The 121,896-nt window shown below is 46.0% G+C and overlaps 1 long non-coding RNA gene and 1 other non-coding gene across 4 annotated transcripts; one reads left to right on the top strand and one right to left on the bottom strand.

Annotated features, from left to right (window-relative positions):
* Positions 1-817: 817 nt before the first annotated feature.
* LOC149355317 (uncharacterized) lies at positions 818-77,031 on the bottom strand. 3 transcript variants are annotated; one of them, XR_016291488.1, is made up of 6 exons: positions 76,742-77,031; positions 16,911-17,124; positions 16,269-16,383; positions 14,807-14,912; positions 14,246-14,315; positions 818-6,611 (listed from the first exon to the last, which is right to left on the bottom strand). It is a non-coding gene; the product is annotated as an uncharacterized LOC149355317 (long non-coding RNA). The 3 variants fall into 3 exon arrangements; XR_016291487.1 differs by having other exon boundaries at positions 14,246-14,912; XR_016291489.1 differs by lacking the exon at positions 14,807-14,912.
* A 21,875-nt stretch (positions 77,032-98,906) lies between these two features.
* TRNAP-CGG (transfer RNA proline (anticodon CGG)) lies at positions 98,907-98,978 on the top strand. Its single transcript has one exon. It is a non-coding gene; the product is annotated as a tRNA-Pro (tRNA).
* Positions 98,979-121,896: the final 22,918 nt, after the last annotated feature.

Here is a 121,896-nt window from a genome sequence, read left to right as displayed (position 1 = left end):
CGTGTTCCGTATTTATCTGTCCCTGTTACGAAAAATTCCGCTGCGCAATCTACTCAACTATATGGGCTCAAAACGCCGACTACAAGGTACCTTATGATGGTCTTCGTCTTCCGATGAGTAATTTAACATCTAAAATTGCCTGCATCTTCAGGAATCGGCGAAAAAGTGCATTCAGCTGCGGCGGAACTTTTCGTCCAGGCGAGCAAAGAAGCCAGTTTGACAGGCTGCGCCATCTGGCGAGCGGCGTTAATTCCAAGGAGCAGACGACACGCACATCCGAAGAAACCGCGCGAGGTGCGCATTCCCACCCCAAGCCGTGACATCGGTTGCCTCACCGCTCGCCAGATGGCGCAGCCTGTCAAAGTGGCTTCTTTGCTCGCCTGGACGAAAAGTTCTGCCGCAGCCGAATGCAGTTTTTCGCCGATTCCTGAAAATGTAGGCAAGTTTAGATGTTAAATTACATATCGAAAGACTAAGACTATCATAAGCTACCTTGTAGTTGGCGTTTTGAGCCCATATAGTTCAGTAGATTGCGCAGCGCATTTTTTTCTAACACGGACAGATAAATACGGAACAGGCGGTACTCTCTATTGACTGCTATCCGAGCTTCTATCCCAGAACCGAGGGGAATAAACATGCGACCAATTTTCGTCGCTGCGCCTATTCCAAAGAGTGTTGCAATTTTGTGCAAAAGTAGCAACCAATGCTTTACATAAATGGAACTAAAGTTATGCGCTTCCAACAAAAATGAGATCTGTTATGTCTTTATCGATGCAATAAAATTGCCGCATATGACTTCTTTTTTTTGTCACAAAAATCCAAATGCACCTAGGGTATTGGTTCTAGTTCCAGTTATGTAAATGCCATCAATTAACATCTCAGAAAAATTTTGTTTCCTTATGCCTTATATAGTTCATGAGAAAAAGGTACACAAACCTCCAAAAATTTTTTGAGAAAAAATCTGAAAACCATTTCATCCTACAAAACTTCTCTTGACAGAAAAACTACAGGAGGAGCCCTAGTGGCTGAAAAATGTACTACAAACAAGGCCAAATTTCAAACCGAAACCAAAACTTCACTTTATGAGCAAAAACTTCAAAGCATTGAATTTTTGCAAATATCCGAAATGAAGAGAGTACATAAAGGTTCACCCCCTTTTCTAGTCGACGGGACAAAGAAAAACGACAGATAAAAATGTTTTTGAAGTTGCAAATACCCAAGTGCAATATATTTTCTGAAATATAAAGAAATTCTCTACCAGATGATTGCAGAATCTGAAAAATGAAATTTTTTGAGAAAACAAATTCTCACCCCACCATAAGCATCATCGCATCGTGGGGCTCTTTCGGATGGCAAATGGTGTTACTTCCTACTGTTACATAAAAAAACATCTAAATAACATCAAAAACAAAGTATGTTTTGCCTAAAAAAACTGTCACTTTAGAGTTTGATGTTTTCCTCCTAGCTTTTAACAAGGAATGTTCAACTTTAAATGTCTCTTCAACAGTCTGCGGGTGAAATAACTGTTCGGCTTTCCCAACTACACAGAGCTCGCACTTTTTAGCACAGGGCAAAGACAGAGCCAACAGGCACACACTAGATTAACAAACCAAGAGCATCAGAAACAGTTTAAAGTTTATTCATGTACACAAATGCGCAGAGACCGGTTTGCATGAGGAACATTAGCTTTAAAAACACATTTTGCTAGGCTGCTAACTTCAGCAATGGCTTCAACGTCCCCAGGCTTCACTCTGGTGCTAATATTTTGACAAAACCAGTTGCGCCGACAGTGGAGCCTAAAGAAATCCCTGCAGCTAGATTCATTAAAAACCTTTCAAATACTGTGTGCTATATTATATACACTAAAAATTCCAGAGACCACAGAGAAATTCTTTAACTTAGCAAATCCCATTGCCAGCTTAAACACTATTGGCAATTTCAGTGATGTATTGAAATATAAACTATACAATATCGAGTATTTGTATTGGAAATATATTTTGGTTTAGTATCTTGTATCAGTATCGAAAATACTATTTTTGACGGCATTGTGTATCAAAATCGACGATACTTTTTCAAGTATCATTCGCAGCCCTGGTTGCTTTCAACTGCACAAGGCCAATGAAAGTAATTAAAAGACTTGCATGCATTCCCTACTGCTCGCATATCTAGACGTTAGAGTTTTTAAATCCAAAAAAAGATGATAAACGTACGCAGTAATTGTGTTCTGAAATTCAGTTTTAACCGAAAAAAGTCAATATCCTTCAGGCGTACACCATAGCTCAGAAATCAGAGAACATGAACAGACTGCAGAAAACAGGATTGCAGTGAGACAACGGGATAGTTCGTTTAACAGCACAGCAATGCATTGTGAGGCAGTGCTCAGCTGCTTCAGAAAAATGCAGAGTGCAGAAAGTCAGCCTTCGCAGCACCTCTTCAATTAAGCTTCGTCTGATAAGCTCATTCTGCTCACAAGCTATCATCACCTTATCAGAGCAGTTACCTGGTTAAGGTGTTTTTGCACAGCATGTGAGGACACTGACGTATGTAACCATATCAAGTCCCCATCAACTTGAGGTCATGCACGAACATTAAGAAGTGCTATGTTGTGCCTCCACAATGGTTCAATAGCACTTCTATCGCTGCCACCATCATACAGGCTGCATGACAGGAGGCCCTGTAGCTCCTTCTGGTTTACGGCCAGTCACTTTTTTCTGTCTTTCCAATCCGAAACTTTGTTCCCTCAAACAGTTGCTGCTTTCAGATTGTGCAGTGACCGAAGGAGTAGTAGCACGTCAAAAGCAACAAATACACTTGCAATTATGACAACCAGATAACGCTATTCCAAGATCAAGGCGGCTAGACAGAAAGGCCCAATTCCAAGTGCCTAAGCGAGACAAGTGAAGGTGTATTTGTGCTGCTCCCTTTTTTTTCACTTGTCTTTTACTTGGGTTTCCGTGGAATCCAGTTTTAGAAACAAACTTCTATTAAAGTTTTTTTATATATACAGCCTGATCACTTAATTTCCAAGCAGTTACTTTATTTAGGGCTAGAGCATTTCATACTGCATTCACTGCTCTGAACGTGACAATTTGTGCATTAATTGCTTGTACATAAACTGCACCTTCTCATAAACAAGACAAGATTAACTATTCACAGCTTTTGAATGCACAGAGATGCCACATATATCATCGAAAAAAAAAACAGCAATTATTTCCGGGCAAACAATATTTGGCAAAAAAAAAATTGCATTCGAAAAGTCCAATTGCAATACCCCACGATCAAGCTGCTACTTTACCAAAATGATTGGTTCGGTTTTAGGGGGTTTAACGTCCAGAAGCGGCTCAGGCAATGAGGGACGCCATAGTGAAGGGCGCTGGAAATTTTCACCACCTGGGGGTTCCTTAATGTGCACTGACATCGCACAGTACACAGGCCTCTAGCATTTCACCTCCATCGAATTGTGACTGCCGTGGCTGGGATCAAACCCACGCCTTTCGAGTGAGCAGCCGTGCACCATAACCACTAAGCCACAGCAGTGGCACTTTATCAAAATATTGCAGTAAAACTCATGCTACTGCAAAGATGCAAATGTGCCTTGTATACTCAAGCAGTAGACTTCAGGTTAAGCCAGGTGTAAAAAAAAGTATTTTTCTGACAAGCTTCCATCACACAGCACATCAAATTCTTAGAGCAGCAAGCACAGGCAACATGAAAAACACTTGTGCGAAACTAACCTTACAAACACCGCATGCCATTTCACTTCCATTCTCATGCAGACTGCAACAATGTTAATGGAACTAAACGTTGACTGCAATGCTCATAACGGGCAACAAAACAGCTTTCCTGGGAAACAAAAGCAAAGCCACCGAAAAACCACTACCAATCAATACAGTTTTTCCATCATTGACCAATCAGCACAATTAAAATGTGAAATAAAAAATTTCTACTTTGTGTATTTTCTGCTTATCATAGAACAAGTAGCACAAGCATCAGCCTTAGCCACCCGCCAGTTTAGTGTAACAGACCTGGCAGTCCTCCTAGCTATCAGACATTCTAACTAATCTAACTACCATAATGCAGCTTTCGCTGAAAGTGACCTTTTTGCCAACAAGAAAAGGCAAAAAAAGAAGTGATGATCAGCCAATTTCACAAATAAGCTCCGATGGGTTGACAGTTTAACCCACAGCTTAGGCTGCATTGCTATTCACTTCAAAACAGTTATCAAAGAGCCCTATAGGATTGAATGCAGTGGTGGGAACACTTTTACTCAATTTCCTCTCCACTAATTGTGTCTTCTGCTGGACAAACAACCACACACCTGAAAGGCACCATAGTATCCATTTTTACTACGAACAGAAGTTGGATGGAGTTGTCCTCAGTGCCCTTTTAAACTTGCTGGCAGAATCAAATACATCACTGCTACCTGAGAAGGCGCTCGACCAGGGCTGCATTCATTATTAAAGTACTTCACGATAGCACTAGAGGGAATTTACCCTGCAGATGAGAACACGGCCTTTCTGTCCACCTTAATATCAACAGCACGTTTCTTCAGGTCATTTACTTCTATGAGCACAATTAAATAGATAATTGGCTGTCCCATGAAACCAAAAAAACATGTAAAATTGTATGAACTGGCTCCCTTTAAAATTACATTAAATTCAGAAATGAGAGAGAAGCTTGGTGGCAGAAAATGATAACCAGTTCTTCGGCTGGCGAGCAGCCCAAGATATAGGAACAAAATATGTTGAAATTCATCAGTATTCTTGCGCAAAAAAAAAAACGAAGCTGAGGCATCAAATTCCCTCATACCCACAAAGCTGAAAATAGCATCAGAAGCGCTTCACGGACAAAAGTACACCTACGGTGAGGATTGTGGCTACGGGCGCTGCCGAGACCAAGGACACAGGACCAAATAATGATGGTTCCGATGGAGGCGAAATGAGAAAATGCCCGTGCGCTAGCCGTGCGATATGTCACCACCACCGCAGCGTCTCGCGTAGCCTAACAATCGAAACATCAACTTCAAAATCCCATGCAAAAGTATAGCACTATTACTCACTTTTATCACGCTCATGTTGAGCAGAACATCAAATTTACTGAATGGCTCACCATGTCCCTGCAAGTCACACTTCTAACGGTGCTCTTTGATCACATTTTGCGTGCAGAAACAGGTCGGCCGTGGGGTCATGGGAACTAGCTGGCAGTGCTAGCATGGGGAAACCGTGAGACGAGGAGAAAGTAGGATGTGCTTGAGGGTGGCCTTTGATCTCTTGTACTCAGTTTCCAAGCCACATCATTGTCATGTGGTGAATCTAACTAAACTAACCCTAGTGGTGGCCTCGCCAGGCGTGCTTCGCTGCAAAGGCATCGTGGAAACCAACTGTACAATAATTTAACGAGACTATTCTACTCATTGTGTGCTGGCAACAAGATTAAGCATCTTACTACAGGCAACGCGTAGTTCCAAAGCAATGCCCACTGCAGCTCAATAAGAAGCAACACAGCACCTAGCGAGCGGTGTGCTGCATGTCGCGGCAAAGAGCATGTCACCAGCATAGGAGCAATGTATTCACGCTTCTAGGCTGCACATAAACTTACCTATTGCCACTTTTTATATAACGGATTGGTAGAGATATCAAACTATCTCGTGATCCCTTTAGGGTTCGATATATCCAGGTTGAATTGTACTGAGTAACAGTGCCACTGGAGCTTGTCATCTCAATCTGATGCCTGGAAGAGCTGACAGTGTTAGACATGCAACTGCCACAGTGCTCTAGCAGCAACGAAACTCAAAAGGCAAGGGCTGCAGAGGGACAGCCACAAAGCATCCCAAACAAGGCTTTACAGCCATTCTGGTAGAGAAGTGATGAGTTCAGGATGCACAGATCTCCTGAACTGGGGAAACCGAGTCATTGTAACATTTCCAGCTCAGACGCACATCTTAGACCTAGTTGCTCATCAAACACAGCAGGTGATGGTCATCATGAAAGCCAATACAGGCCTGTGGTCTGGTAGCAAGGCATGGGTGCTGCATAGGAAACTGTGCTCGCCAACATGCACAGTGCCTGCAGGACTCTCAATGCCAGCACAGACAAAACCATTGTCTCGGCCTGAGCCAAGTGAATGCTGGAAATGTGTACATCTAAACAGCCCAAGACCATTTGAGATAAACATGCTCGCCATGCTTACAGGCACAAAATCAAGGTGGCTTGTAGTTGCTATCACACCAAGTACCACACATGAACGGCCTGTACGACACTTCAGGGATTTTTCTGCAAGGTTTAGGTGACCAATGTGGGTAGTAACTGACAATAAAACCTGAACTACTGGACAACCTCTCCAATAACTTGGCACTGATTGGTTTGGCAAAATGAAGTTTAAACTATGAGTAAGGCCCCCAATTTTCTGCAGCAGAAAGCTTCAACTTCCATGTAGCGAGAACAAACAATCTGCAGTATTCCACAGGAAGTCACTCGTGCGTTGATGCATGTGGCCTTTCCCACAGAAGAAGCCATGTGTTTCGCTTCACTTGCCAAAGGTCGTTGAGGAGTTGGCTTTTTCTCGCAGCTCGAGTAAGGCCCCTAACTTTCTGCAGTGGAAAATTCCAAATTCTGTGGATGCAGAATAAAGAAATTAGTGGGGGCACTTAAGGAACTTATGTGAGAGTAATGTGAAAGCATTGTAATTATATTTTGATTTGATTTGATTTATGAGGTTTAACGTCCCAAAGCGACTCAGGCTATGAGAGACGCCGAAGTGAAGCGTCCAGGAAATTTCGACCCCCCTGGGGTTCTTCAACGTTCACTGACATCACACAGAACACGGGCCTCTAGAATTTGTTGCTAGTGGTTATTTATTGGCAATAAGAAAATAAAAAATGAAGGAACAGATGTTGCTAGCCGTGGCATCTGCCATCGAAGCCTGAAGCACCTGAGCTGCGGCTAGCGGGAATAAAATGACACGGAGAGGACAGGAAGAAGGAAAGAAAGACCTCCATCTAGATTCGACAGCCGCGACCGGGATCGAACCCACGTCCTTGGGGTCAGTAGCCGAGCACCACAACCACTGAGCCACCGTGGCGGACGCAATTATATTTCAATTTTATTCCAATCATATGTTATTTTATTAAAATTATATTTCAGTTCAGTTCTAATACTCTGTAGTTGGTGCAGTAGTAAGCACTAGTACTAACCATTACTGGTTAGCATTTTGTAGCTTCCCGCCTTTGATGACACCGTAACGTTTCGACCAATCTTGAGTTTTGAAACACCGTCATTTTGCATGTTTTCTTCTCTATAATGATGCAGAAGACACTACTATGCATGAATCACCTTGTGGTATTTGCCTATGACCGCTGTTGTGGTCGGAGGCCCAGCCAGTGGTAACAGGCGAGCCAGGCAGGCGCCATTGAGCTACCGTGACTAAAAGCGCTGCTGCTCGCAGAAGGTGCAAGAAACACTGGTGTGAGGCGGCTACTGGCGACAGCGTCGCCGTGAACAAAGGCATCTAATTCCCCTTCGCTGGTGATGCTGAATGCGGCGCTTCTCCCGAACTGTGCATGCCTGTGGACCGACGGAGGAGACACCGAGTGGTGGTGACAACAGAAGCGACAGTGGCGCCAACCCATTGCCGTGTGCCCCTGAGCAGCCCTACAAAGCAGGCATGGACACGGCTGATTTGTCCCTCCCTCCTGAAGAGTCCACCGGTGCAAGCCGTCAGATCTCGTGTTTCAAAATGGCAAGATCGCCGCATAGCAGCCAACGACCCTTTGGGCCTGGTCGGCCAGCGGCTAACCAAAGAGTTCGCGACTGCAGGGCGCCAAAGTTCCGCTTTGCCAGCACGTGTTTCTGTGGTGTGTGCACAGTCATGTGGGGAGGGCAGAGCCTATGAAGAGGCTAAAGTCCCATTGGACCCTCGGCCAGCATGGGGTCCCCTAGTTAGGTTCCCGGGGAACATCAACATCAGCTGCAATCTGGAGTGTGTCAGAGAGCTTCTTCCTTGACTTTTGGTCTCCCTGTTTATGTTGTAAGAATGTAAATAACTCTTCAAGTTTACTGCTTCTCCTGAAGGCTTCCCTCCGTAGTCTGCCCACTTCGTCCTCATGCGGTGAAAGCCTCAGTCTCGACCACCAAGCACAACACCGCTAAATGATTCATAATCAAATTTTTCTGTCATGATGTTTCAGTTTTGGCTTCAACAACGAAACGATGGCTGTGACATCAAAGAGAGGTTATAGGTGACGTGTGGCATGAAAAAACTGTGATATAATCGCTGCTTCATCATTTCAATTCAACACAGTGCTGAAGCCAGCCTTCCTCAAGAGCCGGAACGACAACGTATGAAGAAGCACCAATTATATTGCAGTTTTCCATGTCTCACGTGACCTATAACCTGTCTTTGATGTCACAGCCATTGTCCGGTTGTTGAAACCAAAATAGCACGAGAAAGAAATTCGATTATAAATTATTTAGCAGTTGTAGGAGGATACCACGTGGTACTCCGCGTATAATAATGCCTTACACATCACTACGAAGAAGAAAACACGCACTCAAAAGTTAGGTGTCTGTACTCCTATCGGTTCAAGCATGCTTGCAAACTCCAATCTTTTTTTGGGATTATTTTATAACTGCAAGAATATTTTTTCAGATGTCTCCAATTCCCCCCCCCCATTGTGTAATCATTATAAGATAGTCACTTTCCATCGTTCGGTCATTCCTACTGAAGTCCATATAACAATTGTAAGAAAAAATGAGATTTGTCTGCCAACATGCAATTCCACTACAAATATGCTTATTATGCTCGCATTACAGTTTTGCAAATACAACAATACTGCTTTCAGCAGCCACCAGTACTGTGACTCATCACATAGAAGATTGCAGATGTGTTGCTGCCAACTTCCTTGAGTCGGTGAGGGAGCAACTTAGTTAAAGTGCCTTAACCTAGGGATATCCTAAAAAGTTACCAATGTCCTGGTACCACACTGCACTTGACTGGGACATATTCTGAGGTCCCAGTGAGGGACATGCCATAGAGGAAATCCCAGGAACATCATCTTGGGTTACTTCAGCACAAGAGATCTCCAGCTACCACGCTTACTTGACTCCACTCTAATTTCTTAAGGCAATTTGAAGAAATAAAATGTCCTTAAACAAAAGTGCTCACACAACCGTCATTCAGCCCAGCGCTCACCTAATGATACACAGACATTGCAGCTGTGACCTCAACTATGCAGCGGAGGCAGAGTTATCAGAATACAGGTCTCACACCTTACGGATAACACAGCACTTATCCACGGATGAAAAAAGAGCTTAAAAGCTGGGGGCTAAAAAATGATAAAGGACAAATGAACTGGGTCTGCACAGCATGACAATATGTTAGACCGGTGTGACATGCACATAACCTCTCTCATATACTTTTTCCACGAAAAGTGTCGTCTGCTGTGATCGACGAAAGAGTGTCCTGTGCATCTTTTGTTCTCACCTGTGTTACCTGTTTGATATTTGCAGAGTGAAATTTCTCACAGCAGGCAAACAAAAGGATCAGGTGTTAGGCCTATTTCATGTGGAGGGAAGCTAATGGTACGTTTCATGGTTATGAAAGCAAAGAAACAACGCAGAATATATTCTCAGTTGTATTACCTTCACTTTCTGGTAAGGACACAAGATCTTCCCCTTCAAGGCAAGTAACATTTGTGCTATATAACAACTTGAGAGTAAAAAAAAAAAACAGTATACAGACCCAATCTACAGTACCCGTGACAGATTCATGCGAGGTCCCAGGCAGACATAGAAAGTATTTTCCTGGGTTGAGCAGAAAGTGGCTAGAAAGTTACGCTTGGGACGTCCCAGTAAGATTTTCGTGCTTCCCAGGGTTATCAGAACGCTCACATAAGATATCTGTGGAATAATTCTTTACGACATAACTTTCAGCACTTGGAAGCCTTTCAAAGCACAAGCAGAACTTAGTTACTGGTTCCACGTTTCCAGAGAATTCAAACAATTACATTAATCACATTCACATCATTGTGTTATTCCAACTGATGTCCACAAACACAGTATCATAAACATACATGTGTCACTACTAACACACAATTCCGCGACAAATGATAAAATCCACAATTTTCTGCAGAATCGCAGGAATCTAGGAGTGTTAGCCATGAGTAATAACCTCAAGGAAATAAAAAGTGTAGGAGATCTCAAACTCTAAATTGCTAGATGGTTACCCATCTAATGCCAAACACCCAACAAAAATAGAATGCCTCCATCAATGCTGATAGCAGCACACCCAGTGAAGGAAAAGGTGTACCTCTGCATCTGTGGACGGGAAAAGAGAGGGTGGTCAAGCAATTCCCGCCAGATTCCAAACAGTGTTGCAGTAAGAAGTCAAGGCTATCAAGGCACAAGAACAGAAACAAGATAGTCATTCACAGTTTTGGTAGAGGACCTAGCCAGTAATTTGGAGATGTTGAAGAAACCAGCAGAACCATCGTGGGAAAAATAACAGCTGCTTCATACTTATGCAAGCAAATCCCCTTTGTTGTCTTGTGCATGAAGGCAGCAAGCCCTTCTATTTTAGTTAAGCAATACAAAAAGACAGATTGGACGCCGAAGCACAGCCCAAGTGATCGCTGTTCATGCAGCACTTAGCCCTGCAAGGTGTGCCTATCTACTGTGCACTGGCTAATGATGCTTCAAGCAAAAGGAGCAAGTTCAGTGGAAGTACAGTCGAGCCCACTTATAACAAACTTGACGGCTAAGCGAATTGCGTTCTTTGTATCTGAGGTTCGTAGTAATTAGACTTTTCATTTTAGAGCCAGAAATATGAAGTCCAACGAAACAGGCACTGATTTCTTACAACAGCTCATTATGTTTATCACAACACAGCGCTTTTCAAGCCTTCAAGAGCAATCATACTAACTTTATAATCCACGCCAGGGCAGGAAGTAGCTCAAGCATTTACAGCAACTAGTGGGAGATTGGCCTCCTCATCCTCAGATTCTCTGCAGTTGGGCAGCACTCCTGCTTCGCATACAATGGCTTCGTCAGAGTCTGACTTTGTGATGCCCGTGTCAAGATCCACGCCAACGAAGCCATCTCAGACTATTTCATGTCCAGCCACCTGTCCATCAACAACGCGTTGCTACAAATCCATATGCTTCAAATCCCGTGGATGTTAAATTACGGAACCAATACTTGATGCATTATGCAGTCAGTCTCATCCAGATGGCCTTAATCATTTTCACAGCAGCAAAAAAAGATAACTGAACCGGAACATCGCAGGCGTATGAATTGCTATCAGCATGAGCTCGATGGTGCACCGATGATAGGAAATCTGGAGTGCATGAATGGCACCCATGTCCGGTGGCTGGATGTTGAACTTGGCATTTGGTAACAAGAAGCCGCCGCGGTGGCTCAGTGGTTATAGCACTCGGTTGCTGACCCGAAAAAAGGTGGGTTCAATCCTGGCCATGGTGATCAAATTTTGATGGAGGCGAAATTCTAGTGGCCCGTGTACTCTGTGATGTCAGTACATGCTAAACAACCCTAGGTGGTCGAAATTATCCGGAGTCCTCCACTACAGTGTCCCCATAGCCTGAGCCACTTTTTGGGACGTTAAACCTCATAAACCATTTGGTGACGTGAAGAACGTTGTTACCACAGCTAGAGAAGGCAACACGCGGTGCGTTGCAATGTTTTTATCCACGAGTTGGAACTTATATACTTTCTGCTGAGTCATGGTCACACTCAAAAAGACGCTGGGCGAGCAAATTGTGCGCAATGTGTCATCGAACCTTATGTTTGGCTGCCCGCTTGTCGCATGAAAATTAAAAGTCACGCGTTATCCGATCTTTTGTGCTCGGGCTATAGCTTACAAAACCGTAGCTCCCAAAGCATCACAGTGCACTAGATTTATTAATGAGAAAGGGCCGTTGCCGGTCGCTGCCGCTCCTCCCCGTGCACACTAGGATGTTAACATAAAATCATGCTGTGGCTTTCACCAGTGCAGGTGTCGCCTTTCAGAGCATGAGTTTTCGACAGCAGCATTTGGAAAAACTGTGCCATTTTGAACGCAATGTCTGGCCTACTTGTACTGCATTTTTTTGGGTACCCATGTATTTTTCGGCGGAGGGTATCACGTGGGCCCGGAGAAGCTTCTCCATCTGCTGTGTGCCTCCTTGCACGTTCTGATTTACACTGCCACAGTTGTTCATCGTATCTGAGACGCAGTCCCACTGCCGTAATGCATGTTTTGACGGTAGCACCGCCCTTGTGCTGCGGTCGTTTTAATTGAGCTCGAAAGTATTAAAGGTGCACTGAAAAGGAATCTGAACCCATATTTTTACCACTGGAACTCGACCTACACGTTCCGAGCGTTCTTGGAAACTTCGAATTATCGCCCTGTGTGGCTCATTTCCATATTTTAAATCAAATTAACGTCGGGCTCCTGTCTTTTTTTTTTTAATACCCCACAAACGGTGGGAGGACCCAACCAACTTTTCACCCAGTCCCGCGGCGGCTTTCCGTTCTGCCATCAGCGGAGCGATATGTAGTGATCGGCGAAAGCAAAGAGTCCACGCGTATTTTTATTTCCGTGGGCCTAATTTGCAGCTATGTAGTCTCTGACTAGACCTATTTATTCACGGAAACATAGAAGAAACAAAATAAAAGCGAAAGCAAAGTCGCCACGCGACTGCCTGAAAGGCACTCCATGCATTGGTCGACTCCTCCCACCGTATGCGGGGAATTAAAAAAAAAAAGGCGGGAGCCGGACGTTAATCTGATTTAATTAGGAAAATTGGAAGCACAGGGCAATAAATCGAAGTATCTAAGAATGCTGCGAATGTGTAGATTGAGTTCCTGCGGCAAAAAAACGAGTTCAGATTCCTCTTCAGTACACCTTTAGTTTGGTTTATGGGGTTTAATGTCCCAAAGCGACTCTGGCTATGAGAGACGCCGTAGTGAAGGGCTCCGGAAATTTCGACCACCTGTGGTTCTTTAACGTGCACTGACATCGCACAGTACACGGGTCTGTAAGAAGGGGTAAATTTCAACAACTGCCACAAACAATGTGTGACTCCTATTTAGATAAATGACAAAGAAATGATGAAAAAAATTCTAAGCTTGTTGCTTTTAAAAAATTGAAAAGCTAAAATATGTCGAACAGTAAAAATGTGGCACAAGCTGAACCAAATAGCAAACAATACTTGTAAACTATCTGAAATTTTGAGTATCGCAGACCAGTAGTAGGAATACACTTCTATTTTCGTGGTAAAAATAGATATAGCACGAGTCATGTCCTTCCTACAATGCTCCAAAGGACACTGGCACAACACTATAGGTTTGATAATTAAAAGCAAAAGCTTGAATATTATGCCACAACAAATGAAGAAATATAAAAGTTTATGCCGTTTTGAAGTAGCTCATTACCGTATGTATTCGTGTAAGGGCCGCACTTTTTTTCCGCGGTTCTCACAGGGTACAGCCCTTACATGGAACCGGCGTTTTTCCACTAAAAATTTCTGCTACAGCACAGCCCCGATTACGCGTCCCGATACCCATTTTTATAATGAATGAGCGCAGGCGCGACGAATCCGCGCGATCTGCGCGATTACCACCTGCAGTAAGACAGGTTGCTAGCAGTTGCTTGATCACTGTATTACTTTACTGGGAAACTTCACGTGATCGTAAGTTAAGATCCACCTAAGGTGCGGCACTTGTGACGGCTTGGAGTGGCGCGTCACCGCCCAAAAACGTGCCATTCGCATCTTCTTGCACGGTGAGGCACAACAAACAGGATAACGTTTTGTCAATCCTTTCTGGTGCGAGCGCCGAGTTAGCTAGCGTCGATGACGGACCGCGTGTGCGGAATACCAGGCCAAGCATGATGCGCGAGACGACGCGTTCGTGGTCGTAGCGATTTTTATGCGGCCAAAATTATGCGCGCATGAAACAGTTTTTGGCTCACTGTTTGTTTTTAGAATTGCCGGCGGACAAGTTGGGGGTACAGCCCTTACACGGGGGCAGCCCTTACACGAGTATATACGGTATTAGCACACCCTTCCTTGCCCAAGACCGTATCCAAACATCTGTGGTCAAAAGTTCTGACTCAGCAGAAAATTCAGCAGACTCGAGACTAAAGGAAATTAAAACTGGTAGATGCCATTAAAAGGACAAAGATACACAAAGGTGGATCGAGGCATATGCAAAATAACCCAAGTAAGACTGGCAACAGACCATGGGCTCACCTGCATCAGTAGAAGCTGAGATGTAGACCAGGGCAAACAGCAACAACCACTCCATGAGCACTGCCCTTCTCTGAAAAGTAAACAAAGCAGGAGACAAGTACGACAACCCATGGGCCCAGTATGCCACCCAGTGTGCCAGGCACCCTGAAGGTAAAAAATAATGAAGATATATTAACAGAAAAGTGTAATAAAAGGACAACAGGACAAATAAATTCGCAGACTATCTCTTCTTTGAGAGTAGATGTAAGCAATGAAATGCACAGCAGGAAAGGTGCACCCTCACAAATACTCATAACCACACTCAAGTTTTTAGGAGCATTTCTCAGTTGCTGTTTTTCTTTCCTTAGCTTTTCTTTGTGAGCGACAGCGCACTCGGCTTTCTTCCCCACTTTTTATGTATGGCAACCACCGACATCAGCCCTGCTACACACTTGCACCTGGGCCGGACACTGCCACCTGCACTTCGTTGACCACCACCTCAAAGAACAAATTAGAGTGGCTTAATGGCTGCACTGATGGATGCGGCACTGGCATGCACATTACATAATGATGGAAACTCACGCGGTGCTGTCACCTCTCTCATCAAGTGCCGTCAGTTCTGCGTGCGCACCTCTCGAGCTGCAGGACAACTTCTTCGGGCCATGCACTGGCTTCACCTACCACAGAACTATAAAGACGCAGAATGTATAGACTCCAGGGGGCGAAGGAAAGCTTTTCCTATGTTCTTTTAGGTTCGGTTCATTGCTCTCCTCCGTTCTGATGCCAAGGTCACCTGTGGCACACTGGCAACAGGGGCTTAAAATCGTTTCATGCTGCTAGCACAGCACCAAGCATTGTGGGCTGAGGGTAACAACACTTAAGGGCTGCGACAAGTACCATTATGTGGAAGTCACATCTACCATGCAGACATGGATTGAAAGCAGTGCATCCATCAGACAACCCAAATAAACATATACAACCTTTGTGTTTTATACCCTCTTGCAAATTTGTTATTATTTCCTTAAGCTTGACACTCCTTTTGATCAGTTTAAGACCAACAACTCTTCCCACTCTTACCTGCACAAAGTTTCTTCTTCTAAAAAATAAGAAAAAGAAAGAAGCAAAATATTTACACACCAAGGCCTTGCCACACTGGCAAAGGAACCAGCACTGAAGGCAAGAAAAATTGGACCTTTTCAATTCAGCACGAAGACAAACTTAATGTGAGCTCATTGCAAGGCCATGGCTCCAGCCAAAAGCCTTCCATACAGCATAAAATATCTGCTTGCTCTTCCATTATGGTGCATTCTAGATGCTGCCATGATATAGTGTGACTTTGACTGCTCATAAAAACCAATCTTTCGAAGGACAATCTATCCACTCATAATAGAAATGTTGTCTAATATACACAAGGTTTCATTTATTTGTAAGATGCACTTATGATGGCATAGTATACCTGACTGTATATGCTGAGCAGAACATCTTAACTTCTGAATTGCAAGCAGCATTAAAAAAAGGTTTTTCACGTTATATGAAAACAAAGACCAAGCAGCAAGTGTAAGATTTTGCTTTGTAAGAGGCAGATCAGCTTCATTTACGAGCCACACAATTATCACAACCAATGGTGTGGGGTTTAACCTACTGGAGCTGCATATGGGTTATGAGAGATGCTGTATAGTGGAGTGCAGTGGATTGCTTTAAAGATTTAGTAACTACTGGCACACCTGGAGCTTGGGCCAGCTTGTCGTGGCCATTGCCAATAGCCAGTCACCAGAATTAATTACACTATATGGTTTGAATGTCACTTAGTGCTTTCACGCATTTCCTTCAATGGTCCAACGATCTATAGAACTCATCGCTGCTCACATCAAAGCTTGTCCTAAGGCTTTTCGCCATCTGCAGTACCACATGTACTGTACTGATTGCAATGAAGGAGATGCAACTTGGAACATTTTCTAATATCTGGGACAAAAAAGAATGTGCACACAAATGCTTCAATTGCAGCTTGCCACAGAGGAGACAAAAAAAAAACACAGCTTGTAACCTTGAAGTATGCAGGCCAGGTGTAGCATAGGCATAGTTAGAAACCATTCCGACTGCCAACTTGTCGACCGAGCAGCACTCCGAGATTTACGGCAGCACAAAGCAGGTGTTGTGTCCTGCACCGGTGAAGCCTCAGAGGTTGCAAAAAAAAGTCTATAAATTATTCGGGCAAAGGCATGCTGGATATGTTAATTTTATACAACTCATATAAAGTAAACTTTGCAAATCCAAAATAATCTACTACTAATACAGAGTTTGCGTATGTCCCTTCATTCTGCAATGTTCACTATCAAAAAGAACGAAAGCTGACCAAGATATTTGTCTACTCAATTCTTTCTGTCTGGCTGTGAGCCTTTGCAGGGAATTAAATATAAGTGTCTGTCCTTCAATTTTTGCAGATCTGTCTCTAAGATCATGAAGCAATGCTAAAACCGCATCGCTTTTGCTATATGGAGATTTTTGGGCCCGTGGGGCAGTTTTTCAAGGCATTTTGTCATTCGGCCCTGGATTCAGCTCAACATCCATGGACAACAACACTTTCATCATACAGAAACACTCATGCACATAGTTCAAAAGCAGCTGTGGGCATGGGAACACAACAGGGAATGCATTATGTGAGCGTTGAGAAGAAATGTAAAAAAACCTGAAACAGCCAGAAGCAGAAGAAAGTTGTCAGCCGCATTGTAGCATTGTCCCCATGACCAGCTGTGGACGGCACTAGTCACTTAGTGGGAGCCACAGGGACTGGCGTCAGTGTGACGACTTGTAAGTCAGCAGAGCACACGTTACTTCACGCTTGTCTGCCTGCAGCACTGATAAGGTGCCGTGGAGGAGCCTGGGCTGGAGATTGTCTTGAGCTGGAAGAGGCAGAAATGGAACAGGTTTGTGAGCTGCATTGCAGAGCTGTCCCCAAGCCCACTACCCAGTGTCGCTTCATGTGCCACTTGTGATGATGTTAACATCACAAAGTGACACATGACCTATGAGGGACGCTGCAGTGAAAGGCTCTGGGTTAATCCTAGCGCTCTTCAACATGTGCCAACATCGCACTGCGGGTGAATTCTAGCGCTCTTTGTGCCAATGTCGCACTGTACATGGGTAGTTTTGAATTTCACCATCACCAAAATATGGGCACTACAGCCGGGACCGAACACACTATCTCAAGATCGGCAGCCGAACACCGAAGCCACTGGGCCACCACGACTGGTATGAAATGTATGTAGTTAATCAGATATTTAGCTACCACAATAGGTACAAAATGTATGCACCTAATTAGATGTTTGTCAAAAAAGTTGTGTTTTGTTTTGTTGGGTTTTATGGTACAAAAGCAATTAAGGCCATCATACACTTATTGCAAGGTTAATTGTGTCTCTTTGGTGGGAGGGAGTTAGATTTTTTTTTTAACACTATAAATGGTTTAGAAGTGGTACTTCTCTCAGGAAACTAAAACAGATCAAGTTTCAACCAGTGCATTATCTTCTAGGATCAAGCTTAGGTGGAAAGGGATGTGTTCATTACAGAATAGAGTAAGATATTTTTTCCCGAGATGTTCAAGTTGTGGCATGAGAATAAAATGTGGTTTACTGTGAGCTCACCACCCCGCTTCTCACAGAAGTTTGTCCTGTTTTGTCAATAAGAAGTATCAGGTGCATGTGTCCAATACAAAGATGGCATTAAATTACTTCAGAAAAACATTCTTGGTGTGCGCATGTCTTCCATTCTCCTACGGTGGGCTTTACCAGATGCAGCATAATATTTGCTCCATTATTCCATTTAGCCTGCCATTGATCTCGCCCCCCCCCCCTTATGTAATACCCTCGCATGAGGGCCCTTGTATTGTAAATAATTTTTAAATAAATAAACTTATGCTGTACTAACTTGATGCAATCTCTGAATGGGACTGAAATTGAAAATTGGTTTTTGAGGAAAGGAAATGACGCAGTAACTATCTCACATATCTCAGTGGACACCCGAACCAGGCTAAGGGAAGGAATAAAGGAGGGAGTGAAAGAAGAAAGGAAGAAGGAGGTGCCGTAGCAGAGGTCTTCGGAATAATTTCGACCACTTGAGGATCTTTAACCTGCAATGACATCACACAGCACACGAACACCTTTTGCATCTCGCCTCTACCGAAACATGGCCGCCACGGTCGGGTTCGAACCCGAGTACTCTGGCTCAGTAATAGAGCTCAGTGAATGGGATGAGCATTTTTTAAATTTTCTTCTTCCAAGCTTGTGCAGCATATAAATCAGCTCTCTCATTTCTGACTGTCCCAACACGGTTCAGAACCCAGCAGAATTTTATTGTGCATCCGTGTGACGTGGATTTTCCAATGTTATGAATCATGCTTCCTATTAAGGCTTCAGCTGCATTTCTGAAATGTAATGCTTGTGAGTAAGCTCAGAAAATCAGTATAGATAAAGTGGTTTTGATATCCTGATTGATTAATTTTCTTATAGCTACACAGACAGCATAAGATTTGGCAGTAAAAATGAATGTGCAGTTTGGCAGCCTTACTGTTTATTCCCAGTTCCCTTGTACAACAGCACTTACAATATAATTATCAGTTTTGAGCCATCTGTAAGAAATTCTGTACAGTTGATATTTTTTTCTTTTAGAGCTAGGTATTCTTGTAATATGTAATATGTTTTAGAGCAGTGTTTGCTTTTTACAAAAATGTGTTAATCTGAAGTCAAATAAACAAAATGAAGCTGTACCAGGGGGGCACTGGATTTTGTCTTGACGCAATATTATGAAGATATCCGTTATTCCTAACTCTTGGTGTATATCTGCGAAGAGGAGTAGTAAAGGTCTCATGGATGAGGGTTTATAATTGAACAGAGTTTTGCAAGTGCACGTAGTAACTATGGGGTACCAGGGGTGCCCCAGCAGGGACCTTATTTTCAGGACGTATGCACACATAAGCATTTTATTTATTTAACAAATGCTGCAGTCTGAGGGCCAAGCAGAGTGGGCAAGGTAACAAGAACAGCCTACGAGAAAAGTAAATCAAACTGTGAAGAAGATGGTCATTCACCTAGTCACAATGCCATCACTCAGAGTGAGCCTGCTTAGTCTGACCAATCACAGACTGTATTTCACCGCTGCAACCACTGACCTAAGCACTGACCTAAGCACCTGTTACATTTCATAGGGATTCTGTAGCACCAACTACCACCAAGCCAATCGGTAAGTAGCACCGCTAAGACAATCGGAGAAGAAATGTGGGAAGAGCCATCTTTGGGAGTGTTACTCAAAACTTTCGCTGTCAACGGCGCAGTGCAAGTTGTGAGAATGTGTTCTACAAAGGCTGAGTGGAACAATTACGACGCATAAAAATCATTCATCATCTATCAATAATGGCAGACCACAATAGAAGAGCCGCAAAAGCGTTTTCGAAAACTCAACCAATGCTGCGTGAATTAGTTCACAAACAACAACCCCTGCCTGAAAAAAAACTGGAGCGGACACTTAAATTTCGCTTTCAGGGTATCATGCGATAGCGTAATGGGTTAATTGCCATATATGCATAAGGTCATTCTCTCCTTTACATACATAGATCCCTGGAAGTCCTCATACCACTCTTGGTGCAGTGGGGCAGCAGTTAAGCAATGCGCCACTACCCTGTGACAGCAGGTGCTCCCAGTAGTGGGCCTTGTACGGCCCAGGTTCCTCTTCCCGAGCAACCAATCATTAATTTAACTGCCACATGCCACAATGGCCAGTTTTCTCACAATCTGGTGGGCAGGTTGTGATCACACCGTAAGGTCACGTGACCTAGGCGGCCCACCTACCTCCTCAGTTGCTCCCTGGGCACCACCCGCCAGAACCTTGCTCGTGATTTTTCGCTCACAACACCAACAACGCCGATGCCAGGTTTTTTGGGTAACGAGGCCTTTAACGCTATCATATTAAAAAGAAAATGCACTTTATCTCAAAGCAACAAAGATGACTGCTTTGGATCTTCACCCATACAGCATCGTCGAAGACCATGGCCTCAGTGCACTGATGAACAAAATGGTGCTGGTATATAACTCGCTGTCAAATTCAAAACTAGTGCACGTGCTTGTCCATTCCCTGTACAGTAACACAATAGCAAAGTTAAGAGATGATATCCGCAATGCTCTTGAAGATTTTTTAGGCACAGAGTTTTTAAGCCTAACCTGCCACTTCCCCACTTCACAGTGCAAGATGATACAGTTCACCTTGAACATGCGCCAAAGGCTTGAGCTCACATGTCTAATAACACTGCCACTTTACTAGAGTTGCAATGCGCCAAGTGGGAGATACCCAATGATTGTGTCACGGACACTGCAACAAACAATGGCCACAACATTCGAGCTGCAGCAGAATGTTGCCATGGTTGGAGCGGCCATGCTTTGTTCACATGCTTCCATTGGCCATTAGTGATGCAAGGTCGTGCACACCAACAAAGAACAAGCTGCGCAAGAAAGCAAGTGCAATCATTGGACACTACAAGCAGAGTCCTGAAGCACAGAAGAGATTCGAGGACTGGCAGAAGCAGCCGAATACGGACGTGCTTTACACTGTTCACAACATTGAGACACAGTGGAACAGTCTGTACCTTATGCTTTCACGGTTGCTTGAGTTCAAAGAAGTCGTCACACTTGAGCTTGCCTCCTATGACACAACTGTTGATTGCTCAGACTCTTTGGAGTGGAAAGATGCAAGTGAATTCGTGGAGGTACTAAGGCCATTGAATGAAGCAACTGTGATTTCAATACTGAAAAGTACCCCTCACTTTCGTGCCAGATTCCATTTCATTTATCTTTAGAGTAATGCACTGCCTTGAAACCATAGATGGCAACCATAGTATTGCTAAAAACCTTTTGGACTCTTCGGAGTGGAAAGATGCAAGTGAATTCATGGAGGCACTAAAGCCACTGTTACAGCGACAGTGATTTCAAGTACTGAAAAGTGTCCCTCACTTTCGTGCCAGATTCCATTTACTTTTGGAACACTGCAGTGCTTGGAAACCTCAGATGGCAAATGTGGTATTGGAGGAAGAAGAAGGGCTCGAGCTGAGACGTGTTTGTTCTGAGCTCTGTGTTTTATTCTTGTTTCCCCTGTTCACGGTCACCTAGGGAAGGCTACGAACTGCCTTCTGTGCAAACGGAGGTCAAGGACACCCCCCCTGGACAGATTTCCAGCAAGGTGGGCGAAACCTAAAGTAAGAAAACCTAACCGACAACCCCAGGCTCAAGCTAGGCTTAGCTCTGCGCTACACACCTGTGGCATTTCAGCTTCATCGGTGGCAGTCATGTGGTCTTCTCCTGCCTCCATGTCACTGCAAGCTTCAACGGCTACGGACTTCCCTGCTGGAGCGTCTTCTGACTCTGCGATTTGTGACATGGATAGCTCCACCACCCCCGTGCCTCTTGCACTGCTTGAAAGAATTGTGCCCGTGGCTCCAGTTACGTCTCCCCTTCCAAAGTCAACAGTACCGGCCGAGCCACTGACACATCGTTGGATGCCTCACGGAACTGTGTCTTCCCTACCAAGGATACCAATTGAACCGACTGAGCCCCTGCCACCTCAACAGAAACCCCCGGTGAGTAGCGCCTCAGGTGCGCGTCTACCGACTTCAAAACTGTTCCGCGTCACCATCAAGCCTACATTGCGCTTTGACATAAATGCCATCCCTCTCCATTATGTTCAAGCCACTATTCATCACGTTCTGGGCTCGTCGAACTGCTGTGAGTTTGTCGTTCATCGCCCTTCCAATACTACCGCGGTGAACCTACCATCCTTAGCGGCCTCGTGGATTAAATGATTTAGCAGGCTGTAAGAGAAAGGGCTAAAAATTTTTTTTGCGTGAAATGCGTAAGAGAACAGTTTTATCAAGGTTTAATTGCATATCCCATTTTACGCACCACTGATGAACAGCTAGAAGCGCATTTTGCACGATGTAATCATCCTTCTGTTTATTTATGGTCTTAAAAAGTATGCAGTCATCTGCAAAAAGCTTTAAAGAGATTTTTGAGGATAGAAGCCAACAGATCATTTATATAGATTATGAAAAACAGTGGCCCCAAGACGCTGCATTGGGGTACATCTGAAGTAATTGGAAGATCGTTAGATCTACAGCCATTAACGTCTACATATTGTTTCCTGTGTTTAAGATGTGCATGAATCAAGTTGACAAGGTAAGTAGAAATGCGAATGCTATTGAATTTAAAAATGAGTTTGCTATAAGAAACACTGTCAAAAGCCTTGCGGAAGTCTCTAAAAAAAGAGCATCAACCTGCCCGGATTTAGCAAGAACAACTTGGAATTCATTCCTGAAACCGTGTTGCAAAGGGGATAAAATGTTATTTTTAGCTAGAAATGAATTAAGGTAACCAGAGACTATGTGTTATATTAACTTTCAACAAGAAGTAATTGAAATTGGTCTGTAGTCAGAAATACTTAGCTTATCTCCTTTTATATGGATCGGTACAATGCCTACCATTTTCCAGTTCTCTGGTCTTCACCAAAAAGTAAAGAAACTTGAAATATCTTTGTTAAAAACTCGGATAATTGGGTTGCAAAATGTTTAAGAAAAGCATTTGCAAGCCCATCAGGACCAGAACATTTCTTATCATCAAGTTTATGCAGCATGGACAGAACATCATTCACAGAAATAGCCGGTACATTACCAGTATCTTCCCTTCGAATTCTAGCTGTAGTTGCCCTCTCTGTCAGAAACACACTTTGACAGTAGGAGGTAAAACCTTCTACAATCATTGTGCAGTCAGTCACAACGTCAGCATCAATTCAAACTTTACTCAACTGCTCACTCTTTCGACCTAAAAAATTCCAAAATTTTTGGAGATTACTTCTGATGGACTCAGGGAGCATAACGTTAAAATAATGAAGCTTCGCTGATTTTCACTTTAAGGCAAGTTTCTGTTTCAGTAGTTGGAACTGTTGTCAGGAAGGTATCTTTTTCTTCCTACATCGCTTCACTTTGCGTTTCAGTTGAAGAATTTCTCGACTTATCCAAGGATTGCGATGGTTGATGTACACTTTCCTAAGTGGAATAAAATGTTCAGTACTGTACTGCACTGCATTCTTAAGTGATGCCATAAACTATGAACGTCATTCCCACAAGAGCTGCTTAACAGCGATTGTAAGGTGTCAATAACTGCATTATCATCAGCACAAACATAGTCCTTTATCATTTTAGCTGGATGCATCCCTGAAGAAACAGGCAAAGCACAACAAAAGTATAAAAGACAATGATCTGAGATTCCCGGTTCAACATCAAGCACTCCATCGAAAAAGGTTTGGCTAACAAAGATTAGGTCTAGAACAGATGGCTCTCTGGCGTATTCACGAACAGCTTGCGTAAGGTTTAATGAAAATATCAGATCTAAAATAACATCACATGAGGCACATAGGACATACGACGGTTTGTCCCAGTCGATGGCAGGGAGATTAAAATCACCGGTAAGGATTAAATTCCGATTCTGGTAATGTAATAAACGATTTAGAGGAACTCGCAAAATGCCGAGGACAGTGGCGCTCACAGCCATCTTGGAGAAACATAACAAACGAGCTACCTCCTCATGAAGCATCTCCAAACAGTACTGTGCCACATACTGGTGTCGACGTCCCACTAAATGTGCACACCCCGGCAGTGGACAAAATAATGGCGCTCATGGAGCAGTTGACCACCCTGATTGTTGAAGCTCTCCGACTTCGCCACTGATAGTGCATCACCTCTGGTGGTGCAATGCCGAGCCTTTGCTAATAAGTCATCTGAAGTGAATATCCACCTGCGTGATGGTAAAGACAAGGTCTGGGCCTTCCTTCTTCAAGAGCACAATTGGATCTGTTTCCTCTGCAACAACCACTTGGGCACCCCTGTTGGAGATTTCAACAGTGCTCACACTTCATGGGGCTACCCTTTGGATTCCTCCTGGGGTGCTCACATTCATGGCATCTTTCTAGATCATTCATTTCAACTTTTCAACTACTAAATCAACTGCAAACTTCAACGCGCCCATGGGGTGGTCCATATTCACTTGATTTGTCTTCCCATTTTTCTTCCCATGTACCCCCATTTGAGCAAACTGTGCATGCGGTACCTGGCCATCCCTGCTACTTCTGTGCCAATGTGAAAGAGTGCTCAGCTGCAGGGGGTAGTGTCTCTGTGTAGCAAACGTTTACTTTCCGAATATGTCGAGCACTTTATCTCCATGCATCAAAGTCTGTACTAGTTTCATTGCCACCAGTCAAGTGCCCTTTTATACTATTTTTGCAAAGGTCCTCATTGCCCAATCTATTTAACCATACTACCAGTTGCACAGGGTACTGCTATATATTATGTCATTTTTGTTGATACGCAGTCATACTTCACCTCATTGTGTTCAATTTCGCAGGGCCATTGTCATTCGTCATGTATGGCAGGATTAGATGCTGCACACTTTACGCTGTCTAGCTAAACAGCTTACAATTCTATGCAATTGGAGTTTAATTTAGTTTTCCTTTCTGATATAAACAAGGTCAACAGTGTCCGCCAATTTCTTTTATATTTTGTCATTTTTTTCACTGGACAGATATTCTACAGTCGATTCGATATTTGAACGCATTGATTCTGCATATTCGTATTTGAAAATTTTGATATTTGCACACCCATACTTGTAGCCAAGGCCTACGACATCTATTAAACACACTGATACAAGAAACGGGATTATGATTCTTGCATATTTTCCACCTAAGTAACTATGGATGATGTGGAATTCGGGGAAGGCTACCTTTCTTTTGTGTCAGCTGTACACCCAAACTATAACCAAATATGGTGTAACTCAGGGTAGTTCACCACACAAGGTTACCCTAGCTGCACATGAAAAAAGAAAAACCAAGAAGGGAGAACAAGACAGGAAAGTTTTGAGAAAGATGATAAGAAAGCGAACGATGGACAGGAGGACAGGAAAAGGCATCTGCTTATTTTCCCTGAGTGGGTCAGCCCGTAGGTGTCGTCTACAGGAAACTGGGGCCAAAGTGGTGTGTTGCCTCCACCGAAGACCCTTAAAGGTCCGAACACCCAGTGTCGGCTCAACCACCGGGATCCCCTTTTTCCCGGATATGGCTATGGCATGCAGAGTCCATGGTGTCACAGAGTACACAAACACCTGCTTTAACAGATGCCCCCTGCGGGGGTTTATCGCAAGAATAATTCCTGAGCCATCTCACAAATGACCAAAAATCGCCAGCTATGTGAACACCATACAACTATTTGCATCATGAGGTGTGAATACACATGCCCACATGCATTCATTACCAGTGCTGAGACGCTCAGTGGTGGATTGAGTTGCTGTGGAACAGATTCAACACTCCCCAGTCAAAAAAGACCAATTGGAACTAGCCACAACCCAACTAGAACCACTTGCACCCTTTTTTTCATCATCAGCCACTATCCATGGCAGGACAAAGGCCTCTGTGCCAGCTGTAATCATGTTATCCCTGCTAATCTCGTCCACCCAAAGAACTCTCTCCCATTCTCTGCTACATTTACTTTCCCTCTGAACCTACTCCATAACCCAAAGGGAGCATTGGTTATCTTGCCTTCACAGTACATGTTCTGCCCAACCCACTTCTTGATTTCAGCTAAGACACTGGCACCTCGCATTTGTTCCTCGACCCACTGTGCTCTCTTCCCATCACCTAAAAGAACACAGAAGACAATTTGAAGTTGCTTGCACAGATAGATTACCATGTTAAATATAAAGAGGCTGTCTTTATGACAATGGAGCTTTCATGAGCTAGAAAAGGTATGAAATACAGGTATATCACCAGCAACGGCTGTTTTTGCAAACAAGTTGTGGTGACGTTGGATGTGTTCAATTGGGCTTTTGCCGCATGAGGCAGATTTAGGGTTGCATGACAGTGGAACGAAACACTGGCCCATCAATGCAACGGTTTGGTCCACGACCCTTTTCTTACGCAGTTCACCCCAAAAAGCCAAGCAACAGGATGGAGGAAATCTTATACAGATTAAAAAACCGGGGGTACCTGGCAGCACTGAAGATCGAACGCAGCATCTCCCGAATACGAGGCGGATGCTCTACCACAAGACCATCACTTCAGTAAAAAGGGCCACAAGCGGGCTTTTATCACAAGAGGCAGATTTAGGGTTGCTTGATGGCAAAACGAATCACTGGCTTGTCAATGCAACGGTTTGGTCCAAGAACCTTTTCCCAAGCAGTTCACCTCAGAAAAGTTCAGCACTACGCCAGGGGAAATCTTGTAAACATTACAAAACCGGCAAGAAATCCTGACAAAAAAGTAAGGCACCCTTCAATACCTCAAAAATTGTTTTTTTCAAGGATCCATGGAAATTCCAGGCCTCTCAAGGCCCCTGAAAGTTCCTTTTTTACAATCAAGGGTTTCCAAAGGTTTCAAGCACCCGCAAGGAAGCCTTGACAACTAGAAGCAATGAACTCCAAACGTAACGGCTCAAGTCAGTTGAGAGACTGTCACTGCTGCCTAATGTCCATGTAAGTCATTGCATGAAGACCACGAGCTTATAAAGAAAAAGGTTGACAATACCTAAAACAAGCAACTCTGAGACCAAGTCAGAGCCAACGCATCGCATGATGGTCAATGTAGACAAGTGAAGCCAGCCAACCTCATCAAGGAGGATGGTCTGCAGGGTGTCGAACCGGAACTGAACCCGAACCCGAAACCGGAACCGAACCCGAATTTTCGCCCGGAACCGGAACCGAACCGAACCCATATTTTTTTCGCCATCTTGGAACTGAACCCGAACCGGAACGATTCAAAGGAACCGCTCCGAACCGGTTCGGGACCGGTTCAGCCCCACTTTTTTTGCATCCAGGCATACATCTTGTTTTCCGACAAAATGAGATGTTCTATCGCATAGATTTACCCACCTGTAGCTGTCTGCGCTGGGAAGTACGAAAATCATACCCAGTATATGCGACAGCAAATTTACAGGAGGTCTGGTGCCTGGGATGAAGCCTAATTGACGCTTCTGTAATGTACTACTGCCAATTCTAAACACTTGTACGTTAGGTTTATGCGAAATCTTGAGTTATTACTAGTCCCTTTTACATATTTGCGGAAATCTTTAATCAAAATGTTAGGACTGCTCTAACTCAATAGAGTACAATAGACACCAAACTTTTGCTTGCGTGCTTTCTTCTTTCAAACGATGCGTAAGACGTTGGTGTACATGGAGCACCGCGTTGTGTTCACCAACACGCAATAAATAATTTATATTTGAATTTCTTCTTGACGTTGCTTCGGTTTCACCAACATAACGATGGCTGTGACGTGTAGTGGAAATTAGGTCGCGTGAGGTGCTATAAAACGGCACTATAACTGCTGATATGTCGTTCGTTGTAATTATAGGTCTTGAAGTCGGCTGATTTAAGTGCTACAGTGAGTCAAAACAACGTATCAACGTTTGTATTAGTTTTCCCGTGCCTCACGTGACCTAGTGTTGAACTCACGTCAAAGCGATCATTCGCTTAATGAAACCAAAACAGCATGGCAGAAAAAATTATTTTCTAAATTATTTAGTGGCAGTAGGCGAATACCACACAGTGATACATGTATTGTAATATCTATGGCGTCATTTGAAAGGAGAAAACACGCAATAAAACTGCGCGTTTATAGTCATTTTAGTACCGATTGAGAACGCCTTCCTTTTCTTTGCGTCATTTCCCACAAATAGACGAAATATTAGCGCGAGGACCCAACAATGTTTTGATGGTGGTTTTTGAGGAAAGGAAATGGCGCAGTCTGTCTCACTTCTTGATGGACGCCTGAACCGCACCTTAAAAGAGGGAGGAAGATGGGAGTGAAAGAAAAAAGCGGAACAGGTGCAGTAGGGGTGGGCTCCGGAATAATTTCTACCAGCTGGGGATCCTTAAGCGGCAACTGCATAGGTTATAGAAATCGACGAGCTCAAAAGGGTCGAATGTGTGAAAATTCCAGGTAAAGTAAAGTATGCGAAGTCCTTTTGGCCTAGCATTTGAAACGGTGATGTAATAACCAATTAAAATTTCGACGGCCTTCAAGCTTCTCCGCAACGCACAACGCTAAGTGGGGGACGCATAATGACGTCATCGAAAGTATCCGTACATTTCCAACGCATAAACGCCTGCTTTGAAGGAAAAAAGCAACGCCACCGAAGTCAAAGCCCGCCGAACATTGTTTGCAGCGTCCAACGATGCACGGCAGGGTGTGGCTGACGGTAGCAGTAATTTGAAATCATACCTTCCGTGACGTCACACTGAACTTCGCCGCACTCCTCTGTGGCTTTGAGGAGAAGTGCAAAATTTAATCGTCGATTACGTCACTATTTTAAATGGTAGTGCAAAAAACTTAGCATGCTTTACCTTCAGCCTATATAGATTTGAATCCTTGAGTATCGCGAAATTCTCAAAAAGTGGCGCAGTTGCAGTTGGATTCCCTCTTGATCTCGTAGAGGGAAATTTAGTTAATGATGATTGTTGTAGGATTCTTGACGTCTTGCAGATTCGTTTTGCTCAATCACATTGCAAGAGGACACTTCTGGAGAGGTTAAACTTTTATAACAATTAAAAGCACAAAGGAGGATACAAGCAAGGAGAAAACATATTTACACTTGACTGGCTCGTAGTTCTACGGGACGAAACCAGCCCTCGGTCCTGCCGAAGCAGCTGGTTTTAAAACCAATGCCCCCGCCCTCGGTGGGAGAATAACCAATCAGGTACTCTACAAACATCCACCCAATAACCCATTGGGGAAAGGAAAATACACCCAATGAATGATTGGGGAAAGAAGGTAGCCCCTCGTGACCCCGTGCACCTACATGTATGTACGTACACTTTCTACTATCACTGCTGCGAGCTTCGCGAGCATTCACTTTCCCATGATGCAGAATACTTCAACGTCCGGTTGACCCAAGTTCCAGGAAAGCCATTTCAACTCATCTCTTTCCCATCGTCGCTCCTCATGCCTGCAGCTAGCGTGACAATAGGTCAAAGCATGCCGCTGCAGACATGGTACAAAGAGCCACGCACTGTGACGCGGGTCAGCCTCGCCGTACACACGTGCACACAGGATGCCGCCTAACGACTCCGTCCATGAGGGGAGTTTGACGTCTCCTGTAATCCCCCGCCATTCGGCGCCTCCCTTCTCCCGCTGGGTTCACTGACCCCTTTCTGTGCGGTTGTGCGGAGGGCCTAAGAAAAAGGACTTAATGGGCATTCCCATAAAGCGACCGGATGCGGCAAACAAACTACAGCACCGCGAACTTCACTCCTCCCAACCAAGAATGTCACACAGACACTTGTTGTCAGTGGGACATTAAAGTTCAGCCACGGTGTCCAACAACAAAAGTACATACGCACGCACACACACGTACGTCGGCTGTCCGGTCAGTCCACCAACACGCACACATGCGCCGGCTGTCCGGTCAGTACACCAGCACACACACATGCGCGCACACAGCGGATATTTCAACCCGCACACACAAGGCTGGAAACCAATCTGCACATTCCAGAATCCACCATGTCAGATCGGTGCCCAAACTGGCAGAAATTACTTCTAGCCGCCTACATCACGAAACAACAAACGTTTCTCTAGAGCTTTGTCCAGAAGTTTGGACAAAAATTCCGGATTATCCGGCAAAACACCGGTTCCAAAGGCTGCCGCCACGGTCGCATCAATAGAGCACACCTGCTCCTTGCGGGCCACGAAGATTGCTGCTGCCCTCGCGTCTGCATTCTCCACTTCTTTCAATTTTACAGTTCGCTCAGGCCTCTCATCGGCTACTTCACATGCAGTTTTGCATCGAGATTCAAGTAGCGCTAGCTCTTCGTACAACTGCCCACCGATGTACGCTTCAAAGAAAATCGTTCCTTCGAGCCTTCTTTTCTCACAATTGACTCCATCAGCTTGCTTGCGCACTTCTGGCAATGAAACACACTGTCTCTCCTCCACGCTGATACCCACAGGGACAGATGCATTATCCCAATCCTGCAGTTCCTTATCAGCTTCGAAAACCATTGCAGTGATCAAATGCGCATTCTTTCCTTCCTCGGCATCAAATGCAGCCTCATCGCTCGTTGTTAGCTCACAATCTGCTGCAAAAACTTTTGCAGCTACCGAATTGGCCTCAAGCTCTACCGGCGTCTCAGATTTGTCTCGAATTTTGAAATGCTCTTCCAAATCAGCTCTCTCATTTTCTTGATGTAGCCGCTCTCTTTCTATCTGGTCTAACAGCGAGTGCGTCTCAGGTGTCACCAACTTCGCTACACCGTCCACTACATCTGCTGTCACTGCGCAGAGTGTCAGCTCCGGCTGGCTACCCACCTCATCTTTGAGAGCTAGCTTCCCGCCGCCTGCAAAGAGCGTTCCCGCTGTTGGCGCCTGCTCTACCTCTTCGCCGAGCGTTACTGCGGCCTCGGAGTTAGCGCCAACCTGCTCTGGCACAATGCTTAACTCCTGTTCACCAACAATGCACTCATGTGCCTTCTGGGTCTCCTCTATTTCAGCTTGCTCCGACAAGCAGCGCTTCAAAGGCGTGACTAACGCCCCTATGCCCTCAGCCATCTCTGCTGGCCCGGCACACATGGTTGGGCCCTGCTGCCTAAATGCTGCAGCTCTCACACCTATAGCCATTGGCCCACAGGTAATTCTCAATACGGGAACATGCTGTTCTCGCTTCGATTTCGGACAGTCAATCATTAGATGCCCAAATTCCATGCAGTCAAAACATTGAACTGCAGCGAATAACATCTCGCTACCAGCTTTCGTTCCCTGTCCTACTTTCAACTGCATCTGTGCGAGCTTTATCTTTTCTCGCTCAATTATGAGTTTCAAATTCTCAATTTCAAGCAGCTTTTCTGCCTCCTCAATCTCCAAACATCGCATCTTGCCCTCCCAATTATACCGTACGGCAGCCATCTCCCTTTTCCGTGCTATCATTTATAGCACGAAAACACTACACCGACATGGTGAATTCGGAGGAAGCAGAAAGGTATCCTACCTCGCAGGTTGCTTTCCTCTGCCACGGTACTCTCGTCGCCCTGAGTGACGACAGCGGGCTCCTTGATGCGGATGAGTTGAGTTGAGCCCCGGCTCTCACAGCAGCTCGCTGACTTGAACCTCCTGCCTCTTTGACTCGCTGGTCGCCTGGTTCTTCTCTTGAACCTCAACGGGGACGCCTGGTTCCTTCCGCAGCTCACGGACTAGGCACCTCCACGACACGTCGGTCGCCTGGCTCCTTCAGCTCCTCGCCGACTTGAGCCTCCTACGTCCCGTTGACGATGACCAGCAGTCTCTGAAGCTTTCAACGTCGCTTTGTGACGCTGACGTTCCTCCTTTAGGACGTACCGCTCTGCAGCTTGTCCACCGACTTGATCCTCCACCCCTCCGTCAGATACCTCGAGCAGGAAGACGTAGCAAATCCTGTCGACTGCGCCAGTTGGATTCCCTCTTGATCTCGTAGAGGGAAATTTAGTTAATGATGATTGTTGTAGGATTCTTGACGTCTTGCAGATTCGTTTTGCTCAATCACATTGCAAGAGGACACTTCTGGAGAGGTTAAACTTTTATAACAATTAAAAGCACAAAGGAGGATACAAGCAAGGAGAAAACATATTTACACTTGACTGGCTCGTAGTTCTACGGGACGAAACCAGCCCTCGGTCCTGCCGAAGCAGCTGGTTTTAAAACCAATGCCCCCGCCCTCGGTGGGAGAATAACCAATCAGGTACTCTACAAACATCCACCCAATAACCCATTGGGGAAAGGAAAATACACCCAATGAATGATTGGGGAAAGAAGGTAGCCCCTCGCGACCCCGTGCACATACATGTATGTACGTACACTTTCTACTATCACTGCTGCGAGCTTCGCGAGCATTCACTTTCCCATGATGCAGAATACTTCAACGTCCGGTTGACCCAAGTTCCAGGAAAGCCATTTCAACTCATCTCTTTCCCATCGTCGCTCCTCATGCCTGCAGCTAGCGTGACAATAGGTCAAAGCATGCCGCTGCAGACATGGTACAAAGAGCCACGCACTGTGACGCGGGTCAGCCTCGCCGTACACACGTGCACACAGGATGCCGCCTAACGACTCCGTCCATGAGGGGAGTTTGACGTCTCCTGTAATCCCCCGCCATTCGGCGCCTCCCTTCTCCCGCTGGGTTCACTGACCCCTTTCTGTGCGGTTGTGCGGAGGGCCTAAGAAAAAGGACTTAATGGGAATTCCCATAAAGCGACCGGATGCGGCAAACAAACTACAGCACCGCGAACTTCAATGTTGCCCTTTAACGTGCACTGGCATCGCGCAGCACACGGTGCCTTTTGCGTTTCGCCTCCATCGAAACGTGGCTGCCGGGGCCGAGTTCGAACCCGGGTACACCAAATAAGTAACCGAGCGCCCTAACCACTGAGCAACCGCAGTGGGTAGTGCAACATTTATTTTTTAGGCGCTCATTGTCTAAGACAGCAAATTCTAAACAAAACCCCTCACGATGGGCCTGTAGGGCAATAAAGAAAAAAAATGGCTCAATGGCTGTGGAGCACGGCTGCTGATTCCAAAAATACAAAAACCAGCGTGACGTCGAAAATCCCCAGCTGGTCTCCGTTAATCTGGAGCCCTCCACTACACCGACTGTCATATAGCCGCAATGTCTACTCGACACGTTGAAGCCGACATATATATCTACTAGTATTACCAAAAGAAGAATGTATAAATTGGTGCAGCTTCTTTTTTTTTTTTAGAATCCGCATATTCTTGTTTGCGCGCGACTGAAATAAGCAACGAAAGGCGGGTTCTTGGAAATGGTGGAGATGTACTAATAAGAAAAAAATTAAATACCGATTACACAAAAGGGCAATACGGAAATACATGCGCTCGCTGGCATGCGATAGAAAGGTGCTACGTCCAGAAAGATGCTACTGCGATGAAATGTAACTGTGATGAAGTGATTTCGTTATGCCGATTTGCTGAAATCGTTCTGCTTCCAAGAAAAAATTGCTGCCAGTCGCCAGCGCGCGGCTCCATCCGCTGTTCTCGCACTGCTCGATCTTTAATTCTCTGTCTGGCGACTTATATCTACTTCTCTCAGTCATACTTCCCGTTCTTAGTGTCTGACACAACAGGCTTATGATTGTTAGCGTTTTTTTCGTAGAACGCTTGGGCGACTGAGTACGTTGAGCCTTCACAACAATCTGCCTCGGCTATATCGGGTACAGGAGGTTGATGGGGTGTGGGGAGATGGGTGAAAGTTTTGAAGGTGCATTTTTACCAGTGAATGCCCTGATGTGCGCCCACCGGAGTGTGCATCAAGGATGGAGGCTGCACGCACGCAGCGCGGTTATTTTTGGGAAAGCAGGCTATGCTGCTAACGCAGTAAAAAGAACAACTAAAAGAGTACGCATAGTCTAACTTCTGACTCCGAGCGGGATTCGTACTAATGGCGGCGCAACAGAAAACTCTGTTTACAGATGCTTTAGGCTATTCGGCTATCTTGTAGGCTTCTTTTTATGGTTAATACATCGAATATTTGGAACCTCTCTGACCCTCCTCATGCCTTACTTGACCGCTTCGAATTCAGCGATCTCGGCATAAGGCCTCATGCCACCATAACTCCCTGCCTCCGCCCGCACATGAAAATTTCAGATGGTGCACACGTCATAAAAGGGGAACCAGTCAGGAGGTTGAACTTGCGCAGCATATTCCTCCTGCGTTGAAGTGCACTGTTGTCTGAACAGTGACTTCGTGGAACACGGTGGTTCTGCGTCCTATGAACACGGAGTGTTCACACGGAATTCCGGAGGTTTTCATCGCAGACATAAATGTTATAGTTAAATGTATGATGCCAAGAGACTGCTTAAGTATCTCCCAAAATAATACAGCATCAAGACAAAAATATAATTTTATTGCTGAAATTGTTTCTCGTTGCTCGCACAGGTAGAAATGCACTGACTACAGCACAAACGCCCCTTTGGCGCGAAGGTGCGTCCTAACATGTAAGGTCCATGTCTGAAGGGTGAAAGAGGTTTTTGTGGCCGATTGAAACTATAGTCGAGTCCACTTATAACGAACCTGATGGTCACACGGGTTTCATTCGTTATATTTGATGTTCGTAGCAAGTGGATTCTTCGTATAACAGCCAAAAATACTAAGGCCGCTAAAAGTGGCAATTATTTCTTATAAAGCTGCATTATGCGTGTTTACTTGTGCAAAGCAGAGCCTGTCGCGGCTCTTTCCAGGCTATCTAGGGTGGTCATTTAATCCGCGCCGACACCTTGCTGCCAACTATCAAATTTAGGGACGGGTATAACTAATTATGGATGAAGAGTGCATGGCAACTGGTGGCAGGTCGGCCAAATAAATGAGATTCCTGACAGTAGGGAGAGCTCGCACTTGGTATTCAACGTCTTCGTCAGAGCAGGCGCTTCTGCGATTTTGTGGTCCGCAGGAACGTAGCTATCCGAGGAAACATCCGGTCGGCTATGGATCAACGAAGCTTTGCCAGAAATCTGCAAGCATATGGTCACGTGTGTTTTCGAGCTGCTTCTGTCGTTCCTGGGCTGATGCAGCGACGAAGTAGCGCAGCGCTTGTGGCGCAGAATGCATCCGTTGCACTGTCCGCTATATGACAATACCTGCACATGGTAGCGGCGCAAAAGATGGAGACGACTGGGCAGGCTATGCATACCACGTAACTGGCATGGCCAGCAAGGATTTAAGAATTATCTAATCGCTGCTGTTAGTTGATCCGCGACCATGGCCAGTAGCTTTGCTTTTGACGATGCCTCTTTCTCACGCGCACCGCGCTTCTTCTACTCGGGATGCTTTGCCGAGCCGGCGAACGCGTATAGGCAATGATTGCCCTCGTTGGACATCGACGCGGGTTTGGCCGGCGGTTACTTACTATTTCAACAGAGAATTATAGCATATTATTACCGTGTTTACTTTAGCGTTTACAGTGTTACCGGACGCCGGACTTTCCGGTTAGCGTTGCGCACAGCAGCGCCGCCTTTTAATTGTTGACATATTTTTTCCGGAGCGGTGTTGTGAAGGTTGCGAGGCTTGGTTTGGTTTATGGGGTTTAACGCCCCAAGCGACTGAGGCTATGAGAGACGCCGTAGTGGAGGGCTCCGGAAATTTACACCACCTGGGGTTCTTTAACGTGCACTGATATCGCACAGTACAGGGGTCTCTAGAATTTCGCCCCCATATAAATTCAGCCGCCGCGGCCGGGATCGCACCCGCGTGTTTCGGGTCAGCAGTCGAGCACCATAACCACTGAGCCACCGCGGCGGCTAAGGTTGAGAGGAGGTATTTCATCTGCGTGCTTAGCGGAAGAACGACCTCTACAACCTCGGGGTAGTTCACCACGCTACCGCGTTCGCTATAACCGAGTGGTGTGGCTAGAGTTGTTCGCTGTATTTGCAATGAATTTCCATTGCCCTTATGCATATTTTCACGGTAGCACCACACCCGCTTATAATAAGCGAGCGTTCGTTATATCTGCGGCCATTAAAGTGGGCTCCACTGTACATCCGCTGACTTCGCTTTAATACACTAGTATCAAGAAAGTCTAGTTAAGGCTGTAGATTAATGGCTATAGGAAGTAATGACCGATCACAACATTTGTCATCTGCCTTGTGGAGAGGCCGCACAGATAAATAAAAGCGAAGAGTGAGAAAACCCAATGAATCAGAACTCGTGAGCATGTCCAGAAAAGACAGGCGAGTACTTAGTCACCTATTAAGCAAAGCTGCCAGAAAGGGGTTGTTTGTAGTTTTGAAAATAAATGCTTGAAACAAGTTGGTGGACAAATGGTGCACGCTATATTACCTACTCTTTATCATTTTATCAAGGGCGCAAAAAATTCTGCTGACGAAAAGGTTGCCTTTGATAGCACCCCAGGAAAAAAACCAAACATTCTATCACAAACAAATTTCTTACTTTACTATAGTGAGAAGCCACGATAAGCTGAGATTTTGAAGATACTGAGCTATAGGGGCTCGGGATATATAATGTGAGTCACAAAGACGATGTCAAATAGGTGATTTAAATAAAATATGTTTGGTAAGTTCTGAATGTTAGGGAGAGCCAGTGCTAACACGAGGCTCTCGTTGGGACGTATGTACATAGCCGATTTTCATTAATTTTGAGTTCCTTTCATTCTGCGGCTTGTCCCGTATACTACTCACCTTTCCTCATAGCAGGCCTGTGCGAAGCCTTACTACAGAAAATGAAGCTAGGAGAGGGAAGGAGAGAGCCCAGGGAAAAGAAACGTGTTGCCGTAATTCCCTATATCCATAAGCTATCGCACAATGTTAAAAAGGTTGCAGCCAGATACGATGTGAACGTTGTGTTTTCTGCCCCATGTAAGTTGGCAAGAGTGTGTCCGATGGTTAACCGGAAGAAGCGGGCGACCTGCTCAGTAAAACATTCCCGTCAGTACACCGAATGTCGATCCGCAGTTGTCTACCAGATTCCTCTCACTTGTGGAATTGTCCCGTAAATTCGTCTTTTTGCTGCGGGCAATAAATAAAATGGGCAAAGTGAGAACATCACGCATTAAACAATTTTTTCATGCTCAAGTAACGCAGTAAACACGACAAAAGGAAGACGGGAGACGACACGAGCGCTGACTAACAACTGGTTATTTTATTCTGGGAAAAGTATATAAAGGCGAAGGACACAGGAAACAACCCCAAAACAAAGGTTAAAACTTAAAAACCATACTGCGCATGCACATCACAGTCGAGTCGTGACGTTTTTTTCAACGAAATTCGAAGAGTACCTTCCATAGTAGACGGCACTCCTCTATCTCCTGGACCTCGCTCAATGCCAACAAAACCTGACTCCTTATCTACCAAATCGATAGATGGTGAAGCAACACATTCATCTGCTTCCTTCCTGATCTCATTGGCCTCGACCAACTCCCTACAAATGCAAACAGGGTTATTAAACAGGACACTTGTCTTATCTACTGGGGGAAGCAATCGTTGCACTCGCTGCAATGCAAAACCAAGTTGTACGACACCGCTACTTTTATTGCGAAAGCAATACTACTCGCACTTTCAAGCTTTCACGTGACCCGGCCGCAGTTACATTTGACCTTTAGCGCAGTGAATATGGGCGACCAACTCGCTCTTTCAGAGAGCCCGGCTGCAGTTATGGTGTGTGTTTGCCGCGGTGCGCACCTGTGGCGCTACTGCCGCTGTGACGTCATACCAGCTGTAGATCGTTATCTTTCGTCGCAACAACATCAAAAACAAATTATAAAAAATTGGCAGAGCCTTAGCTTGGTTAAGCCCGGTAAGTTGCGAAATCAATAGCCCTGGCTGCGCCTGGTTTGGCTGGTCACATACAGCGAGCGCCTCCCTCACGGCAGCGGCGCGTGGAGGATTCGCTGGGACGATCGCCACGGGTCGAGTTGGGGCCCCGCTTTTCCACAGCTGGTATGACGTCACACATAGTCACGCTAATGGTCAATGGTGGATTCTCCGGGACGACGGCCAAGAGCGGAAACCTCGAGCAGTATTGCTTTTGCAATAAAAAAAAAATTACCGAAGACGCTTTGAGTCGTCGCGCAGCGGCAGCCGGTAGCCACGCGTGACCTGTAGACGCGGCGCACTGCGTTCCTTCAGTTGGAGGCGCTGCGCTTTTGCTTTCGCAACCTACCAGGCTTAACCAAAGCTAAGCCCCCGCCAATTTTTTTTACCCATCTGTGATGTTCGAACAAATGCTCATTGCTTCCCCATTTAGAAAGACAAGTCTCCTGTTTAATCACCCTGATCGAATTTGTAGGGAGATGGTGGAGGCCTTTATGATCAGGAAAGAAGCACATGAGCGTGTTGATTCACCATCCACCAATTTGGTAGATAAGGAGTTAGGCTTTCTTGGCAACTGCGTGAGGTCCAGGAGATAGGGGAGTGCCGTCCACTGTGGAATATAGTCTTCGAATTTCGTTGAAAAAGTTGTCATGACTCTACTGTGATGTGCATGAGCAGTATGGTTTTTTAGGTTTAATCTTTGCTCTTCTGTTTTTTGGATTGTTCACTGTGCCCTGCGCCTTCATATACTTTTCCGAGAATGTAATACCAAGTTGTTAGTCAGCGTCTGTGTCGTCTCCAGACTTCCTTTTGTCCTGTTTACTGCGCTGCTTAAGCATTAACCCTTACCAACTAGCCCAGTTTTATGTTCTCGTAAACAAAACTTTGCATTTTTTATTTTGTATAGCCGTGAGGAAGAACAAAGAAAACGCATAGCAAGGTTGACTGAAACCCATCTGCGTTCTAATTTTTTTTGTCCTGAACCCGAACCCGTTTGAACCGGTTCGAGACGGTCCGAACCGGTTCGAACCGGAACGGAATGGCCCTCTGGAGCCGAACCCGGAACTGAACCCGAAAGGCGTGAACCCGAACCCGAACCGAACCCGAAAAAATGCCGGTTCGACACCCTGATGGTCTGCGACATCAGCTGAAGAATCCTTCATTATTTCACCTCTATCCTGTGGGATATACAGATATCCCTCGCTGCCCCGCGCTGAGTCACGCCACGAAGCGCCGCCGCCGGGCGTGGGGAGAGGGGGGCCACGCGGCCAATCTCCTCACCCCCCCCAGCTCGGACGTGACGTCACGCCTACGCTCTGGCGTCTTAGGAACGGGGTGAACGACCCCTCTTGGTTGCAACCGGTTGCTCAAGGGGGTGCAATGTCGTAGGGGTTTAAAGGGTCAGTCTACTGAATTTTATCGACCATATTTTCTTTGCGGCAACCGATAGCTCTTTACTCAAATTACCGTTTAGCCAGCTGTGGTTCCAAGGAGTGCGGTAGAACATTTTAAAATAGAATTTATTAATGTGGGAACACATCTGTATGAGATGGTAGTCTCATCTGGCAACCATCTGGATCTCCGCCGCGCGGCGACAAACATGGCGGCGCCCGTCGAAGCCGGACCTGTCGCTTCGGACTGAATTCTCGTTGTTGCTGCCTTTTTCAGTGCGTTCACTGGCCATAAATGGGGCGCCTGTCTTTCGCTTCGTCTCATCTCGCCTATAAGAAAACATACAAGCGATAAATTTGCTCTATTTTAATAATTAGAGTGACGATTCTGCCGCTCCTAGGCTTAACTGGAGAGTCGGTTTGTTTACAGCAATGGTTCCCGTCCTGACGACCAGATGGCGCCACTATAGGCTGAGTTTATTTTTGCGTCTCTGCTAGCATACGCTGAACTAAAAGTGGGAATGTGCCTGCGTTTTGCGTACGTGTAACTATAAATATTCATGTGATTTACAGAAAAAGCGAGCGGTATGCCTTCTACAGTTTACTAAAACAAAACGTGCATTTCTCTGACATTGGGGCATACAAATCGTACGTAGTATATTCACTTATGCTTCTACAAAAAAAGACTACCACTTTCTTGAAGAAAATGAACGTTTGGGGTCGCCACCATGCATTTTTACGCGACTTTTAACGTCGAAATAAAATATAAATTCCCGCCTAAACCGGGCGCAGATCCCTCGTTATTGATGTTATAGGTTGCCAACTACCAGAATATGCCATTATTTATATACTCATCTCGGTGAGTAGACTGACCCTTTAAGGAGAGCTCACGCGGGAACAAAGGCTGTCTAGTCTCTCCTCTCGCCGCGGTGACTGCCCGATTGCCCCGCCGACCCCGTCTCCTGCCCGCGCCCTCCCGGATTATCCAACACCAGTCGACGACGACCTGGTAAGCTGCTGAACCATATATTATCGGATAGAACATTCTTCCGCAGTGTGCTTTGCCTTGCGCTAGGTAAATAAACGGTTTCCTAGCGTACTCTGTTCGTTGCCTACTTCGTCCGAACCCGCCGTGGCTGTGACTCTGCGCCACGGGTTGGGGACACGAGAACGCCCGCGCATAGCTGGCACGGAAGCGCGCCTTCCCGGCCGGCTGCTCGCGGGTGACCCCATAATCCAGAGGAAACACACTACTGATCAGAAAGTTCGATGTTGATCATGCCCCCTTCCACAATGTCAGTACTCATTATTTCCCAGAGGCCAAGGGTATCTTTACCTGCTCAGTTTTGTGCAGAAAAAGTGTAGAAACATAGCTTGACCAGAATGACCATGTCTGAGTGTTCGAAACTGGAGCAACCCAATGTTGTTGTGTTATGTTCGGTTTTATGGCACATGGGCATCTCAGGCCATCATGCACCAAACTCAAGGCATAGGGGAATTGTTTTCTGCAGAATTTTACAAATATTAGTACTGGTGGTGTAGAGGGCCTAAAATATTGTTTTGTATTTCCTAGTGATGAAGGAAGAAATTTTATGAATGGTTAATATCAAAACCTTTAAAGAAGGTCGGGTAACCTCAGCAGCCATCCTTGGCAAGCAAGAATGTTGAGCCTCCCAACAAATCAAACAAAACCTCAGCCTTCTTCCCAGGAATGAGAAGGTGGCTGAAAAGTATCAAAAAATGATGCTAAGCAGTGGGCAAAAAATTTAGTTTGTCAAGGAAACTTGTTTTTTTTTTAAAGTTAAGCACACAAGGCATGTCGACAATTGCATCTTCTTCAAGAGTAACATTGGGTGTGAAGGAATGTGTTTAATATACAACTGAGAAAATATATTTCCCTTAATTTTTGAGTTTCGTACATGAAGTAATGCACCGGCGGCAATCTTCGAGACAGTTTTCACACACCTTGGTTGGTCACCACCTCAATCAGCGCATCGCTTTTGCAACCTCATCCGATGCGGTCATTCAAGAAAAAAATTATGAAAACGCGGGAGGGGTCTTCTCAACTAAGCAGATGCATGCCATCGCTTCCATGTTTGAGGAGACAGAAACGGGAAAAACTGACTGTTGGCTTCCGTCATGTGTAGCTATGAAACACTGATGAAAGCTCCCGAAGTGTCAATGCTGAGCGTAATTAAGGGACTTCCAACTTACCCATTTAGTACGTGGATGCGAGCACGTCCGCTTGTCCACAGCGCAAAAATCGCGGGATGTGCGGGGCCGCGCTAACGGCTAGCTAACAGCTTGCACGCGTCCCGCAAGCGGCTCCGCGAACAAACGCTGAAGTCGAGCATGCACCATGGAGAAAGTTAGAAGCTTGGCAGCATGCGCTGTCAGCACGCTGCCGACTTCGGAGCTTACCGCAGGCAATTGAACCACGCCCGGGCTCATTCCCATGGCAACGACGACAGAAGGGCAGGCAAGGAAACATGGCGGAGTATGGCGCCACCACCCACCGCTGACGTGGTTACAGTGTTCAGCTACAGAGTCCGAGGTCGGCTAATAAAATTCCGGCCGCGGCGGCCGGGTTTTGATGGAGGCGGAACGCAAAAGATACCCGTGTGCTGCGCGAATATGTCCGTGCATATTTGAGAACCACTGGTTCAGGAATAATACTGCTCTGCCATCACTTCGTCATAACCGAGTTTTTGTTTATTTGATTTCTTGTTTGCTTTTTTGCTCATCTTAAAATGGAGGATGGAGGTCATTCTGGGGGCTGCTCAAGTTGCTCAAGTTCGGTTGCGCAAGTTGCTCGGCAGGCAGCTCAAACCAACACGACTCGGACAGTAATCAAGAAAGCTATCGAATGAGCAAAGAAGCAGGAGGTCTTCGCCGACAAGCTCTTTGCCCTTATGGCCGCAAAAGTGCGCTACTACAATGACAGCTCCAAAGACTGCTGCATCCTGAGGCGCATGCAGCTGAGAAGCGTGGCCTTCAAGGCATCAACGATAAAAAAACGAGTCGCAGAAGCGAAGGCGAAACTCGCGGCGTACGAAGCCAGTGCCGGATCGCGATCTGGGGAAGAATTCAGAGGCGACGCGGCACAGCCCGCTAAGCCTGACGCAGCTGCGGTCCATTGTGCCCAACACGATGACCGCGAAGTATGTGAAGCTTGATTTATCAAGTTAAACCACCTTCCAATCATCTGGTACAGTACAGTTTTGCAAGGACTGGCTGAAGATTGCACGAAGTATCAGAGATAAGTACGTTTCTGTGCTCTCCAAAGACTGAATTTATACCAAAGGAATCAATAAAAATAGATGAACGGTGACAAGTTTATGCTATGAAATGGGCTTAACCAGTCTGTGTGGCACGTGAGAACAACAAACTACATGATTAAACATGCTGCAACAGTCAGTGTGAATAACAGGAACATCACTCTGGTCAAGGAGTTCACCAGCACTCGGCTAATGGACATGGACCACATTCCAGAATTTCACTATTTAGGGAGTCTAGGCAGACAACGGTAGCGGTCATTTTGCAACAGATTGGATCCCCGCAAACCACTCTCCAAAATCGGGCACATCGTTCGAGCACTGCCGACATGCACCCAGCAGCAACACCCTTTCCGTGCATTTGCATTTCATGAAAATGGCAAGAACTAGAGGTCGTGAAAGATTTCTGTTCAAGAATTGGCGGAAGTGCTTCTTCACCTCAGCAGCATCGATGTGCTCCTCCCACAAGGGACGATCGCCTGGACATTCTTTTCACAATTCAAGAACTGAAAGCAGCACGTTTTACTTGTACGCACCCTTCGTCCCCAGGAGTTGTGTTGTGTTTAACAGCGCATAAGCGGCTAAGGCTATCATGCGCCAAGGTCACGGTATAGAAAATTGTTTTATATAGGATGTTATACAAAAGTGTAAATCAACGGCGGTGTAATGGGTCTAAAATTTATTTCATGCAACCTAGTAAAAATATGACAAAATTTTAGGAGTGACTTATGGTTAAAGCTGTGATGAAGGTTGGTAACCTCTGCAACCATCCTTGGCTGTGCAAGGATGTCGAGGCTCCTAACAAATCGAATAAAGACGTCAGCCTTCTTCTCAGGACGAAAGAGTGGCTGAGGTGAGGTTCAAAAAATCTGCTTGTAAAAGCTGACCATTATTTATTACATCTACAATTTGTCTAAAACACCTGCTATGTTTAAAAACTTAAAAATCTGTAAAATGTCAACAAGTGCATGTTCACCTCAGAGCAAAGTTGGGTGGAATGGTAAGTGTTCATTATAAAAAACTGTAAAATGCTCCTTCCTCAGTCTTTCTAGTTTTCTGCATGAAAAGAAAACATGGTTTAGCGTTAGCTCACCTTCGCATAGTTCACATTGTGGCTTGTCGTTTTGTTAGTAATAAATTATGTGTGAGGTGTGTGTCCTGTACGAAGACAGCAGATAATCACTTCTTTGAAATGTTCCTGGTGGGTGCAGGACTTCCATTCACCTAAAACTGGTTTTACGAAGTGTAGTTTGTTATTTGCTTCATTATTCCATATGGACTGCCATTTTTGTCTTATGTTATGATGACGTAAGTGAATGCAATCTTTGAACAATATATTTACTTTTTTATTTGCTAGTCACAAGCTTGAGCAGCGCAGAAGTCTGCTCTGTTGTTGCTTTTAATTACAATATGACTCAGTACCCAGCAGAGTTTTATGTTTTGTCCTTGAGCTGTGGCTGTTACAATGTTTTGTATGTGATTACAATTCTATAGTGGAGAGCAGTAAGTAAACTTTGTGAGTCTGTGTAAATAATACTGTCTGTGAGCTTCTCGTTTACTTTGGTGAGTCTGTGTAAACAATACTGTTTGTGAGCTTCTTGTTTACTATTTGCTGAGTGACTACACAGACAGCGTAACATTCGGCAGTGAAGATTGTTGCACACTGCGGAAGTCTTATTATTTCATTCCAATTCCCTTGTACCACTGCACTTGCAACATAAGCAACTGTTTTTAGCCATCTGTATAAAAAGGTGTGAAAGTACTGCATTTTTCCTCGAGAGTGAAAAAGTTCTTGTATTATATGCTGTTGTGGAGTTTGTTTTTTACGGAACTTTGTAAGAGTGAAATCACAGATTGCAGGAGAAAGGTACCATGGAGGTTATCGATCTCGTCTTGGAGCAATGCCAGGTAATGTGTCTAGTATGCCGAGGTATTCGCACACCTCTTCAAAACGCAAAAGCAGTGGCCTAGTAGTCTGCGGTTTGTTGTTAAATTGTGTTCTTGATGGGCACTTTGTGACTGTTTGGTGACAGATGTGTTTAGGTAGTGAACGGATTTTTAAAATGTATGAACACGTGAGCATCGTTCTTCTGTCTGTAAGTGATGGTTTGTTTATTTCTACATAAAGACTGTTTATGGGCGATGTCCTGTATGCACCAGTGGAAAGACACAAACCTAAATTATGTACCGGGTCCAGTCATTTCAGATACGATGGTCTCGCTGACCCATATACTATACATCCATAATCCAGCTTTAGAGCGCACTACAGAGAGATGAATTTGTAAAAGACATGACCTATCAGAACCCCAGTGCTTTCCAGGAGAGTACTTTAAGTATATCAAGTGATCGGGAAGCTTTCTTTTTCAATGCATTTATGTGAGGCAGTTTTTTGGCAGTTTTCTGTCCAATGTTATGCCTAGAAATTTATGTTCATTTTTTACATTTCGTTCAAGTGTAGGATGGAATCTGCCTGTAAACCTCGTTTGAGCAAGAAAAAAATGGCCACTGTTTTCTGTGGAGAAAACCAGAAACCATTTCTGTCCGCCCAGGTTGCCAGTTTATTTATTGTTAACTGTATTTGTCTTTCACATGTTGATATGTTGGATGATGTGCAAGCTATCTGGAGGTCATCTACATACACTGAATATGGATCTTGGGATTATTTTACTAAGAGAGTTCATTTTTACAACAATGACCGTGGTGCTTAAAACACATCCCTGAGGTACCCCATTCTCCTGGATGAAATTCTTCAAAAGGGTTGAACCTAGGCGTACATAGAATGAACGGTTAGATAAGAAGTCTTTTAGGCAGTTCAACATTCTGCCTCGGATGTCAAGCTCTGCAAGGTCTTGAAGAATCCCGAACCCGAACCTCCACGTTGTGTCATATGCCTTCTCTAAATCGAAAAATACAGCAAGACAGTGTTGCTAATGAACAAAAGCTTCTCGGATAGTATTTTCAAAACAAACTAGGTGATCTGTAGTGGAGCATCCCTCACTGATGGCTGTCACACTGATGGCTGTCACGAAGTTCACAGGATTGAAGGATAAAAGTTAATCTTATGTTAAGGACACTTTCAAAGGATTTGCCGAGACAACTGGTCAGGGCTATGGGTCTATAACTACTAGGAGAGGTTGGAGGTTTCCCAGATTTAAGAAATGGTACAATATTGGCTTTTTTCCAGGCTTCGGGTATTTTCCCCGATACCCGAAACTTTGTTAAAGAATCTCAAAAGTGCCTCTACAGCAGGTTGGGAAAGATTTGCTAGCATTGCATAGTGTATGTGGTCGGGTCCTGGAGCAGTTTTTTTGCCGGCAGACAGTACTCTATTCATTTCTTGGAACGTAATTAATCTATTGTACTGTTTTTTAGTACCTCTACTTGTTGGGAGTCTTTGCTTTCCAGAAAGTTCTACTTTTGTGCTTCAGAAATGACTGGGTATAATGTGACGAACTAGAAACTGCAGCGAAGTGCTTCCCTAATATACCTGCCTGTTCCCTTATACTTGTTTGTGTACAAGATGGTGCCAAAAGTGGAACTGTGAATGGCGAGAAGTTGCCATTTAATTTTCTTACCTGCTCCCACATTTTTTTCTGATGTGATCTGACTGTTAATGGATGAGACATAACTCTGCCATGATGCTTTCTCGGCACTATGACAGACGTACCAAGCTTTAGCTCGTGCCTTTTTAAGATTTACGAGGTTCTCTTGTGTGGGGCACCTTCGAAAAACGCCCCAGGCTTTATTTTGTCGCTTTTTTGCATCTTAAATGTCTTGTGTCCACCACACTTTGTGATTTTGCCGCACCATTCCAGAAGACTTAGGAATAGCAAATGTGCGGCAGCTAAGATACAATTTGTGAATTTTTCATTGATCTCATTGATCTCAAGATTTTCTAAAACTATTTTTTCTAATGTGGCTTCTGCTCTAAAAAGTTGCCAGTCGGCTAAAGGAAGCTTCCAACATCACGGTTGTGTAGGGATGACTTGTGGTGTGGATATTAAACTGATTATTATGGAGAGATGATCACTGCCATAAGGATTGTCAATAACATCCCATTCAAAATCGCTAAAAACAGAGGAGGAGGTAAAAGACAAATCTAGACAGCTCATTTTCCCTGTGGATAGGAAGCAGTTTGTGGTTTTGCCGGAGTTCAAAAGACAAATATTATTGCTCAGAATAAAATCCTCTATAACCTGACCACGCCTGTCAAATTTTTCACTCTCCCAGAAGGATGAATGTGCATTCAAATCGCCAGCTACCAGATAAGGCTCTGGTAGCTGCTCCAAAATATTTTCTAGTTCTTGTATCGTTACTGTTAAGAGGGGATCAAGATATATACAACATACTGTTATTGTTTTGTGTTTGAGCAGTGTGGCCGCTACAGCTTCAAATTCAGTTTTTAGTCTATGCTCACGAGCTGGAACATCATTTTTTACTATGATAGCAATGCCACCTGAGAGCCGGCTTGCCTTCTCTCGGTCGCGGCGAAAGATTTTGTTTCCTGAGTACCTTTGTGTGTTGAGGACCTAAGTTTGTTTCTTGTACGCACAAGGCCAGAGGTGAGAATGTGGCTAACATGTCTTTGATGTCACTTAAGTTATTAAATAATCCCCTGCAATTTCAGTGTGCCATTGCCATTATGATTTTTTGGGGACGTATTTTGAAAACTTAGGTCTCTATTTCTTTAGGGCCAGTTACTGGGATTTTTCCCTTTTTTGGTCGAGAGCTCCCCCGCCGCCAGAGGTGAGCTCAGAGTTACGTCCATCGCTTCACTGGAGGCTCGAGCGCCATGGAGAACCCACGGTTGTAATGTGTGCAGGTCTCTCCCGACTGAGGAAAGCCTTGCAGGCGGCCGACCCAGAGGCTGGCAAGCCCTTTCTCGAGTGTGGCAGGGCAGCCTTCGCTGCGTCTGCCCTGGGTGTGGATGGCTCTGCCTTAGGCTCACTGTGTGTGGCCTGAGCAGGTGCCAAAGCCTGGTGTGATGCCCCAGGCTGTCATGTATCGGCACCTATATACAGAGAGACACCTTTCCGTCGCCCCGAAACCGACTTCCGACTACATGGTACGAGAATATAAGAGAACCCCTTCACCGCTCATTCCCCACCCAACCAGGGCATCTTGGGAACACTGGCGGTCCCTAAAATTTAGAGATTACCAAAACACATTTTATTTAAATCACCTCTTCGATTTCGCCTTTGTGACTCGCTTTATATAGCTCGGGCTCCTGTAGCTCAGTATCTTCAAAAGTACAGTTAATCATGGCTTCTCGACAGTGCAGTGAGCAACTTACGACTATAGACTATTATGATGACGTCGACCTCTTCTGATAAAAAGAGTATGATAAAAAAAGTGCACTCGGATGGGTTGAGAACGCTTCGTATCTGCATGGACACAAATTGGCAACATCTTCGTTGCTATGTTGTGTTGTAACATTCTTGCAAGCGCAGCATTCTACGAGAAAGAAGGTATACTTGCACTACATAGAATTTTTGTAACTTTTCTGGGGCGCTATCAAAGGGACCTGTGCCTCTACAGAATTTTTTGTGCCCTTGGAAGAGTCTGATGAGTTTGTCGAGCACCATTTGCCCAACAATTTGTTTCAGGGCATTTATTTTCAAAACTACAAACAACCCCTTTTTGGCAGCTGTGCTTAATAGGAGACGAAGTGCTCGTCTGTCTTTTCTGGGCATGATCATGAGAGAACTTTGTGCTGATCCATTCGGTTTTCTCACTCTTTGCTTTTCCTGTACAACCTCTCCACAAGGCACACGACAAAGGTTGTGATCGGTCATTACTTCCTCTACCCATATATCTGCAACCTTACCTAGCCTTTCTTGATACCAGTGTATTAAAGCGAATTCAGCGGATGCAGTCGAGCCCACTTATATCGACCGCAGATATAACGAACGCTCGCTTATTATTTATTTATTCATTTATTTATTTATTTATTATTTCTCAAAGGTCCCTCTAGGGACATTACATGAGGGGTGGGGATAACACGGCAAAAAATATTATACATTAATAAGAAAATGGACAAAAATTACGTTGATCAATAGGCTTCCTTGATAGTGGTCTTGAACAGTCGATGATTCACGATGGTGGCCACTTCAGCAGAGAGGTCATTCCAGTCACGGGCAGTCTTTAAGAAAAATGATTGCTGGAATGTGGTGGTATGTGCACGTTCAGGGTAAACAGCATTCGGGTGCGTAGGTAACTGCAATCGTGATTTCAGACCTGAGATGCTGGTATGATAGAAGTAGTCAGATGAGATGAACCTGTCAGCGCGATTCTGAACTGACTCAATGGTATTAATTAGGTTAGTCTGATGGGGATCCCAGACAGAATTAGCATATTCAAGTTTAGATCTGACGAAAGTCTTGTAAGCGAGCGATTTGAGAGAACTTGGTGCTAGAGCAAGGTTGCACCGAAGATACCCAAGGACACTGTTTGCGGAGTTAGTTATGTTGGTGACATGGAGAGCAAGTTAGATCATGAGAGATAGGGACGCCTAAGTATTTGTAATGATTGACCGAAGAAATTGGGCGGTTATTAATAGTGTACACTGGCACGATGAAGTTGGGGCGACGGTGAAAAGAAATCAGTGAGGTCTTTGAAATATTAAGAGACATGAGCCACGTGTTACACCAATGTTGCACTTATGAAAGGTCTTCTTGAAGAGCGACGATATCTGAATAATTTGTTATGGGGAGATATATGACACAATCATCAGCAAACAGTTGGACATTGGAAGAAAGACTAAGTGGAAGATCATCAATATATATTAGGAAAAGAAGGGGACCTAGTACACTTCCCTGTGGGACGCCAGACTTCCCAGGTGAAAGAGATGATGAGTGACAATTAGCATAGACGAACTGATGACAGTCAGTTAAAAAGGCACGAATCCAATTAACGATGAAGGGGTGCAGATTCAGACGGGAGAGTTTGTGTATTAAGCGGCCATGAGCAATTTTATCGAACGCCTTTTCGAAATCAAGGAACACAGCGTCACAATGACTATTACGGTCCAAGTACGAGTGTAAATTGTGTAGGAAAAGGGCAAGCTGTGTCTCACATGAGCGGCCTTTAAGGAATCCATGTTGATTAGGATGGAAGAAATTTACAGAAGTTAAAAAGGCAGCAACATGCGAGTACAAAAATATGCTCCATGATTTTGCAGCAAACACAGGTGAGTGAAATCGGGCGATAATTTAACGGGGATGAACGGTGACCTTTCTTGAACACTGGAATGATTTTGCCGATCCGCCAGTCATGTGGTAAAAATACTGATGATAGCGATTCCTGAAAAATGAGCGACAAGATCACACTGCTAATATCTTTAGTATTCTTGAGAACTTTAGAATTTATGCTGTTGATACCAGAGGACGAAGTATTGGTCAGCGAGTCAATAATTTTTGCAATGCCTTGAGGTTCAAATGATATGTTTTCCATGAGTAGATGATCCAAAAATGGGATGTCGGGAAGGTTATCGGCAGGTTCATTAGTGAACACAGAAGAAAACGCAGAGTTAAGGACACTCGCCACATCAGATTCATTAATCAGAAATCCGGAATTATCACAGAGGGTAACGACAGAAGGTTCATGAGGCATAATGGTTTTCCAAAATCGCTTGGGGTTATTTTGTAGCATTGATGGTAAAGTGTTGGAGAAGAAGGTACGTTTTGCTTGTGCTGTTTGCGTGTTGTAGAGTTTTTCGGAGCTGTAATACTTCGTCCACGCTAGGGGAGAGTTAGTGAGCTTAGCCTTTCAAAATAAGCATTTTTTCTTGTTATTTAGTCATTTTAACGATACGTTAAACCATGGAGAACCAGCCCGCTCGGTTATTTCTATGGTTGGTATATGTAGCTTTAAGAGACGCTGAAATTCTTATTTGAAAAGTATCCAGTTTGATTCGACGGAGCGAGAAGGAAACCCAGGTGTAAACTTATCTAACAAGGTTGTTAAGTCGCAATTTATGCTTAAGTAATTGCCTTTATCATAAAGTGTAATTGTCTTTTTAATTCTTTTGTGATTAATCATGCTGCAAGAGAAGGTAGTGTGAACTGCCAAATGATCACTCAGGCCATGCATGCAAGTTATAAAGGAAAAATTCTCTGGATGAGTCGTTAGAACAAGGTCCAAAATGTTGGCGGAGTGATCTGTTACATGCGCAGGAGTGGTAACTAACTGTGTTAAACCGAACGTAAGGCACGTGTTCAGGAATTCGCTTGGTAGTGTACATTTGGTTAGCATGGACGCTGTATCAGACCAGTTTATTGACGGAAAGTTGAAATCGCCAAAGAGCATGACAAGAGTGTTTTGGTGTGTGGTGGTTATGGTGCTCAACGAGTCATGGAAGAGAGATACAAAGGAACTATCATAACTGGGCGAGCGGTAGCAGACACCAACAATGACGTTTGGAAAACTTTCAGTGCAAATGAGCCAAATCATTTCAAGCGGGGATGAGATATCTATGCGGGAAGAACGCAGTTCCGATTTCGTGGCTATAAGGACACCACCACTGCGCATGCTGTCATCTCTGTCTTTGCGAAAAACGTCGAAACCTGATAGTGAAGGCAGAATCTCAGAGTCACGAATGTTTGAACTAAGGCACGTTTTTGTTAGTAAAACAATATTGGAAGAGGACGAAGAAATTAGGCTGCATAAGCGATCTCGTTTAGGGATGAGACTTCGAATATTGGCTAACAAAAATGACAGAGGATATGGGTCATGATGGCTGGTTTTGCGCTTTGTTGCGACTGGTTGCTATTTTGTTAGTTCAGTAACTTTGTCGAAATCATGGTCAACACGTAAATTTTGTTTCCCACGAGAAGCCTGTCGTATCGCAGTTTAAATTTTGTTCTGAGATTTAGACTGAGGCCGAAGTCGACGAGGCGTTTACGAGCAAGTCATGTTCGGGGCGAGAAATCCTCAGCAATACTGAAGCCACTGTTCTTCAGCTTGCCACTTGCAGAGATTATTCGCTGCTTATCCTTGAAATGAGCAAACTTAACAATTATTGGCCTCTTGCTGTTTTGAAAGCCGCCTAACCGATGAGCATGCTCAATATCTCGGGGTCCAACTGCTCAGCACAAAGGTCGATGGCATGTTTCTCGGAAACATCCCATGATTCTTGCCTTTGTCTTCCAGACTATAAAATATCAAATTACATCGACGTGACCTGTTTTCCGCTTCGTCAATCCGGGCAGACAGTGTCAAGACGAAATCCTTACACTCCTTAGTCGTGGCCCTGATGCTTTCTACTTCATTTTTGACGGCAGAGAAGCACACACAATCGGTTTCAATTTTCGTCAGTCGCGTTTTCAATTCGTTAAAAGTTAATTCATGTTCGGTTAAAGTGGAGCGAATGGTTTTCAATTCTTCAAGCATAGCTGCCTGCCCGGACTTGATTTCACGTATCCCTTCTAGCAGTTGGGCAAAATCTTCATGAGGAGGTCCAGGATTAGTCTCTACATCACCAGCTAATAATAGTAACTTCAATAGCATGCAGGCACAGTCGTACATAATGAGACATGAGCTGCGTGGGCCCGGCAGCACAAATAAACAACGGTTGCTAGTACGCTTAGCATACAGGCAATAACAATTCATTACCTGCACAGCGAAGAAGCGAGGCAGGTTAGTGATGCCCACCGTAGATGTGCTGCCGAGCCCACTGAAGGGTGTGCCGATGTGCGAAGGGAATATATTGGCTGTCCGTGATGGCAATAGCATGATTGAAGTTCCAGTGACCAGATGAGAAGATAGCCACGGCCTTTGATCCAGAGAAAGGAGGTGGGGTTGCGCACACTGGGATGCGCAGCCGTCAAATGATGCAGCGGTTTCCGAGAGACGCAGTGAAGTTGAAGTTGTAGTCCACAGGCTCGGAATGAGCGATGCAACGGGGCATCAACCACGGGCCAGGCGGGACGCTTGGTAGCACACTGGTCACGAGGGCAGGCCCAGAGACCTGCCCGCCGAAGGAGCCCAGGGACTGAAGCCACCAGATGCCAAGGCACTTGATACGCAGTGTCTTTCGCTGCTTTTCAAAGGGAGTGGTGCTACCGTCAAAATATGCATAAAGACAATGACAATTCATCAAAGATACAGTGGACAAATTTGGCCGCACCACTCAGTTATAGCGAATCAGGAGGAGCCGTAAACTACATGCGAAGTTGAAGAAGTAGTGCTTTCAGTAAGCTCAGGAATGAAAGAGCACCTATGAACCTTCACGACAGTGCCCTGGAAAGAACATTTCAACCAAAAAATGCAATAAAAGGCGGCACTGCCGTGCGCAGTGCTAACCGGAAAGTCCGGCGTCTGGTAACACTGTCAACGATAACGTAAACACGGTAACGATATGCTAAAGCTCACTATTGATAGAATAAGTAACCGCCGGCCAAGTCCGCGTCAATGGCCTACGAGGGCAATAACTGCCTGCATGTTCATCGGATGGGCAAAAAATCACGAGTGGAAGAAATGCAGTGCGAGTGGTAAAGGAGCATCGTCGAAAGCGAAGCAACTGACCATGGTCGTGGATCAACAGCAGCGATATGAGAATTTTGAATGCCTTCCTGTCCATGCTTCTCACATGGTATGCACAGCCCACCCATTTGGCTACATCTTTTGCGCTGCTACCACGTGCAGGCAGCGTCATACAGCGGACAGTGAAATTGATGCACTCTATGCCACGAGCGCTGCACTACTTTCGTCACTGCATGAGTCCACGAATGACAGAAGCAGCTTGAAAACACATGTGACCAGACGCATGTAGATTTGTGGCAACGTTTCATTGATCCATAGCTGCCCAGATGATTCCTCAGATAACTACGTTCCTGCGGACCACAAAATCGCAGAAGCACGTTCTCTGACAAAGACGTTGAACAACAAGTATGAGCACTCCCGTACAGCCAGAAATCTCATTTATGTGGCTGACCTGCCACCAGCTGTCATGGACAATTTAACCCCTATTAGTTATACCCCGTCCCTGAATTTGACAGTTGGTAGCCAGGGTGTCGACGAGGATTAAATGACTGCCCTAGATAGACTGGAAGAAGCCACGGCAGGCTCTGATTTGCACAAGTAGGCACAAATAATGCAGCTTTATAAGAAATAAACAACACTTTTGGCGGCCTAAGTATTTTTGGCTATTATACAGAGAGTCCACTTACTACAAACATCGGATATAACGAACGGAATCCGCGTGACCGCAAGGACCATTATAAATGGGCTCGACTGTAGTTTAAATCAGCGGCGAAAACCTTTTTTCACGCTTTTTTTTTCACGTTACGCATTAGGCCATACCTTCGTGCCAAGGGGCGTTTGTGCCATGGTCAGTGAATTGCTATCTATGCGAGCAACGAGAAATCATTGAGCAATAAAATGATTTTTTTTTGCCTTGATGCTGTGTTTTTTTGGGAAATACTTCAGCAATCTCTTAAAAAGATATTGAAATTATGCACTTTGCTATAACGTTTCTGTCTGCGATGAAAGACTACGGAATTCCGTGCGAACTCTTTGTGTTCATAGGACCGCTTAGCGGGTGGGAAACCCGCATGATGGATGAACACACAGAACCACAGCATTCAATGAGGTCACTGTTCACAGAACAGTGCTCTTTATCGCTGGAAGAATATGGTGCGCAAGTTCAACCTCCTGACAGGTTCCGGAATTTTTATGTGCGGGCGGAGTAAGGGAGTCATGGTGGCATGAGGCTTTATGCTGAGATCACTGTATTCGACGAGATCAAGCAAGGCGCGAGGAGGGTCAGAGAGGTACCAATATTCCATGCAACAACGATAAAAAGAAGCATCGGAGATGGCGAAGTAGCCTAAAGTATCTCTAAACGGAGCTTTTCTGTTGTGCCACCACTGGTACGAATCCAACTCAGAGTATGCATACTCTTTTAGTTTTAGTTGTTCTTTTTACTGCCTTAGCAGCATAGCCTCTTTTCCCAAAAATAACCGCACTGTGTGTGTGTGCGTGTGTGCGTGCAGCCTACACCCTCGATGCACATTCTGGTGCGCACACATCCGGGCACTGACTGGCAAAAATGCATCTTTAGAAACCTTCACCCGTCCGCCCATCACCCACCTGTACCCGATGTAGCCGAGGCGTTTTGTTGTGAATGGTCAACGTATGCCATCGCCTAAGTGTTCTACGACAAAACACCAACAAGCATAAGCCTCTCGTCTCAGACACCAAGAACCGGAAGTATGACAGCAAAAAGTAGATATAAGCCGCCAGACAGAATTCAAGATCCAACAGTTCGACAACAGTGTGGTGAAGCCACCCATTGCAACTGGCATCAATTTTTTTTTTATAAGCAGAACACTTCAGCGAATTGGCGTAACAAAATCATTCCATCGCAGTTAAATTTCATTGCCGTAGCATCTTTCTGGGCATTATCACTACCACGTGACCGCGAACGCATGCATTTTGGCATTGCCCTTTTGGGTAATAGGTATTTAATTTTTCCTTATATCTGCACCGCTGCCAAGAGCCCGCGCTTTCCTTGCTTTTTTCCATCGTGTGCAAAAAAAAAATATTTGGATTCTAAAAAAATGAGCTGCATCAAATTATCCATTCTTTATTCTGAAAAATTAGTATTAATACCTTGTGTTTAACGTGTCGAGTAGACACGGGGGCTATATGATGGACACTGTAGTGGAAGACTCCAGATTAACTTAGACTAGCTGGGGTTTCGGAGCGAGAGCTCCACTACACCATGTTTCGCCAAGGTCATCGGGTGTTGCACTTTAACCTTCAGCAGGAGGAGCACCGGAGGTGTGGCTGTGACGTAAGAGCATGTGACTCGCCGCAGCTGTAGCCACCACGTCGCTGCTCTGACCGCGGTCCCGCGGTCCGCCAACCGCTGCTTTCCCAGATGTGGTCATGTGATTATGCACGTGACTCGGAGTTCGGTTAAGGAGGCGACGTCGCTCTCGCGTGCAATTTCGACATGGATAAGAGCGTGGCTGACAATCTGCCTCAAACGCCTGCGAGGCGTTTTAGGCATTTAACAATGCGTAGCCAAGTGTAGCTTTTGCTCTGTCTAACTAGGTTTAAAAGTGTTAAACCACTGGCAATTTTTTTCAATGTGCACGTTTTTGCATTTCGCCTGCTTCGAAATTCGATCCTCAAGGCCAGGATCGAACCTGCAATCTTGGAATTAGCAGCTGAGCTTCACAGTCACTGAGACCTTTTTGTTTCCTTTATTGCACCACTGATCCATCGTGAGGGGTTTTATTCAGTACCTGTTGTCTGAGAAAACGAACGCTAACAAAAGTAAGTGGCACTGCTCAATGCAGTAGCTCAGAATTTAGGGTGCTCGGCTACTTATTCGTTGTACACGGGTTTGAACCCGGCCGCGTTTCATTTCAGGCTAAATGCAAAAGGCACCCGTGTGCTGTGTGATGTCATCATAATCATCAGCCTGACTATGCCCACTGCAGGGCAAAGGCCTCTCCCATGTCTCTCCAATTAACCCTGTCCTTTGCCAGTAGCAGCCACCATATCCCCGCAAACTTCGTAATCTCAAGCACCCACCTAACTTTCTGCCACCCCCTGCTATGTTTGCCTTCTCTTGGAATCCACTTTGTTACCCTTGAGGACCAGTGTCAGTGATGTCAGTGCACGTTAAAGATCTCTAGTTGGTCCTAATTATTCCCGAGCCCTCCACTACAGCACCGGTTTCTCTTTTTTTTTCTTTCACTCCCACCCTCCTCTCTTCCTTTGTGGCGCGGTTGATGTGCCCATTGAGACATCAGCCTGTTACTGTGCCATTTACTATCCTCAAAAACCACCACCACAATGCTGTTAGGTCGTTTGTTTCATACATTTGCGGTATATGACAAAGAAATGGAAGGTATTTTCAATCGGTGCCTAAAGGACTATGCACAACTAATTTATTGCGTGTTTTATATTATGTATATTATATTATATAATATATATTATATTATATATTATAAATGTATATTAGAATATATGGATCACTATGCGGTATTCGCCTACGGCCGCTAAATAATATTGAAAGGAATTTATTCTTTCATGCTGTTTCGGTTTCATCAACCCAACAATGGCTCTGACGTGTAGTTAAACTTAAGGCCACGTGAGGCGCATAAAAACTGTGATACAAACGCTAACACGTTGTTTGGGCTCACTACTGCGCATAAACCAGCCTGCTTCAAAGGCTAGAATTACAACGAACGATGCATTAGCAGTTATATTGCTGCTTTTTTCGTGCTTGACGTAACCTAAACTCAACTACAAATCACAGCCACCGTTCTGTGGATGAAACCAAAATAGCATCAAGAAGAAATTCAAATATAAACTTTTTATTAGTTGCAGGCAAATACCACGGGGTGCTCCATGTATACCAATGCTGAAAGGATCATTTGAAGGAAGAAAACAGGGAAGCAAAAATTTCTTGTCTATAGTCCTTTATCGAGTTAGAGAATTGCTAGCAATTTGATTAAAACCATACGCAAACATGTAAGGGGAAAAGCATAAAAAAAAATTCAGGGGGGCACTTTGCTGACCTAAAGTGGGGTGAGGTGAAAGCCATAAGCACGGTGTTGCTGCTTGTGTCACTGATGTGTGGTTAAGATGTTAAGCTTCGGAACGTGACAGCGTCTTGCAACGCTTCCAGGGAGTCCACAGAATGCCATCGCCCGTTCGGCTGTACACCTCGCTCGTCGGTAAATTGGTTTTTGAGGAAAGGAAATGAATCTGTCTCGCATATCGCGGTGGACACCTGAACCTCACCGTAACGGGAAGGGAGGAAGATGGGAGTGAACGACGACACCATATTCACTAGACACGCTTTTGTCCATTCCAAACTATCTAGCTGGCATGGCGGAGCGGTTAGCATGCTCGTCTCGCTTACCAGAGACCCTGGTTCGATTCCCCAACTCTACCAATTCCCTACTCGGCTTTATTTATTTATGTTGTCTGACTTCTGACTAGAAAGGTTAGACTAATTGCTTAACTATTATTAGTCATTAATTATCATGCAATTGTCATTCAGATATCATTCAAATTCCATCGATTAAGCAATGATTGGCATATGCCCATATAAGGCACGTAACCGAAACGCGGACACATCTGCCGACACGGCTGCTAACGACAGTATGAGGTATTAAAGGCTTTCGCCTTAATAACTCAAAATTTCACATAAACCTGGTGTACAATGCTTTAGAATTGGCACCAGTACATTACAAAACTGTCTATTAGGTTTCTTCCCAGATACCAGACTTCGTTTAATTTTCCATTTTCGCACTTTCCAAGCGCAGACAGCTTCGGATGGGTAAACCTGTGCACTAGATCATCTCGTTTTGTCTGAAAAGAAAAAGTATGCGGGGTGCAAAAAAAGTGTGGCTGAACCAAGTCCCGAACCGGTTCGCAACGGTTCCTTTGAATCGTTCCGGCTCGGGTTCAGTTCCAAGATGGCGAAAAAATATGGGTTCGGTTCGGCTCCGGTTCTGGGTGAAAATTCAGGTTCGGTTCCAATTTCGGGTTCAGGTTCGGTTCCGGTTCGACACCCTGTTTAAAACACATTTGGCAGCACTACAATACGCAAGTGCAAGAACGCAGTCATGTGCTTCTTTTCATATTCCACCATATTTAAATGCAGGAAAAAGGAACCATATCAGAGATATGTTGATGGAGTAAACTGGTTTGGTTTGGTTTGGTTTATAGGGTTTAACGTCCCAAAGCAACTAAGGCTATGAGAGACGCCGTAGTGGAGGGCTCCGGAAATTTCGTCCACCTGGGGTTCTTTAACGTGCACTGACATCGCACAGTACACGGGCCTCTAGAATTTCTCCCCCAAAGAAATTCTAGCCGCCGCGGCCGGGATCGAACCCGCGTCTTTCGGGTCAGCAGCCGAGCACCATAGCCACTGAGCCACCGCGGCGGCGGAGTAAACTGGATCAGTTGTTTCTTAACCCCCCCTACAACGTAACGAAACATGCTTGGCACTTGGGTGAATATTAAAAATTTTGCATAATTAATTTACCTACATAACTAATTAGGCTAAAGTTAAAACACTCTGAGGAATGCCACATGGCAGGAAACGTTATGTTGTTGGTGCACCCAGCTGCGGTGCACCGCTCTTTTAAAATGCTTGGCTCAATTTACTTGAAAAGCCCTTTATACCTTCCATCAACAACAGTGCATGGCCAACCCAAATATTAAACAAAGACCTTCACAACAACATTGTTATGAACACACAGGCATGCACAGAGGGGGGTGGCAAAGGAGAGGGCAGTGACCTCTCTAATAAAAATGGGGAAGGGGTGCAAAATTTCATGCAATGTTGCTCCCTGCTATCACGAAGCCACGAATGGACACTACCAAGAACTTTTGCCCACCCATATGAAGAGACCCATGCACGCTTGAACACCAAGATGAACTAGTGACCACCCGTGACAATAATTCCAGCAGTAGTGTTTTGAACAGATCCATAAGTGAACCCTTCAATATAGTCGTAATGATTTACATAACCTATACTCTAGTCACCACTCTGTATAAACATACCCCCAGTACCTCCATGGCCTCCTGTACCCCTCCACATGGTGTTAAAGATAACCCCTGCTACAGTGACAGCTGGAACCCATTGTTCTAATAATTACTCTCAACATTAAGGAGACATGATCTTTTATGAACACGGCTATCAAGTGGGACGTGTTCATTCCATTCAACCATTTGTAGCAAACAAACTTCCAAGATTAAGACAAAACATGCAAAAAAAATTCTGGTTAAAAAAGCAGTCTTCCATGCAATGCTGTTTCTTTAACCTAAATATCCTTCTTTCTACTTCATTTGAATTCGTAGGACCAGGTGAAGGCTACAGACAACTGGCTTGTTATAGAATCATAGCACTCATTGTCTTGGCAAGCATTTGGAAATATGATGAATGATGTTTTCTTTAAAAATTGGAGATTCTTTACAGAAATCAATAAGGAGTTAAGTTGGAATGGTCGTCAGTAGATCACGTCAAGTGACAAGAAACTAAACATCTGAGTGTTTTGTGAAGGCAGAAGCATGCATCAGCAAAACTGGGCACTTGCTGGAGGAAAAAAAGCGATCACGACGATAGTCCACTCATTGTGCAGTGGTATGTCAATGTAGTATGTATGCTCTTTGGCACTGGTCCTCACATTTGAAAGCCCTTCCAAAGCATCGACCACTTTGGATGAGAACCACTTTGGCTCAGTTAAGAGACTGTCATTGCTGCCTAATGTCCATGTAAGTCATTGCATGAAGACCATGAGCTTATAAAGAAAAAGGTCGACAATACCTCAAACAAGCAACTCTGAGACCAAGTCAGAGCCAACGCATCGCATGATAGTCAATGTAGACAAGTGAAGCCAGCCAACCTCATCAAGGAGGATGGTCTGCAACATCAGCTTAAGAATCCTTCATTATTCCACCTCTATCCAGGATGGTTTTGGTTTGGTTTTGTGGGGTTTAACGTCCCAAAGCGACTAAGGCTATGAGAGACGCCGTAGTGAAGGGCTCCAGAAATTTCGACCACCTGGGGTTCTTTAACGTGCACTGACATCGCACAGCACACGGGCCTCTAGAATTTCTCCTCCAAAGAAATTCTAGCCGCCGCGGCCGGGATCAAACCCACCTCTATCCAGAGGAAACACCTCTATCCAGAGGAAACACACTACATATCAGAAAGTTCGATGTTGATCAAGTCCCCTTGCATGATGCCAGTACTGGTGATTTTCCACAAGCCAAGTGTACCCTTACCTGCTCAGGTTTGTGCAGAAGAGGTCTAGAAATGTAGCATGACCAGAATGACCATGTCCCAGTGTTCAAAACTGAAGCAACCCAATGTAAGGCAAGAATTTTCCCCAAGGAAAGAACTGCATGCCATAGCATCATAATCACAAGACTGTTGTGAAGCTTTTAAAATCACACATTAAACTGCTGCGTGCCCAACATGTAAAGAAGACACATCGAAGAAAAAAAAATATCTTGTCCCAGTGCATTGGATCAATATGATTGAGAAGAAGGTAAAAGGAGATTCAACCTGCAGACGGAATCACTGATCTGTCCTGCCGACGACACATCACAGCATGTCATGAATTTGCCTTAACCGATTCATGTCTACAGCTGGTGCACACAAAAAAAGCCTTCATTCAGCAAGCAGACAAGCAAATTTCCAATAAAGAGAACCTAAATGTATGGCAGAGAAGGTCCTTTTCAGTTCCCAGCACAACAGCACGAAAATGACTACACACCAGCCCCAAACATGCATGAAAATCCTTATGTGCTACCACAAGCCAACAGCATCAACCTGTGTGTTTTTCACAGCAGTATTGTCCACCATCATGAACGTAGTGTGTCCAAGGATGAAAGGAGACCCTAGACAGCTTAATTAATTCTTTGCCCCCTACAGAATACCAGTAAACAACACCATCACTATCAAGTACAGGTCACAAATTTGCACGTGCATGACATTTGTGAGGAACTAAAACAAGCAACACTTGGAGGTCTGTTTCCCTGGTCGCAAAATAAAGCAAAAAGTGTTTCACCTAAATTCAACCAAGGAGTAAAAAAAAGCAGGAACTCGCAGCTGGGTGAAACCAATGACACATTGTTTTCCATCATGTGGCACTCTTCAAAGTATTTTTTATATCCAGCTTAATTAGCTTAATAACAAATAATAATTATGAAACTTTTTAATACTCACTTTAGGGCGAAATGTATTTCCATAAGTTGTAGGGGAATTAAGAAACAACCAATCCAATTTTTTCTACCAGTGCACCTCATGAGTGATTTTTTTTTCTGGAATTTAAAGACAGCCTATAAAATATGAAAAAATACCCTGTGACCGTGCTCATGTGCTACCATATTGCAGTGCTCCAAAGCAAGTTTTCAACAAAAGAAATGTGAGCACTGACCCTGCCCAAGTGAGCGGCCCCCACTCAGCTCGACGGGTGGCACAATGACAGAGAGAACAGAGGCTATTCTGAAGTAAGCGAATTCCCTGCGTTCCCTTCCTTATTGTTTTGTCTGTGTGATAGCTCAATATAAGCTCTGCCGGAATTGGTTGTCGGTGGCCTGCTCATCAGGTATCACAGATCATGGCGTGAAAGGGAACAAAAGATTAGGCTACATCAGATGCGTCTTAAAACAGGCTTCTACAGACACAAAACTTACAGCGTTTAAAATGCTTGTACGACCTCTACTTGAGTAGGCATGCGAAATATGGAGCCCATACCACAAAAAGTCTGTCTCTAAACTTGAGCAGGTACAATGATGGGTGTTACACTTCAATTTCTCTCGATATTGACTGTTGGACTCCGGGCCCCTCTTTATGCCAAAGTTGATTTCTTTCTCCTTTCTCACAGACAAAAGGAAAAAAGACAGTGTTTTATTGTGCCATAAACAGTCTAGTTCAGGTGAAGAAATAACAATATATAAATAAAACAAAGATATACATCACTCGCAATAAACATAATAAACACGTCGCAGTATAAAGATTTTTAAAGACTGTTTTTAAAGACTCCTTTTTTCCTGTCACAGCATCCGACTGGAATAGCCTTCCAAACCAGATTGTGAACGCACAATCCCAACAGCAGTGTAATACCCTTGTTTCCAAGTATATTTAAAGCCCTAGTTCATTTAGATTGTGTATCTTATTGACTGTATCTTATGAACTGCATTTTAAGAACTGTATTTTATTGACTGTATTGACTGTACTGACTGTTTTATTGCATTGGCCTGCATTTACCACATTTTGATGCTTGTACCCACTCCTACCTTGGTCCTGCTTGGAATGATAGTATGTACAAATAAACAAATAAATGTGCTGACGCACTTTCAAGAGCATCTCGGCAATGGTGTATGCCACTCACTTCAGGGAAGTGAATGCGCATGCATCAGTCACTTAAAACGCATTTGGCAGCACTACAATACGAAAGTGCAAGAGCGGAATCGTGTGCTTCTTTCTATATTCCGCCATAATTAAATGCTGGAAAAAAGAACCATATAAGAGATATGTTAATGGAAAAAACTGGATCAAACTGGATCAGTCCTTTCTTAACCCCCTCTACAACTTAATGAAACATGCTTGACACTTAGGTGAATATTAAAACTTTTGCATAAATAATATTACCTAATTAACAAATTAAGCTGAATTTAAAACATAACCTGAGGAACGCCACACGGCAGGAAACAATGTGTCATTGGTTTCACCCAGCTGTGGTGCACCGCTTTTTCAAAATGCTTGGCTCAAGTTACTTCAAACACCCTTTATACCATACATTAACAACAGTGCCTGGTTAACCCAAATAATATTACAACAAAGAAATACCTTCAGAACAACATTGTTATAAACACACAGGCATGCACAGAGGGGGGGCGGCAAAGGAGGGGGGCAGTTGGCCTCTAATAAACATGGGGAAGGGGGTGCAAATTTTGTACCACATTGCTTTCTGCTATTACGAAGACATGGATGGGTACTACCAGGAACTTTTGCCTGCCCGTATGAAGAGACCCATGCACACTTCAGGATGAACACCAAAATGAACTAGTGATTGCCCATAAGAATATTTCTAGCAGTAGTGTTTTGAACAGAACCATAAGTGAACCTTTAATAATCGTTGCATTGATTTACATAACCTATACTCTAGTCACCACTCTGTATAAACATACCCCCAGTACCTCCATGGCCTCCTGTACCCCTCCACATGGTGTTAAAGATAACCCCTGCTACAGTGACAGCTGGAACCCATTGTTCTAATAATTACTCTCAACATTAAGGAGACAAGATCTTTTATGAACACGGCTATCAAGTGGGACGTGTTCATTCCATTCATCCATTTGTAGCAAACAAACTTCCAAGATTAAGACAAAACATGCAAAAAAAATTCTGGTTAAAAAAGCAGTCTTCCATGCAATGCTGTTTCTTTAACCTAAATATCCTTCTTTCTACTTCATTTGAATTCATAGGACGAGGCGACGGCTACAGACAACTGGCTTGTTATAGAATCATAGCACTCATTGTCTTGGCAAGCATTTGGAAATATGATGAATGATGTTTTCTTTAAAAATTGAAGATTCTTTACAGAAATCAATAAGGAATTAAGTTGGAATGGTCTTCAGTAGATCACATCATGTGACAAGAAACCAAACATCTGAGTGTTTTGTGAATGCAGAAGCATGCATCAGCAAAACTGGGCACTTGCTGGAGGGAAAAAAAGCAATCACGACGATAGTCCACTCATTGTGCAGTAGTACGTGAATGTAGTGTATATGCTCTTTGGCACTGGGCTTCACATTTGAAAGCCCTTCCGAAGCAAACATCAACCACTTTGGATGAGAACCCAGAAAGGATGGCCCACATTCACTGGAGGCCACACAGAGCAGGAGAGAAAGTGGGCAACGCTGCACTACAGTGACACACTATCAGGGGAGCCAGCTTACCCGAACCAGAAAACTCTTTACTCGGACAACAGCTTCAACAAGTGTGCAAACTCTGAGGGAGGCAAACACCCTGAACAAAGAGCTGTGGCAATGATGACTAGAGTGATGATTCCGAGCCATTTCAGTGTCTCCATCAGAACCACAACTGCACACGCTTGATAATGCAGTGGCCCCATCCAATGCCACTGCTTTCAGAATCAGTCAAGAAGTTCCCCAAACAGCCCGACCATGTCTTTTCGAAAAGTCCTGTATCCCAGTAGACCTCAAGGACTAGCAAGGAAAGCCCAAAGGCAAAGCAAATAAGCGCAAGCAGGACTGCAAGCTGCATCTCTAGGAGAGACCATGCATGTGAGCGAAATGGCCGAGGGTCCGCAAAATGGAAGTTTTGCTGTAGTGTCTGACAGAATTTGAGTAAGAATTCAATCTATCCATTTACTGCATTGATTGAGCATACTGAGTCGTGAACACAGTGGCTAATAAAAATATACCTCAAACTAAATCTTACCATGTATGCAAACATGTATTTCATGTACCCGCATTGATAAGCCATGAAAATATCGTAGAACATCTTCAAAGACATCACTGAGTAAAAATACCTCTGACATACATCACAATCATCTCAGAAACAACATTGCAGTGACCACACAGCAGTCACTACCTTGGAGCTCATGCAACAGCATAAGTACCTCACTGTTCTTTTTTGTTTTTATGACAGTGCAGCTAGCCAATTTACAAGAGCAGTGCACTGGCATGACAACACACCTTAGCCTGTGAAACGCCTGTAAGTGTACACATGACAATAAGTAACAGAGCTGCCGAAAATGGCCACTGCGTTGTGACACCATAAGCTCAAAACGAGCATTTCTGGAGAAGATTAAAATATTAAATACTACAACTTTGGCAATCTCTTTTGGTATTCAGGCATCACAATCTCCCTTACGCTGAATAGAAAAAAATAGACTTTATGCTTTATCTACGTCACAGGGCCCCTTTAAAGGAAATTCCTAAAGCTGTTCACAAGCATCACTGGTAAAGAAAAAGTTGAGCTGCAGCTACAGTTGCATGCCAAATGCCCTCACAAGACTCAATTCAATTCAATTTCAATTTCTTTCATTTCTGTTGTATCCTTTCTTGTTTCAGTTTCGTTTCTTTCAGTGTACATATCGCCATCGTCATTCAATATGATTTCCTATATAAGTGGCTTGACTGTGACGAATAAAGGAGAGTGTTTCTGCATACTGCGCTTGCGTGGTCCCGTGTCATGCGTCTGGTCTGAACCAGACACCACATATTGGCGACGAGGATGAACCGCCTACGGTGCAAGGCGACACGGAGCCCTTGCAGCCACGATCTCATCGGCGGCCAGGAGTAACGCAAGAACGCCGGAGGAGCGCAAGAACGCCGGAGGAGCGCAAGAACGCCGGAGGAGCGCAAGAACGCCGGAGGAGCGCAAGAACGCCGGAGGAGCGCAAGAACGCCGGAGGAGCGCAAGAACGCTGGAGGAGCGCAAGAACGCCGGAGGAGCGCAAGAACGCAGATAAGTGAAATTTGCTCACACCACATATTGCGAGGATCAGTATCGGAGCCATGTCACTCGGGTGTTTCCCAGCACCGCCCCCTTTCTTGCCTGCACCCGGTGACCCGGCTGTGCCTTGGCAGCAGTGGAAACGCGTATTCCTGAATTTCCTGGAGGCCATTGGCGGCGATGAACTGAAGCCGAAGCGTTGCAAGGCAATTCTGCTAAACTCGCTCGGGGTTGAAGGCCAGCGAGTATTCTACAGCATCCTTGCACAAGGAGCAGACGTGACTGCGGACGCCAAGGCCGGGGACAAGGAGGAAGAGGCGGACCAGTTCAAGGACGCGCTTGCTGCACTGGATACGCATTTCGCGAGCGCTACGAATGATTTGGTGGAGCGGCGCCGGTTTCACCAAAGACGACAACTGGCTGGTGAGACATTTCAAGCATTTACAAACAGTCTTCGGGACCTTGCGTCTACTTGCAATTTTGGCAGTGCTACCGATAGCATGATTCGAGACCAATTACTGGAAGGCACTTCGTCACGAACAACACGTGAACACTTGCTTTATGAAGGGTCTTTGCTTACATTGCAGCGTGCTGTTGACATCGGGAAGCAAATTGAGCAAACACAACAAGAGCTCGGGGAATTCGCGCATAGCACTGTGAACAAGATTCAAGATGTGTGAAAAAGGTCAGACGCTGAGCAAGGATGTTGCTACAGGTGCGGCTCGTCATCGCATATGGCTAACTCGACTGCATGTCCGGCGAGGAACAAGCGTTGCCACTCTTGTGGAGAAATTGGTCACTTTTCAAGCATGTGCAAATCGAAGAAAAAGAAATATGCCGTTCGAAAGCCCGAGAAGGCCAACGCCGTCACGGTACTTCAAATCGGTGACCGTAATGCGTCGGCGAAGGATATTCGAGCCAACATTTCTATCGGGAAGATAAGATTGTCGTTGATTGTCGACACAGGCGCTACGGTTTCTTTGCTCAGTGAAGAGCACTACCACAAATATCTAGCAGACACGTACTCATTACGACCGCCGACTGCCAATTTGTGCAACTATTCCGGAGAACAAATCAAGTTAAGCGGTTGCTTTCTTGCTGACGTATCTTACAAGGGAAACAGAGCCAGTGTGCTTTTTCATGTCACAACCAAGGGCACTTCGCTGCTGGGGCTTGATGCCGTTCGGAGCCTGGGAATCACTATCAACGGCTCAACCTTGAATTGCTGCCAGGTGACATGCCCTGATTCACTGCCTTCAGAATTTACGCACCAGTTTGCGCACTTGTTCACGGAACAGTTAGGGCATGTGAAAGGCTTTGTTCACCATGTTAACTGCCGTTCATCTGTGAAACCAGTCGTTGCGAAACTCCGACGCCTGCCGCTCACGCTACGGCAACAGGTATCGGTAGAGATACAACGCCTGCTGGCCGAAGATATAATTGAACCTGTCGACGCATCGGAGTGGATTTCACCGATCGTCGTCGTGAGGAAGAAGGACGGTTCAATTAGGTTGTGTGTGGACCTACGTGAAGTGAACAAGGCAGTAATTGCAGATGCTTTTCCTCTTCCGCATACAGAGGAATTACTTCATGAACTAGCTGGAGGAACGTGCTTCTCAAAGCTCGACTTAGCGTCGGCATACCACCAGCTAGAACTGACTCCGGAAAGTCGGGGACTAACCACCTTTATCACACACGAAGGATTGTTTCGTTTTAAGAGAGTGTGTTTTGGCCTTGCATCTGCCCCTTCAGCCTTTCAGAGAATGATGCAGCATATTTTGAAAGATTGTAAAGGCGTACTTTGTTACATTGATGATGTGATTGTGTGGGGCAAGACACGTGAGGAGCACCACAAGAATCTACACCAGGTGCTAAAACGCATTGGTGATTCAGGTTTGAAGCTCAACCAGAAATGCACATTTGCTGTTTCAGAACTATCCTTTTTAGGGCATACGGTGAGCTCAAAAGGGCTCACACCATTGCAGTCTAAGGTTGACGCTATTGTCAAAGTGCCTGCTCCTCACGATGTTGCCACTTTGAGGTCATTTTTGGGTCTCGCTGGTTACTATGCTCGGTTTGTGCCGCGATTTGCTGATCTCGTCGAGCCGCTTAGAAGGCTCCTGCAGTCTGGTCAACAGTTCACGTGGGATGATGCGGCTGAGCGTAGCTTCCAGCTTGTTAAGACAGCTTTGTCTTCAAGCCCAGTCATACAAATGTTTAACCCAGACCATGATGTAATTGTTACGACAGATGCTTCTGATAAGGGTCTGGGAGCCGTTCTTCAGCAACGCGATGGTGACAGCGTACGCACGGTGGCCTTCGCATCACGTGCCCTGACTCCTGCTGAGCGGAAGTACTCCGCTGGGGAACGGGAGGCCCTTGCTTGTCTCTTCGCGTGCGAGCGCTGGCACGTCTACTTGTGGGGTAGAAAATTTTTGTTACGTACGGACCACCAGGCACTGGTGACGTTACTTTCAGCTGCCGGTACAGGACGCCGACCTTTGCGTATATCGAGATGGTCAGCTCGACTTTTGTACTATAACTTCGACGTAGAGTACCAAAAGGGATCGCAAAATGTCGTGGCCGATGCGCTTTCACGCCTACCGCTTGACTGTGATTCGCAGCAGACGATGCAGGAAGAAATTGTGTCCGTTATATCAGAGTGCCTAACAAAGGAACGGCTGCAGGTGGCCACTGCTGCAGACAGCACACTGCAACAGGTTGTTGTGCACGTGGTACATGGTTGGGCGCCTAGAAAAGCTTTGCCAGCAGAAGTAATGCCGTACTTTAACGTGCGGGAAGAGCTTTCTTTCGTTGATGGCCTTTTGATGCGCGGCGAGCAGGTAGTTGTTCCGAGTGAATTAACCTCGCTCCTGGTTGGTTTTGCGCACGAAGGTCACCCAGGAATTGTGAGGACGAAGCAGAGACTACGTGATCTTTACTGGTGGCCGCGTTTGAATAAACAGGTAGAAGAAGCAATTCATTTTTGTCATATCTGCCAGGCCGCGGACAAGTCCGCTAAACCGTCGTTTGCACCGCTGCAGCCGGTGACGTTTACAGCGCTACCATGGCAGAAGTTAGCAATGGATATAGTGGGACCAATTGACTGGGCCCCTTCAAACTGTAGGTACATGATATCGCTGATCGATTATCATTCCAAGTGGCCTGAGGTTGCCTTTTCATCTACAGTAACGTCACAGAGTGTGGTCGATTTTTTGCAGACTGTGTTCAGCCGAGAAGGCTATCCGGAAGAAATTGTCACAGATAATGGGCCTCAGTTTAGATCGCAAATGTTTGAAACATTCTTGAGCGAGAGGGGTATTGCGCATCGTTGTTCTTCTCTGTACTATCCACAAGGAAACGGCGCGATTGAACGTTTTAATCGCGTGCTGAAAGATTTCATGCAGGTTGCCCGATTGGAACAACGGCCCCTCCAGGCTGCTGTGGTTGACTATCTCGGCATATATAGGTCCACGCCACATGCGACAACGGGTGTGTCGCCAGCTAAGTTGCTCCACGGGCGTCAGCCAAGGACAAGACTCAATACAGTGGGTTTGCCGACAAGAGAGAGTGTCCATGCCGGTTTGAATGTTCCTGCTAGGGTTAAGGCGAAGCAGATGTATGCAAAACAGTATACGGACAGGAGGCGAGGTGCGAAAAGACCAGCCTTTAGAGTAGGGGACTTCGTTCGTGTACGCAAGCCAGCAGGCGGTGGGAAAGCGTCGGTAAATTACATGGGACCTTTCAAGATTGTCGGCAGAAAAGGCAAAAATAGCTTTTTGATGAGCGACGGTCGTTGCTGGAACGCGTCTAAACTAGTTCGGGTTCCCTGCAATCAATCGCAGACAATAGAACAATGGGCATGGGAATTGCCTCATCACTACTCGGGTACCGCTGGGCCTGAAAGCCGCGCAGGCGCTGAACAGGGTGAATTGTTGCGATTGCCGGAAACAAGTGCTGAAGTTACTGAAGAAGTGGTTGCTCCTTTAGAAGATTCGGTGGAGCAACCTTTGCGTCGAAGCACTAGGGTACGCCGACCTGTAGAAAGATTTGGGTTTTCTTTACCTGAACAATAAGTGTTTTAGTTCGTGTTATTTTGGTTGTTGTAAATTACTATGTTGTATTTTCAAGCAGGAGGCGATGTTGTATCCTTTCTTGTTTCAGTTTCGTTTCTTTCAGTGTACATATCGCCATCGTCATTCAATATGATTTCCTATATAAGTGGCTTGACTGTGACGAATAAAGGAGAGTTTCTGCATACTGCGCTTGCGTGGTCCCGTGTCATGCGTCTGGTCTGAACCAGACACCACAATTTCCCTTTTTTCAGAGGAGGTGACAGGACAAAAAGCTGTGACAATGGCTTGATGCGGGTCTCGCCCACTTATAAATTGGCATGCATAAAGATATGGCAATTGCACAAGTGTTTCACAGGTAAAAAAGAAAAAAATAGATAGAACGCACAAGTATAACCAATATTTTAAGCAGTTATTGAGGACGCAGCAATTAACGAAAATGAATGTGAGTAGACATGAATAAACAGTTGTCATCAAAACAAATTTTGTGGGAACGACTAAAATATGCAACACACTTCACATAGGTAAAGACGTCAAAAATAACTTAATCTTAGAATTCGGGTTACAAAAAGAATCAAACGACTCTTGCTCCAACTGATTTAACAAAGAGGGGAGTGTGTATGATAAAAATTCCTTGCAGTAGTTTATTCGTGGCGTGGGCACATTCCACGTTTCACCATGATGGGCATGGAAACAAGATTAGTTCTTTTCCAGCTTCGCGATTTCCGCTAAGATATTATCGCTGGTTCTAACAGAGGACTTAAAGCATACCTGCAACCTGTAACTGTACATTGTGGAAATCGGAGCAATATCACATTGCAAAAAGAGATCACGAGAAGGACAATGGTAAGGATTATTTGCTATACATCTCAAGGCCTTCTTCTTGAGTAAGTGAAGATTAGAAAAGTTTGTGACACCAATTGTGCCCCAGAGAAGGTTACAATATTGGAGTAAAGACAACACTACGGAACTGTAGATCATGATTTTAAGTTTTTAGGGAAGTATAATTTTTAATCCGGATAAGACCCCTACTGCAGAGGCTACTTAACAACAAAGGTGATTTATGTGTTTATTTCTTGTTAAGCGCATTGAAAAGATGACACCGAGGATCTTTACAGAATCGACTATTTCCAATATATTTGTGCCTAGGCATATATTAAGTGGTTCAGAAATGCATTTTCCCTTCGGCAAGTTTAACACAATCTTTGTTTCATTTGGATTTATTTTAAGATGACTTGCATCAACCCATGTCTGAATGTCAGCCAACACTGTATTTGCACACAGTTCAATGTCACTTTCGCAACTACCTGTAATGAAAACAGATGTATCATCTCCACAGGATACAAACGGTGCATTGTTTGTGCAGCAGATTATGTCGTTTATGCAAATAGAAAACAACAGCAGTACTAGAATGCTTCTCTGCGGTACCCCGGAGTTATTAGGTAGAGTAGATGACTTCACATTGTTTAGGTCTGTATACCGCGTCCTATAGTGGAAATATGATTTCAGCAAGACTTGCGCATTCCCACGGAAACAGTATCTGTGAAGCTTCGAAAGAAGAACTTTGCAACAGTCAAATGCCTTTGGAAAGTCTAAGTATATACCAAACACCAACGTCGTCTTCACAAAATATTCGATGATTATTTCCTTCTCAGAAGAGCTGTTTCAGTGGACAGATGTCATCCAAAATTGTGCTGAAAGTCGCGTAGCAATTTATTTTGGTGTAGGTATGATGCCATCCTTGCATGTATTAATTTCTCAGTGCCCTTTCAGAAGACAGACAAAAATTGAGCGCGGTAAATATGAAGGCTATTTCTTTTATTCTTCATTTGTACAATACCCGCAGCGGCACTAGGGAATTACAGCGGGGGGCACAAAACATCATAAAATAAACCCATAGTTTTGCGGCAAACTACACCTTCTGGTAATGTTCCAATCGCTTATGGCACGTGGAAAAAATGACTGTTTAAACAAATCAGTGCAGCATTGGTATAGACGAATCTTCAATTTATGGTCATTTCGAGAAGAAACATAATGCGGTTGCTGTAAATAATTTAAACCAATGATTCCCCTTTGTTTGTGAAAAATGCTAAAGAACAATTTGTCTCAGATTTTTGCAGTGTTCATCTAAAGGGCGCGAGCAGAGTTCATGCTTCATATTGGTAGCACTGAGAAATCATAACTCCCCCATAACAAACCGAGCAGCAACAGACTGTATACGCTCAATTGCATCAACATGCACAGGATGGAACGGGTCCCACACAGGGCAGGCATACTCTAATATCGACTGCACATAAGCCTGATATGCAGCCTGCTTCAATTCCATAAAGACGTTCTTTAAATTCAGTTGCAAAAAGCTCAGAGCTCTTCCCGCCCTACTGTCTATATTATGTTTACCTTGTTTACCACTCGAGCTTCTTGCATTTTTTTAGGACATACACCAGCTGAAAGTATCAGATTGTAGATAGATGAGTGTTAACACAGGCAGATCAAGTCAAGTCTTACCTCGCAGGGGCTATCTGAATTACATTCCAATCTTTCGATGCGCTGTTTTTAATAGCATTAATAGATGCAAATACTTCATCACAGTCTGTTGGACAGAGAAAAAAATTAGTTCAAACTAGTATTATTTAACATATTTGCCTCAGCATCAGGTGCCAAGGTGCTAGCAGGCTCAAGACTCTCAGTACTCTGCAGTGCGAAAAGTTTATTAAATGGATCACCAATGCTCTTCCTGCTCGATAACACTAGGGAATGTTTTTTGCACATTAGGATGCAGAAGAATGTTCACCTTTTTCCATGTTATATCAGATCTGCAGATTGTGCCTTCGCAGAGCATACTGATGCAGTACTACATGTCTTTGGATTTTTAACACTGCTGTTAGTTTATTGCAGACTGATGTGAACTCTGAATATTAATGAATCCTTCCTTCCTACTAAATGTGCGAATAAACCATTTTTGTGCCTGATAATTTTGAGTAGCTCACATGTCACCCACGGTTTTCGTGCGCCGCATGGCCTCTTTATTTTCTTGAAAGCAAAATGTATGTGATATGTGTGATTAAAATTGTCGATGAAATGGTTATAGGCCATTTCTGCAGTGTTCTAAGAATAGTGGCCCATGTTTGTTGCCTGATTGCATTATAGAACTGTTCAATACATGGCGGCATGATTACTTGCAGAAGTTGTCTTGCCGAGCCTTTTCAACCAATAGAAATATGCCGAAATGATTGCTTATACAGTGTTAACTGTATCTGCAGTTGTCAGATCAACATTTAAATTTGTTATGAATACATCTTATAAAGAAGTAATCTATTGTGTAACACGTGTCAGCTTAGTGATCACGTTGGTAAGCCCACAAGATGCAATCAGTGACTGAATTTGTAAATTGGTACCAGCATGTTCCCATTAATGTCTCCACCCAATATTAGGTCCAGGGCTTCCTCTGGCATCCGGCCGAAGAATTTATCTAAGAAAGAATTGAACTTCATCATGCCTCCCGATGGTGGTCTATACATAACAGAGAAAATGCATCCTTTACAATACAAGCTCAGAACCTCATAATCAGATGTCACTGTGCTAAATTCTTCAATGCTCTCATACTGGATGTTTTCTTTGACAAGAAGCGCAATGCGCCCTCCTCACTTATCTTGCCCCCTCCCTAACCTATCAAGTGCCTGAGGTACTGACAAAGCCACCGCCGTCAGCAGAAGCCTAGCTGACTGGGGCCGATAAAGAGGAGCAAATTGTACAGTAGACGAGTGAAGGCTCCGAAACGTCCCCTAGCGAAAAGCCATTACAGTCCAGCTACAAACCGTGCATAGTGCCTATGCATGTGCACAGTTCTTTGGTGTGCCGCATTTACTGTGGATGCTCTCCACTTCAGTAGAATGGTATCATCACCTGCGTTCCTGACCTACAAAAAGCAGACTAATTGAAAACACTTTGGGTCCTCGGTCAACCTTTGCATAACCCATGCAGATGTGGTCCTTGGAGTTGCCAATCCCTATCTTGGTATCTGTAGAGAGTTCGGAATTCATGAAGCTACCAGTCCTGCTCGAAGGGGAGCTCTCTTCTTATCTGTAAATGATATGACTCCATATTTCTCACTGCTGTACGAAGTCTCTCGCCATGTAAAAGCCGTGTGCACCTCGAAGTAAAAATGCATGTTTATGAGCTGCTTCCCCTGAGCCACTAGCTGAATCAAATCCGAAGTCTGCAACAATGCGCTCATAGTGCATTGGGTCACTAAGCATCCTAGCGTGGTTATGAGAGGACCAGGTTACGCTTGCACTGAAGCCATTGTTTTTAAAAATTTCTCTCTAAAGTGTTGCCTCACGAGCCTCTGAAAAGCATGGCAGGCAGTGCTCTATTTATAACCCACTTTTCCAGCTGTGCCCAGCTTGAGTGGGCATTCATCGCTGGTATGAACCGGCGGTTGTGCTTCTTGCTTTCTGCAACTATTTCAGCTGTTACTCAGATGTCTGTTTGCTGCTGGCTGTATTTCTATTATTTATTTTTTTTAAGAACAAAGCTTCGTCACGAAGAGCAAACCAGCCTGCACGGGCACGGCCGAATGAGCACCTGGGTGGGCCATGCTCTTTAGAAATAGATAGCAAGCCACAGTGGGGTTCGGACTAGAGAAGTAAAGTTTCAGGAAATTTTGAATGCTCAGGAAGAAACAGTCCTTTCAGGTTTTTTCTCTTTCATAAAAATACGAAATTGTGGAACAAGACGAAAATGCACTAAATTTAGCCCAGTTGCTTTGCAACTCAGAAATAAGTAAAGAAATATATTTTCCAACCAATACAAGCATACTGCAAAGCATTTTCAGGAAAAGATTGTGACATATTTCACAGAGAACAATTGACACAAAGCATCGCATCAGTGTGGCTCCTCCCTCCTGCAAGTAAGGGAAGGCTTGCTTGTGCGTCTTTTCACACGTTGAGATTCAAGTGCAAATACCAAAGTTTTTCTATGCACTCACTCGCAAGCATAATGTGCAGCTTCCTATGAACATTACCCAACTACAATCAGGTTATTTCATATGACACAGACGATATGGAAATTCGGAGTTGCTGACATTCGATTGACGTCAGCAGTTGGTAGCTATATAGACTCTGCCACGATGTGAACAGCTGCAGATGCTTGGCAAATTCCTAGACAGCCCATTTAAAGCAATTTTTACAGTGCATAGTGAGGTGGGATTGTGCAGATAAGCAATTTTTACAGAGCATAGTGAGGTGGGATTGAGCAGATAACTCAGTTTGAAATTTTTCCACTTTTTTTTCTTGTTCTGGGAAAAAAAAGTCTTCTATTGCCCATTCTTCAGGGTTTTTTTTTTTTTTTCAGGCACCATCACCTCTATAGGACGGACCGAAGTAGAGGCAAGTAGGGCCGGGCCCAATCTAAATACTGGCCTGTGCAGACCTCTACCACCGAGTATAAGATACGTTTTGTAGCTTTCTGCAATTTAAAGCATGCGTGGTGCCATTTAGGCATTTCATTTCAGTGGTTGTGCTATTTCTACAGCATTTAACCAGCAACACTTTCTTGGTCGATAATCACAGCCTCCATCTTACTTTATTTTTACTTCATAGGAGGTGTGAGCCCCAGATGATGGAAGGGACATTTGCAATTTTCTAATGGGACCAGCAGTTTTAAGAAACTGAAAGTGACGGCGGTGGACACTGTTCAATGTGTTCAACTCATTCCCTCATTTTTCAGTAAATATGGCCAGTTGATATGAAGTTGTTTTATGCATGCCAACAAGGCGAGAGTCGCACCTGTCTGCAGCTGTCTTGCGCACTGTCAAGACGTTCACCTGGCCCGAACAAGAGAAAGACCCCGAAGAAAGCTTCGAGGGTTTATAGGGTGCCGACCCTCAAACACAAATGACATCTCTGTCACAATCACAGATTGGCTCGATAGAAGAAAAGCAGAGGCCTGAAGTTAAATTAAAAACTATGACACGGAGTCATGACATGCCCTCCGATTATTGGCAGATTGTAATTATGACAGCACTGTTTCTTGAACATCTGATTCAGCTGAGCCATTCTGTGGAAGGGATGAGGCCTCCTCACTCCCCCAGCTTTCCCCTGTTGCGCGTGCTGCTCATATCATTTTATGCCGACTGAGTAGCCTCGGGAAGAATCTCATGGGAGGGACGCTCGCATGCTGTGTACCCCCCCACTAAGCAAACGGGAGGCAAGGACCCCCAGTCCCACCCCACGATTTACACCACTGGCTAGAGGGATGGAGCATGCACGATTCTTTTGTGTAGCGTATTTCTGTGAGCATAATCCCATCAAAAGGGACACCCATATTTTCAAGAAGTATTGCCCCACCATCTTTGTTATTGAGGGTACAAACATGAAGATGGAAAAACGACAAATGAGTCTTGTTTGTTACTAGTCTGTTAACAACACATGGGTTATGGCCCATGTTTAGTTTTTCCTTTCGCTTTCCTAGGAGGCAAAACAAACATGTTTATACAGTTTTACCTAGGTCATCAAAGTGTGTTACATGAAGGAAGTCTTTTGTTACAGATTTATGTAGAAAGGTATTTCCATTCCTCATCCAGATGTATTTTCAAACACATTCCTTCTTCTTAGCACTCACTTTACCAAAGAGGTGCTTCAAGGTTGGACACAGATGCTCGTTTATGTAAACAGTTTCCTCCTCCTCAATCCCAAGTCCTTAAGACTTTATGTTGCATTTTTTTTGCCTTTTCAAGAAAGCAGTCACATTTTGACCTTTGTGCGAAATGAATGACAATGTTTGGTGGCCTGTTTTCATCTTGAGTTGGAATACGGTGGCCCTCCTCGATGCAACTGTCCATGAAAGGCAAGCCAATGATTGTGCCAGTTTTTTTTTTTGTTATTTCCAGTACATTTTCACTTTGAGTTTCCGGGACACCTTTTACTTTATACTAAAGGGCCTGAAGTACTGTTCATTCTGAACAAGCCTAACTTCATCGTCCCTCATGTTCACAAGAAGGACATCACGCTCTTCCTGCAACTCTGATAGTTTTCTTTGAGTTCCATGTTTTCGCTTCGCTTCAACTCGACTTACTGACTCTTCATTTCCTCTTAATCCTGGTTTATGAAAGTAAAACTAGATTTAATTTCCCTAGTGTCCTTTCAGAGATCTCACTCCAGGGTTTTAAGCAAGACACAGAACTCCTGTTTAAGGTCATGCTTGAAGTCCTCGAACAGCTTATTTAATTCCTTAGACATCTCTGAGGTAAAACGTTCTGATCACACAACATCACAGAAGACAAAAAAAAACAGGAAAAGAATCTTGCGACCTGTATGTTAGCTGTCAAAAAAAAGCCAAGCAGCTGGACACTACATAGCACTACAGCAGCAGCAGCAACAGTTATGGCATAAAAAAATTCAAATGCTATGATTCACATAAGTGCTGGCCACCAACCTGCGTGGTAAGAGAGTAGGCTCAGTCGATGTGCGGATGTCGCAACTGCTGCTGGCAACTGAAGGTGGGGGCCGCTCAAAGTAGCGCTTTTATATCGCCATTCCAGGGGGCCACGCCAGCACAGTCAGATTTGTTGCCTTCGTACTCGTGCCGTGGTCTCGTGTGGTCACCAGATGTGCTCGTCTTGCCAGGGCTTGCCTTGATGCCTGTGGTGTGCTGTGCTGCTCAGGTTATGCCGGAAACACCTGCGTGGCAGGCTCAGTCGATGTCCAGATGCCGCAACTGCTGCTGCCAACTGAAGGGTATTCCAAAGAAATAAATTGCCTTTTCTCAGCACAATGGCTTAACCATGGCCAAGAAGAGGCTAAAGAGATACCCAACACAGACATTCTCACGGATTAGGTGTGCCGACAGCATATTATAATTTTCCATGTCACAGATTTCCAATAATCAATTCCTGTCTATGGTCAATAGAAATACAAAAATAACACTTTCATTCTGTTAGGATGCAGACGTGAATTTTGAATAAAGCGCTCAACGTCTGGCAACCAAGATTTTTCTTTTACAGTTTTCATGACAGGAACATGCAAATATAACCATAAACCTTTCATAAATATTAATGAAGACTCTAACAAGCTGCCATAAGAAGCTACGTGCATCTGCTTTCACTGATGGTGTCATTTTTAACAATAGTACTCTCGAGAGGTTGTTCACTCTTGTCTACTGTTCTCATCTTTTGGGCCTTTAGATGTGAGATAACATCCTGTAGTGAATTTGTTCAAAAGTGGTGCCAGTCCTGTTTAAGCATGTTAATGGGACGCTACAATGCTTTATGAAGTGAGGCCAGTTATGCTGCAGGTGAATGCTTCATGTCGCATAGCTAGAGATGCCAAAATGGACTACGCTTTCCCTAAACTGATGTTAGTGAATAAACAAAATTCAAGTTGCCAACAAATGAAATGTTGCCTTCAACTCAGCTTTCGAAGGCCTGCTGTTGAGTCTGGAAATGAAAGTGTAGCTGGCAATGTTTGCACACTGTCACCAATCCAGAGTACACCAAGACTGCACACTAGCAGCCACACCAGTATGAGTTAAGCGATAAACGCGTTGTGAAGTAGACTGTCAACACAGACAAATTCTAATTAATATAACAAAGCAGCCAGCAACAACAGTACTTCCCTAAAGTAAGTTTCCATTTGCTATTTTACTCTCCAAGTGACAAAAATTGGTGGGGCCCATTGCAACAGTCTATCCAGACTCATAACAGAAGTTTGCAGTGCACGGTTTCCTGTCTGCTGTAACTTGTTCTTGCACAAGTTGACAGTGCTGCTTCTACAGTGATGGCACTTCGCAGGCTGCCTAGTGATGCCTTGCCAAAGCGTTCATAAGAGGTCAATAATTTGCGAAAGACTTCACAAAAAAGCAACGAAGGGAGAAGTCTGAGAAATAGCAAGGCTGCACTTAGCCTCCACCTAACGTTCTGTCAGATGATGAAACAGTCCAAAACAAGTCCAGTCAATGTAGGTGGCTTAGGCAGATTAGTTCATGCATCCCGCTGGCAGTGCATCGCATCACAGCAAGTTGTTTGCAGAAAAGTGGAAGCTACAAGTGCAGCGCAGAGGTCTGCACAGGTGTGCTATTCTCATGTCTTCACAAGCCAACCACATAGGCATGCAAGCCAGTGCCTGACACTTGTATTCCCCCCTCAGCTACGAACAACTTGTGAGATGTCGGCTGTCAGAATGGCAGATCTCAAAATAGGTAGAGAGATAGGGACTCCAGTGCTGTCTTTTGTACCACTCATTTTAAAGAGCTTGTTTTGTGGCACTATGCACATTCTTCTGACTAATTCTGGAAGACTATAAGACAAGTCTATAACAATTTTTCATAGTGAGACAGAAGAATGAGCACGTGTGTCACAAAACAAGCTCTGTAAAATGAATATCCAAAAGACACCACTGAAGGCCCCATCTCTCTTCCTATTCTGAGCTCTGTCATACTGACAGCCAACATCACACAAGTTGTTCACAGCTCAGTCGAGGCTACAAGCATGAGGCCATGGATTGCATGCCTGCGTGGTTGGCTTGTAAGCCCGTGAGAACAGTACACCTGTAGAAACTATTGCCTGTGCCCATAGCTTCTACAATAACCAAGGAAATCTGTGACACACACATTATTTACCCAGCGATCATGTGTACACCAAATGACATTATGCGAGTCATATCCGATGACGATGCTCTCTTTTTTTGACAGAAGGGCATCTACTAAGAACGCCAAACGCAAGGTTTTCAGTCAGCTCAGGACAACGCCAGGTGTATAGATACTAAGTGTTGTGTTTTGTTGGGTTTAATGGCGCATAAGCAGCTAACACTATCATGCGCCAAGCTGAAGATATAGGAAAACTCTTCTCTGCAGATTTTAGCTAATATTTGAAAAAACAGTGGTGTAGAGGGTCGAAAAAGTTTGTTTGCTTTACCTCGTAATGAGAGAGGAAAGAAATTTTATAAATACCAGCTAGTAAAAGCTTTAATGAAGGCCAGGTAACCTCACCAGTGCTCCTTGTCTAGGCAAGGAAATTGAAGTTCCCAACCAATCTAATAAACACCTCAGCCTTCTTCTCAGGGATGAGAACATGGCTGAAATGCATCATAATAAGCGTAGCAGTGGATTAAAATTTACAGTTTCTCAAGAACACCTGCTTCTTTTAAAAAGCTTAAAACACAAGACGTGTTAACAATGGCATTTTAACCTAAGAATAGCCCAGGGTGTAAAGGAATGCATTCATTATAAAACTTAGTAAGGTGCTTCTTTCTCATTTTTTTTTAGTTTTGAACAAGAGAATAAAATATGGTTTACTATGAGCTCATCTCCCCATCTTTCACAAAGAGGTTTGTCTTGTTTCGTTAGTAAGAAATTATGTGTAATGTTTGTATGTCCATTGTGGAGATGACATAAAATTACTTCTGTAAATCGTTCTTGGTGCCTGCATGTCTTCCATTCACCCAGGACATGGCTTTATGAAGTGCAGCTTGTTGTTAACTCCATTGTGCCATGAGGCCTGCCATTTTCTTTTCAGTTTATTTTGAACAGACTTCATGCAGTTTTTATGTGGTATGTTTACTAGTTTTACTTCACCATTGCGGGCGAGTGCAGCACAAGCATCAGCGCTCTTGTTCCCGCTGATTCCCACACGACTAGGAACCCAGCAGAACTTTATTGTGCATCCTTGTGTCTCACCTTTTATCACATTATGTTTCCTATTAAGGGTTCGACTGCATTTCTGGGGTTTATTGCTGCAATTAGGCTGAGGGAGTCAGAGTAGCTAACACTGTTCTTTATGTTTTTCTTCATTATTTGATCTACAGCTACAGCAATGGTGAAGCATTCTGCTGTAAAAATTGAAGCACAATGGGGCAGCCTGACTACTTCCTTCCACTTCCCTTGTATTATCGAACTCCCTACATAGAGTGCTGTTTCAGAACCGTCTGTGTAGAAATCGGTGTAATTCTCGTATTTTTCTCTTACGGCAGAAATCTCTTGCTGTGCACATTCCTGTAGGTTCGCCTTTTCTGAAAGTGTGTAAGTGCGAAATTGCATACATTAGGAAACGTGTACCAAGGTGGCAATGGATCGGGTCTCCATGAAACACCGGGAAGTGCGCCTAGTATGTTTATTTCTTGGCATTTTTCTTCGAAGCGGAGGAGGAGTGGTCTGGCATTATGCGAGTCATATCTGATGACGATGCTCATTTTTTCTCGCACAAGGGCATCTAAGGCCAAAGAGCACCAAACGCAAGGTTTTCAGTCAGCTTGGCCCAACACCGGGTGTATAGGGCCTAAGAGTAGAGAGTATGTGCATGATTATAGTGAGTCGTGAAGGTGTATAAGTCAGGTGAAATGGCCTGAAGTGGTGTATAGCACCTAAAAATTGCAGTATGAGTTGTTACACATTAAAGATGAAGCCAAGCAGCCTCAACCACAGTCCTTGCTCGAGCAAGAAGGACAAGGCACCTGGCAGGTAACACCAAGCTCAGCCTTCTCCTCAGCGGTGAGAAAGAGCTGGGGTCACCTGGAATAAGAGATCTCTCATAAAAAGCCTACATGAATTAAATATTTACAAAACACTCTCCAAACAAAACATGCAATCGTCACCTGAAAGTAAAGAAGGGCCCATTCGCATGTGCTGTCATTGTTCTGTCTCTAATCTCAGGCACATGATTCGTGTATGAACAACTGAGATCTGGGCTCCGAATTTTGCGCATTGTAGGGCTGGAGTATCCTTTAAAAGATGCGACTATGTGATGCATGGGTCTCCTATTCTCACTCTGCAGAGAGCACCTTCTTTGAATCTATTTTGTTTTTCTGTGGCATGCCTTCCAATTCTTGTTTTACTGCATGCAGTTTGTTCTCTGTTTCTTCGTGCCAATCCTGCTGCCACTCTCTGCGGAGTGCAGTATTAAAATGTGGCCCGAGGTCCTGGTACGGAAATCGGTTTACAGTGATCACAATCTGCTCGGCAGCTGACACAGCAAGTCTATCAGCTTCCTCACTGCCATCCCAGTAACCCACCCTGCCCACCATTGCCCAGTAACCTGGCACCCAGCATACTCTGATTTTAAGCTTCAATGTGCATGCAGATATAAGGAATTTCAAGAGGGAATTCATAACAGGGTTTTGATAGGGTTTCCCAGAGGACAGGGCCATAACCACACTTAAGGAGACTGAGTAAATAAAAGAGGTTGAAATTTTCTCTTGTAGGATGGATCTAACAGCTAACAGGATACCAAGACATTCTGCAGTAAATATGCTTGTGTGTCTATTCACAATTTTCGTTTCGGAGAACTGACAGCTGTGAGCCGCACATACAAATGAAGAAGTCTTGAAGGCATCTGTGTAGAATACTATGCACTGATACTTTTCTTGTAGGGACATGAAGTGCTCTTTTATGCCAATTGGCGACCCATGTTTGCCAACCTCATGAAAAGATGTGTCACAGTCAGCCGAATGCACTTCCCAGGGAACAATTTTGTCGTTAGAAGAAGTCACCAGAATATTGGAGACTGGTATGTTCATGTCTTGGAAAAGTGTGGTGACTCTAATGGGCAAAGATGGTGTTTCCCACGGTCAGTTTGAGAACAGCAGTGTATTGGTTGGGTTTTGCAATAGCATGTTGCATGGATGGTCAGAAGAGATAATGCCTTCCTGGCGTATGCCCTAATTGTAAACTTCCAGCGTTGTTCAAGTGACCATCAGTACGCCTGAACATGCAAACTGGCAATTGGGCTTGCACAGAAAGCACCAGCAGACAGCCGCAGATCCAGGTGGTATACTGCATCGAGTATTTTTAGGGTGGTTTTTCGTTCTGACCTGTACACTACTGAGCCATGTACGTGATAGAATGCAATTTTATTGCACTGACAAAGAAAAAAAACATATTAAGCTTAGTTTTTCTTCAAAGCGCATAATTTTAGTATCAGTTGTATAGGTCATTGGTTTCTACTCTCGTACAAAATGTCAACACTCTACAGATGGATTTTAAGACAAACGTACATTAGCAGAAAACATTAGAAATACCAGACAAAATTTCAATCTAGTTTTCAGCTCCAATGCATGCTGCGGCTATCTCTTAGATTCCTTACCAATTTAGTAGCCATAGCTTTTGTTATAAGAGCTGTACAGCCAACTTTTGAAAACCATTTTCAATCTCACTCCACCTTAATTATCTCACTCAAGGCGTTATGACTGATGCTGGAAGTGCCACCAAATCCCACTTTGAGCAACCAGCAAGAAAAATGCGTGTGCTTGGCACCTTTACTCCAAACTGTTACGAATCAACCTTTTTCTGGTATGATACACACTCATCTAAGACAGCAGCAAACTCACCACAGCAGCTGCCTCCACAACTGAGAACACACTGGAGCTCAGTGATACGAGTGAACACTGCAGGTTTTCTCATCAAACCACCAGGATGCCATGGCTGTCAGCTGTGACAATGTGCAGTATATCATTGCTGAGGACACTGTATCTGATGAAGTGCACTGGTTGCTACCATCATCAACCTTGCTTCAAGCAGCAACAGTTTCAGATCTTATTCAATAATAAATGAAACTCACACTTCACCTCCAAGCACTTGGTCCCCCCCCCCGCCAGTTGCAGGAAGTATGCACCCACGGCAAGGAACTGTCTGATCACTACACCTGCAAGCAAGCACATATGGTACAGAGAAATAGAATAATCCACAATGACCCGGCCAAATTTATAAAGACTGCTTATAAAAATTACTTATATTATAATACTTGCACAGTTCGCTCCACTGAAACAGCAGACAGACATAAAAACTGGCAGAGGCTCAGCTTGGTTAAGCCCGGAAATTGCAAAAGCAACTTAACTATCACTATCACTATCATCACTATCACTGCCATTTTGTGCTAAGAAGACACTCATGCTGCCCAAAGGAACTGCACACTGGGTGAAAGTAAAGTTCCTGTATATGCTACCAAAGGTAGCAGAGTTGCGCGTCTGTTTTCCCTCGCCGCTCCGAACGCCATTCGCCGAGAGGCGGTCACATGATTTTCGTGACATCGTGTGTTCAACACTCTGCGGAGAAGCTGACTTCACAGGTGCAGCGCCGAGCGAACCTTTGTCTGCTCGACGCGTCATGTGAGCTCGCGCTGTCGGCTACATTCATTTGTTTTCCGTGCACACCTGTGACGTCAAGTTTGGTGTTCTGCAGTGGCAGTGACGGGCGCAGTCGTCAGCTATCACTGGGTGCAGTGCGCCAAACTGCAGCAACCGCACGGGAAACGGCAAAGCGTTTTACGCAGTGCCATGTGGAAGGTCGGCAGCCGAAGTGCGTCGGCGCCTCAAGTGGCTCTTGAGGATAAACCTCTCCTGTTTGCGGCTGTGAAAGGCTTACAGTATTGATAAATAAATGAAAATTTCTAACATGTTCCAAGATTTACCAGCGCCATCACAACCAACATTTGCCTGTTTCAACAGCGAAATCAGAATTGCATTGGTAAAAACATTTTTCATGTGTCGACATTTGTTTACCTTGAACAAATCATTAGTTTTTTTCCTAACTTACACACATTATCAAATAAGGAACAGGCAACGAAAATCTTGTTTGTCTATATCTTTCACTTAGTGTCCTTTTATGGATACTAGTTTGAGCCTATACCTGTCCCTCGAAGCAGTATTTGTAGCATATCACTGCATTAAAATTGTACAGAATTTTCAGTCTGCATCTGCAACTTTTCGGCCCTTCACTAGGGCAGGCTCTGCTTACTCTGCTGTTGCTTCAAGCCTTCTGTAGTGATTGTTCGAGGTGAAATATAAGGGACAATGAATGTTCAAGAACCAAATTCCATGCAAAGTTTTGCTACATTTCGATGCCAGTCTCACCTGCATAAACATTTAATTTGCCTATGCAGCCGCTGCGTGGCTTAGTGGTTACAGCTCTCGGCTGCTGACCCGAATGACGCAGGTTCGATCCCAGTCGCGGCGGTCGAATTTCGATTCGCCGATTCACAACAAGCATGCGGCGGTGCTTGTTGTGAAAAAAGCAATTCATCGCTATACTCTTTTTGTTCTTAAGACGTGCACGCAGGAAGACAGGATGGGACAGACGCTGCCTCATCTGGAACGGAACTGCTTGTTCTTCTGAAATTGCTGGTTCCAGAAGGGAAAAAAATTCGCAGGCTGTTTCCAGTCTTTTTTCGTCAGTTTGTCATGATTACGATTTGCTGTTAACCTTTGGCGATTTCTTTTCCATGCTGTATGCACGCCCTCGGAAAATCACAGATTAGTTTTCAGCGTTACGTTTAGAAACTTGTCATCAAGTCAATCTATTTAAAGGAGAAAGAAAAAAAGCCCAAGCGCCCTACACAGCGAGCTACGCAGCCCCTGTACGTATGAGAAGTGGCTTTCCTGCACAGCTTGGAACATGATGGCGGACCTTCGCGCAACTCTGCTCCCTGCGGGAGCATATACAGGAACTCTAGGTGAAAGCAGAACCTAGTGAAAAGGGAGGAGATGTGGTTGTGCCAAGCAGGCGAGACAAGGGAATGCTGATTAACATTTAGTGCAGACTGAAACACCACTGGTGAACAACAAAGGCAGTCATCAGACACAGGTGAATAGTGTGTTTGCTATGTAAAAAGATTCATAATTCGTGAAGACTTACCCCTGGTCAGAAGTGCAATGCAACAGGAACACAGCAATCAAAACATGCTAAACATCACAAGGGTTTTCACTAGTGGAGGAGTACCATACAATTTTGTGTAAAGGCTGCACCCATGTGTGGGCACAAGGCCTGTTTTGGAGTAATTAGATAACTGAACAAAAAATACGATTATATGTTTTTTTATTCATGTATGGGCCGCACCTTTAAAATTCAAACCCTTGTTAGCACCAGGAGAGATGGAGTGCTCCAAACAAATCAAAATGACCATCAGAGAGAAATCTGTAAGTATTCTGGTGATCTCCAAACCACACAAGATAGTTATATAGAGATAAGCAAGCTAAGACATTGTATAACAGAAGGCAGGTGGTGTTACAACATAAATATTGCTGCACACTTTGGCAAAAAAAAAAAAGAAAGGTGGGAACCATCTCATGGTGTATTTACAACTCAAGAGAATCAAAGTGCCTGAATACTTTTCATGGCAAAACACTGATTACTAGCTGCAGCAACTTGCAAGAGTGAAACTGTAGCTTTATGCATTGTGAAAATGGCAAACCCCAGATTCTATTCAGTGATGAATCAAAGGTGAAAACTAAAATCATTACACCTGACAAAATGGAACGGTTAGAATAAATGGTGTTTGAGCTTAGAAAGAACTCTGCCGTAATTGAGCAAATGATGAACAGTATTGAGATCTCTGCGCAATACAGCTGTGCTATGCTATATGGATGACTTGCTGGTTCCTGGCAGTGGCTAAAATAGCCATGTCTCAACTGAAGCAAGCCCTGGGTGTGTTACAGCCTGCCAGAATATTACAGTGCTATCCAAGTGCACTTCTGGAAGCTATGAGCTTGACTATTTGGCATTCAACATTGTCAAAAACTGCTTCCAGCCTGAAGAGGTCAAACAAAATCCATATAATCGAGGCAAGAACCATGTAAGGTTTGTCTGCAGATTTTTGAGCCTTACGGGATATTTCAGGAAGTTCATGTAGGAAAGGGTGAACATCTTACTTCATAAAGAAAGACAAGCTTGAGGAGTCAAGCAACTGCCGACACTTGAATGGCTTAACCCCATAATGCCCAGTGCCATGAATTGCACAGCACACACACAATGTCAAAGACAGTAAGGCATGAACAGAGGTTTAACATGTGCTCTGACAGCTAGCTATCAGTTTCCAGAGAGATAGGTTGTCTCGCAGAGAAGACAGAGTGCACTGAGTTCCACCCTTTGCAATGTCTACACGTAAGATGTTTCAGCACAGAAGAGAACCTAGATAGAGGTCAGAGGTCAACACTTCGATTTTTGTTTGCTGTTGTTGTTGGCCTCTTTGGCGTGGCACATACCCACACTGGGAGTTTGGCCAGGGTGCACCGAAAGTTCAAACAGGTGGGAGGAGGGACACAGTTACGTAATTAAGTTAGACAGTCATTGGTTAAAAGGAAATCATTTTGAAAATTATAGCAGAGGAACCTGCCTGATGAGAGGATATGTCCCTTTAGGATATGTCCCTCGGTGCTTGCCCCAAAGGAGAAGAGAACCAGAATAGAAAGCGGGAGCCCTAATCATGTGAGGAAGGTCTCTAAATAAGCTCTTCGCAGAGAAGCAAACTGCCAGCAGGAGAGGAGAAAGTGATCAAGTGATTCAATTTCACGTGTCTAACAGAGATTTCATAGAGAGCGCTCTGATCAGCACATATAAAGATTTAATAGCGAACTGCACAAGGGGAAACTAAAAAGGAATGCCAGATGCTGAAAATCCACTGTAGCAAGAAGAACTCTCATGACTCAAGGAGTGCAGATGAAGGAAATGAAAGTGTGCTATCGTCAAGTGCACAGCATTTGGAATAAACAGGACCACAGGTCCACAAAGGGCAGACTTTGCTAAAAAACAGCCATCCCATCAAAAGCAATGCCACAATGTCCAAGTGTCCATTGAAAAACAAAGAACGGTTCACATGAGAGTTCCTCAAGCCTTCGAGCACTGTCAAGACAGAACCCCTGACAGCAAGTATAATAACCACAGAAACAATGCCAGGGATTTTGAGAAAGGCCAACACAATAACTAGAAGCTCAGCAATGAATAACTGCAATCAAGAGCCCTCGAATACATGCCAATAGCTTTCTTTCCGTTTTGCTGGAAGGCATCGGTGAGAACTGCAGTATGGGTAGAAAAATTGACCAGCTGCTGCTCTACAAACCCATTTAAAACACTGGCAGGCAAATTCTTTGGATTCTTTGGTAGAGTGCAGCCGAAGTGGACTCAAGTCAAAGCAGAAAGCTTTTTGACTAACTGGGCTAGACAATTGGGTGTTTAAGTTTGCACTGTATTCTTCCCTAGCTTTAAGTATAGTCCTTTTAAATGGAGCTGTAAAGAATATGTAATTTATCCAATTGTTTTGGGAATTAGTAGCTCACTGTATGAGAAAGCATTCCTTGCATGGCCAGCCGCACGAAAACATGCAATGACGATAAATATGGTATTCAACACCAACAAAAAAATACTGCAGAATTTTTTTAATCCTCACTGCTGCAGCAGAAGGCACTGTTTACACTGCCAGCTTCCAAAACATACACAATGGAGGCAGATTGCAACATTAAGCGACAAGAGCTGCAATAAAAGGCAGGTTGAACTCTAAGGTGAGGTGTGGCCATGCATGGCAGCATTGTTCACTGCTGAATCGAAAGCAGACACGTGCACACTTGAGTGACAAAGATTCATTAAAATATTTGTCTTAGTTACTAGCTCATTTCATGGCCTTTATGTTTTTCATATCAGTGGCATGCACAGCTTTGCTGGTTTCGGACTGATGTAGTTGTAGACTTCGCGTGATATTTTGTTTACTTAGTAAATATGCAAAAACATGGAAGCATTGGTATCAGTTAACACGATTTTTAAGACATACAAATATACATTCTTTTATTTTAAAGAATACATATTTCACTGTTCTAGACAGTGAGCTTTATCTAATGCACAATGGCATTCTCAATGGCAATGCAGTTATTATTTTTGCGTTTGATACCTCCGCAAATTCTATGAGGAGGCCCCACTGCAACACGAGCCCCACCCCAAACAAAATTTCTGGCTATGCCACTGCCAGGGAGGCTTATAATCTCCGCCCTGAGAAAAAAAAAAAAAACGTAGCCAAAAGTGGCGACGGGTACTGCATGTCAAGATGGGTCACCGCAGTAATTGAAAGCGAAGGTCACTTCCCACCCTTGCAGGAGTTGAGATAAGCATTTTTCCCAGCTGCTACTAATTGTGACCCGGGCCGAGCAGTTGGAGACAGCACGAATACAACGCAGTACGAAGCAGTAACTGGAAGTAGCGGCAATTTTCTCGCTGGCGTCTCAGAACCCTCCTCGCAGCGTCGCCCCTCTTCCTCCTGTTTTTCTCCCTTCTCCTCTTTTTCTTTCACGGCTGTTGCGCTCTTCGGTCTATTCCTCCGGCGAGTCTGCCTCCGCGCACCGCCGCCGCGAATCTGCGCGTCTTCTGGACCGCGGCCTGGTCAGCGCGCCTCTCAATGTGCTGACGCATGAGCACGTAGGTGGTGGTGGAAACGTTTATTGCCAATGATGTAAATCGTAGGGGCGCCTGGTTTGCCGCAAAAGTTTGCATGATGACGAGAATTGGTCTGGGTATCGGGCATGCAGCAGTATTGGGTATTGAGCAGTCCGGGTTTGTAGTTGTCGCCAATGTGCAGCCTGCGCTATGGTGAGGGACGGAGCAGGGGGTGCGTATTCCCTTCCTTTGTCTCGGTAATACGAGAGAATATCACGGAAGGAGACCAGGTAGTGCGCGGGCCGCGGGCGAACGGACCGTCGTGTGAATCGCCCTTTAACGCCCTTTAAGCGAGGAACGTGCCGGCCACACAAATGGCTCGAAGGGCAACGCGAAAATCGCGAGCCGGCCGTCCTAGAAGCTCGCCAAGAGCAGAACAGCTGTGAAAGAAAATACGAGCAGAATCGCTTTATTAAGGCGAAATCCTTTAATGCCTCATACTGTCGTGAGCAGGGAATGCTAGCAAGTGTGTTCGAGTTCCGGCGAAGAAAAAAAAAACTTTATTGAGACTGGGAATCGAACCAGGGCGTTTGGCACTTCAAGGGTAGTCGCTGCCATTCCGTCACGAACACGGTTTGAGCAAGAATAAAGGCAGATCTAGTGAACGCACGGGTTTCGTGAGTGAAATAAAACAAATAAAAAAATGCAAATATGAAAAGAAACAAAATAATAAAGAAATTAAACTATAAAGCATGAAAAATATTAAAAAAACACAGACAGCGCGGTCCAGAAGACGCGCAGATTCGCGGTGCGCGGAGGCAGACTCGCCGGAGGAATAGACCGAAGAGCGCAACAGCCGTGAAAGAAAAAAAGAGGAGGAGGAGGATAGCGGAGGAGGAGGGGCGGCGCTGCGAGGAGGGTTCTGGGACGCCAGTGAGGAAATTGCCCCCTAAACTGGCAAGCAGCCAAGTGTCACTCACGCGGGGGCCTGTTCCCATGCGGTAGCACGCTCCTTCGTTGGATTTGAAGCGCGCGGGCAGCGGTCGTACAGCAATCAGAAGGCCACGGCCGTCACTTGGCTATGCAAGTCCAAGTCCTACGCCGCCCTCCCCGGTACATAGAGTGCCCCGGTAGAGGTCTCGTTTCTCTGGTAAGTGCGAGATGGCGTCACGGGTACCAGTGCTGTGAAGCCTTTCGGTTTTGGTTTTCCGTCGCCGCAAACAATGGGGATTTCCAAATAATTCTGACCGAATCAGGCAAGTACCCCACCTAAATGTAGTATAAAGCAAAACTGACCACCAAATGCAACCTCTGTCCGAAATTTGAACCCGAACAAACGCGCAGTTATGCCGAAATAATTTTTTCCGATTTTCTCTGATTTACGCAACAGTCGGTATTCTTGTTTTCACCAAAAAGCGACCAAGCTTATCAACACAACTGGTCGGGCTAGAAAGGATCCACTGATCTCCACTGGGGGGCTGGATGGTGCATCGAGCAGGGGCCCGATTCTCGACATTCGCCAATCCGCCATGAGCGGGGCGCGTACCCGTGACGTGTGAATCGGGGTGGTGCGAAAATGCTTAACAGCACAATAGAATGACGACATTGAAGAATAAAGAAAAAAGTATGACAAAAAAAAACAGTGTCGTCTGCTACTTGGCGCCAAGTACAAAAAACACCGCCGAGTTGCGGAGCGAAGGTGAGTTAGCACAGTAGCGCCGTAGAGATGGTGCGAGTTACCAGCTCCTCTCAACGTGGCCTCCGCGATCGCAGCGCGCTTTTGCTCCGGCCATCCCATTCGCACGGAGAGAGCGTAATTTGAGAGAGCGGTGCGACCGCTCCTCTCGCCGCACGGTGGCGCGCTTACCCCATGCTCGCTTTCCCTGAGGCGGTCGTGCGTAGACCGCGAAAACGCAGTAGTCGCAGGCCTGTGTGCGATGCGCGCTAGAAAATTACCGCACAGGAGCGCCGGCAAAGAACAAGGTAGCTTGCTGGTATAATATCTTCCTAAATTCGGAAGCAGACTTAGGACCGAGATGAAGCAGATCGTCATAAGAGCGTTTTTTATTTGTGCAGTTGTATATGGCACCAAACATGAATTACTTTACATTTGAGCCCAGCAGTCTATATTAATTTTGCTATCCCTGTAAACATTAGTTTAGAGCTTTAAATTATATATAGAGAATAGAGTTCTGTCGGTTTTCCTGTGTAGCAATGGTATTTGATGTGAACTTTAATGCATCCAATAACCGTTTGCTTTCGGCGCTTGTAGATATCACTCAATTCCTTTTTCCCTGTCGAATGTTGGGCAGGGCCTTGCACAACAGCCTGCAATGCATAAGGTTTTTTGGCGCATATAGCCTGAACCGAGGAGCATTTACATTTTTTTTCTCGCGCGCTGCAAGCAAAAAGGAGGACAAATAAAATTATTTGGAAATCCATAGGATACGCAATGCTTTATTTACGCAGATTAAACCAGATCTATAATGTTTCTCGCATAGTGTTCATTCTAAACATGCAGCACTTTCCTGTGGAGCGGCTTGATGGCTAGCTTTTTTTTTTGCGGTATATGCTGCCCTGTCTGTGACAGTAGCTCCTACGTTAGGTAAGAGTGGCCTCACGAAATTATCGAACACCACAGATACTGTACTTGCGGCGTGGTCCTCCCTTGCTTTGCAAACAAAAAGGGAGCACTGCCGGATACTCGAAAGTAATAGCTGCAGCCAGCTGCTGCTGAACACTGACGAACTCTGATTTTGGGTAGGTTAATCCCCCCCTTGACTGTAGGCTAATTAGTAAGCAACGGACTAGACCAATCCGACTGGTGGAGGGCAGGCCAGGAGCTGCACCTTCTACGTTCTTCAACAGCTCTCACCACGAAATGAGAGCTCAGGCATCAGGCATTTGTGATGCCTGATGGCGGCCGCTGCAGTGAAATAGAAAATGCCCATATAAGTATCCCGACCATGGTCCCGACCTAGACATTCTGCAATGTATTGCAAAATTTTCAAATCATGGCATTGTTGCCACTCAGTTATTATAGCCTTAACAGAAAGCAAAGTGGTCGCTTTTTGGTTGCACTTCATGGGTGGAGTAGGTGAACGAGTGGGAACTCGCGAGGCATCACTTTCAAGAATGCGAAGAAAAAACTCAGCGCGATGGCATGCAATTTAGACGACATGTCGCGACGTGAAAGCATGTATTGCCCCCATCAACTCTTAAATTACCACAAAAGCTGCATGCTGAAGAAATTCGCAACTGTTTAACAATGTACCTCAACTTCTTTGTCACTTCAGGAAAGAGTCATAAAAAACCTGCCTGCGTATTCCTAGTCATTCAGCGTAGAAGCGCGCCAACAAAGCTGGTGCATCGGCTGAAAGTGCAGGCAGTGCCGGCCGGGCGAGCGCCGCTCGATGCTTAGGCTAAGACCGCCACCTCGCGGCGTTTTAGGGAACTAGCAGCATTACACTCTTCTGCTGGGCGAGGCGCCGAATGGGACGGCCGGAGCAACGGCGCGCCGCTGGAGCAGATCGCGGCGGCCACGCTCTCAAGCACCCAGTTCGCCGACTACCTCACAGATGGCGCCACCATCCCAGTGACGACGCCTTCCCCGCTGCCGCTCGGAGCAAGGGAGACGACCTACGAGTTGCGTAGTGTTGTGTAGTAGCCTGCCCGCCATGCGGTGCGCTTGCCTAGCCCTTCTCGAGCTCAGCTGCAATGCTCAGGCCCAGTGTAATTATTGCAAATATGTGTTGGCAGCAATAAAGGCTGTCTTCTAAAGTACCCAAGCCTGGCCTGTGGTCCTCTAGCCCCAGCAACGCCCTCACAATGGACGGTGAAATGCGTTGCGGCGGCGGTCTCGGCGTACTCGCCGCACACATTAGAGAGTTTTAGTATAGCGTCACCCTATCGCTTTGGGTCATAGGGGAATAGCGGGATGCTACTGCGCATGCGCAGAACGCTATCGGCCCTTGGGTGAGCGGGCGACGCTAACGCTAAATCGGCGAAATAGCGTGCGCCCCTTGCGCCCCTAAGCCGCTTTACGTTGGGACAACATGGCGGCGCCCGCCGAAGCGGGCCCTCTCGCTTCATCACCGATTTGTCGTTGCCGCTGCTCTGTGGCTCACGCTCACATCAAACTAAAGGCGCACGAGGCTTTCGCTTTGGCTGAAGTTGCCTGAACAACAAAATTTTAGCGATAAAACACGCCTAATTTTCAGATTGCTTCCGTGTTTACAGAGCTGCTAGGCTTAGCGAGTACTCGTCGACTGACGTCAGAAAGCGCGGGAGGTTTGAACTACTGATCTCCACAAACAGGTTTGCAATTTTTTACCAGACCTTCACGCGCGTGCGACCTGTATATATTTATATTTATCATGTATAATGTAAATATATTTATTTTCAGTGTACTCCTCCCCCTGTCCTTTCTACTATCCCCTCACTTCTTTCTCTTCACTTCTACACACTGCCTGCTATCCTTTATTTCCGCTGCCCCAGCTCAGGTGCTTCCAGCAGCGATAGCAGATGCAGTGGTAGAAAAAATTTTCTACCTTCCATATTCAATGCAAAATATTAAAAAAAAACCATTACTACTACTACTCTTCCTGTGTGAATAGCCTTGGCTCGGATTGAACATGTCCGCATTTTAAAAAAATATTTGCATCATTTTTCGTTTTTCCTAATTAGTAATTGGTAACTGAAACAGTTTGCGCGTCATTTTATTTACACAGTAAAAAAGTGCAGCATATATATCAACTTATTTGTTCTGAAAGCTTCACTTTCCCGCCGTCATGGCGCTGCCTTCAAGCAACGCAAAGCGACCATCCGCGACCTTATTCTATAGACAGAAAACGTGAACCCGTTCCCCTAACGCTAAGCGCATGCGGATAGGGTCACCCTATTCGCCACGACGCTATTCTAAAACTCTCTATTAGCTGAGTGATGGTGCTGAATGCGACGCTAAAGACCCTGTGGCCGGTCGTCACGGAAATATGAGTTTAGCGGTAATTGTACTGCATGAAGCGACCGCTTATTGCCCGAAGCTATCGCGCAGCGTGTCGCGTCTCCGCACTTGTGAGATGCGATCAGCGTCACGGGGAGAGGAATTGGCGGAGAAACGGCTGGCTCTCGGTCGTAACCTCAACGCGTTAGTGGCGTTGGAAAGCTTTACTTCACCGTGTCACCTCTTCAGGTGCACAGACCTTAACGCTACCCTTGGTTACGTTTGCAAGTGGCCGCGCACGAAACGCGACTGCGAATCGCGTCAAGTGCAACGCTATGAGCGCGTACGTCTTATTATCAAAAGCGTCAAATGCGAAAGCAAAATTGGGAGATATTGTTTCCCGCCAGTACTTAAAGAAAAACAGACACAGCTAAAAGTCCACTGTCAACAGAAGCATGTATTCCACAGTGTTGGCGTTTCACTTCTGAATAGGACATGGTACTCATCTTTTGCTTTGTGAACATTAACCAAGTCTGCCTGCAAGCAGACCTCACGGACTTTATATAAAAGCACCTCACGAATGCATGGCGTAGAGTGGCAGGTACATTATTTCATTCAAATAAAAAAAGGCTCTCAATAATGCTATTTAATTTCAATGTTTGAAAAGGCCCTCAATCTCGCTAATTCTGTTTAACAATGAGCACACAGCACTTACAAGGGCATATAGGAAGGTACACCACTCGTGTGATGCAAGTACGCACCAAAATGTGAGAGATGAAACAAAATTTTGTCATGCCCATAATTCCTTTGCTGTAGGACAACAGTAATGCATCTACAGCAGCTCCTTTCAATGCAGCAGCATTCCTTGTAAGAGGGCAACGTGTGATGTCAAGAGAGGTAAGTCGGCTGGAAAAATATATGTCGGCTGGAAAAATATATCTTCACATACGCTACTCAACATTGGGGAACGGGACGAATATAGAGGGGGATAGTGAACGTGGAGGGTGATGCCACATTACAAACAGATAATCCAGTGTGCAAGACACTTGCTTTATTTGCTTCATGCAAGTTATTGGTTTAGTTTACTGGGGTTTAACGTCCCAAAGCGACTCAGGCTATGAGGGACGCCGTAGTGAAGGGCTTCAGAAATTCCAACCACCTGGGGTTCTTTAACGGGCATGCAAGTTATTATCATAGCATGCACATACACGTGTATTATCTAGTGCACATGTCATATCAAGCCTGAACATGTGTCAGGGTGAGGTCAAGGAGCTGAAGGAGAATAAAAACAACGGTGAGTTAAGAAGGAAGGACAGCAACACAACAAGAAAAGCACAAGCATCTACAGCAGCACGATAACACACAAAGGGGGCAAGAAATGCAAGGCTAACATGGCCCATAGTATTTGAAGGAGGCAGCAGACAGTACTCCGATTGATTGATATATTTTGTCGGAAGACTTAGACGTAATGATTTCTCTATTCAGTGCAATGCAGTCGCAACTGCTTCTCCTTGATAGGGATTCAGTGCAGGAGCACGTTATCATAACAACAAGCAATGAGGCCCACATTCACGGCATAGGTATTATTCGAACAATTTTTATTAGCATCAATAACTTTTGTTTTCAACTGTAAGTGAACCAAAATTTTTCTCGCCGCTGCATGAATGTTAAGGGCAATCCAAAAGAGCGCATGCTATCGGCACCGTGAGAGTGCTTGTACTGCTTTCATAATTAGTTAAGTTGGGGTCGCCATGTGGAATGTTGCCTTAACAATCGCGCCGATGCATCAGTAAAACATGTAAAAAAGGCCGAACATGCATGTTACTGCTTCACACGTGCGCGTGATGTTCTGCTATCTCTTCGCCGCGAACCTGGTTAGAGAGCGAAAGCTATGGCGTATCTAACGTTGAGTGCGTTCCGGGTAGGCAGCGCGGCCATCCTGCCACCCTAGCAGGTGGCAGTTAATGGTTGATCGCTACAGTTTGCTCACCCAATGAATGCTGCGGCCTTTTGCTGCTGTGCCGCGTGTCTGCCACAACGTTGTCATGCAGCCAACATCTCTCACTCACCACCCCGCGTAACTCTAAGCGCGATTCAGGCATCCACTGAAACAGCTGATGAGCTGCGCTCAAATTTCGCTTTAGGAAGTAACGTAATCGTCGGTGGTTTTTTTTTTTTTGTTTTGCAGCGCAGGAACGAAATTCAGCCATATTACTTTCAGTTGGGTCAAAGTCTACCGTACAAGTGATGTCGGCGGGGAAAAAAAATGAGGCCCGTGCGGGAATCGATCCCGGGACTTCACGCCTGATAGGCGAGAATCATACCACAAGACCAACGGGCACTGGAGGCAGCGACGTAATTAACTGGACACTTTCGTCACATAGTAACTTTCCGGGAAATTCAATACCTTTTGTGGTTGATAACTAGTGATCCGACACTTATTTAAAAAAAAAACAAGTTGTAATGCAGTGCCTAGAATACTAGCTTGTGTGATGAGGGCCAGCGCTACGCATTGGAATCGGGCGGCTCTGTTTGAAATGAAAGCCCAGAGAGGGCGGCAGAGCGCGCTGCTTGTCGTGACGGTTCTGGGGCAGCAGACGACGCGGTTTTCTAGCTTCGGAAGGCAGCAACCTGCTTTGGTGAGTGCATGTTTAACCTGCTTGTGCGCGTATTGCTTGTTAACCGAGGTGCAGTGTTTGTTGTCCTGTGTGGCTAATTGCACATGCGAGTAATCGTGTCCGCTCCTCCCGGTAGTTCTGTGGCGATTGCGGCGGTTTTGTGTCCGCGTTCTGTGCGCGCGTGTAGCCGTGCTGCGTGTTTTCACCGTGTTGTTTGGTTTGGTTTGGTTTATGGGGTTTAACGTCCCAAAGCGACTAAGGCTATGAGAGACGCCGTAGTGTAGGGCTCCGGAAACTTCGACCACCTGGGGTTCTTTATTATAACGTGCAGACATCGCACAGTACACGGGCCTCTAGAATTTCTCCTCCAAAGAAATTCAACCGCCGCGGCCGGGGTCGAACCCGCGTCTTTCGGGTCAGCAGCCGAGCACCATAACCACAGCCACCGCGGCGGCTTTCACCGTGTTGTGAAATCATGGACCGAGCTCCCGATTCTTCTTTTCCCGTGCCCATCACCAAACGAGTTATTTGTGACTGCACAAAAAAATTAGGCAGTGGCTTAGCTCTGGTTAAGCCTGGATATACGAGCGAAAAGCTTCAGTTATGTTTGGTTTGACGTCATGGCTGTCGCAGTTCGCGTACAATGCACTGGGAGCACCACGATAACTGTGGAGGCGTTCGGCGGTCCACGCACTGCCTGTACGAGGCGGAGGAGGAGACGGAAATCGGCGGGGTTAAAACTGCCCGCAGGAATGCGGAGAGGAGGGTTGCCGGCTGCGACGCGGGCAACACGCGGCTGCAACGAAAGGTCAAACGGTGGGCGAGGATGCGAAGCGCGCATTTGTAGCGACAGCGAGGAGGCGCCGCACATGCGCAGTAGCGCGCGGCTGCGCCTAAAGGTCAGGCGACCGAGTGTAGCCTTCCCTTTGTAACGGGCGGGCGCCTAACAAAGGTGCCCTGGCTGGATACACACACACATAAAAACAATAACGCTATCAAACGCGAAGCGGCAAATGCCCATACCAATACAGACGAAACAGTATGAACGAAAACAGTTCTAGTGTCGCACCAGCGTCCACCACTCAGTCAGTCGGCGCTTCATCGCTGCAATTGCCACATGGTTTGCTGGATCCATTGTGCAGCCTTCGTTCGAAGAGCGGAAACCAAGCGCCTGCGGAAGCGTAGCGCGCTTGTGCGGTGGCCTTGGCAGCTTCTCGCAGAACAGGACGATGTGCACCGTTGTTTCTTCGTGCGCTCCGCGGGCTCTACAGAGGGTGCATTCGACTGCAGTGTCGAAGCGCTTTCGATACACAAGCGTTGGCATGGCACCCGCGCGTGCCTCAAACAGCAGGCGGCTGCCACCACTGTAGTCATAGAGGCTCTCGACGCAGATGTCCTGCTTGGCTGCCCTATACACTTCCAGTGTTGACTTCCCCTCCATGGCAGCCCTCCATGCCTCTCGCTCCTGCGCACGCACTTGGGCATCAACTGCCTTGGCCCATTTCCTCGCGCTGTCGGCTTGTACTTCATTGCTGAAGAAGCCGAACTTGCGACGAAGGTGTTGGAGCCGCTTCATCCATGTAGTCCGCCGGCAGTTTTCGCTGACATAGGCAAAGACTCTGCGCGCCCACCTATTTTTGTGCATCAGGCGCAGCCTGCCATCGTAGGCTATTTTGCTCCTTGCCTCGCGAGCCTCGAAGGTAGACCAACCGAGGTTTCCCTGCACCGCCTCATTAGCCACTCGCCCATGGCAGCCCGGCGCCAGACAACCCACCGCTCGTTGACCACGCTCAAGCCATTTGTTTGTGGGCGATGTCACGCAAATGACTGCGTTCGCGAATGACAGTGCGGGCACATGAACTGCTTTCCACAGCTCGCGGACCATAACAAATCGATTGCAGCCCCATAGGCACCTCCTTCGCAGTATGTTTCCTGCTCGCTGTGAAGCTTGTTTCAAGCACGTGCTCCTCATGTCTTGCTGCAAATTCTAGCTGCGTGCTGAACCTAGCGCCGAGGTATCGGTATTCCGTTGCCATCTCGAGGACATCCCCGTTAGGTAAGTGCGCCATCTGCTCGGCGTCCAACGGCGCTGAGAAACACAGCACTGCCGACTTCTCTGCGTTGAAGTTCAGTCCACGTGGTGCCATGGCTTCAGCGCATACGTTGATGAGGGCCTGGAGCTCCGCATTTGTCTCTGCCATTAATACTACATCATCGGCAAAGACTAGGCCTGGCAATATCCATCAGTCCTTCACACCACCGCTGATGTAGCTTAGCGTGAACCCCATCTGCGCATCCAAGAGCTTGCGCTCCACCCCTGCAGCGTACAACATATACAGAAGAGGGGACAACGGCAGCCTTGCCTCAACCCCTTCTGTACCACCACTGGCTCCGAGTTGACGCTGCACACTGTGGCCACTGCTGTGCAGCGTGCATAGAGGCGACGAAGCACGCCGATCCAGGCGGGGGCATTTCCAATGACTCGAGGCGTCGCATCAGAGGCTCATGTGGTACGCTGTCATACGACTTCGGACGTCCATCAAACAGCAGGTCAGTCCAGGAGCTTCCCTTCTTGCAATCTCAATACACTGGGTGAGGACAAAAATATTATCTTATAGCCGCCGGTCTTGACGAAAACCATTTTGGACCTCTGTCAAATGCCCATTTTGCTCCGACAAGCAGCGCCCTCTGCCGCCATCGGTGGGCTTTCACTGCAAACGGCGCTACCCTATCCGATTGCGCAGCGCTGGCGCTCGTCACACTAGCCAGTGTGTTAGGCTCTATATTGCAACTTCAATCACAGCAAAAGTAATTGAATTGTACGCAAACTAGAAAGACATCTAATTTATTAAAAGTGATGACATAATTTAACGTGCTAAAAAGAACTCTAAATTTTTCCTAATTGCACCCTCCATACATTGGCCCGTTGGTCTAGGGGCATGATTCTCGCTTCGGGTGCGAGAGGTCCCGGGTTCGAATCCCGGACGGGCCCAATTTTTGTTTTTCGTCGGCATCAGATATACTATGCACTTCGACCGAAGTGAAGGTAACAGAGCTGAATTTTTAATAACGGAGCAATTACTCACTGACGTCCACCCGAGCGCAGCCATACGGCTAGAAAGGAAAGCGCCTAATATTTGACCTAGAGTTGAATTTTGTTTCTGCGCTGCAAAAAAAAAAAAACTTTCGCAGGAACAGGCGCCCGTCAGCGCACGCAGGCCGGTTGTGGCTGGCACAACTAGTGTGCCACAAAACTGATATGGCTGCCGACTGAACACCAGCTTTTCTCACATCGCAGCACAGCCACGTTGTACCGCGTGTTCCGTATTTATCTGTCCGTGTTAGAAAAAATTCTCCTGCGCAAACTACTGGACTTATACGGGCTAAAACGCCGACTACAAGGTAGCTTATGATAGTCTTCGTCTTTCGATAAGTAATTTAACATCTAAACTTGCCTGCATTTTCTGGAATCGGCGAAAAACTGCATTTGGCTGCGGCAGAACTCGTCCAGGCGAGCAAAGAAGCCACTTTGACAGGCTGCGCCATCTGGCGAGCGGTGAGGCAACCGATGTCACGGCTTGGGGTGGGAATGTTCGAAGGTGCGTGTCGCCAGCTCGTTGAAATTATTACGATCTTGCGCAGCAGCGGGGTTCCCTGAATGTTTCACGCGTCAGCGCACCGTGCTCAGACCTCAAAGTGTCCCCCGGAAGCCTCCATGCATTTCTGCAGCCTTTTTTCGTATGCTTTGAAAACTGCAGCCCTCATGCGGTTCGAAATAGCAAGGCAGGCATCTTCAATGCGCTGCCTTAATTGGCTGCAGCAGGGCACACGGCCCCGGCTGTACACTTGCGCCTTCAAAAATCCCCAGAGGAAGTAGTCACACGGTGTAAGGTCCGGAGAACGTGGGGGCCACAGCATGTTGGGAGAACCTCGTCCCATCCACCGGTTGGGGAAAGTTTGCTCCAGCCAACTTCGGACGCTCGCTGCGTAGTGAGCAGGAGCCCCGTCCTGTTGGAATGTCACATTTTCTTTCTGCATGTGAAGCCCTTCGAGTTCGGGCAAAATCTTGTTTTTCAACATGTCTAGGTAGGAATCGGCCGTCACTGTGTCGTCGAAAAAAAAGGCCCCACGATACCTTCCCGCCAAATGCCGCACCAAACGACGACGCGTGTGGACTGCACGTTTCTTGTGGTAAAATATTTAGGGTTTTCCTGCGCCCAATACCTTTAATTTTGGCTGCTCACTTGACCGTCCAGGTGGAAAACTGCCTCATCCGTGAAGAGCAAAAACTGCAGATGGCCACGATCCTGCGTAATTCGTTGTTTTTCTTCTCGACAGAATGCGAGCCGGAGCTCCATGTCCTGCTCCGAAAGCTCTTGTGCGGTATGCAGTTTGTACGGGTAGAATCCCTTACTTGTAAGTGCACGGCTGATCGTTGATGCAGACACCCCGAACAAAAGCGCAGCGCGCCTGCAGGACAAGTGAGGGTCCGATGCAAATGCTCCTTCAGCAGCGTTTGCTATGCTGCTGTGCGCCTTGCCTTTGTCGCTCCTCTCCTTCCTTTGCACCGTTCCCTTTTCCGCCACCTTTGCACTGATTTCTCCGAGGGCGGACGACGACGGAACTTCTTGAATTCATGACGGACAAAGTGAATTGACTTAGATTCGGAAAGCCACATTACAGCAGCAGCCTTCTCGTCCGCGGAGTATGACGGCATATCGCTATTTTCCGCACAGCACGAACTCAAACCACAGGGCTAAAACGAAGCGTCCGTAACGTCCGGACCGAATCATCGAAAACAGACGGCATTGAAAACAAATGGAAAACAGAAGTGACCAGCTATCGTTTATTAGTGTCTTGGGTGTTATTTTAAACATTCTGGGTTATTTTTAGAAAGAAGAATGATATCTCTTTCCGATCGTATTAATTTCAAGGAGCAGACGACACGCACATTCGAAGAAACCGCGCTAGGCGCATTTCGCCCCAAGCCGTGACATCGGTTGCCTCACCGCTCGCCAGATGGCGCAGCCTGTCAAAGTGGCTTCTTTGCTCGATTGGACGAAAAGTTCTGCCGCAGTCGAATGCAGTTTTTCGCCGATTCCAGAAGACGAAGACTACCATAAGCTACCTTGTAGTCGGCGTTTGAGCCCATATAAGTCCAGTAGTTTGCGCAGGAGAATTTTTTCTAAGACGAACAGATAAATATGGAACAGGCGGTTATGAGTGATTGGTCTAGGTTGGTCTGTTATCCGTAAGGGGGCAGAGTTTCGTGAGACGTACCCGCCGTCTGCTATCCCAGTGTTGCCCAACGTTTTTAGATCCCTTTCAGTTTGCAAGCTCCCCCGGGCCGCGCCCGAGAAAGCGGCCCCCGTCCGCTTCCATTCACCACGCGGCGCTGCTGTCGCTGTCGGCCCGGAACCGCCGGAGCGCTTGCGCTTGCCAGTTGCTGTGACAGCCCGTTGTCATCCGCGATAACATTGGGAACGAACACGTCGAACTCAAATTTGCTGTACTCTTAGAGCTGTCACATTGAAACTTCAGTCTCATGGTTAAAGAAATGTTTCGCCTGAGATAAAGAGCAGACTGATGCCAGTTCGCAAAAAAAAACAATCGTTTGCATTGCGCTTTATCGCATCGCGTTTGCGATGTTTAGCGCTGATGATATGCGTGTGTTGGAGTAAAGCTATCAATATTTCTTCGGGAGAATGCACGAAACATTAATGAAAGGTTAAAACTAGCGATGTTCCGCTTCTAGATCAATCACGAAATTCCGCGCTATATTATCAACGAAGCACCGCACAAACGAGCAGCATTTGGCACATTCTTTAAAATGCCAATTTCAGTGAACACAAGTATAAATGCAGACACACTGAGCTGGATGCAGGGAGCGAATAACCTATAGAAGAGCTTTTTATTTGCAATGATCGCACAGACGAAAGCAGCGTCCTGCACTTTCATTTTTAGAATGTTAATTTCGTTGAACACAGACAAGCATTAAAGGGACCATGAAAAGAATTAAAAGCCGCTTGCAAATGTTAGAAGTGATGCTCAGAAGCATTGACACCAAGTATGAGTCTTCGGAACTCAGCCGGCAATTTATTATGAATTTTTAAAAACCGTGTTTTTCAAAATTCGCGGGCCGCTTGGTGTCTTCGTAGGGAGCAATTCTGAAACCAAAACCGGGAAGATAGACGTCACTAGTCCCATGACGTCGGCAGGCCACCACACGCTGTCATTCGCTAGAGCCGCCGCAGCTTCGACGTCACGGGCACACTTCCGGTAGCGGTGAACATCGTCTGCTCGAGCGGCCGCGCGACCCCCTGGGGCAAGCGCGAGCGAGGGCATTGCCTTCGCGCATATGGTTTTAATTTACCTCTGCCGCCTCTTTCTGTCGCGAGTTCGGGAGCCACTAGCAGTGCCTTTTTCGACCGCCCAAGATGAATACGCCTTGCTGTGTCGTCGGCTGCAAACCCAGTGACTGGCGAGGTGTTGAACTCAGGCATGTTACTCCTAGAGACGTGCGTGAGAGAGCAGCCTGGATGGAGCGCATCGGACTGCCAGCGTCGCACGCACGCCGAAGACTCCGCGTTTGCGGTCGACACTTCGCACCTGACGCTTACTACTATAACCCAGCGCTCGTTCGATAGTCAGACATGAATGTCAAGCAGCTGAAGCTTTGACCGAAGTCGCTGCCGACACTGTTTCTTCCCGCCGGGAAGGTGAGTTTCCAGCTTACAGCGATCGGTATGGACGTTTACACGATATGATCTGCGATGGAAGACAATTTTATCTACGAGAACTTAAAAAAAGGTGCCGCATTTACTTAGGGCACAGGACGAATTCGAAGCGTTAGCTGTCGCGGAGGGCCTTGGCCTGACGGCTACGTACTGCTGCTGTTCACATTCGGCTGCTGCTTCGACATGCAGACTCGGTCCCGACCTTCTTTGACTCTCCCGTCTGTTTTACGACCGTAATACCGTATGTTCCTTGTGTTCTAAGTCGGGCGGCGCGATTTTGCGATCCCGCAGCCGGGTGTCCAACATCATTCGAGAGCTAGGCTCAGTATATGCACGGTGTTTCACACCAAGACTTGGCAGCATCGGTGTGACGGCCGAACCAGCGCACAAAAAAATAAAACATTGTGTGAGCCGGGAACAGGTCCGGGTCCATTCTGCCAACTAGCAAAGAAACCCGACGCGCGCCGCAATCCAAGAAAGCGCCGAGACCGGAGAGACGCTGCCGACGCACGCTGCTCCTCGCGAGTGCGACAACCGGAAGTTGTAAACCGAACGTCAGCGAATGACGTTTTCATGGGCGGAGCCCAGTCCCGGAGCTGTTTTCTTTATTTTTTCATGGTGCCCCGCGCGTACGAGTTGAGGGGGGAGAGGAGGAGGGTGATTTTTAATCGCCTATAACTTCGTTGTTATTGATGCTAGCTCAAAAATTCTTGCGCTGGAGTGACGAGTGATGGATTGCCTATCTTTACATAATCTCAATAAATTTGTTTCATAGTCCCTTTAAATGCAGACACACTAAGTCGGAAGTGTTAATGGAGCGGCCTGGCGTCGCTTGGTCGACGAACACGACATCAAGCACGGAGGGAATGGCTACAGAAGGCGAGCTTTTTTATTTGCAATGATAACCTTTTCTCTGTTCTCCAGCCGACGGTTCACGTCTCTCGCATAGAAGTGCATGCGTGTCACTATGACAAAATGCAGCACTTGGCACGTAAAAGTGGCCATATGCTCTGCACATCCAAGCCGAACAAGGTTTTGCATTTCAAGCTCGTCTACACCTCTCAAAACACGTCCCCAAAAACGGGACCTTCTTTCAAAGAAATCGAGATTGCTTTGTTTACAATATTGGTAAACTCTAGCATCTTTTTGGTGGGATGCATTAAGCACCCTTGCTTGAAGATTTTGTATACTGTAAGATAAGCGTCACTGCCAACAACTGGCACAGGCGAGCTGATATCTTCCGTGCTGATATCTGCTGGCTGCTCCAAATCAGGCGGCGGCGACGATGGCGTAGACGCGAAGGGCCACGCTGGTCGGGCAAACAGCGTGGCGAGCGCCACCGCGCGGCAGGAAACGGAAAGGCGACAATCCGCGCACCGCAGCTTTCAAACTGAAAGGGATCTAAAAACGTTGGTTGCCATACTGTAGTGTTGCCAGACTTGCGCGATTCCCAGTGTTGCCAGGCTGTAAGGTTGCCAGATTGTGAACTAAAACCCAGTGTGGCCAGACTATTTGTTCCCTCTCCCTTTTACATTCTCCTCCGCCTACAGCTACGCTGTCGCGCCGGAACCGCCCAGCTCGTTAGAGCAGCCTTGCCCAGAGTGGCCGCCGCCTGTTCGCAAAGCGAAAGAGCACGTCCGCGGCGGTTACGAAATTATTTTTTTAGTGACTTGTCGAGCAGACGGGTACCACAGACGAAATCTGCCGATGCGTGGCCCCAGTGAGCGTATTAAGACGAGAGAAACGCGTGATTTTGGTGAAATAAGCGTGCTATGCTCAAATTCACTTGTCGAGCAGACGGGTACGACAGACGAAATCTGCCGATGCGTGGCCCCAGTGAGCGTATTAAGACGAGAGAAACGCGTGATTTTGTTGAAATAAGTGTGCTATGCTCAAATTCACTTGTCGAGCAGACGGGTACACCAGACGACATCTGCCGATGCGTGGCCCCAGTGATCGTATTTAGACGAGAGAAACGCGTGATTTTGTTGAAATCAACTTCTCTGTTTTTCCGCATCTTTCCTTGCTAATAGCAATAACACTAGATTATCTGAACAAAACAATATGCTTCTACCAAAAGTGAGTACAAATTATGGAAAACAACCTGCTTTTTTCTCCGCCATCAAAACCTGGAATTCATTACCACTAGCAATCAAATCCGCACGTTCGCAGTCCGCCTTCTACACTTTACTAAAAAAACATCTCTCATCAACCCATTCAGCTTCATGCCATGCTTGAGTTTGCCTTAATCTTATTTTCTGTTCCCCACTCTGACAGCAAACGGTCATATTGTTACTCATCTGGAACCTCTTTTTTTTTCCTCCGCCTATGTTTTATATCTGCATTTATTCAATGCCCATTGCTATCCGATGTCTTTTTGTGTTCTTTCTCTTGCTCTTATGCTTTGCTGTTTTATACCATTTTTGTTAAATTATGCCCGCTAACTATTGTATAACTTATTCATTCGCGCAAATTACACTAATAGGTTTTAACTTAATTGTATACTTTTGTTCCATCTCCCCTGCCAAACTTGTGCACTTTTCTTATGTATTCCTGATGGGAGGTTCCCCAGACAGTTTTCACTTTGGGACCTCCTACTGTACTAACTTTTTTATGAAACTTACAACTCATTTGTATTTCGTTTTAATAAACCTTTAAAATCTGCGCGAAAAAAAAAACCGTTCAAGAGGCGACATGTGGAGTCATGGCACATCCGGTTCACAAAGGCGGCGACGAATAGGACTCCAGGAACGCTTCCCTCGTCGTGCGTTAGTGCACTGCGCCACGGGCTAACAAAGGCAGAGCGAAGGCAGCACCCCGCTGCTGCTGGCACACTGTAGTCACCCCTGAAGAAGGGACCAAGTTGGTCCCGAAACGGTGGGCAAAAAAGTAAAAATATTGGTTGGCGTCAGTTTCCTCTCAACTATCTCAAAAACCCATCAAGACGGACTTCGGTCGAAGATGTTTTCATTCCCACAATTACTGTTCTGAATGCGGCTTTCAGCGCAGCACGAGCTGCAGAGCATTCTTAACTGCCAGAAGAAAAAAATATCTAGCCACTACGAAGTGACTGGGCAATAATAGGATGCGCGCACATGAAGTAATTATTTCTGCAAGGCTGCTTCTGACGACGCCCGAATTTCGCACTTTTTTCGAAGCTCACCAAGCACAGCCTACAATTTCGTTGTTATCAATTATTCAGTTCAACACTGCCTACCCCAATTAAAAGTGTCCATGTTGCGTGAATCTGAGCACGCGTCGTTGGTACCTGTAAGCTAGACGCCTACGGCGCCAGTAGGTTTCTTCCCCCTCTCGACGGTAACTACCGTGTCCATCGGAAGTCTAGAGGGGTTAGGAATGGTACAGCGTGTCGCGCGCTTCGGACGCTCTCCAAGGCCGCGGGAACCGGGACCAAGGGGCCGACGACCGTTTCCTATTAAAAAGAGATTAGCTCTCAAGTGGGTGGGGGTCAGTAAGGTCGGCGACTTCTGAAAACCCGGACTGTCTAGCTAAGCAGCGGACATTACTGGCGCCTCTAGAGTCGGGTTCTGGCGAGCACTGGCCGCCGCCCACTTGTACCTACAGTGCCACTCCAGCAGCATTGATTGAAATTGCGCGAGAGCAGATTTAATAAAGCTCCGCCCAATTATCGACGGTATTAAAACCAGCTGCAAACAAAGAAGAGGAGCGCGCCGAGTCCCAATCTCGGCCGCTTTTCTACAGCCCTTTTTCAAACCGCCTTTTTTCAAACCACCTGTTTTTTAACCGCCTTTTTCTCCTGTTGCCTTTATTTCTGTTTCCGTCTTCAAGAAACTAGTTTTGCTTCCCAAAAAGTTTGGAGTTGCTGCCCCAACCGGCAACGTGTCGCCGGACGAGTGGACGAAGGCGCGAAGCAGTGGCGGTCCGAAGGGCGGAGGAGGCGCTCCCCCCCCCCCCCCCTTCCCCAAAAGCCTTTGCATATCTTCCCGAACGTACGTTTTCGGGCTCTCTGCTCGACAAGTGAATTTGAGCATAGCACGCTTATTTCAACAAAATCACGCGTTTCTCTCGTCTAAATACGATCACTGGGGCCGCGCATCGGCAGATTTGGTCTGCTGTACCCGTCTGCTCGACAAGTGAATTTGAGCATAGCACGCTTATTTCAACAAAATCACGCGTTTCTCTCGTCTTAATACGCTCACTGGGGCCATGCATCGGCAGATTTCGTCTGGTGTACCCGTCTGCTCGACAAGTGAATTTGAGCTTAGCACGCTTATTTCAACAAAATCACGCGTTTCTCTCGTCTAAATACGATCACTGGGGCCGCGCATCGGCAGATTTGGTCTGCTGTACCCGTCTGCTCGACAAGTGAATTTGAGCATAGCACGCTTATTTCAACAAAATCACGCGTTTCTCTCGTCTAAATACGATCACTGGGGCCGCGCATCGGCAGATTTGGTCTGCTGTACCCGTCTGCTCGACAAGTGAATTTGAGCATAGCACGCTTATTTCAACAAAATCACGCGTTTCTCTCGTCTTAATACGCTCACTGGGGCCATGCATCGGCAGATTTCGTCTGGTGTACCCGTCTGCTCGACCAGTGAATTTGAGCTTAGCACGCTTATTTCAACAAAATCACGCGTTTCTCTCGTCTAAATACGATCACTGGGGTGTGCTGTGCGATGTCAGTGCACGTTAAAGATCCCCAGGTGGTCGAAATTATTCCGGAGACCTCCACTACGGCACCTCTTTCTCTCTTTCTTCTTTAACTCCTACCTTCCTCCCTTCCCTTACGGCGCGGTTCAGGTGTCCGCCGATATATGTGAGACAGATACTGCGCCATTTCCTTTCCTCAAAAAACCAATTTACCAATTTACCAATTTACCGCGCATCGGCAGATTTGGTCTGTTGTACCCGTCTGCTCGACAAGTGAATTTGAGCATAGCACGCTTATTTCAACAAAATCACGCGTTTCTCTCGTCTTAATACGCTCACTGGGGCCACGAATCGGCAGATTTCGTCTGGTGTACCCGTCTGCTCGACAAGTGAATTTGAGCTTAGCACGCTTATTTCAACAAAATCACGCGTTTCTCTCGTCTAAATACGATCACTGGGGCCACGCATCGGCAGATTTCGTCTGGTGTACCCGTCTGCTCGACAAGTGAATTTGAGCTTAGCACGCTTATTTCAACAAAATCACGCGTTTCTCTCGTCTAAATACGATCACTGGGGCCACGCATCGGCAGATTTCGTCTGGTGTACCCGTCTGCTCGACAAGTGAATTTGAGCTTAGCACGCTTATTTCAACAAAATCACGCGTTTCTCTCGTCTAAATACGATCACTGGGGCCACGCATCGGCAGATTTCGTCTGGTGTACCCGTCTGCTCGACAAGTGAATTTGAGCTTAGCACGCTTATTTCAACAAAATCACGCGTTTCTCTCGTCTAAATACGATCACTAGGGCCGCGCATCGGCAGATTTGGTCTGTTGTACCCGTCTGCTCGACAAGTGAATTTGAGCATAGCGCGCTTATTTCAACAAAATCACGCGTTTCTCTCGTCTTAATACGCTCACTGGGGCCACGCATCGGCAGATTTCGTCTGTCGTACCCGTCTGCTCGACAAGTTGATCACTAAAAAAGCAATTTCGTAACCGCCGCGGACGTGCTCTTTCGCTTGGCGAACAGGCGGCGGCCACTCCGGGCAAGGCTGCTCTTACGAGCTGGGCTGTTCCGGCGCGACAGCGTAGTTGTAGGAGAATGCAAAAGGGAGAGGGAACAAATAGTCTAGCCACACTGGGTTTTAGTTCACAATCTGGCAACCTTATAGCCTGGCAACACTGGGAGTCGCGCAAGTCTGGCAACACTACAGTATGGCAACACTGGGATAGCAGACGGCGGGTACGTCTCACGAAACTCTGCCACGTAAGGCCCTGGCGTATCGAAACTGCACGACGTGACTGATTGTTAACAAGAGTTTGGGGGCCCCCATTAGCGTGCAGCGTTCGGTGCGTCAGGGCTGCCCCCTCAGCCCTCTCTTGTTTTGTATTTACATCGAAACGCTGTGCATGAAAATCATAGAAAACAATAGTATTAATGGCTTTAGGTTACAAGCAGCTGAAGTTAAGCTGCTGGCCTATGCAGATGACGTTGCAGTATTTACGGTTGATCAGGGGAGCATAAGTGAAGCTGTCGGGTGTGTACGCGCGTTCAGCGAAGTCACAGGTAGCGGGGTTAACTGGTCCAAGTGCCTTGGGCTCTGGCATGGATGGTGGCCATCCCACCCGGACCATTTCGCCAACGTACCGTGGGCGACGACCCCGGGCAAGTATTTGGGCGTTACGCTCGATGCTTATCGCGATAGCGAGGACTATTGGAAAGAGCAAACTAAAGACGCACGTGACCGAGCTGGGAAATGGAAAGGCAACAGCCTTTCAATTTTCGCCAGAGCTACAGTCTGCAATCTTTTTTTATTAGCAAACTCTGGTATGTGATGCAGGTTTTGCATTGCTCGCGTGTGAACGTTCAGAAGCTACACAGGATTTTTGCAGTTTTCATATGGGCGTCCGAATGGAAACGTTGTAGCAGAACGAACCTGTTCCGGAGGGTAAAAGACGGGGGGCTAGGGCTAGGGCACCTCTTTTTAAGGCAGCTGGTGAACCGTTTTTTGTTTTTTCGCGACGTCACAGACCCGTTCTTGCGCACCGTGTGCCAAGTGAAGCTGCGGCGATTGCTGCCGGAGTTTGTGGTATCCACAGAAGAGCTCTCTGGTGGAACTTTTGGTTACTACAAAAGAGATTGTAGCAAGCGTTCGGTTTCTTTCGGCACGTTTTTCCACCGATTATTTGTGGAAAAGCAAAAGGAAAAAGTTGTACAATGATCTTTGTGATATTGTTTTCCCAGAGCCCATGTACAGGGCCTTGTACAGTGGAGGCCGGGGAGGGGATGTTTTAAAAAGGGTGAAGAAAATGCAGGTGCCACCAGGAGTAAAGACTTTCTTTTTTAAGTTACACACCGGGACGTTACCAGTTAAAAAGTTTCTAGAGGGAAAGGATTTCTTTTTACCGTGGGGATCGAACTGCTTAATTTGTAAACAGCCTGAAACAATAGACCATGTTTTTTTGCATTGCTGGGAAGGGGTTTATTTTTGGGACGTGTTACAAAGGACCATAAAGAAAGAGCTACCACTTGACGCGCACGGAATTCGCTATTTAAGCACTGATAGTGAGGATGGGGCACCTTTTGATCTCATAATGCTCTTGGGCCTCCACTGTATATGGCGCTCCAGAATGGCAGGCTACCATTGTGACAAAGACGCACGACCGGCCCGAATTTATTTTCGGGAAAGCATGGACTGGTTTCTTGCAATCCAAAAAGCAGCTGCGGAGCCTCCCGAGTGGCTCTCAATACTAGAGCCGTTGTGTATGTTGCGGGAATTTTAAGCTGACGAAGCCAGTCTCGCGCTGGCTGACCATGACAGTGTCGTATGTATATAGCGTTATGTGTATTTTTGTTGTGCAATGTCATGAGCCAAAGACAGGCAATAAAGAAAAAAAAAAGTCTAGGTTGGTCTGGGGGCATGACTTTCGCTTCAGGTGCCTGAGGTCCCGGGTTCGAATCCCGGAGGGGCCCACCCCATTTTTTTTTTCGTCGGCATCAGATGTAATACATGTACTTTGACCGAAGTGAAGGTAACAGAGCTGAATTTTTAATAACGGAGCAATTACTGACGTCCACCCGAGCGCAGCCATACGGCTAGAAAGGAAAGCGCCTAAACATTTGACCGAGAGTTGAATTTTGTTTCTGCGCTGCAAAAAAAAAAAGAACTTTCGCAGGAACAGGCGCCCGTCAGCGCACGCAGGCAGGTTGTGGCTGGCACAACTACTGTGCCACAAAACTGATATGGCTGCCGACTGAGAACCAGCTTTTCTCACATCGCAGCACCGGGAATAGTCAGCCACGTTGTATGAGCGATTGGGCTCAAAATCATGTAATTATACAAGTATTTCTTCCTAAACCGCTTTTTTTGTTTATGATGGTCCCATTGAAAAAACTGGAGCTGTGTCCATGGTAATGACCGGCAGCTTAACCTGCAAGGCTAACTTTAATTTTTACTTCTTGAGATATTATCAGCAGCGCTTATTAATGAGAGGAGCAGACGCGCAGCTAACGAAGTGTAGGAAATGCATGCCTCAATGCGAGAGCATTACATGGCTTATCAGCAAGGGAACCCGGCGACGTTCACCAAGAAAACTAGTAGCAAAACCTCATGACGACACAATGGTTTCGCGTGCCGTCAGTATAGACCATAAGACAGTAATGGGTGATCACAGACAATGAAGCAGACTTTAGACGAGGCAACAGAAGTTCCTGATAGCAATAGTTATCATTGTAGTGCTGATAGTGGTAGTAATAAGGCAGTGATAAGGGAACAGTTGGGGATAAGAGTTAATGGAGAATACCTGAGTAATTTGCAATTCGCTGATAACATTGCCTTGCTAAGCCACTCAGGACAAGAACTGCAAAACATGATCAATCAGTTAGACAGGCACAGCATAACGGTGGGGCTAAGAATTAACATGCAGGAAACCAAAGTAATGTTCAACAGCCTAGCAAGGGAACAGCAGTTCGCAATTTGTAGCGAGGTGCCGGAAGTAGTGAGAGAGTATGTCTACTTAGGGCAGGTAGTGACCGCAGATCCGGATCATGAGAGGGAAATAACTAGAAGAATAAGAATGGGGTGGAGCGCGTATGGCAGGTTCTCTCAGATCATGAATGGCAGCTTACCAATATCCCTGAAGAGAAAAGTATACAACAGGTGTATCTTAGCGGTACTCACCTATGGGGCAGAAACGTGGAGGCTAACAAAGAGGGTTCTGCTTAAGTTAAGGACAACGCAGCGAGCTATGGAAAGAAAAATGATAGGTGTAACGTTAAAGGGCCACTGACCAGGGTCCGGACATTTTTCAAAAACAAGCCCCCTGCATAGATGAGGCATCGAAGATAACCTCTGCAAAATACTAGAGCCACGCGCGCCCCGAAAAGCTGCAAAAATTCAAATCAAAGCCCGCTCGTTCTTTCCTTCAACAAAAACGGCCCCGCCCCACTACTCTGAACCCCGTTGACGTCATGGGGGGTTACTTTCGCTAAAGGCACTCCATTGGTGCATCGTTCTGACTGACGGGAGAAGGTTGGGCGTAGCCTTGGCGTCGCGTCGTCTGCGCAACGCTTTCCGCAGCGCCTTCTGTTCTGGCTCATGCCTACAAACCCGCATGAAGGAACAAAAAAAAACTGGGGAGGGAGCGTGCGGTGACAGCCTTGAACCCTAGCCATAAAAAGTAAAAAATAGTAAAACTGCGGGAGTTGGTTCGCCCCTCCGCCCTGATCACGTCACGAGGCGCTCTGCGTGCGCGCTCCCTTCTGAGTTTTTTTATTCTATGCAAACCCCCCAAAACAAGGTTTTAATTACTAGTGCAGCAGAGCCTTTCCCTCGCTCGCCCACTTGACCGCTCCGCACACACACCGCTTATCCTTCCTGCATCTTGCGTACGCCTTGAATCCAATGAACGACATGGGCTTCGGAGTGGACAAAAGACACAAACACACATGAAGAAAAGCAAACGGGCGGTTGCCGGGTCCGCACTTCGCCATGTGTTTCGAACACAACCGACTTCCGCCCCTCCGCTCGTGAAGCGATGGGGAGGCCTAAAAAATGAAAAGGTGGCTCGCTAACTGGGAATGACAAACAGATGTATGAAAGGATGCGCTCACTAACCAGTTTAGCGAGGGGCGAATACAGGCCGGTAATGGGCCGAGCAGTTTTGGTGCACCCCCAACCAGGAAGGGCAGGTAATGGAGTGGCGAAGGTGAAAAAAAAGCTTCAAACAGAAAAAAAACAGCAACTGGGGAGAGGAAGGACAAATAAAAAAAAACGCGGCGAAACACCGCGAGGAGACCCAAAGAGCAAAACAGAGAGGGTGTTAGGAAACCTGCAGCGCCCCCCTCGAACAGACCCAGCAGCAAAAACCAAGAAAAGAATTCTATTGAAGGCGGGGCCATGACGTAGATATATGACGCACTCCACAGACACTACGCCTCCGGCTTACATCGGAGAAGGAAGGGGTGATTTTGCCTTGCCGAGCCTACTCTACGAGGAGCAGAAGAGAAAAATTTCGAGGAGGGAATGGAAGGAGAGGAGGCTCGCTCAACGAGAGGTAGAGAGTGTTTGCGACCAGGGGGTGGTCACAGGCCCTTTAAAGGGCCACTGCCCAGGGTCCGGACATTTTTGAAAAACAAGCCCACTGCATAGATGAGGCATCGAAGATAACCTCTGCAAAATACTAGAGCCATGCGCGCCCCGAAAAGCTGCGAAAATTCAAATCAAAGCCCGTTCGTTCTTTCCTTCCTTCAAAAACGAGCCCGGCCCACTACTCTGCACCCCGCTGACGTCAAGGGGGGCTACTTTCGCTAAAGGCACTCCATTGGTGCATCGTTCTGACTGACGGGAGAAGGTTGGGCGTAGCCTTGGCGTCGCGTCGTCTGCACAAGGCTTTCCGCAGCGCCTTCTGTTCTGGCTCATGCCTACAAACCCGCATGAAGGAACAAAAAAAAACTGCGGAGGGAGCGTGCGGCGACAGCCTTGAACCCTAGCCATAAAAAGTAAAAAAATAGTAAAACTGAGGGAGTTGGTTCGCCCCCCCCCTCCCCCCCCCCCCGCCGTGATCACGTCACGAGACGCTCTGCGTGCGCACTCCCTTCTCAGTTTCTTTTCTTCTATGCGAGCCCCCCAAAACAAGGTTTTAATTAGTAGTGCAGCAGAGCCTTTCCCTCGCTCGCCCACTTCACCGCTCCGCGCACACACCGCTTATCTTTCGTGCATCTTGCGTACGCCTTGACTCCAATGAATGACATATGCTTTGGAGCGGAGAAAAGACACAAACACACAGAACACAAACACGCATGGAGAAAAGCAAACCGGCGGTTGCCGGGTCCGCGCTTCGCCGTGTGTTTCGAACACAACCGACTTCCGCCCCTCCGCTCGTGAAACGGTGGGGAGGCCTAAAAGAAAATGAAAAGGTGGCTCGTTAACTGGGAATGACAAACAGATGTATGAAAGGATGCGCTCGCTAACAAGTCTAGGTGGTCGAGCCGATCGCGCCTCTCGATCGTTCAGTGTGCCGAGAAAATGCAAAAACCAAGAAAAGAATTCTATTGAAGGCGGGGCCATGACGTCGCCCTGTGACGCACTCCACAGACACCACGCCTCCGGCTTACACCGGAGAACGAAGGGGTGATTTTGCCTTGCCGAGCCTACTCGACGAGGAGCGGGAGAGAAGAATTTCGAGGAGGGAATGGAAGGAGAGGAGGCTCGCTCAAAGAGAGGTAGAGAGTGTCTGCTGCGCTGGGGTGGGCACGGGGCCTTTAAGAGATCGGAAGCGGGCGGAGTGGGTGAGAGAACAAACGCGCGTTAATGATATCCTAGTTGAAATCAAGAGGAAGAAGTGGGCTTGGGCAGGGCATGTAATGCGAAGGCAAGATAACCGCTGGTCCTTAAGGGTAACGGAGTGGATTCCAAGAGAAGGCAAACGTAGCAGGGGGCGGCAGAAAATTAGGTGGGCGGATGAGATTAAGAAATTTGCGGGAATATGGTGGCCGCGGCTGGCGAAGGACAGGGTTAATTGGAGAGACATGGGAGAGGCCTTTGCCCTGCAGTGGACGTGGTCTGGCTGATGATGATGGAGTGATAAGTACCTTTAAGTTGAGTGCTTTTGTGGTAAAGGCCTTCAGGTCAACGACCTTTCGGGTGAAGGCCTTCAAGGTATATGCATTCAGGGTAGCGACTTTAAGGTCAAAGGCCTTGGTGGTAAGCCCTTTAGGTCAAAGGCCTTTACAATAAAGGCCTTATTGAAAGGCACTTTAAGCTAAAAGTGTTAACTTAAGGGTAAATTCTTTCTGCGTAACGGTCTTTGCGGTAAAGTCCTTTAGATAAAATGCCGTTAGGTCAAAGGATGCTTTTGTATACACTGCACGTAATAACTTTCAGTGCCCGCCGTAAACTACGCGTGGAAGTACCCTGTTATACTCGGAAGCCGCGTTTTCACGGGAAACAGTTCAAATAAGCCCAGAAAATCTTTACAAACCGTGGCCTCCGCGATCGAAGTCCGCAACGGCGCACCGCCGGAGCAGATCGCGGCGGCCACATACAGTCAGGGACAAAAGTCTCCGGACCACGTGTTCCTATAACGAAGCCGATAGCTCTGCTATTAGTAGGCGGCTGGAGACTACACTTGCGGAAGTAAAAGTTAAATTTTTGTTCTTTCATCTCCACAAGTGCGGTCTCCAGCCGCTGTGTGATAGTAGAGCTATAAGCTTCGTTTGTGGAACACGTGGTCCGGAGACTTTCGTCCCCGACTGTACAAACTGTGGCCGCCGGGATCTGCTCCGGTGGCGCGGGCGAAAGCGGGCTTCGATCGCGGAGGCCACGTACAAACGCTTGTAGTTACCAGAGCTGCCACCACGAGGCGCGTGGCAAACTTAAAGGGCCACTGCCCAGGGTCCGGACATTTTTGAAAAACAAGCCCACTGCATAGATGAGGCATCGAAGATAACCTCTGCAAAATACTAGAGCCATGCGCGCCCCGAAAAGCTGCGAAAATTCAAATCAAAGCCCGCTCGTTCTTTCCTTCAACAAAAACGGGCCCGGCCCACTACTCTGAACCCCGCTGACGTCAAGGGGGGCTACTTTCGCTGAAGGCACTCAATTGGTGCATCGTTCTGACTGACGGGAGAAGATTGGGCGTAGCCTTGGCGTCGCGTCGTCTGCACAACGCTTTCCGCAGCGCCTTCTGTTCTGGCTCATGCCTACAAACCCGCATGAAGGAACAAAAAAAAAACTGCGGAGGGAGCGTGCGGCGACATCCTTGAACTCTTGCCATAAAAAGTAAAAAATAGTAAAACTGAGGGAGTTGGTTCGCCATATGCCATGGTCACCGCCGCCTGATTTGGAGCAGCCAGCAGATATCAGCATGGAAGATATCAGCTGTCCTGTGCCAGTTGTTGGCAGTGACGCTTATCTTACAGTATACAAAAGCTTCAAGCAAGGGTGCTTAAAACATCCCACCAAAAAGATGCTAGAGTTTACCAACATTGTAAACAAAGCAATCCCGATTTCTTTGAAGGAAGGTCCCGTTTTTGAAAGGGACGTTTCTTGGGAGCTGCTAGACGAGCTTGAATTGCAAAACCTTGTTCGGCTTGGATGTGCAGAGCATATGGCCACTTTTACATGCCAAGTGCTGCATTTTGTCATAGTGACATGCATCCACTTCTAGGCGAGAGATGTGAACCGTCGGCTAGAGAACAGAGAAATATTGTCATTGCAAATAAAAATCTCGCCTTCAAGTAGCCACTCCCTCCGTGCTTCCGACTTATTGTGTCTGCATTTAATGCTTGTCTGTGTTCAATGAAATTAACATTCTAAAAATGAAAGTGCAGGACGCTGCTTTCGTCTGTGCGATCATTGCAAATAAAAAGCTCTTCTATAGGTTATTCGCTCCCTGCATCCAGCTCAGTGTGTCTGCATTTATACTTGTGTTCTCTGAAAGTGGAATTCTAAAGAACGTGCAAAATTCTGCTCGCATGTGCGGTGCTTCGTTGATAATATAGCGCGGCATTTCGTGACTGATCTAGAAGCGGAACATCGCTAGATTTATCCTTTAATTAATGTTTCGTGCATTCTCCAGAAGAAATATTGATAGCTCTACTCCAACATACGCATATCATCAGCGCTAAACGTCGCAAACGTGATGCGATAAAGCGCAATGCAAACGATTGGTTTTTTGCGAACTGGCATCAGCCTGCTCTTTATCTCACCCTTACTAGCCAGGTGAAACATTTCTTTAACCATGAGGCTGAAGTTTCAAGGTGACAGCTCGAAAACTACAGCAAATTTGAGTTCGACGTGTTCGCTCCCAATGTTATCGCGGATGAGAACAGGCTGTCACAGCAACTGCCAAGCGCGAGCGCTCCGGCGCCTCCGGGCCGACAGCGACAGCAGCGCCGCGTGGTGAGTGGAAGCGGACGGGGGCCGCTTTCTCGGGCGCGGCGCGGGGGAGCTTGCAAACTTGAAAGGGATCTAAAAACGTTGCCAGCAACAGCGTCGGCAGCGTCTCTCTTCGCCTTCCTGGATCGCGGCGCAAGTCGGATTTCTTTGCTTGTCACTGCGACAAAGGCACTGCGAGTGGTTCCCGAACTCCCGACAGAAAGAGGCGGCAGAGGTAAATTGAAAACATATGCGTGAAGGCATGCCCTGGCTCGCGCTTGCCCGAGGGGGTCGAGCGGCAGCTCGAGCAGACGATTTTCACGGCTACCGGAAACGTACCCGTGACGTCGTGGCTGCCGTGGCTCCTGCGAATGACAACGTGTGGTGGCCTGGCGACGTCACGGGACTAGTGACGTCTATTTTCCCGATTTTAGTTTCAAAGTCGATGACCACGAAGACACCAATCGGCCCGCGATTTTTTTAAAAAACGCGGTTTTTAATAATTCATAATAAATTGCCGGCTCAGTTCCGAAGACTCATACTTGGTGTGAATGCTTTTTAGCATCATTTCTAAGTTGAAAACATTTACAAGTGACTTTTAATTCATTGCATAGCCCCTCTAAAGAACTCCAGGCGGTCGAAATTTCCGGAACCCTTCGTTACGGCGTCCCTCATAGCTTGAGTCGCTTTGGGACGTGAAACCCCGATAAAACACACAAACAAAACCGATATATTTATCTCACAATATTTCAAATTGAATGATCATGCCAGTCATGAAGCGCAAATGTAACTGAGGGCACGGCAGGACCACAATCCCCTCGACAGTCACGTACGAATTGCACTCGTATAACTGCCAATCTGTTGTATAAATCTGTTGTAAGACAATATTAGCTTACAATGTGACTTACTAGCAGCAGGAAACTGGTGTGACAAATGGCAAACGTCTTTAAATATTGCTAAGTGTAAGGTCACGCATTTCCGTAGACGCTCCAACTTAAAACCACATAGCGGCTGGGTTTCGTGAGACGTACCCGCCGTCTGCTATCCCAGTGTTGCCATACTATAGTGTTGCCAGACTTGCGCGACTTCCAGTGTTGCCAGGTTATAAGGTTGCCAGATTGTGAACTAAAACCCAGTGTGGCCAGACTATTTGTTCCCTCTCCCTTTTACATTCTCCTCCGCCTACAGCTACGCTGTCGCGCCGCAACCGCCCAGCTCGTTAGAGCAGCCTTGCCCGGAGTGGCCGCCGCCTGTTCGCCAAGCGAAAGAGCACGTCCGCGGCGGTTACGAAATTGTTTTTTTAGTGACTTGTCGAGCAGACGGGTACCACAGACGAAATCTGCCGATGCCTGGCCCCAGTGAGCGTATTAAGACGAAAGAAACGCGTGATTTTGTTGAAATAAGCGTGCTACGCTCAAATTCACTTGTCGAGCAGACGGGTACGACAGACGAAATCTGCCGATGCGTGGCCCCAGTGCGCGTATTAAAACGAGAGAAACGCGTGATTTTGTTGAAATAAGCGTGCTATGCTCGAATTCAGTTGTCGAGCAGACGGGTACGACAGACGAAATCTGCCGATGCGTGGCCCCAGTGAGCGTATTAAGACGAGAGAAACGCGTGATTGTGTTGAAATAAGCGTGCTACGCTCAAATTCACTTGTCGAGCAGACGGGTACGACAGACGAAATCTGCCGATGCGTGGCCCCAGTGAGCGTATTAAGACGAGAGAAACGCGTGATTTTGTTGAAATAAGCGTGCTATGCTCAAATTCACTTGTCGAGCATGACGGGTACGACAGACGAAATCTGCCGATGCGTGGCCCCAGTGAGCGTATTAAGACGAGAGAAACGCGTGATTTTGTTGAAATAAGCGTGCTACGCTCAAATTCACTTGTCGAGCAGACGGGTACGACAGACGAAATCTGCCGATGCGTGGCCCCAGTGAGCGTATTAAGACGAGAGAAACGCGTGATTTTGTTGAAATAAGCGTGCTACGCTCAAATTCACTTGTCGAGCAGACGGGTACGACAGACGAAATCTGCCGATGCGTGGCCCCAGTGAGCGTATTAAGACGAGAGAAACGCGTGATTTTGTTGAAATAAGCATGCTACGCTCAAATTCACTTGTCGAGCAGACGGGTACGACAGACGAAATCTGCCGATGCGTGGCCCCAGTGAGCGTATTAAGACGAGAGAAACGCGTGGTTTTGTTGAAATAAGCGTGCTATGCTCAAATTCACTTGTCGAGCAGACGGGTACGACAGACGAAATCTGCCGATGCGTGGCCCCAGTGAGCGTATTAAGACGAGAGAAACGCGTGATTTTGTTGAAATAAGCGTGCTACGCTCAAATTCACTTGTCGAGCAGACGGGTACGACAGACGAAATCTGCCGATGCGTATACACGAACTTCCGTATACAAAAAAAAATAAAAAAATAGGCACAACATTTTTTTTATCTACATTTGATTTGTACAACAACTTTTGCGCGTTTTTTTTTTTTAAATAAAATGATGAACGATATAAATGTTATACCATAACTCTTGCCTTGAATGTTAACGGCTACGTGAGCAATATTCATTTCGATGCCAGGGGGAAACAGGTCGTCGGATGAGACATCCCGCCACGGTGGGTCTAGCAAGGTCAATGCACCTGTCCGGGCATTTCACGAGTGCGATTGGCGGCCCTCATTACTCAGTTGGGGGAAGGGGCTTTGTTCCGCCCTTGGTCCCCTCCGACAAGGGGGCTGGGCGGCGCGTCTTGTGAAGCCAACCGAAGGGATGATCCCCACGCTGGCGTCGCTGCGTCTCATGGTGGGATAGGTGGTAGCGGTTTATTTTAAAGAAAAAATAAAAAAAGGCGAAGGAAAAGAATGTTGCCGGCCGCGTCAATTGCCATCTGTAGCACGCGAGCTGCAGCCGGCGGAGGTGAAGGGGAAAATATAGCGAGGAGAAGTATAGAGGGGAGCGATGGCAAGAAAGGACAGGGAAGAGCTTTGTATGCTATTTATAAAATACAAAAAGTAATCAAGTTCGCGCCGCTCGCGCGCAAATGTCCGGGCTCTGTCCGAAAGCAAGAGCGCGCGAGCGGCCACTGTGCACAATCATTTACAGAAAACGACAAATTGTACGTAGCGTCCTGTCTCGAACTAATCGCGCGCGTGGCACACTGCCTTCGTCCACTCGTCCGGCGACACGTTGCCGGTTGGGGCAGCAACTCCAAACTTCTTGAGAAGCAAAACTATTTTCCTGAAGACGGAAACAAAAATAAAGGCAACAGGAGAAAAAGGCGGTTTGAAAAAGGTCTGTAGAAAAGCGGCCGAGATTGGGACTCGGCGCGCTCCTCTTCTTTGTTTGCAGCTGGTTTTAATACCTTCAGTGAAGTTCGCGGTGCCGTACTTTGTTTGCTGCATCCAGTCGCTTTATGGGAATGCCCATTAAGTCCTTTTTCTTAGGCCCTCCGCACAACCGCACAGAAAGGGGTCAGTGAACCCAGCGGGAGAAGGGAGGCGCCGAATGGCGGGGGATTACAGGAGACCTCAAACTCCCCTCATGGACTGAGTCGTTAGGCGGCGTCCTGTGTGCACGTGTGTACGGCGAGGCTGACCCGCGCCACAGTGCGTGGCTCTTTGTACCATGTCTGCAGCGGCATGCTTTGACCTATTGTCACGCTAGCTGCAGGCATGAGGAGCGACGATGGGAAAGAGATGGATTGAAGTGGCTTTCCTCGAACTTGGGGCAACCGGACCTTGGGAAAGCGAGTGTTCGCGAAGCTTGCAGCGGGAAAGCATAATTATCCGAAATCGTGATGGTGGAAAGTGTGCATATGTGTACAGTGTCGCGATGAGTTACCTTCTTTCCCCAATCATTCATTGGTTGTGTTATTCTTTCCCCAACTGCTGATTTGTGGTATTTTCCTTTCCCCAATAAGTTATTGGGTGGATGTTTGTATAGTACTTGATTGGTTATTCTCCCACCGAGGGCGGGGACATTGGTTTTAAAACCAGCTGCTTCGGCAGGACCGAGGGCTGGTTTCGTCACCTAGAACTGCGAGCCAGTCAAGTGTAAATATGTTTTCTCCTTGCTTGTATCCTCCTTTGTGCTTTTAATTGTTATAAAAAGTTAACCTCTCCTAAAGTGTCCTCTTGCAATGTGATTGAGCAATTCGAATCTTCAAGACGTCAAGAATCCTACAACAATCATCATTAACCAAATTTCCCTCTACGAGATCAAGAGAGGGAACCAACTCCTTCGATAATTGGGCGGAGCTTTATTAAATCTGCTCTCGCGCAATTTCAATCAATACTGCTGCAGTGGCACTGTAGGCACAAGTGGGCGGCGCCCAGTGCTCGCCAGAGCCCGACTCTAGAGGCGCCAGTAATGTCCGCTGCTTAGCTAGACAGTCCGGGTTTTCAGAAGTCGCCGACCTTACTGACCCCCACCCACTTGAGAGCTAATCTCTTTTCAATAGGAAACGGTCGTTGGCCCCTTGGTCCCCGTTTCCCGCGGCCTTGGAGAGCGTCCGAAGCGCGCAACGCGCTGTCACCATTCCTAACCCCTCTAGACTTCCGATGGACACGGTAGTTACCGTCAAAAGGGGGAAGGAAACTACTGGCGCCGTAGGCGTCTAGCTTAACAGGTACCACAGACGAAATCTGCCGCTGCGTGGCCCCAGCCAGCGAGCGTATTAAGACGAGAAAGACGCATGCTTTTCTGGAAATAAGCGTGTTATGCTCAGATTCACGCAACATTAACACTTTTAATTGGGGTAGGCAGTGTTGAACTGAATAACTGATAACAACGAAATTGTAGGCTGTGCTTGGTGAGCTTCGAAAAAAGTGCGAAATTCGGGCGTCTTCAGAAGCAGCCTTGCAGAAATAATTACTTCATGTGCGTGCATCCAATTATTGCCCAGGCACTTCGTAGTGGCTGGATATTTTTTTCTTCTGGCAGTTAAGAATTGCTCTGGAGCTCGTGCTGCGTTGAAAGCCGCATTCAGAACAGTAATTGTAGGAACGAAAACATCTTCGACCGAAGTCCGTCTTTATGGGCTTTTGAGATAGTTGAGAGGAAACTGACGCCAACCAATATTTTTATTTTTTTGCCCACCGTTTCGGGACCAACTTGGTCCCTTCTTCAGGGGTGGGTGCTGCCTTCGCTCTG

This window comes from Amblyomma mixtum, chromosome 3 (assembly GCF_055824585.1).
Source record: "Amblyomma mixtum isolate Tamu chromosome 3, ASM5582458v1, whole genome shotgun sequence".
Lineage (NCBI taxonomy): Eukaryota > Metazoa > Arthropoda > Arachnida > Ixodida > Ixodidae > Amblyomma > Amblyomma mixtum.
The sequence above is the reverse complement of the archived record's forward strand: the minus strand, read 5'-3'. Positions and strand labels throughout refer to the sequence as shown.